The sequence below is a fragment of the Lethenteron reissneri genome, chromosome 42, assembly GCF_015708825.2.
Source record: "Lethenteron reissneri isolate LAM-NWPU_2019-01 chromosome 42, ASM1570882v1, whole genome shotgun sequence".
In the NCBI taxonomy this organism is placed as follows: domain Eukaryota; kingdom Metazoa; phylum Chordata; class Hyperoartia; order Petromyzontiformes; family Petromyzontidae; genus Lethenteron; species Lethenteron reissneri.
In genome coordinates this window covers 10,125,342-10,269,520 of record NC_083820.1, presented here as the reverse complement: position 1 = coordinate 10,269,520, position 144,179 = coordinate 10,125,342, and the positions used below count along the sequence as shown (strand labels likewise).

The following is a 144,179-nucleotide window of genomic DNA, read 5'->3' as shown; positions in this document are numbered from 1 at the left end:
TGCAAGTTTCTTGCCAATACCAACACACAACCGCCACCCATCACGAAGTGACTGTGACGTCACCGCGGCTCCTGTGCCAGGCCAGGTGCACTTTGAGGGCACGTGACGTGTCGAAGGCTCGCTGCTGGCAAGAGGTCACAGTACAGATTCCCAAGTGCATTGGGGTTGACCGACTGAGATGACTGGCAGATGCAACACCTGTGCCCCCCTACTCTGCACACTCGCTGCGTTTTAGCCGCTCGGCGCTCCACTCGTTGTTGTGAGCGTTGCTCATCAGCCCTCCGTTGTTGTTGGAGGGCGACTGCCCCCAACTGCCCATTCTCGTTTCTTACCCTGACCGTCTCTGTCCACCCAGCGGTGTCAGTCGGTTTGTCACCACAGTTCGTTGACCGGAAGGTCGCACATGGTGGCATAAAGTTTGGGTACCCCCACCTCTTCGAAGATGTCTGGCCCGCGTGTGAAGAGTGGGCCCAAATTCTCTTACACATTTTAGATTTTCATACATTTCCGATGGCTTGGGGAGGTCTTTATCCAACAGTCGATAGATCGAGATTAATCGCGACGACGAGCAGCCAATTGGGACCAGAAGTCTGTAAGTTTAATACGAAAATAAAGTTGTTGTTTTTTTTTAACACAAGCAGAACACGCGCGCCTCGGTGGACATCCGGGCAGCAGACCCACCGTAGCGAGCACTGGCGACGATGTAACGTACATCGATGTAACGTCCATCAATGTAACGTTAATCGATGTAACGTTCATCGATGTAACGTTAATATATATATAAGGTTAATCAATGTAACGTTAATCGATGTAACGTTCATCAATGTAACGTTAATATATATAAGGTTAATCGATGTAACGTTAATCGATGTAACGTCCATCAATGCAACGTCCATCAATGTAACGTCCATCAATGTAACGCCCATAAATGTAACGTTCATCAATGTTACGTTCATCAATGCAAAGTTCATCAATGTAACTTTCATCAATTTATCGTTCATAGATGTAACGTTCATCGATGTAACGCTCATCGATGTAACGTTTATCAATGTAACGTTCATCGATGTAACGTCATATCAATGTAACGCTCATCGGCGCCCCGCTCAGGTTACGTAAATGAGAGTCTCATTGGAAGGGGGGAATTGCGCATTCCAGTCGAGGCTGCTGGTGGCTTTTGCGCATCAGCCGCGGGCGGCGTGGGTGGGGGGGGGGCACAGGGGTGCACAGGGGGCACAGGGGGGAGCAGGGGGGAGCAGGGGGGAGCAGGGGGGAGCAGGGGGGAGCAGGGGGAGCAAGCTGGAGGTGGGCGAGGCCCCCCGAGAGTGTGTGGGAAGACGCGCATTCTCCAGCAGAGGAAATGAAATTGGCGTTCTCTCTCTCTCTCTCCGCACATTAGTATTCCCACTTTCTCTCTCTCTCGTGCTCAGCTTTCTGCAATAACAGCGATGTTGGTTAAGATCTGTTTTTTTGTCAGGAATACATTTCTTGAGTAACACAGAAACTATTTAATACTGAGATTATTACAATAAATAATAAAAATTTGAAATGTATTTCGTCGGAAGTGCCAAACAATAACTTTTATGAGATCCATACAAATTCTTGTTTACAATTTGCAAACAAATAACTCATCTTAGCTCTCGTTTGACCCTGACCCAGGGCTTAAATTATTCATTAAATCCCATAAATAACTTGTGTAGCGAATCGTTAGCAGGGCCCGGGACAACCCCGGCGACCTTCAAATGCAACTACAACACTCGCGATTGTTGGTAGCGGGTGAACACTCAGCGTAAACTCTTAAGGCATGTTTATACGTTTAATCTCATTAATAATACTTTTATTAATGTTTTCGTCCACCAGCGATAAATGCGGGATTTAGCACCTTAATCTTCTAACTTACATACTTACATTACGGGATTAATAAACACAACTTCGAGTTCGCTAATAACCATTACAGTTACCCTTGTAATGCGGCATTTTCTCAGAGGTTCTGGCTACGCACGTGGTCTGCAACCGGGAAGACTGTGGAGGCAGCAGCGAGGGTCGTTGGATCACCGCATGAATGTTGTGAGACTCCCTTTCTTGTGGGCGTCGAGGCGGCACTATAACCGTGGGCTTTGACAGGAGAAGGCGCTGCAAGCGAAATGTGGACTCCACCTGTTCCATCTGTACGGGATACAGCATTGCCCCCTCGCACGTGTGAGTTTTCTCCCACGTGTAAGCACCTTCATACGGAGAGAAACGCAGAGCTCGGGCAATTGTTGGCGCTGCCTTCACGCACGTCTGTAGTTCCTCTTCGCGCGCCTCGGGGTCGGCCGGCCTCTCTATACACGAGCGAGTGAAGACCGTTCAAGTTGACATGATTATTATTATTAAATGATCAGTTTGGTTGAGCACATGTCGCCTGTGCCACACGTGGCCAGGGGGTGACGATTGTGAAACCAGCGGTTCTGTGGCAAATCAGAGGCAGTATCGGAGAGTGGTGTGGGTTGACCGTGCCTTCATCATCGCCAGCAAGAGCCAGTGTTTCCCAACTCAGCGATCTTGTCGCGAGATGTATTCACCTGTCGGGTTTCCTTTCGTAACACGCGTGTTGTCAAATCCGGTGACTTTCTGCGACGAGAGATTCTAACGATCCGTTGTCGGCATCGCTGTGTGGCGGCTTGCATCCAGCAGTGATTGCCAAAAGGACTGTGCGTTTTTGTTTTCTATCGTGCAAATTAAATTCCCTAATGAAAAATATGAATTTTTGTTGAAATTTATTTTTTTAATGCTGTTTACAGCAACCATAGCTGGTAACTGTGGTGACGGCGTGGAGTGGTGGTCGAGTGGTTAGCATGCTGCACTGCAAAGGCCAGGGACCTGAGTTCGATTCCCGACCACTGTCAACATCAGAGGCGAATTAAATCAGAACCGGTCCTGCCCTCCGCGAGCCACTGCATCAACCCGCACCGCATTGTATGGGTGTTGAACTTCTTTCGCACCGTACGTAGCCAACCGTGTTAATCGGAGGTGCGGCCAGACCAGCGTGCGTTGTGAAGCTTGGAAAATAATAAAGCAAACTCATGGCCGACATGGCGTGGACAGGGAGACTTTCTTTATCCATTGGTGGATTGAGAATATTTGGCATCTTTATTTATTTCATTGCGGTCACGTATAAACAGCGCACACGTGTGCGCGTGTGTGTGTGTGTGGAGTCGTACGGGTGCTGGCTTTTCGCTGACCTGCCAATGGCCTGAAGCGGTCCGAATACGAGGGACTCTCCCTGTCAGCTACACTCCGGTGCCATCGCCGTGCGAGCGGCAGACTTTAATTAAAAATCCCATAGAGCCAATTGAATTCATAAGATTTTTACATAAATCGAGGCTTTGTGCAGAATGTTGTTGCAGCTGTGGTGTCTTAACATTGCTTTTATTGTATTTGATCAAATGTGACATTACTCCGTTGTTCAGAAATATATGTTACACGCTTCGGCGCGCGTAGCTTTGGCATTCCAGACTAAAAGTGACACACGATGGACAATCCTGCTTCGCAAACTCCCCGCGCCGCGCCCTCCCCCCCCCTCAACTTACCCCGGTGGAATATTAATGCAACGCAATTCATGAATAAGCCCGTCGTCTCGTTGGACAGGTCGCGGTTAAGTTTGGACATCGGAACTCACCACGGCCGTCACAGTGCCGAGAGATCAGCGGTGAACGTCATCACAAGAACGACCTCTGGAGGGACAGGGCGGGGGTGGGGGGGGTGGGGGGGTGCCGTTGTCAACCCACGTAGCGAACACCGCCCAAATGAATCTGGCGTAGGCCAATCAGTTTCAAGACAATGCTTCTTCGCGTTGTTATAGCGGCGTGATTGTTTGCATATTCACCACAAGCACCTGCGTGGTTCATGCGAACTTGATTCCTTTGCAAGGGGTTTCATCTGTTCGGCGTTTGAGCATCTTAACACGACTCCCGCCGTTGTATTGCCAGGAAGGGTAAGGAGCCTCTTCTTGTATGTGCGAAAGAGGTTGGCGAGCGGAACCATCTTCGAGTTGAACTCCGCGGGACGGTGGCACGCGGCAGCGCTCAGCAGCAGCGAGTCGAGTGGCTGTCTGAGCAGCTTAGCAGCAACCTCTGGAACTTGACGTTGGTTATTATTGTTGTTGTTGTGGCGTGCCCAAACGCATCGGCACAAGGCATGTATTTAAAACATATTTATATTAAATTGAACACGTCGGCTTTCGCGACCAATTTTATCAATAATAGAGGTTTTTGGGTTCGAACTCTAGTTTGGAAAAAATAGAAATATAAAATGGATGCAGAATAGACGCCCAGAGCCCCAAAGTGTAGAACGGCCAGCAACAAACAGCACCATGAAGTTGTAACAGGTGTGATTGGCGAATCCGTGTATTGAATTAAGTAAGGCTACAAGAACTTGGGAAAAGAGACCATAGATGGGGACTCTGAAGTTGAGCAGTGAGAGGGAAGAAGCAGAAAGAGAGGAGTGATGACCCGCAGTGTGGCGAGTGGATGGGTGAGTAGGTGAGTGAGAGGGTGAGTGAGTGGGTAAGTGGGTGAGTGAGTGGGTGAGTGGATTAGTGGGTGAGTGAGTGGATGGGTGAGTAGGTGAGTGAGTGGGTGAGTGAGTGGGCTAGTGAGTGGGTGGGTGAGTGGGTGAGTGAGTGGGTGAGCGAGTGGAAGGGTGAGTAGGTGAATGAGTGGGTGAGTGGGTGAGTGAGTGGATGGGTGTGTAGGTGAGTGGGTGAGTGAGTGGATGGGTGAGTAGGTGAGTGGGTGAGTAAGTTGATGGGTAAGTAGGTGAGTGAGTGGATGGGTGAGTGGGCTAATGAGTAGGTGAGTGAGTGGGTGAGTGGATGAGTGAGTGGGTGAGTGAGTGTTGTTGTGACCTGCAGTGCGGTGGTTGGACTCGGTCGAGTCTGCTCGACCGATGAGTGACGTTTACGCGAAAATGTTACCATGGGGATAGCGATAGAGGAGTGATCAGGGGGTGTCTGGAGTGAGTCAGCGAGTGCTGGATCATCAATCAACATCACTTGCTACACGTTGAATTCTATCAACGTTCACCAACAAAGCGTGGGGGGTGGGGGGGCTTTGTGCAGCCAAGGATTGACAAAGGGCTGCAATGCATTACGCAAAAAAAGTATCATCCTGCGCCTGTGAATAGTTAAGAAATTCCTAGCATCCCGTTGCATGTACTGCTCACACGACACACGCACCACGTTTTCACGGAATAAAATAACGGTATAATTTATTGCGTGCGAAGAGACAAATCCATAATCCGTCAGCAGATTAAATGTCCTCTACTTGAGCGGAAACGGAGGGTTGCCTTTCCCCCCAGATGTGCTGGTGAACAGCGTGTTGGTGGTGACGACCCTGCTGGTAACGTGATGGAGTTGGTCGTTTTAGAAAGTCGCGAGATGTCTCCAAGCATGGAGACCCCCCCCCCCCCTTTACCGAGACGACCACTCACTCTGGTGGTGTAATAATTGGTTTTTTACCCTTCTATCTGGCGTCATGTTTGCATAGACCGCAATACCTGCAGTCATAAATACAAACAAAAGACATAACTCAAAAGGCATAACAGTTTTGTTGCCAGATAGAAGGGTAAAAAAACAATTATCATATTTTTACTGGCAAATGAGGTTCCCATAGTGTAGATGCTTGCCCCGAGCTCTCATACTCTGATGGTGCATTGTCTTTGAGTTGTGCGCCTTTTGGCGTCATCTGGTCCAACCCATGTGAGACTAGGCTCTAAGGAAATCTGTCTCGGGTGTGGACCAATCAACTTCAAGGACAGTGCACATTATCAGAGTTATGTCGTTTGTTTGTAATATGACTGCAGGTATTGCGGTCTATGCAAACATGACTCCTTGTAAAAAGGTGTCAGTTTTGTTGCCAGATAGAAGGGTAAAAAACCAATTATCATATTTTTACTGGCAAATGAGGTTCCCATAGCCTGGTGGTGTAGTTACGACATTATCAGCTCAGGGGGTGCGGCAATCGGTCTCGGGCAACACCGACAATCACGGCCATTCGCATTCAGTGAGACCGCTGCGTTGCTCCCAGGGCCACCCACGAGCTCACGTCGCTTAAATTTGGCGTCTGCCATTGACGATTATTCTTTTAAAATCGTGTCCTCCGCTGCTTCGAGGACCTTTAGGGCTCAAAGGAGGTTGCGGGGTTTTTATTGTTTTGTTTGCTTTTCCTTCGTAGGAAATAGCGGCAAGGTCTGGGATGCCCCTCTCGTGTTTTAGATGCAGTCTGATGCCGCTCTAACGCATGGCCAGAGAGGCAATTACAGGGGCTGACGTAACAAGGTAACCTCTGTTTGAAGGGGAAGGCCCCTGTCGTTTAGTAAACGTTTAGGAAGGCATCAAGAGAAGGCACTCGACGAACGTCATTCGCCCGAGGATTAGTTTTATAAATGTGGTCACAATTGCAGTACACCTTCAAATGAGCCCAAATATGAAGAAAGGGCCCTTTGTACTCCCTCCAGAGACACAGCTTGGAGTAGCTTTCGATGTTGCCGTTGCACTCGAGGCTTTCAACAGTGACGTTCTCTCCCAACATCGCAGCGGTTGAGAGTTGTGAACGTGAAAGAAGATTGTGGTGGAGGGGGTTGGGGGTTGGTGGTGGGTGGTGTTGAGTGCTCACCCGTGTTTCGCCGTTCCAGTCGGCGCCGCCAAATGCCACGGATCGCCCCGTGGTCTTCGCTCTACGCGGTTCGGCACGGGCGCGTGAAAGCTCGCGCACGTTGCTTTATTGTTGTGTTATTTTCTTTCAGGAATCGTTTTTTTGTTTGTTTTTCTTTGAGAGGCCGCTCCACGGCAGGTGCACGGGGAGAAAGGCGCGCGAGAGAATCCCACGGAAGATCGGAGTCACCGCAACGGCGCGGGGACTCTGCCCTGCGGCTTCGTGATTGCTACCACAGATTAAGCCGCAAGGCCATCCGCACTTATTTTTTATATCCCCTTAAATTTTTCGCTCTTTAAAAAGGGAAAGAAAGAAAAACATTTCCACTGTTGTTTTGTTGTTGTTGTTGTTGTCGTGTGGTTGCCTTCAACATGTTCTTCTTCGCCGCTCTGACGAGGAGGAGGAGGAGATTTCCCTACGGTGACAACGAGATTCGCATCCCCCGCGATAATGAAGATGAGATGTCGTTGTTGTTGTTGCACTCAGCAAACGTGGCTCTCTCTCATCCCATTCAACCGGTAGATTAATATTGCCCACATGTAGGCAATTTTGAATTACAATTTCTAAACAGTCCATCAAATATAGGCTGTATTATTATTCATAGTTACGTTGTAAATATAAACTGTGTCAAGCATGATATGAATTTTTTTTACTTTAATGCTGCTTTTTGTCAAACGCGATTAAACATTGAATTTGTGAATGTTGCACACACAATTAGAGCAGGATTTAACCACCTCGATGGGCCACGCCTGGTGTAAAACACCTCCTCGACTTACGGACGGGTTGCGTTCCTGAGACCCATTCATAAACCGTTCGTATCTCGGGCATCACCGAGATGTGAACTAACTCGCCAGGTATACAGGAGGTCGTGGCTCATAGGTTCAATCCCGACCCTTGCGCCTGTATATTGGAGTTGGCATGTCTCTCTCACCGTGGTCGCGTGCATTTTTTTCTGGGTCCTTCGGTTTTTTCCTCTACATTTAGAAACACGCGTTTAGAGTATGTGGCCCCTCTGAATTTCCACGCGATGATGAGCCACTTCATTGAGAAATCAATTGCGGACAAGTCGCTTCTGAAAAAGAGCTATATAGCTCAGTGGGCCTTACCTCCTAAAATAAAATAGTAGTTAAAATATACTGGTAGGAACCTCCTGGTTCCATCAGCCCACAGGGGATTATTGTGTCCGTCCGTCCGTCGTGCATCCAAAAATGGGAGGGGTGGGGCTGGGTGGAGAGGGGAGGGTGGGGAGGGGCTGGGTGGGTAGGGAGGGGCTGGGTGGGGAGGGGAGGGTGGGGAGGGGCTGGGTGGGGAGTGTGGGGCTGGGTGGGGAGGGTGGGGAGGGGCTGGATGGGGAGGGTGGGGCTGTGTGGGGGGTGGGAGGGGTGGGCCTGGTTGGGGAGATGCTGGTCACCCCGTGGTGCCCTTATAAAACTCAACGTTTCACCTACTCACGCCGGTTTGTGCCCGCCTTCACAGTCGGGCATATTTGCGGAATACACCACGCCGCCGTTGACCCTGGCCATTGACCGAGCAACCCAACGTTCCTACCAGCTCCCTCCGCAGGACAATGTGTTATGTAGAATCCCCTTTGTGGACCACAGTTTCCAGTCTTTCTGGAGAACGCAAGTGGCTCCAGCCATCGCATGGGAGCCTCCATAAAGAACAGAATAACAAGGCTGCAACACCCATATGTGCTTTGGGGTTGTTTCTACATTTTATTCGGGATTAATGTCCGACGTTTCGCTCACACGTGCTGGGAGCTTCTTTCAGAGACCAAAGAAGATTCTAACCGTCGGACATAAACGAAAACGAAACCATTTTTTAAACTAGGGGAAGGTTCACTGAGCGAAATAACCCTTTTTCAGAAGCGACCTGGCCACAGTGATAGTGAACGGCACGTGGTACGACCCAGATACACGGCGGAGAGCCGTACATCACAGCCACTCCGACCTGCACAGTCATAACAAGGCCCTCTGTTAAGGCACTGCGACAGAATTCTAAAAATGCCATCACAATTGAGGTCTGTGTTCGCGTGCTTTATTTGCACAAGTTGTTATTTTACATTTTTTTAATTTAAAATCTCTCGTGGAAATCTAGCAGTTATTCAAGTTCCTTGGCACTGGACTTCAAACATTGACAGCAGGAAAACGTTGATGTGCGTGCATGTGTGTGTGTGTGTTTGTTGGGTTTTTTTGTTTTGTTTTCCTCCATTCTTAGGAAACTTTGCACACGTTGCAAAAGTCCATTACGCATATGCCGAGTGCCTGTTTATCGGCACACGGGCTTTGCAAATGTTGTGTGAAGGGTTTACCGGGGCCGTAGCAATTAGGAATACATGATTAATGCCGTTCTGAAAAACTCCCTTTGTCGTTATTAAAGAGGATCAGCAGCAGGGGTGGTAGTGGTGGGGGTGGGGGGGTATTAGGGGCCCCTGGGGGTGGTGGTGGTGGGGGAGATGAGTGGTGGTTGTGGTGGTGGTATTAGGGGCTCCGCTCATTTCAAAGCGGTGCACGTGACTCGCACCGCTTTGTGAATTAGATTACGACTGACCGGCGGCGGACGAACGCTTCGCTTGAATATTCCTGCAAATTTTTTTATTTTACAAAGCAGCGATGAAAACCTCTCGCTAATTAACGGTGAACTCGTTGACTGCCTCCGCCACGCACCGCCCCTCCGTGTATCAGAAGCCTCCCATGAAAAGGATAAATGCGCAGCCCTGCAAATCGCTCTCCCACGCCGCTGCTGGAGGAAAGGCCTCCCCACTCGAGGCAGCTCTAAGGCAGAGCGCTCCTCTGGAGGCGTCCCGGTGGCGAGATGTTAACTACCTCGCTTGGTATACAGGAGGTCGTGGGTTCCATCCCGACCCTGACGCCTGCTGTATATTTGGTTTGCGTGTCTGTCTCTCTCATCATCATCACGGTGGTTAGGAGATGTTAACTACCTCGCCTGGTATACAGGAGGTCGTGGATTCCATCCCGACCCTGACGCCTGCTGTATATTTGGAGTTTGCGTGTTTATCTCCCCGTGGTCGCGTGGATTTTCTCCGGGTCCTCCGGGTTTTCCCTCTACATTTAGAATCGACATCACGCGTTCACAGTATTTGTCTGCTATACATTTTCCACGTGATAAGCCACTTCGTTGGGCTGTAATTTGTGGCCAGGTCGTTTCTGGAAAAAAAAAACCTTATACAGCTCAGTGGGCCTTACCTGGTAAAATAACAGAAATAGTTTCGTTTAAATATCCTCGGAAGATGTGGGGGGTCCCCACAATCATCCCTCCAGCGTGCGACTGGCCGATCGACTAACCGTGCTGTGCCCATCCACACTGCTGGGTTGACAGAGGCAGGCGGGGAAGATTTAGAAATGTGCCCCCCATCGTTTCAACTGCCACGCCTGGTGATCGAATCTCACCGGTGACACTCTGGATTGCAAGTCCAGCGCGCTGCCAACCGTTGTACCGTGTCGGTATTGCTCTGTCTCCGTGTAAATACAGGGTGTTTGAAAAGATCGACCCGATTTGAAATCGCTCTAACTCTGCAACCACGAACCGCCCATGAATGAAACTCTTACCACTTGAAAGTGCGGGGTATAGTGTTTACAATGAGTACCACGAGATGCCTCTCCCAGCGCACAAACAGCCCCTAGCCTCAGTTATTCGCAAGATGATGACCCCGCAACACACAAGGCGTTTCGCTTTCTGCAGTTCAGCAAGACTGAATACGTAATTGCGGTGCAGCGTGCGTTTCAACGGCGTTTTGGCATCGATCCGCCAATGTCCAAGAGCGTTCGTCGTTGGTACCGACAATTCGAGGAAACAGGCTGTTTATGTAAGGGGAAGAGCACGGGGCGACCATGCAGCTCAGGGGAAATCGTGAGAAGAGAGGCGTTTGGGACGAATTCAACTATCGTCTCGATGTTGTCCGTACAGCAGGTGGAGGGCACATAGAGCATTTATTAAATGGTTAGTAGAACTTGATAACTCATTTAACCGTTTGTAACTTTTTGTGTAATTGTAACATGTTGCCATCGTCAAATATACTGCTTTGAAATTGGGTCCATCTTTTTTTAAAACACTCTGCATAATGTCATAATGTATTTACGCTCTGCAGGATGTTTATCACGCCGCAGACAAACATGCATAATCGCCGTAGACGCAGCACACTTTTGAAACAGTTAAAAAGCAGCATCGTTATTGGTTCGCATTGGAGTTGCTCGCCTGGGATATGACACATTTTGATATGCCAAAGGAGACGCACGACGTTTTGGACGCGCACCAACATGCTCTTGTTCCTGTCGATCGCAATATGCTCTCCGCTGTTTTGAAGGAACATTGTCCTTTGGGCGCGCTGTAACGTTACACCGTATCCATGCACCTGCAGTTTTAAATTACTGTGTAAGAGAGAAACACATGATTGCGTCTCATTAGTGGGCTTTCCTTACATTCTAATGTCAGCCTTCGTCCTCTTTTACACCGTTTGACAAAATGACACAGAGAGAGAGAGAGAAAGAGCGAGCAAGTGATGAATGGCTTCAGCATCACTGCCAATACAATGGAATTTTCCGAAAATGAAAGGTTTCCAATTTGTGGAGTATTGTTGCAAAATAAATGTGTGTGGAGTTTGGAAAAATGTACGAGAAATGTGTTTTTTATATTTTTACTTCTTGTGGTTTTCCCTCCCCACCCCCGAACAGCTATTTGCTCTTTTCACGCTCGCTCTGTCCAAACCGCACACGCCTCGTCAGATGTCCCTCGCTGGCAAGTTGTTATTTTATTATAATCCACAAAAAGAAAAAGAAAAAAAAAGAGGCAATTCAACGCATTCGGTTGCAACTTGACTTGAAATAAACAGGTAACCCCCAGGATGTGTTCTTGTAATTGTGCACGCGTGTGGCAGGTGCTCGGTAGATTATGACTCAATTGATCGCGGGATAGTGGAGAGACGGTGATGGCTTGGGTGGGCATTCTCTCAGCAGTGGATTGATCATTGCTGATGCTGATGATTCGACGGAGCAACGAAACTTATTCAAACGATTTAGCAGAATAGTAGAAGCCACGAGACAGAAACAAACTGGCAATGGTCATGCTCAGTGAATTGTGGAACAAGAACGATGCCATGAGTCATGTCAGGAACCGTCTCTGCACAAGCTCTCTGTGTCATTTCTTCAGTGGATCTATGATCATCCACCGCATCTGGTTGCCACGGTTGCGAGATGTTAACTGCCTCGTCTGGTCTACAGGAGGTAGTGGGTTCGATCGCCGACCCTGACGCCTGCATATTTGGAGTTTGTGTGTTCTGCCCGTGGTCGCGTAGATTTTTTGCTCCGGGTCCTACGATTTTTCGCTCCACATTTAGAAACGTGATTGAGAGTACATGGCTGCTGTAAATGTACGCATGATTGGGCAATCATTTGTGGCCAGGTCGCTTCTGAAAAAGGCATGTATAACTCAGTGGGCGTTACCTGGTCAACTAAATAGTTGATCGTTGAGTCACTGCAATCGTTGATTGACCGTGACCGATCATGCTGCGTCCTAACTTTGGCGGCGCGTCATTGCCGTGTGTCGATTGAAAGGGTTGGGTATGCAGATACGGCAGAATGTGCGGGAACTTCATGTTCTCATTTGCTTGAAGTTGCCTTCGTCTGCTTTCCACTATCTCATGGAAGGACTGGGTCTGTGCAAAGCTCCGTTGCAGGTTCGACAACGACAAAATGCTTTCTCGGTCGTTCAAGAGTGGCCGCAGTTTGAAAGCGCGAATTGTCCACGTGCCAGACAGCGTTGGGATGGCATTCTGCGAGCATTACGTCTGTGCTGTGGGTTGGAGACGGTGGCAGATCCAAAGCGGATGGGGGGGGGGGGGCAAATGGGGGCTATAGGCCCTCCCTCGAGAGCTTTAAAATTGGTATTTTATTGATGTTTATCAGAGAAATATATTGAATGCTTATTTTTATTAATGTAGGGCTGTGTTTGCAAAAAAAAGCGATACATTTCCGGACCGCCCTTAGCCCTTGGGAAGTTTGTAGATTGTTTTATTTACTTATTATGCTTGTTTACTGAGGAAAGCCTCACCGAATCTCGTGACTTTTTTTCACGAGGGTCCTGCCAAGCTTTCACAGGAGGGGTCGAAGGTCGATTTGTATATTCCGATTCAGTCATTTGTTGGTAAAAAAAATTAAACTTTGGCAAATTTGGACCACGATACTGTCACACAATGGCCGATTGTTTTGCAAACGACGTCAAATGGAACTTTCAGCGTCCACTGCGAAACAGGCGGCAGTATTAATCAGGGCGGCCGCCAAGGGTTTTAATCTCATCTTATCTTAACGCAATGTACATATAGCGCCCTAACCCAAGGCGCTTTGAAAAGGATTAACAACGGTAATAGAAGTTTTTTTTCTGGGTTGGATCGCGTAAATGTAAATGTGTCGTTAAACCCGCCACCACCCGACGCAGCCAATTAGTAGTGAGGTTTGTCACGTAAACAGAACGTGACAACTAGTTACTAGTACAGCACTAACCGGTGTGTTGGAGAGTAAACTTACAACATTTACAATTCGATTCCCGTGACGTTCCACAAGTAATTACAACCGGCATCACCAGGCGACAGCCACAGTTGTGGAGCAATCCTCATGTTGCATTCTTAAAACAAAAACCTCTATTACGGATAATATTGCACACGTGTTAAACTAATTAACAACGGTACACATGAATGCGGTGGTGTGGATGAGGTGAATGAAATAGTTGAGAGGATATTCTTGGTTCTTTCGGTAAAGTCATGTAGAAGGGAAATAATAAAATAATATTAATATTTTAAAAAAAATTCTCACGACGTTTCGACTGCAACACAAGCAATCATCATCGGGTGTGAAATCAACAGCAAAAAAATTAATTTTGTGAAATCCACAGCAAGAAAATTAATTTTCTTGCTGTGGATTGCATACCTGATGATGATTGCTTGTGTTGCAGTCGAAACGTCGAGATAATTTTTATTGTTTTATATTTATATTATTTTATTATTTCCCTTCTACGTGACTTTATCGAAAGAACCAAGAATATTAATCCCTGCAGTCACGAAAGCTTTAAATCAAAATTTAGTTGAGAGGAAGCAACGGGGGGGGGGGGGGGGGGAATCTGTGACGATGAGTGAATTCGGTGAGAGCGAGATCGATGACTCGTACGGCCAATAATCCGGCAAACCGACCGCGACGGAGCGGCGAACGCGCTCCCGCTGGGCCCCGTATTCACCGCGCCGAGATCCACGTGGGTTTGAAGCGACTGGCGAGGTGGAGCGAGGGATGAGGCGGCAGCACGCTGCACGGTGACAGCGTTCGTGCCCCACGGCAGGAGGTGACCGAATTGCAGCCTCTGTCTCAGGCGCCCTTTCTGCGTGGAGGTTTGTACACTCTCTCCCTGCTCTGCACGGGGCTTCCTCCTCCACATTCTACAGTTTTCCTCCCCTAGCTATAAAACAAACAATAACAACAACAAACCGTCCATACAATGTAACTGGCATTGAGCAAACAGCTCGATGCTAACACGTTTTTTTTTTACCTGTAAATCACTCAATTGAGATTGCACACAGCAGCGAATGCTTGGCAAGATCCTCCTGAAAAAGGGTAGTGTGGCCCAAGTGAGGCTTTTTTTTACTCCTGGGTAAACAGGCGAACTTAACTTTTTTTAACATATATATTAACGACGATGACGATGTAGAAGAAAAGGTTGCCCTGCCTAACGAGAGCCAAGTGTGTTCTGACGGCGCACGGCAACGCTGGATGACGGTCGAACGTTCTGCAGGGACGCTCCGAATCGTCGGCCCAGGGGGATCGCAGCTCTCGTTCAGGGCGAAGGGGTTTGCCACCACTTGATGTTGTTTCAGCGCCTAATGACTTCCAGGGATACCGTTGCATATTTTAGCTGTGAGTTTGCGTGCCCGCGTCGCTTCGTATTACACCTCCCGCCGCACTCGCGTTGCGCGAGGCGTCGTTTGGGTTTCGAACGCTTCGTGTTCGAGTTTTTTGCTCGTCAAAGGCTGTTGAGGGTGCAATTCGAAGGCGAAAGTGGGCAGCGTTTGTGCAGCATTTCCCACTCACGGCCAACACCAGTGACGATTATCTGAACCGGTCCTGGGCCTCTGCTCGGTCGACCGAGCCTCAAATAAGTACCTGGGGCGATGTGTAAAACATCGCCACTGGGGATACAAAACGGGCCGGTCGTGGTGCTGGCCACCCACCGCCTTGTGTGCCGTGCCGACCTTCATAGGTGCGACTCGCTAACAGCACCTGCCCCCAACTGTTTGTTTAGGCTGTATGGGTGGTCACAATGGCCAGCCATGTGAAATTGCAACACTGGGCTCTGTAATGCAGGACGTGTACGACCTGCGACGTCGTGCAGTGTGTTTATCGTCAGAGTGTGCCATGCGTCAGAAACTTGAATGAAGAAAATGAGTCGTGCAAAGTGCGCAAAGAGGCATGAAGAAGCTAAATGCTTGGAATTTACACCGAGGAACAGACAGAAAAAACACGTGGAATAGAGAAAAACACTCAAGTCTAAGCCATCTTTTTAAAAACTAGATTGAATAGAATGTTTTTTAACTGCGTTTCGCGTTTAGTTTGTTGTCCTTCCCCCGCACCTCCGATGAACACGGTTGTCTTCGTACGGTGCAAAAGAAGCTTAACATACAATGCACGCACATATTCATAACAGAAATGTGTCGACACATTTATACTTACGCGATTTAACCCAACAACCTTTATTAACAATAACATTGGTCGCGAAAGCCTGCGTGTTAAACAGCACACACACATCCATGCATGATGGTGCGTGTTAAGTAAAGTAAGTAGGCCTTGGGCAAGGGATGACGGTGGATGGTCGACACTCACCAACGCAGCCAAGAGATGGAGCACCCCCCCCCCGGGGAGTGCGTCTATCGCAGGAGACGGATCGATAAGTTGAGCTCGCGCGTGGCAGCCGGATGCATCTCCGCATGGAGAGCCCACACAAGGAAGGCATTCGCCCCGCGATGCCACCATCCGATGGGGGAACGACCGCGGCTCGAGGTGATATTGAGGGCGCGACTTTGACACGTTGGCTTCCTGCAACCAATGTTATTCATTATAACGTTTTTTTTGGGTTAGATCGCTTAAGTATAAATGTGTAGCAACCCTCCACCACCCGACACAGGCAGCTAGGTTCGTCACGTGAACGACGCGCCGATGAGCTACTACTTCAGCCCACCGGCGTGTCGGAGAGTACATCCACAACGTTTACAATATGAGCAGTACGACGTTTCGCTGCCAATCGCATTCCAGCATCACCGGGCGATCTGCCCGGAATAGTCAAGCCATCCACCCTGCCTCCTCCGGTCTTTCATAGCGCAATCAGGGCGACGTCATCGCCGATGAGCGGCTTCGATCCGCGGCACGCGCACGCCGCTCGAGAGGCGTCAATAATGCGTCAAAGGTGCCAACACTGGTATCACCATGGGCATTTTCTTCACTTTCCTATTATGTACATCCACAGTGACTTGCGCACAAACACGTCGTTGACCTCGACCACGAGTACCCCGTCCCTCTGTTAGCACCCCCCCCCCCTCCCGATACGTTCCATTCATTGGCTACCACATTCTGATAAGCCCCTCCCCCCCTCCCCCCTTAACTGGTACTTAAGAGCTTACATCTTGAATCCCTCCCTCACTTGATGCAGCTAATCTGGCTGTGACGGTCCCACCTGATGACGGAGACTTGTGTTGCCTCCGAAACGTCGTGATTTTCATCGTTTTATTTTATTATTTTTTATTTCATTTTTTACCTGCGTGACTTTACCGAAAGAACTAAGAGTATGTGCCCCCCCCCTGGGGTCGCGTTGGTAGCCCGAGTCGCTGGCGTTGCGCTCGATTTGGCGCCGTGCCACGTGCGCTCCAGAGCGTCACCGACGGCGGCTTTGCCGAAGCCATCGCAGCTCCTTTCTTGAAGCGCTCCACGCCTCCCACCCACCGTTAATATTGCACGTCGTTGACCTTTGGGTTTGGCCACGTAATGATCTGGTCAAATTTGTGGTAATAGACCCTCCGCCACGGTTTCGAGATGTTAGCTACTTCGCCTGGTATGCGGAGGAGGTCGTGGGTTCGATTCTGACCCTGACGCCTGTTGTATATTTGGAGTTTGTACATTCTCCCCGTGGTCGTGTGGATTTTTCTTTTCGGGTCCTCCGGGTTTTCTCGACACATTTAGAATCAACGTGCGTTTAGGGGATTTGGCTGCTGTACATTTCCACGTGATAAGCCACTTCGTCGAGTTATCATTTGTGGCCAGGTAGCTTGTGAAAAATAACTAAAATAGCTCAATGGGCCATACTTGGTAAAACAAAATAGTTTAGTTTATAGTTGAGATGATAGCTTTTATTGTGAAGAAGCACACTCAGTTCCTTGAGACATTATACTATCCTTGATGGGCTGCGAGCAGGCATGACGGTTAAAGCATAACTACAGGGGTACATATTAAAAACACATACACGTGTTTTGAACATCGGTTTACAATGAAAATACTTCTAAATGGATTAAGAACACTGTTGCCACGTTTTGGCAAACATCTGTTGGCCACATATTGTACGCTGGGAAACAAGTGCCTGCCTAAAAGCTTGCTTTGGCACAACAGCGAAGACACAAGAAACCCCCAGCAATCCAATCAAAACTCCAAAATGAATAAACTTCCCGAAACGTTTTAAATCCACGGAAAGCCCCCCCGCCCCCCCTTTAAAACCACGTCCGTGCGTGAAAATATGCGGCCCTCGCAAACACTTGGCAGAGCAAAAAGAAAGCAGTGCGCGTTCGTGCTAATGGGACACGCTCGCTACATTGCGACAGCGGCATAAAGGTCGCGTTCCTTCCTCGGCGACACGGCCTGCCCCCCGGCCTTCCTAAGCCTCGTGGCGACACCACACACTGGCAATGTAGTGCGTCGAACTTCTATCGCACCGCACGTAGCCAACCGTGCTAATTGGAGGTGCGGGGGGAAGGTCATGCTAAACACAAGAAGCAGTTCTCAAGAAATGAGCTTTCAATCGAGATTTAAAAGTGCATAGCTCCAGTGGCTTCCTAATATCGGAAAGGAAAGAGCGTTCCAGACGGCCTCAGGAGCGCATCTGAAATCGCGCGATGTGGTGGCCGTCCAAGTCGTTCTCTCTTTCTCTTCGAGAGCAAGCGAATATTGAGCGGTGCGTTACACCTAGACGTTGTTATTCGTGATTCAATACCGTCTTGCGATGCAGCAATCACATCCTGATCATTTCTGCTGCTGCTGCTGTTGATGATTTTTTCAAAAATGTCACCTGTGTGTACACACGTTCAACAACAAACAACAACAACAACAAATAGGAACGTACATTTATAAAGCGCCCATCGTATAACGAGCGTCTCAGAGCGCAGCATTATGCAGGATGACACTGGAAGGAACGGGAGGCACCGAGCAAGGGAAGAAGGGAAAATAAGCAATTATAGTATTTTATTTTATTATTTTATTTCATTTTTATTTTACTTTCATTAATTTAAAAAATTTTTACCTACGTGACTTTACCGAAAAAACCCAAGAATAATTAGGGGGAGCTGGAGGTTGACGGAAACTTTTCAAGGAGATGCTTTAAAGCAGCGTTCTTCACTCATTTTCAGAGTGGGGGGGGGGGGGGGGACTTTCGCCGATGAGGCATCAGCAGTGTGAGGCCCGCCACACATTTGAAACCTTTGGGGTTTGACAGCAGCACGATGATGATGATGATGATGGGGTGGTGTGTTCACGCGTGGGGTAGTGTCCGGGGCATCGCACGTCAGGGGCTGCACTCAAGGCCACCAGGGACCGCCAGTGGCCCGTTGGAGGAATGGGGAGGGGGGGCAGAGCGGTGCGGTGTCCCAAAGCACGCGGAGAGAGAGAGAGAGGAGAATAGCGAGCCCAGGGTGAGGTCGTCTCTACTTCGCCGCCCTTTCAAGGTGACGAGAGGTACCTAATCGTCTCATCGCCTCGAACGCGGCCCCCGTGTCGCGAACGCCGAACATCTGTTTTCATATTTCGCGCATCGCCCCGCGCTCAGTAGACACAACACAGTAGCGGACACGTACGCATGGCCTCTCGTTGGACGTTATTAACTCGTTGGCGAATGTTATTGTTGATCGCCGGGGCAGATAATTTTAAAACTATACGGACACCATGTGTGTGAAATAACAGACTCTGGGGAGAATTTTTTTTATTGAAAAGTCCCTTATCGGTTTACACTATAATGTAAAGACTTCTTATCTGGAACAGTTTAATGCTTTTTGCAGGGTGTAATAATGCTGTTAGAATAAAACAATAACACATACTTCGACTTTGAGCTGGAGATGGAACAGGTGATAGCTGTGAAATCCCGCAAGTAGTCTGCGATGCGCAGGAGAATAAACGTCTTAAGATATTTGTGTTGGCCAGGCGAGAGACTTCAAGTAATTTCCACGGCAGAGCATAAAAATCCACTGGTGGACTTGACAGGTTCTGGCTAATGAATATTTTTCCTTCCGTGTCTGGAATAGTTATCATGAACAAATCAATTTCTGGTGGAGTGGTATTTGAGCAAAAAAAAAATGTTGGACAAGACTCACGTTTTATTTATTTGATGTACGATCAGTCCGCAGTGCCCCGCTCACATTTATAATTTCAACAACTGCAGCCCTCTGGGAAGCAGGAATTGGAGGGAGCTTGGATTTTGACGGAGCCACCTTTTGACCTCAACACGACTCCTCTCTCGCGGTGCATGGGATGTAAGCGGACAACGTAGTGCAAGTCACGTGGCCACCACCACGGCCTTGAGTGTGGGATAAGTCCTCCCATTGTTCAATTAAAACGATAGCTTTTTGTGATATATTAGTTGTCAGTGGATATACAGCCGCAGACACCACAAGCTGATTTGTGTAGTTAATGGTCAATCCAGGTTCATGACAAATCGCCCATTCATATCAAGTGAACGATGTCCTTAAACACATTTGAGGAATGTCGTGAAAACGTTGATCGCCCACACACATATCCTGTTATATATATTTTTAGAATGCCCATGCTGTGTTCATGAAGGCACTTTAGTGTCCACCGTAAGTATATATCTTCATGATGTTATATCCCCACAGATGGCCACACCAGTTTCTCCATTGTATCTGACACTTCTCATTTCGATATATCCCAGACCACCAAAGGCATGGGTCTCACACCTCATTATTCTGAATATAAGTGTTTATAAATAAAGGACATTATCTTGTTTAAAAAAAATGTTAGACAAAACCGCACTTAGATTTGAAGCGGCTGCTGCAAAAACTCACCTTTTACGAAGGACATCATGATTATCGTTGTAGTTTTTATTTGGAGTGGATCGGTGGCGCGGCGGTTAGCCCACTGGGCTTTGAAGCACACGACATGAGTGTGATCCCTGCCCACGGCTACAATCAGTGGCCGAGCGATCACCTCCACACCTTCATCAACCCGTACTGACCAGCACGGTGAAGAATGTTCAAACAACCCCCCGTGCACCAACGCGCAGTGGAGAGGCCTTCATCCAGCAGTGGCTTGACAACGATCAGCGCGGTTCACTACGTACGGTGCAGAAGAAGCTCAATATGCGTCCATTCATGTGTCGTATGATCGCACGTCTGACTTTCTCCCTCGATACAAAGGGACATTTTAAATGTGCCTCCACCCGCGATGGTATTTGACACCTGGACACAAAATGGACCACCGCTAGCCATGCTCAATGCAATTGCTCTCTCCTACGCGGTGAACGCCTGCTCAGCTCTCAATTGATCAAGTACAATGCGAGATGCCAAAGCACATTTTATGGCCACCGCGCCGTGTCCCAGCTGCTGAATGGATAGCGCATCAACACCCTTTATGTACAGTTTAACCACGGCCAGAGATAAGGGATCGGGCTACGCATGGCTGAGCAGACCAAATGAAAACCGGAATGTGGATGTGCGGCATTGGATGTTAGACCTGCAGTGTAATGTATGGCCTTCGCCTGTCACGTGGCCATTCACCGGCGAGGCGTTTCGCACCCAGTAGCTGTCGCGGAAATCCTTGCGTGGTTCCTTCCCCTTTTGCGCGATGTCATTGATTTAAATACCTACCGAGAAAACAGATACGGGTAGAGGTGCAGCCCCTGCAATTGCTTGCTCATCCCGCTGATGGCAGAAGCGCCTCCTCCCAGAGGGAGGCTCTTGGCCAGACATCTTAGAAGAGGCAGAAAGTACCCACACTTTTCTCCACCATATGCAAACCTGCCGACCAACCCATTGCGATGTAAGTAATGTATGTAGTTCTGGATGGACAGGCGAGGGAGGATTCAGGAAATGTTGCTGCAAATCATTTCACCGCGGCAGTATCTGCTTACCCACACACCTCCCCTCATTGCTAATGAGGTTAACAGACAATAGTGTCAAGCATAATTCACAATTTCGTGGAGCGGTGATGTAGCGATTAGCACACTGCTCTATGAACCCGGGTGACCTGAGTTCGATGCCCGATCCAAGCTAACTTCTGTGGTGGTTTTGCCCCCCCCACCCCATAACCCCCCATCAACTTCTGATCCAATTCGCACTGACCAGCACGGTGAAGGATGGTCTAGCAATCCCCATGAATGACACGGCAGAGGGAAGCCTTCATCAACTATTGGAAGCTCCAGAGATGCATTCCAAAGCGAGCGCTGGCCTTCTGAAGAATGGGGGAGGGACCGCAAATGTGTCACATTGTAGAATGAAATCTCACCTCATATGCAATCAGGTATGTCGCCCGATATGATTCGCTCAACCCCCCACCACTCACAAATGTGCCACCTCTCAAATAGTTTCGCTGGCTGCGCCACTGCTTGGAGGCCACTCCCGTCGTCTTTCTAAACGATCCCAGGATGCGGGGCCCCGTGTGCGCGTGCGTGCGCGTGCGTGACGGAGTGTGCGCGTGCGTGAGAGAGTGTGCGCGTGCGTGAGAGAGTGTGCGGGTGCGTGAGCGAGTGTGCGGGTGCGTGAGCGAGTGTGCGCGTGCGTGAGAGAGTGTGCGCGTGCGTGAGCGAGTGTGCCGGTGCGTGAGCGAGTGTGCGCGTGCGTGAGAGAGTGTGCGCGTGCGTGAGAGAGTGTGCGCGTGCGTGAGCGAGTGTGCGCGTGCGTGAGAGAGTGTGCGCGTGCGTGAGAGAGTGTGCGCGTGCGTGAGAGAGTGTGCGCGTGCGTGAGCGAGTGTGCGCGTGCGTGAGCGAGTGTGCGTGCGCGAGTGTGCGCGTGCGTGAGCGAGTGTGTGCGTGCGTGAGCGAGTGTGCGAGTGCGTGAGCGAGTGTGCGCGTGCGTGAGAGAGTGTGCGCGTGCATGAGAGAGTGTGTGCGCGTGCGTGAAAGAGCGTGCGCGTGCGTGAGAGAGTGTGCGCGTGCGTGCACGTGCGTGCGAGAGTGCGCGCGCGTGGAGCGGTAGTGGCGTGGTTAGCGCTACGCTGCGCCGCGAACTCGGCGACCCGAGTTCGATTCCCGCTCACGGCCAATACCAGTGACGATTATCTGAAAAGGTCCTGGGCCTGCCCTAGCTCGACTCAGCCTATAATGAGTACCTGGTGCGGTGAGTTAAAACATCGCCATTGGGGATAAAAAATGCGGCCGGGCGTGGTGTTGGCCACCCGGCTTTCATAGGTGCTCGCTAACAGCACTTGCCTCCAAAAGTATGTTAAGGCTATACGGAAGATCTTTGTCTTTGTGTGTGTGAGAGTGTGCGCCCGTGTGTGGACTATCTGTCTATCGCGCTGGGTGTCGTGAGAAATGTCGTGCTCAAGTCCAAGTTACCTCGCCCGGCAAAATACCGGTTTTGCTTTTTGTTTTACCGTGTGGAGGGGGAAAATCCTGCTCAGACATTGTGTTCATTATTCCTATTTGTGTGTTTGCGAGCAGAAGGAGCACGCTTTTGAAAGGGTACAGACGAACCTGTCGGTACAGGTCAAATTTTGCGGAAAAATAGAAAGATCATTTTTTTTGCGGGGAGGGATGATGGATGGTTGTTTGAGTGACCTTTCGACCCCTTAATCCTGAATGAACTGCCCGGCTATGGTTGACCTACCCTTTACATAATTCATTCCAAAGAATAATAATAATACACATACAAAACGTAGATGTCCAATGATAAAGATGTTTCTTGCTGGTGCGGTGCGCAAAACCCGGACTCTCTTAGTGAATAGAAGGGGCTCGCTTTGATTGAAGGAGCAGTACCATGAATAAATAGCAATCATCCCAAACCGGAGATACACAATTTACACTGCGGAGTATTTTCACAAGTGGAGGTCCTTGGGATTACAAGCTTTTGTCTGTCTGTCCGTCTTGGCCCTCGATTGTGTATCTCTGCCCAGCTCGTTCCCCCTTGACTTTCTCCTTCTAAATGTTAGTCTCGAACGAAAATAAACGAAAACATCTTTGCGCAATGAGTCGACATTATTAATAATACTGTAAAAAAAACTCAAGTTGTATCATTGAAAGCATCTGTTAAGCAATCGATCCAGACTTTGCAAACATTGTAATTAAAAATAAAATCTACTTAACGCATTGAAACTGATAAACGCTAAAAGCTATTTTTAAATCCTTTATATTAAGTTCGCTTGCTTGCGTGCTTGCTTGCTTACGACCGTGCAAACCTTTCGGTCGTTTTTTAACCCACTTCCCGTGATCCAATCGAGCTGACATTTTGCACATAGACTCGTTGTGCGAGACAATTAATGTTCGTGAAAAAAAATTTCCAAAATTTTTCACTGTTTAGGGAAAACAAATTAAATATTTAATTACCAATTGTTTAATACTGCAGACAATCATCTGACCCATAGGTGGCAGCCATCTCAAGCCAGAGGACGAGAGGACTCTAGCCGCCACGCATATAAAGGATTTATAGTGCAAAACTTTGTTTTTACGGGTTAATTTTTTTCCCCCTACAATCCGCTTGGTGTTGATTAATCCGCTCCGAAGTTGATGCACTTCTCCGTTTACAATTCTCCGCGGACACATCCAGTTTCAAGTTGTCATTCGTGTCTGTAATCAAGTTTAACTGTATGCAGAGGCGCACATCTCGCGGTAGGGGGGGGGTGGTGGTGGGGGGGTGCGCCAGTGAAACTTCTCCCACTGCCAAATGCCACACACAGCCCCATCGTGCGATCCAATCCCCGAGAGAGCTGAAACCGCACAGCAGGTGGTAGTGGTGAAGGAAAGTAAACTGCGGTGATTATGGACACGCGAGCATGCACAACGGGGACGATCCAAACCACGATGTTGGCGCGACGTGTTTGGTTGTGCTGCGTTTTGCAGTGGCGCACGAGGACAGATCACCAAGAGATGCAGCACATTCGCCAATGACGCTGCCCGAAACAATAAAACAAAATACAATATATGTAAACAAAGCAACGATGTCCAACGTTTTTCCCCACATCCATCTGCTGTGCGGAAGGACCATTTCCCGAAATGCTGCCGATTATCTTTTTGTTCCCATCCAGGGCCACGGTGTTACTGACGAACAATGCATGTCGAGTCCTTGTTATTCATCTTACAGGGCACGAGAGAAGAACAGTAGAGGTGACGATGGCTCAAGATCAATGAGCATGACAAATGCGATAACACAGACTTACCGAGAGCCATCGAACAAAGGCGGTCACCGCCTCGCGCGCTTTCAGACGCGCTTCTGCGGCCGTCTGGAACGCTCTTCCTTCCGGTATTAGGAAGCCACTGGAGCGATGCACTTTGAAATCATCATCTAGATTGAAAACTCATTTTTCAGAACGACTTTTTTGCGTTTCATTCGTTGGCCTTCCCCCGCACATGCGATGGGCACGGTTGGCTACGTACGGCGCGAACGAAGTTCAACACACGTACACAATTCTGGTACAACACACGGGCTAAAGTGTCAAGAATTAAACAGCAAGTCGCCGATGTCACCAGTTGCTGCGCTGCCCCATGGGAGTGCTAATCAGAAACAATATCTGGACCCCCCCTCCCTTCCATTTACAAACTTATTGTGAGATGACCGAATAGATACCGGACAAGGGATAGGGATGTCGTGAAATGAGATAGATGTACACTATGAGACCTCCTTTACCAGTGGCAAAATATAATAGTAGTTTTTTACCCTTTCAACTGGTACAAAAACTGACACCTTTATACAAGGGATCATGTTTTCATTATCAGAGTTGTTTCTTTTTGTTTGCATTTTGACTGCTTGTGTTGTGGTTATTGCAAACATGATCCCTTGTATAAAGGTGTCAGTTTTTGTACCAGTTGAAAGGATAAAACCTACTACAGAGATAGATGTAGTCAAGAGACAGATGCACACAAGATCGAGATTAGAGCTGCACTAGTTTTAAAAATATACAAATATACAGTTAATGAGCCGGTATTGTTTATGAGGATCTGACTTCAAAGTTATATTTGGTTCATCGCTATTTGTTTTGTCACCGATCCGTGGTCCCTCGAACTGATTGTTGGCCATGCACTTTGGCTTGTTTCGCTTGTACCTAGCTCCACCGCCAAGTGGCAAGCCCACAAAACCACGATCGCCGGATCGCTGACGATGAGCGAATGCGTTCCCGAGCCCAGCCTACGTTATTGCGAGCGTGTTACATTACAAATGCGATGCGGTCGCACGCATGTCCCTTGTAAAAAAAAAAAAACTATATTTAAAATTCACGAAGCACCGTTAAAACTCGAAGAGACGTTTGTGGTCGTTGTGGTTTTCCCGCAGCAAGCTCCTCCGCTCGGGCGATGTACGGGAACGGGAGTTAGCATGGCTGGCACAACGGCACTGGACCGTACAGACATCACTGTATTTCCCAAGTCAAAAGTTGACTGCAGCCTGCCTGGTCACTTGGGACATCTGCTTTCAGTTTGTGGGCTCCAAGGCTCGGACGTTTATTTATTTATTTACATTCCGCCTTGGCCATTTCCACTCGGTGACCCGCATTCTCTAGCCTCATTCACAACTTGAAATAATCTAAAATTAATTGCCAGCGCTCCTATGTGTGTGTGTGCGCTCAGGTTGTGAGTGGGGAGCGTTAGTGTAACGGTTAGCACGCTGCGCTACGAACTCAGCGACCCGAGTTGGATTCCCGTTCACGGTCAATACCAGTGATAATTATTATCTGAACCGGTCACGGGCCTCCCCTAGGTTGACTCGGCCATAAACAAGTACCTGGTGCGGTGTGTAAACATTGCCACTAGGGAAACAAAGGCGGCCGGGCGTGGTGCTGGCCACCCAACCCCTCGTGTGCCGTGCCAGCCTTCATAGGTGCTCGCTAACAGCACTTGCTCCTACAGTCTGTTAGAGGCTATACGGGAGATTTTTGTCAGATGGTAACCACGTGTGAAGTCCGACGTTTCGCTCCATGTTCTGGGGGCTTTCTCAGGAAGTGAATCGTGCGTGGTGCAACATTAAAACACGACCCAACCACTGAAAGATACGCAGCAGCAGTAATAAAAAAAAATACTCGTAATAATGACGCCATTTATTTATCCCTAAAAGCCCCACTCAAAACTCTTTTTCGGCTGAGTCATTGAGATGAGATATTTGAATGATGCCATTAATGTGCCTTTGGCTTGTACGTTGAGTTTACTATTTTACTCAGAAATGTTTACTCTTTCGTGATATTAATCTCGTTCTGATCTGACCACTTTGTTTGGCCACTTTTGTTTAATAAGGTCCATGTTTTTATTCATGTATTTACAAACTCCATATTTAAAGTGAATAAATTTGGTTGTATACATTGTCCTGGGATGCATTCAATTTCCTCCAAAAAAGGTAAGAGAAGTTTGTAATGATGACAGAGAAATTTGTAATATTTATCATTCATGCAAAGACATTACAGCCGTTTGTCAATCCACTGCTGGAGGAAGGCCTTCTCAAGCTGCGTCGGTCTTGGGAGATGTTTGACCATACTTCACCATGCTGGTCAGTGCAGATTAGTAAAGGGCAGGCCCAGGACCAGTAACAGTCGCCAGCGATGTTAGTTGTGGCTGGGAATCGAACTCAGCTCACCAAAGTACAGAGCACAGCACACTCGCAACTGCAGTGCTGCTTCAAGTAATGTTTCATAACTAATAATGAGTTCATCTTCTTGGTTATTTCGGTCAAGTCACGTAGAATGGAAATAATAAAATAATAAAAATAAAACATAATAAAATAATTCTCACGACGTTTCGGCCACAACGCAAGCAGCCGTCCTCAGGTGAAGAACAGGTCTGTCGATAAGACAGACTCTGACCACTTGCAGACTCTGTCTTATCGACAGACCTGTTCTTCACCTGAGGACGGCTGCTTGCGTTGTGGCCGAAACGTCGTGAGAATTATTTTATTATGTTTTATTATTATTATTTCATTATTTCCATTCTACGTGACTTTACCGAAAGAGCCAAGAAGATGAATCCCTGCAGTCACTAAAGCTTTAAATCGAAATATAATAATGAGTTTTCTCTGTTTTACTGTTGATCAAATACCCGCAGCCTATTTGAACCGTGTTGCGTGCACTGCGATTTCCTTAGCAATTGAATAAGTGGGAAGTGAACCAGATATAGAAGCTCTTAAATTAATTAATGTTTGCATTTGTAGCTGTTTTGTACCCTGATCTTATCCGATTTGTTAGTTTTGTGGCAGTTCCAAGAATTGCATTTAAAATGTAATTAGAATATCACGTAAACAACTCCTTGCTTTGATCCAAAATCAAAATCCATTAAAAGGAGACTGATTGGAAGAATGTAACGAGAATATCATTAGTGGGATGTTTGTATTTACTTGGAAACAATGTGCAAACAAAGCAACAAAACAGAATTTCGATTTAAAGCTTTCGTGACTGCAGGGATTCATCTTCTTGGTTCTTTCGGTAAAGTCACGTAGAAGGGAAGTAATAAAATAATAATATAAAATATATTTTATATTATTATTTTATTATGTTTTATTTGTATTGTTGTATTACTTCCCTTCTACGTGACTTTACCGAAAGAACCAAGAAATCAAAACAGAACACAATTTTTTATGAGCAGGTTGGTTTATGTATTAGTCTCGATTGGTTTACCCTAAAGTTCATTGAAGTTTTTTTTTTAACCAAGTGACCCACTATGGCCTTGCAGTCTTATTGCTGTCAACGATCCATCGTCACTGTTTGCCCATCGTCCAAGTTTAACCTTCAATGAGCCCTTAAGGCGGTCTCATCCATTGGTTGCAGAATTGAACAGCAGAGTGACATTCGGACTGGAACGCAAGTACCCAGGCAAACCTCGGTGGGACGGGTCAGTCCAGTGGCTACCACCCCCCTCCCCCCGTAGGGAGGCCTTAATAATCTCGTTTAAAGAGCGTGACCCTCTTGAGGTTACCAGATGATGTCCTTTCGAAACAGATGTCAGTCTTGAGTTTTGCTTTACCGCACAATATAACTGCTTTCCCTCCGCACGCGTGAATGGGATCGTGCTCCGATTTTTTTATTGCGTCTTTTAAAAAAAAATGTTTGACCGTGGAGCTGGGTGCATTGTTGCATAACAGGAATGTGAGAGGAGGTGGTGGCGGCAGTGGCTTGGGGAGGCTTCATTCAGCAGTGGATTAACCATGGCTAACGATGATGGTTAAAGAGTGAAAACACATCCTTAGTTTTTTTAATGGCCCTGAAATGAGTTGTGATGTTTGCTGATTCGTTTCTGAGTCTATGCATTTTGTTATATAATGTGGATACCACAACGCCATTACTCGGGTAATAACACGGCACACTTTTCAAAGATGTTTCCTGGTTTTTTTTTTAATGAGTGACATTTTTATATAGTTGTGCACAACTATACAGGAAAAGTCAACGTGGGTTTTCCAAAATTTCAAAGGCCCAAGGCTTTCCCTCCTTCACCAAAACTGGCACTGTCCAGCGTAGTGAAGTATGGTCAAACAATCACCCCCTCATGACGGAAACGGCATGGAGATGCCTTCATCTAGCAGCGGATTGTGCAAGGCCATGGAAAACAAAACAAAACATCATACACAGATAAATCAGTAAGAATTTTTTTTTAAACACAGTAAGTGATATCCCCTGTAATGAGAAAACGTTGTGGTTCGGTGCATTCCTTGTGGTCATTCTTAACGAGTTCCACATTTAAACGGAACATCTGTGGAACAATTATCTGAGCCGACACAATCATTGGCATGTGGGAAGATAAACTAAATGCTGCGTACTTTGTGTAATCGGGGCGCTTGGTAGCCTTCCAAAATGCGAAATTGCTTTATTATTTAAATGGCTAAATTACAGGGCCCCACGCTCGTGCCTCGTGCGAGAGGTCACGGAGCCGAGGGCTGGAGCACACACGACCAGGTGTGGTGCGCGAGAGCCACTCTGCGCCCTCAACGCGAAATCGCTTGAGAAGAGAAAAGGGTAATCGAACCACAATTATCCTCGGCCGCAATTTGCTTCTGGGTAAAAGGGTGAATTCCAGCTACTTTTAAAGTGCGCGACGCTCTGAACTAACGGTCTCCGGGCGATTACGGCGCCAATTATTGAGGTTTATAAAGTGTATCTTTTGAAATGTGCGTTTGTGTGTGTTTTTTTCCCATTCAACATAAACATTGGCTTGCTGGTTGTGCATACTTTTTTTTTACGTCGAAAATTATTTTGGAACTGAATTCAAATGCATTTTAATAATAACGACAAATGATGATTATAAGAAAAACTAAAAACGCCATAATTTTGTTGCGTTACGGTAATAACCAGATGTTTTCCGTTCGTTTTGGTGCAATTTAAGTGATTGTGAAGGTTAGCGGAATACATTTCTCAAGATGAAAGAATAATTCTTTCGGCACAAAATGCCCCGTGACTTCCTATAAGGACCCGGCTCTGGAGCAGGAATACGACATCTTTCTGGCCCCTCACTCAACTATGTAGGTTTAAAATTACGTAGCAAAAAAAATTAAGAAAGCGTGACAGTGGTGCGCAGTGGTGCACAAGCACAAACAACACAAAAACAACACATTCATAAATAACACTGTGGCCCTAAAATAAAAAATATATATAATATGAGGTGACCTTTCAGGCAAAAGCCCTTTTTAAAGATCTGCCTGAAACGTCACCTATTATATGTATTGTTTTCCTTTCAGGGCCACAGTTTTATTGACACATGTGTAGATTTTACGTATCCTTGTTCTGGATCTACTTACGCTACCGTGTACAGCTTGCAAGATCTGACCAACCGATTTACATAACGCCCCGTCACTCTAGAGTCGATGCTTCCCTACGCCAGCAACTAGACCAGCAAATGGTTTGATGACCCAGTGGTGGATCCAAGGGGAGATGATGATGGGAGTGACCCCCCTACACCCCCTCCTTGAGCCCTGAAAATTGTTATTTTATTGATATATACCAGAGAATATACACCGCTTCTTTAACATTAAAGTGGGGCCATATTAAAAAAATATTGACATTCTCTCCAACCCCCTCAATCCCCTCGCAACCTCTGGGAAGTGTCTAGATCTGCCTCTGGACAAGACCACATGTTCTACGTGTGTAGGGTGTTTAGTTCATCGACAAAGATTACGGGCATATGTACTGCACTGCTAAGCTCTATTGAAAAACGCTTGATCATTGCTAACAGAATTTCAGATATTCACTAAGCCACTCCTCCTGTCCACTGGCTCACCAACCTCGACATGCACATTGAAAGGTTGCCTCTTTTGCAATCTTGAGGATCTATATGTGAGTCTGTGGGGGATCTATTTGAGTCTATGAGTATCTACGCGAGTCTATGGTTCTCTGTGGTTCTATTTGAGTCGCTGGGTTTCTATGTGACTATATGGGCCTCTATGAAGGTCTATGAACCTGCAAGTGAGTTTATTTCTCAAACCACTGAACCACATCCGGTAGTGACACCACTGCGGGCTTCAATCATTCCGGATACTCACCGCGACGATCGTCATGTAGCGGTCCGCGGGTTCACCCGCGAACTTCCACGTGAACACAGAAACGTTGCTGACCGCCTCCCAACCAGACAAAAAAAAAACAAGCAGTAGTGCGCAGGGTGTCTCTGGAGGCGCGCATGACTGTTGACCCAGGCACGTGCAAGCAATTAGACCACTCTGATGGCAAGCAAGGGGTCACGTTGGCCATCGTTGTGTAAATGATGCACACTCGACTTCAGGGAGGATTTGCGCTTAGGATTTTCAAAGTCACGGACCCTCGGAATGTGTTTCGCGTGCTCGTTAAAATTCTTGCAGCTCAGCCGACGAACCGACGAACCGACGCGACGCGCCGTTGATTTTTGCGGGACGTGCGGTCCAACTTCTCGACGTTGCGAAGTGGCGGAGCTGTGTATTTATCCGGCAGATCCGCCGCCAATTAAAAACGCGAGCCGGGTTCAAAAAAAGAAAAGAAAAGGTAAATGCGGAGAAAGATTGAGGGGGGGGGGCGACGACTTTTTTTTGTCCTTTCTTGACGCCAACATCGCAGTCACGGTTTCAAAATGCAGAAAATATTCAGCGGTGACCCGGCAAGCGATGCGCGGCAGTGAAGCTCTGGTCATCCATTGTCATCGGGAAACGCAAACATTATCTTTTTGCATTTCCACCCGTGTTGATATTGGACGCGGGAGACAAACTGTGTACCTTAACGCCAGGGAGAATCTCTGAGCAGAGTGCAAAGCATATGGAATTGCTTAAATGTAACTGACCGTATTATGATACCAATTTTAATCACATGCTAATGCTTTCCAAAAGAAGCTCGCTTGCATGGTCGTTGCACAATAAGACTTCACTAAATGCAAAGCATGTGCCCCGAATGCCATAGCCATCAATCAGCTTCGTTTAAAAAAAAAACCCCACGCTTTGCTTGCAAATTATATCACTGAGTTCATCCTCGGGTTTTTTTTCGCGACATCGCAGTGTAAATATTTTCGTAGGGGATGACAGCGACTGCTGAGTCAAGATGTGTTCGGCCTTTAAATTTGGCAAGGAAACCAACGTCTTCTGAAACTACTACACAGCGGGATATCGGGCAAAGCTGTCCAGAAAAAAACGGTCACTTATAATAATTACGCACGCCGCTTGTATACACGAATGCATTGCTGTTTGTTATTCTCGGTAGCGTGGTTTATACACGATAAATAATAAAAGGCGATAAAGTAAAGTGTATCCATAAATAGGCCTCGTTTCTCTCTCTCTCCGTTCCGCTTGCTTCGCTGCATCTGGGCAGTGCCTCTGCGTATAAAGTGTTCCCATGACCCCTGACCCCAGGGTTCCCATGACAGTGATTTGAGCCATCGCTGGCCACTTGACGTACCATAAAGGTGCAGCCCCGCAATTTACTGCCCAACGCCACTGTTGGTGGAACGGCTTCCGCGAGAGGGGGCTCTTTAGAGGGGCTCTATAGGCTCTAGAGAGCCCCTGTAAAGGTGTTTTTACTTGGCCTACTCCTCCCCGCTAGCCAGACGTCTTGGAAGAGGTGAAAGTACCCACGCTTTACCCTACCGCATGAAAACATGACGTTCAAATGTGGTGTACACTTTTATACTGCTCAGTGGAGTGAGGCAGGGAAGGGGAGGGGAGATTTAAGACATGTGCAAGGTTGTTTTAGCTACTGCGCCGGGTGGCGACATGTTAACTACCTTGCCTGCTACACAGGAAGGTCGTGGGTTCGATGCCCACCATTACACCAGTATATTAGGAGTTCGCATGTTTTGCCCGTGGTCGCGTTGATTTTTCTCTGGGTCCTCCGATTTTGCCCCTCTACATTGAGAATGAACATGCGTTAAGATAATTTGTCCGCTATAGATTTCCACTCGACGAGCCACTTCGTTGAGCTATGATTTGTGGCCAGGTCGCTTCTGAAAAAGAGTTATGTAGCTCGGTGGGCTTTACCTGGTAAAATAAAATAAAAATGTAAGTTAAGATCAAATCAACATCCACACAGGGCATTGACCATTGCTTCTGCCTCATTGAAATTCATTGATCACCATGCCAGTGCACAAGCCCTACTCTTACTGATGGACCCAGTCTCATTCGTAACAATTGCGAATGTCTTCTTGGTTCTTTCGGTAAAGTCACGTAGAAGGGAAGTAATAAAATAATAAAAATAAAACATAATAAAACAATTCTCACGACGTTTCGGCCACAACGCAAGCAGCCGTTGTGGCCGAAACGTCGTGAGAATTGTTTTATTATGTTTTATTTTTATTATTTTATTACTTCCCTTCTACGTGACTTCACCGAAAGAACCAAGAAGATGAATCCCTGCAGTCACGAAAGCTTTAAATCGAAATTGCGAATGTGTATTAGCTGCTTGTTAATCGGAAAACGAAATGATTGCCTTGAGTGTGACGCAGCAATCTAAACAAGGAGGGAAAACAAAGATATAGGAAGCAATTCATTTTCATCTGCTTTAGATTTCAGCTGTTTTCGAATCGCTTGCGTGTATTTTGTGTGTTGTGTTGTTGCATGATCATATGCATCTCAGTCGCGTCATTTTTCCAGCGTGATGTCCGTTGCTTCAGCACGCAATGTCATGAGATGCATTTTCCACAACTTGATTGAAAGATCCACCAGAATTACACTGCCCCCCCATGGGTGGGTAAACTGCCAACCCAATCTACTGACCGATACCACGTTCTTTTCTAAAAGCTAAGTGAACAGCATAGTCTCGGGTTCTCCAAACTGTTTCGTCTTGTCCACACTGCGTTCAACCACCACATTCCAGGTCACTTCAACACACTCACTCACGTACTAACTCACTCAACTCACTCACCCACTCACGAACACACCACACTGCAGGGCACAACACCTCTCTGTCAATTTTCCCCCCTCCACACTGCTCCACTTTCCCCTCCAACCGTCTCTTTTCCCAAGCCCTTACAACCTTGCTCAATTCAAGAAACGTATTTACTGACATATTCAACAGTGCCGTTTTTTGCTGCCTGCTCGGCATTTTGGGCAGTTCAACAATGACCATTTTTTGCACTTCCTTACGCTGACCACCACACAGAACGCCGTCTTGCAGCCGCCCTATAACAACCTGGCGTGCATTGCAGCCTCCCATCCGAGAGCAAACCAGGCTGGAACCAGCTTAGCTTGCGAATTCTGACAAGACCGGGTGCATGCCGGGTAATCTTGTCATTGCCTGTCTGTCACGAATATCAGATTCTATAGGAAGTTGGAGTTTGCTCGGAATATACTTCACTTGAAAGGAACAGAGCGCAATGTCCAATAAGAGCTGGATGAAACCTTTTTCACAAATGGTGAAACCTGGGCTAGTGGTAGTCCAGGAGCGCAGTGGACCAGAAGGGCAGCGTTCCAGGCCAATTTATAAACCCGTAAAGCGTGGGCTTAGGGTTAGATGTAGCCTTTACCGATAACATTCTGCGGGTTTACTTGCACAGTTGACAAGTTCAAGCTTCAGATACGTGGAATTAATTCATTTAATTGCCTCCCGCTTACCACCACGTAGCAGATGTACGTGGACCGAAATAGGTCGGCAGCGTGACAAAGCTAACAAACTTCTCAGATGGCACATTTACAACACAAACCCATCGGGCTGTAAACAGTTTATTTTAGAGATAGGCCGGCACCGAACGTTACCCAGTGATGCTGATAAAATAATTACACCCAAGAATGTTAAGCCCGAGAGAGAGTTGTGTCCTTTTTGCATCGTCGAAAAGTTATGGTCAATTAAGTGGTGACACATCGGGAGCCTGGGTAAAATAACAGCATGGCAGTCTGTACCGCCGCTACTTGAAACATTAAAATGTACGACTGCAATTTTTTTGCGTAGGATGTTTGCGGTTGTGCTGTGGTTCTCGGTGTTGTGCCGCTCGCTGCTCGGCCACGGTGTCCCAACGTTTTCTCTCGGCGTTTTGGAAATTGAGGAAGCTCCCGGGCCATCGAAGCGAAACGTCGGACGTCATTGCGGAACAAAGCGCGCGGTACAAACCCCGAAAACACATCAAATAGAAATCGCTTCACTGCATCTAAGTCTCGCGTGCCCGCAGAGGGCCTCCGTCAAATCAACTTCGCCCGAAGGCTTTCGCGCGACCCATTCGGCGCGGTTAGCACTCGGCTGAGTATTTTGGCCGTGTTTGCTCCCCCTTTGTGCGTCGTGCCGCCGGTCGAGAGGCGCCACGCAGCAGCACTTTCAAGGCACATTCCACTGAGGATTTTGAATTGCGTGGTCTCGCCATCCGGACCGCCCACCCCCCCTCCTCTTGCTCCATGAGTGGAATGTTTGCGGATAAAAGGGGCATTTTTGTGGCATTATATTTTGCACGACGGCAGTCGGTGCAGGCATGAGTCTCGTTCGCGTGTTTTTGCCCATGTTGTCTTAGTAAACAGAGATGTCCCGATTCACCTAACTGCCCAGGACATTCCTGTCGTGAATTTTACTTGTGCAGCCTTCGCCAAGAGAGACTGATTAATTGCGCCAATAGATAACTTTATTATTGAGGCCAAAAGACAAATGGCTCTTTTTCAAATATTGACCTCGATTAGCTTATTTGAATGGAGCCTTGGCAATATATTCTTCGGACTGATGGATGTGGAAGGTGTCAGCTGTTTTGTTTTAAAACGAGTCACCGACTCGTGAGCGTCTTCTAGCATTAACCCGACATGCACGACAACTTGTTTTACATATATATGTCACGTAGAAATGTGATTCGAGCAAAATGACAGTTGCAGATAATTCAAAAAATAACAACTAAATGGATCCGTGGTGTTAAACTAATACAGCATATACGTTGTGGTCCACTGATTGATACCCCACTTAATTCTAATGACCCCTCTTCTCAACATGCGATTGTTTGAATATCGTGAAATTAATAGCTCCATATCTTGCAAACAGAGAGAGTTAAAATATTTCATAAGCATATTTGAGATCAGATTAGTGGGAGCCAAGTCGATGCTTTGAAATAAAATATTGTTTCACCCTATAATTTCTCCCCATAATTTTCGCGAGGTACCTACAAATGGACCACCCTGTATGACGTTAAAATAATATACATTAGATAACATTGAGGCTTGATCGTATGGACACGTGTTAAACAGTCCACTTATGTACATCTAATGTGACATAGATATCTAATCAGATAAATCGTTTGTGAAATCCATGTTCGTCTGGTCACATGCAGTGTTTGTTGTTGTAACGTTCTTACCCGCCCTTCACTGGACATCTGTAAAAAAATAGCTTTATAGCTTATCGGATTCCTCCAGTATAAATACATATTCTGATGTGAACTCTGGTGAAATTGCCAAGGTATTGCATTGTGAGTACATTTAAACTTCAGCAATGCTGCCGCTTCGCTCTCGATGGCAGAATGATTCACTGGCTCGTGAATTATTCCGAGTGTATCTTCTTTACAACTATTGGTCGACAATGCCCTCTGCTGGATTGACGACGGTGTTCGCTTATCACTGGAATCGACACCGCTGATGCGATGCCTGAATGGCAAAGCTCTTGAATGAGTTCCAGAGCAGTAATGTCTCCGAGGCCCTTTTTTTAGATAACAATGCTAATTCATAAATGCGGCGAGGTATTTAATCAGATTTCGTGGGGTGAAAAGTGCAAACCGCAGTTTCAATTTTCACACGTTTTACTCGTTTCCAAACATATGGTTACTGTCTTGTCTAAGTGTGTTAATGGCAACTCATACGTGTGCATCGTATGCTGAGTAAGCTGGAGTGATGATGCGATGGGTGGTTTTTTTGTTGTTGCTATTTTTCTTCCAGGAATTGTGTTCGTCGTATCCCAAGTGAAATGTTTTCCAGAAAACATTGTCTGCTTCCAATGAAGCGCTTGCCTCGGAGCAAGAAGACAAATGACATGGCTCGTGAATAGTACTCGTATGCTCACTACAAAACGGTAAGACACTTGTTCTTGGTTCTTTCGGTGAAGTCACGTAGAATGGAAATAATAAAATAATAAAAATAAAACATAATAAAATAATTCTCACGACGTTTCGGCCACAACGCAAGCAGCCGTCCTCAGGTGAAGAACAGGTCTGTTGATAAGACAGAGTCTGTCTTATCGACCTCAGGTGAAGAACAGGTCTGTCGATATGTTCTTCACCTGAGGACGGCTGCTTGCGTTGTGGCCGAAACGTCGTGAGAATTATTTTATTATGTTTTATTTTTATTATTTTATTATTTTCATTCTACGTGACTTTACCGAAAGAACCAAGAAGATGAATCCCTGCAGTCACGAAAGCTTTAAATCGAAAGGTAAGACACTTGTTCGCTGGCCATCATTTGGAACTCCATTTCGTAACTTCCCGTGACTTTATTTAATTTGGCCCGTGGCTTCCATTTCGTACTTACCTGCAACTTTATTTCAGACGGCCCACAAATTCATTTCCTCCATCACGACGGCCATGCGAGGCATTCCACTTTGAAACGGCCGTACACGATATGCATCCGGCACTGCGAGCATCTTCAAAGTGCTAATCAGGTAACAACAGGGCACATGTTCCACTTGGCAATGATGTTCATAATGTTAGCTCGCAATCGATGCACAACCTCCACGTGGAATCAAAGTTGCGTTTCAGCTCGTGTGGTTGTCGGCCAAAGGTATTTAAAATTCCTAGTTGTCTTGTTTACCTTTCGTTGGGAAAGGTGTCGTCTTCAACACAAATCCTGTGCTTGGACCCTGCTTGTCAGCTGGTCCTACAGAGTTCACAGCTACATGAGCAGACAGCATGGCATGCAGGCGAAGGCCATTATCTTTGTGTTGATTTGAGAACCGTTTTTTTTTTTCAAATCTCCCCTGCAGTCTCTCATTGGGGATTTATGGTCAACACCAAAGTAATTGGGCTGGAATTCTGCTGAGCATATGACTGCTGTGATGACTGTTATATTCTAATCTTGGTAGTGGATCGAGTATTTATGCTCTGCTGGGATAAAAACAAAACAAACGTTTATACCAGACGGACATTTTTATTAGCAGGGGGAGAACTTGGATAAGTAAATTTCCAAAGGACACATGGGATTAAAACGGTAAAAACGAAAATTTTACAATTACGGAACAACAAACATGTATTTTATTTCATCAGTTACAGTTTCTGAGAACAGGCCCAGAATCCCAGCACTCCAAGCAGTCAGCAACAAGCCGCTCTATTGAAGGTACAAGAGACAAGAGTTAACATTTGTAATGTTTATAATTTTGCTTGTTTACCCAGGAAAGCCTCGCCATGTCTCCAGATACATTTTCAGAAGTGTCCTACTAAGTGTTGCAGTTAGAGGCGATGTCAAACCGCCGTGTGTGTCATCCAAATCGACGAACACGTGCAGGATATTTTCCAGAAGTAATTGACCAATACCAGTTACGTTTTGATTTGAAGCTTTCGTGACTGCAGGAATCCATGCTTTTTGGTTCTTTCGGTAAAGTCACGTAGGTAGAAAAAATAAGAGTTCACGACGTTTCGATCGCAATGCAAGCAAATCGTCTACCTGATGACAATTGCTTGCGTTGCGATCGAAACGTCGTGAATTATTATTTTTTCTACCTACGTGACTTTACCGAAAGAACCAAAGAGTACTCGTTACGTTGTGTGGCTTTTTGGAAAATCTTGAATTGAGCAATGTTTTAAGAACTTGGGCAAGAGGGACGATGGGAGGGTAATCCAAAACCCAGGCATGTGAAGAACGAACCAACATTAGTTTTGGCCATGAACCTTACAATTGCCACATCAAATTACGCGATATGAAATAGTAATACATTTATAACAGCAATATTGGCACGATCTTAACCTCTGCATCATCTCGCCACCCCCAAATAATATACACATGCATGTTATTTTGAACATGGGGTGATAATTGATTTATTTTTTTGCGACATTTTTCATTTTTGAGTCAGTGGTGTAGACTCCACATTCCTATGATGGGGGAAAGTACACCCAAAGGACATCCACTCTTCATGTCCCACCGTGTGTTCTGCCACACACACACACACCACTCAATGTGTACACACAAACGTGAGGGGCCGTCCATAAATGACGTCACGCGATTTTGGACGATTTTTGACCCCCCCTCCTCGTCACACGGCGTCGCAAAAAGTCAGACCCCCCCTCAAATATGACGTCACAAAGCTCTGCCCCCCCCCCCCCAAAAATAAAACATGCTTCAAATCGCTTTAAACTATTGTCATTGTAGTGCGTATTTAATGTGGCGCTGCACTCTGATGTTGTAGGAGAACACATTTATTCAAAAGTCTATTTAATTAAACAGAACGTGTTGTCTATATTTATTTAAAGTTGCGCATTTTAATGTGACGTCAGATTTCTCACCCCCCCCCCCCCCATCGTCACAAATGTCTGACCCCCCCCCTAGGTGCGTGACGTCATTTATGGACGGCCCCTGAGATCGATTTCTCGGTGTTCGATCTTCTCAATGTCTGTGTTTGCGTAAAGTCGGCTTGATCAGTCTAAATTTCGATGTAAAGCTTTCGTGACTGCAGGGATTCATCTTCTTGGTTATTTCGATAAAGTCACGTAGAAGGGAAATAATAAAATTATAAAAATAAAACTCAATCAAATACAATTCTTAGTGAGAATTATTCTCACTGAGAATTTTATTTTATGTTAAATTTTTTATAATTTTATTATTTCCCTTCTACGTGACTTTACCGAAAGAACCAAGAAGATTGATCAGTTTAAATATAACCCGCCCGAGTTGACTTACGCTCAAGGGAATGTATTTTTTATATCGATTTATCCTTATACAATATTTCTCCACTTCTCACGTGATGACGCAGTTGTTTTTATAAATATTTAAATTCGCTTCATCGCTGTACCGTGATTTTTTTTAGCGTTTTTATTTTGTAATTTTGGAATGTTGGTGACCCACAGGGCTCATCTTACAGACGAGACTCATCGTGGTCTCTCAAGTTTCTCACCTGGCTAAAATAATATATAAAAAATAAACTTGCAAGCTTGGCTCCTGTGTACCTTGAGGCGTGCATCAACAATGCTAAGAATTCCAACCCCAAAAGAGGAGGGGGGCGGAGGGGTGGGGGGCTGTGAGGACGGTGGGGGTGGGGGTGCCCCCTCAGACCACGCTGATTGGTCAACTGTCCCTGTGGGCGTGGCCTATTGTGTGTGTTTGGGGGCTTTCGTTGAACCCCGCCCCTCGCGCCCTTCCACTGGCTCAATGCGCATGCGCAACGTGCCGCGTGAACACGGCCCGCGAGGCGGCCCCGGCACATGAACGCGCTGCAGGGCAGCGAGTCGATGCGCGGCCAAGCCGCTCACTTGCCACTCCACTGGGGCAGTCCTCAAGATACTGGCTGTGTGGTGGGGACTTCAAAGGGAAAGATTATGTACTACAAGGCGACGTTTCGGGCAATGAGCCGCCTTCAGAGCGCAAATTTGCAGGCTGTTTAACAGTTGGAGACTGCATTTATTAACAGCGTTGGGGCTTGATGAGAATCACATTTGAATGCTTTGTTTCCTGAAGAACAGGTCTTGTTGCAATTGTCATGCAAATCGATAACTCGTGAATAGTTAAACACAGTGGTGGGTGACCTGAGAGAGAGAGAGAACACGACCACCGACTTAATTTCATGCACGCCCGCGAACTCTATCCGTCTGCCGCGTTAATCGGGAACAATGTTGACCTGGCATCAGCGGTGTTTTTAGTGTTGTGCCACTGCTAACATATTAGCCGCACTAACCATGGTGCTAGAGGGGGATTTTTGACACTCCTACGGTCGGAGCGAGTCATTCCATGAAGGTTTAGTCAGTTTGACACGTTGGCTTTCGTGACCAATGTCATCCACAAATCTGGCTGTCGCCTGATGAAGCTGGTTGTAATTACTGGCGAAACGTCGTACTCTGATTGTAAATGTGGTGGCTTGGCTCTCCAACACACAACCGGTGTGCTGTACTAGTACACTACACTATACACTACATTGCTATACACTACACTATACACTACTATACACTACACTATACACTACTATACACTACACTATACACTACTATACACTACACTATAAACGAATATACACTACTATACCACTACACTACTATACACTACACTACCATACACTACTATACACTACACTATACACTACCATACACTACACTACTAAACACTACTATACACTACATTACTCTACACTACACACTAGTGCGTACTAGTACACTACACTATACACTACATTACTCTACACTACACACTAGTGCTGTACTAGTACTCTATACTATACACTACATTACTATACACTACACACTAGTGCTGTACTAGTGACGAATTGGCCACGTTGTTTACGTGACAACCCTTACTAGTTGGCCGTGTTGGGTGGTGGCGGGTTTAACGACACATTTATATATTTTACGCGATCTAACCCAAAAAGACATTACCATTGTCAATGCTTTGTACAGCGCCTTGGTTAGGACGCCATATAAATTGCGTTAAGATAAGATGAGATTATAACCCGGGCGGCCGCCCTGATTAATACTGCGGGCGTAATAACGTAGTGGACGCTGAAAGTTCCACTTATCTTCCTATAATCCGCGTCTCTTCCTATTCTACATTTTAGTTTCCACACAAGCGGAGTGAATAAAACCCGCGGTGGACAATATCCACGATCTTAGTCCGCTAAGTTCATCGCGGATCGGTGGTGGTGGTGGTGGTGGTGAGGTGGGTAGGTGTGGGGTGGGGTTCTAATGCATATACTGCATTGTATAACGTACTGGTCCCCAGCACAAGAACGTGGAATTGTTGATCACGACTTTGCCACGTTGCAACATCTAGCCGCTGCCGCCGCTACATCCAATGCTCATTTCGGGGCCCGGTGTTGGGGGAGGTTGCGTTGACGCGGCGAGGAGGGAGGAGGAGGCAGCAGCAGCAGCAGCTCCACCTCATCATCATCATCAGCAGCAGTTCAGCAGCAGCTCCACCTCATCATCAGCTCCACATCATCAGCAGCTCAGCAGCAGCTCCATCTCATCAGCAGCAGCTCCATCTCATCAGCAGCAGCTACACCACCACATCATCAGCTACACCTCTTCATCAAGCTCATCAGCAGCTCCACCTCATTATCACAATCCGCTCAGCAGCAGCAGCACCTCGTCGTCATCACCACCTCATCATCAGCAGCTCATTAGCAGCTGCAGCATTTCCAACCTCCTCGAGTTGTACTAACTGCTCAACTCGTGCATCAACTTTATAATCATCGCCAGGAGTAGTTCCACTTGATTAACATCATCATCAACCTCATCGTCAGCAGCTCAATGTCATCATCAGCTTAACTTCATCGTCAGCTTCATCAGCAGTAGCAGCGACAACTCGTCATCTGAAGTAGCTGATGATCATCATCTGAAGTAGCTCATTATCACTATCAGAAGTACCTATCTCATCATCAGCAGCAGCTTCACCCTCCTCTACATCATCATCATCACCAGCATCATCATCAGCAGTAGCAGCAACAACTCGACATCTGGAGTAGCTGATGTTCATCATCTGAAGTAGCTCATTATCACTATCAGAAGTACCTATCTCATCATCAGCAGCAGCTTCACCCTCCTCTACATCATCATCATCACCAGCATCATCATCATCAGCAGTAGCAGCAACAACTCGTCATCTGAAGTAGCTGATGATCATTATCTGAAGTAGCCCATTGTCACCACCAGAAGTACCTATCTCATCATCAGCAGCAACTTCACCCTCCTCTACATCATCATCACCATCATCAGCAGCTTCACCCTCCTCTACATCATCATCATCACCATCATCAGCAGCTCCGTCTCCTCTGTAAAGTTATCGTCGCTCTCACCAGGCAGCCAGACGACTCGACAGCCATGGGCCTCAGGAAGAAGAGCAAGAGCCCACCGCTCTTCAGCCAGGACTTCGTGATACAGAACCACGCGGACATCATGATCTTCGTGGTCATCGCCTTCCTCTTCGGGGTCATGTTCGAGGTACGAGGGGTTCGAAGGGGGCTGTGGGGCCAGCAGAGGAGGGCCCCTGAGGGCCCTGAGGGCCTGGGGCCCCCGGGGACTTAACAACGACCCCCAACTTCGCTTTAACCCGGAGTCGAACTTTGGCTGAAATTCACTCCACTAAATGTGAGTTGGGATCCTGGTCAAATGAACTGGGTCGTTGGACTTCATCTACAGAGTTTGTTGTACGCGACTTTCACTTTGTTTCGGGAACGACCGTAACTTTTCTTTTTTATAAGTTTCAAATCACGTCTAAGCACAACTGTCTGGGGGTTGGGTGCACAGACATTCACGGAGGATGTGTCATCACGTCTGGCTCGGGAGTCGTGTTAGGTCGAAGTCGACTTTGAGTTGATTGTGTAATGATGTAAGTTGTGTTGGATTCGGATTGCGTCCCGGTTTGGATTGAATGTGGGGACCGGGTCTGGATGTTGCTGCGGCGAGGTCGTGGTCTGCCTTGGGTTGATTGGGTCTGGCCTGGGATCCCAGTTCAGGGCAGGGCACTTGGGTAGAATCGGGTCCAATCTGCAGAGACAAGACCCCGGGAAGAGATGTTATAATAGGGTAACGAGGCTAAAGTAACGACGATGCTTGTGTAACGAAGCTAGAGTAACGGCGGCATGGTAACGAGGGCATGGTAAGGAAGAGCATGGTAACGGGTTCAAGGTAACGATGTTAATGTAACGATGGCAGGGTAAGGAGAGGAGGGGGGTGTGCAGGGTTTGGAGACCACGGCCCGCACGGTGTCTCCGTTAACCCGCCCTGGCCCACGCTGCCACGTCACTGGAAAAGCGAAGCGGAGGGAGAGGACAAATTAACCCGTAAAAAACAAAGTTTTTCACTATAAATCCTTTATATGCGTGGCGGCTAGAGTCCTCTCGTCATCTGGCTTGAGATGGCTGCCACCTATGGGTCAGATGATTGTCTGCCAGCATTAAGCAATTTTAAATTAAATATTTAAAAAAAATTCCCTAAACAGTGTAAAATTTTGGAATGTTTTTTCTCACGAAAATGAATTGTCACGCACAACGAGTCTGTGTGGAAAAGGTCAGCTCGATTGGATCACGGGAAGTGGGGTAAAAAAACGAGCGAAAGATTTGCACGGTCGTAAGCAAGCAAGGAAGCACGCAAGCACGCAAGCAAGCAAGCGAACTTAATATAAAGGATTTAAAAAACCTCCGAATTGGAAATTAATACCAGGCTAGTGGCTTTCCACGGTGTTTAACGAGAACGCAATCGATTCACCATCACAGCATTGCTCCCTTGGTATTCGTTGTATCTCGGTTGTCTGTTATTTGGTGTGTTAAATGATTTAGGGCAGGGGTCGGCAACCAAAATAACAAGAAGAGCCATTTCTTTCCAATTCGGTACAAAATTCAGTATTTCAAGAGCCGCAATGCATCTGAGTACATACGTACTCATCGTCAAGAAGCAGCCCGTAAAGAGCCGCATGCGGCTCCGGAGCCGTAGGTTGCCGACCCCTGATTTAGGGCATCGCCTATGGGCCGGGTTTCATTTGGGTAGAAGTGAGTTGATTCCTGGCAATTATTCTTCACCCAGACCGGTGACTACTTGTTTACTATTTTGGTTTTTACGATCCTTTTCGATTGGTCGTGTGCAAGGTGCACTATTGTAATCGGTCATCACCAGCATTGTCCTGAAATAAGTGAAATCTGAAATCTATACCTTGTTCAGAGAGTGCAGTCGAAGGAGGCGCTATCATTTCAACAGCACCGACGCATACGCAGGGTTTGCTAAACAATTGTGATATTCTTTGTGCTTTAATTTTTTTAAAATCATAAACATTGTAGTGTCAGGTTACAATTGTTGTCAAATATGTGCATTTCAAGCTCATTGGTAATGTTCAACATATTTGTTTAATACAAAGTGAAGCCAAATCCAATGAATTGGGTGGCGTAAATGGTGAAAGTGCGGCCCTGCAATCGCTTGGTAACGTCACTGTTTGACGAAAGGGCCTCCACTAGAGGGAGCTCTGGAGAGAACCCTTCTTAAATGCTGTTTTTGGCCTGCTCTTCCATGCTCTCCAAACGTCTTGAAAGAGTTTAGTGGAGAGTAAGGGGAGTGCCAGTTGAACTGAACTACCAGTGTATGTCTAGATCTTCCATCTCCCTCCCCATTTGGCATAAATAATTACGTCGTTATAAGTCTTCCCACATTCTATGCTTCATCATTCAACAGCAGTCACGACCAATCTACTGCTGGATGAAAGCTTCCCCAAGCCGCCACCATCTACCACGATGCAGCACTCTAACTAGCACCTCAACGTGTTTGTTGCCATATCATTATTGGCATCACCACCGTTCCTTTCCAAAACGACAACTCTTGTCAGACGGAGTTGGAGCAATGGGGAATTATCTGGCCTATCTGCTTACCCAATGCCACCACTCTCCCTCTAGGGTTGTTGGCTGGAAACGCAGAGTACTGCCTGCTTTATTGATATTAACTTCCTTGCAATTTAGCCGCGCACAGAGGACTTGGGTAACTTTTGTTTAGAATTTTTTTTTTAAACAGTCACATTAAAGTTAACTAATGTCATAATAATTGACCAAGTGTTTGCCATTGACTCGTTCAGTGGTTGTGTAGCTGTCGAGTCGGGACATAGATTACAGAACCGAAAGTTTACAATTGCGTTGTACGTGACCCTTACACTTAGATAAGTGTACCACTCTTTCAGGACTTTTTGTAACTTGAAATGCGTCAGAGCCTGACGTAGCTTGTTTATCTTCAATGAGCATTTTGCACACCCCGTGACACTTTTCACCTTGGGTAACCATACATATGCACTGTAGTGTGATTCCAAATAGCATGTTTCTTGGTTTTTTTGTACAGCCTCATGAGATGCAGAAGCTAGTTAAATACAAACTTCGCAGGTTCATAAGAGGTGGCGGGCTTGGGGAAGCCTTCATTCAGCAGTGGATTGACCACGGCTGCTGAGGATGATAACTACATAGTACACATACTTTTTTTTGTTTAGGATACTCAAATCAGAATCAAAAAGGGTTTTATTCGCCATGAAATTTCGCACAGACAAGGAATTTACTTTGGCAGGAAGGTGCATAGATTCAACATATAGGAATCTGAAATCTTAAATAAGTGGTGTACAAGTCTAACTATACTAAAGGTACAAAGTCTAACTAATACTAAGGGGCTAAAGTATGCAACATTTTTTGAATAACATAACATATAAAATGTACTGCCAATACAACGTGTTCTCGTTTTCGAGTTGCACTCCAATATATTGTCCTCGCAACTATGTATCCGCGGCACACCACGGAAAGGGGAGTATAGTCAATGATAGAATGCATGGAGAAAGAACATTGAATGGGAAAGGGAAGAGATAAGAGAAACAACGGGAAATGTAGAGGGAAAAGATGGAAATTGAGTGGGGGAAATCAGCGGGTAGCACAAAGGTCAGCACAGTCAAGGATGGGGGAGGAAGAGGCTTGCATAAGAGCCTTTACACTGCTGCACGGAGCAGCATCTGTATTCAAATAGGACGGGGAGTTAGTCATATTCTTTGGTTCGCTAAAGTCACGTAGGTAAAAACTTACCACAGTGAATTTGGCTGTAACGTTTCCAACTGAAGACGGAAGCTTGTGTTGCCTCCGAAACGTCGTGATTTAATTTAGTTGTTTTTTTCATTTATTTATTTTTTACCTACGTGACTTTACCGAAAAAACCAAAGAGTATGAATCCTTGCAGTCACGAAAACTTCAAATCTAGGATGGGGAGAGGTCAGGAATTCAAAGTGGGCCTGGACACACAGAGGTCACGTGATGTACCGGAGGCTTGAGCTGATTTAGATAAGGTGGAAAGATATGTGTCCACCAGTCCACACAGTAAATGAATGACAGAACACACGTAAGTGACAAGGTAACTCTTCATGGAATCTGCTTTGGCCTTGGAAACATTGATTATGCTGCGTTGTAGAAAGACTGCCGAAATGTTTGTGTCCAATTCAAATATGTTTTAAGGTAATTTAACAAGAAATTCAGACTACTTATTGTCAGTGCAGGTCACTGATTTATGTATATTCCCTCAATCTGGATATGGCTAAACGTTTAAAAATTTGATTGGAATATGGAAATTATTTACGTACATGGAAACTTTACAACTTTGTTTTATAGACATCATTAAATGTGGCGATTCTTATCATTATATCGAAATAAATCCGCATGAGGATTGTTGAATTTAAAGAATGTAATTATATCAATCCTTGCCTAAATAGCAATAATTTGAGTAGTGACATCTCACCGTTCCTGATTAATGGCAAAGTAAGGTCATCTTAATGCAAGACCTAACAGCATGTGTCTCCATTTTGCAGAACTTAAAAGAGTATTTAGGCCAGTAGATCTGATGTTGGTCGCTTGGAGTGAGTGAATCTGTAATGTTTGTTTGTTTGTCAATTTCAGGCAACTGCTAACACTGCTTTCATGTTCATGTCCATCCAACACAACATCACAACCCAAGATGAAGGTTGGTCACATGTTCTTCTTAATTGTACCCGAGTTAGCGCCATGGTAGTTCCTGGTGTTTTTCGGAGTTAATCAATACCTCGTGCAATAATCTTGTGAATGTGTATCGATTTACAAGCATTTCGTACATGTCTAGTAGTGTGGTACTACATCATGGGACCTCCTTTGCCAGTAACACAATATGATAATAGGTTTTCCCCTTTTTTTCTGGCAACAAAACAGGTGTTAAGATGTTAAAACACCAAACTGAAACCTTTTACAATGAATCATGTCTGCATTAACCACAATACTTGTGGTCAGAATGCAAAAAAAAACATACTCTGATAATATATGCATTGTCTTTGAAAATGATTGGTCCACACCAGAGACAGTTTTCTTTTGAGCCTCGTTTTAAACAGTGCTAGACCAGCGGACGCCTTTTGGAATTTTGACCCACAAGTATTGTTGTTAATGCAGACATGATTCCTTGTAAAAGGTTTCAGTTTGGTGTTTTAACAACTTAACACATATTTTGTTGGCAGAAAAAAGGGGGAAAACCTATTATCAGTGTGGTACTAATTAACTACGTAACTGGTTTTTTTTAATCACTAAAGTCAACAACTTAAAGGCGAAATAAAGGTAAGATTCCAAGCTGACTTTATGTAATGTCTAAATCGTATACGTGCCTCATTCAGTGAATTTGAAAATAATGGCATGTGCTTAGAATTCAGTTTTCTGACAATTGCGATTGTTTAATCTACCAATACAGGCTCCAAAATGTCTCAATTTTCTTGTTTTTTTTTGCAGATGGAAGTGGAGAGCCAAGCAGTGTTTACCAGTATGGAAAGAAAGACTTTGCCACAATTTTCTTTTACATTATTGTGGGTATTGTTATCCACGGTACAGTTCAAGAGTATATTCTGGATGTAAGTTACCACAAACATGTCGCAAACCTACATTCTTGTTCGTGATTATAATTTGCTTATTAAAAGGAAAAAAAAAACATCACCAGCCATGATGAACCCACTGCTGGATGATGCCTCTCCAAACCGTTGCCATCCCTTACGCTGATTGATGATCCCATCACTCCGTCTTCATGTTGGACCGCCCTTCTTTGGCTGCCACTTAGTTGTTATTCATGCTCATCGGTCATAATGCTTTCTAGAATGAAAATGACAAAGTTGTAATTCATAAGTATGAACAAACAATAAATGAGCAAAATAAAATCCAATATACAGTTATGACGGATAATTCAGAACAAAAGTGACATGCAACAAGTTTAATTGGTTTCCCCCCCCGCACCTCCGATTAGTGTGGTTGGCTACATATATTGTGAAAGAAGTTTAAGATACATACGTACATAAACAATTGAAAATGTGTCAGAAAGACACAACAGAAAAGCACATCGAAGTTCGTACATTGTGGGAAGACGGAGGCTTGTGTTGCCTCCGAAACGTCGTGATTTTTATTTTATTTAACTTTTATTAATTGTAATTTTTTACCTACGTTACTTTACCGAAAAAACCCAAGAATATGTTGGAAGGTGGTCCGAGATATGAATGAGGACATTAAGAGGTGACCGAGAGTAGGTTGGGAAGGCTTTTGGGAAAGTGAACTTAATGAAGAAAAACAGTATGCCAATGTGCTTAAATAAAGTTTGCAACTATTTTATGTCACCTGCTATGACATGGATCAGAAACATGGACACTGACAAAGAAACTGGAACAAAAATTTAAAAAGTGCACAAAGAAGGCTGGAGAGAGGTACATGCTGAGAGGCACGAAGAGGAACACATGGCGTAGAGAAAATGAGAAATTAAAAAACATCTTGTCTGCTGAGAATATTAAGCGGGCTTGGTCAGGACACGTCACTCGAAAGGATGATGGTCGGTGGTCAGAAACCAACAAGGAGGGAATATCCTTTAGAGGGCGTCTTACCGTGAAGATGGAGTGATGGAACGAGTTTGTGTGTTGAAGCTCTATGGAGCGTTGCATCAGAAAACCATGAAAGATGGTGATGACGTGGGGAGACCTCGAGTGGATACGTCATAGCTGATGATCATGATAACAAATGAAAATTTTAATTGTAAAAGAACACGTTACTTTTGAATGATGAGTGCCGTTGTTATAACGACTGATGTGTGTATGTATGTGTTGGTAGAAGCTGCACCGTCGCCTGCACTTGTCCAAGATGAAGCACAGCAAGTACAACGAGTCGGGGCAGCTCTCCTTCTTCTCCTTGATATTTTCCTTCTGGGGGCTTTACATCATCATTGTGGTAAAATGCAATATTCAGTATTTTGAGTCTCTATTTCCAACTGAGCTAGCAATACGGTATAATGAATGGCACACCTTCGGTCAGTAAAATCTTACAAGTTGGTGAGACGGGCGAGAAGGAAACCATCTTGCCACGTAGGTTTCCGCAGTTGCTTGTAATGCACGCGAAGTCTTCCAGGTTAGGCGACACTTTGAGCATTTCTTCTCTCAAGCTCTGCAGGGGTTTGCAGGCATTCAAGTTATGCGTCTCACCTGTTCTCCACTCTTATATGTTGCCTGGATTGTCCAGATGACAGTAAAACCTCGTTATTTCAGTATTTGATAATTCGTACATTGGCACGGCTGTGCTTTCGGCATATATACAGTATTATTAATTTGCCGTGAGGCGAATTGCCGTACGGAATGGTCCAATTTCGGCATACACGTGGAGCGACGCCGTACGCCGCGACGAAAACAACGATTCAGTCTGGTGGCGGCGTGCGTGGCGAGCTTTGGTGCAGACCCGTTGCTTTGGACCTTACCTTGCTTATGCACTCTGTGCAAGCCAACCCTCTCAGAAATGTCGTCTACACCTACCTCAAGAAGTAATAGAAAGGGACTGGACTGTAAATCCCTTCGTCTGCGAGACAAATCTAAAGTTTTGGTTAGAATTGATGCAGGTGTGTCAATGCGTATAGTTTGGAAAACAAATGTGGAAAAATAAAATATTTCGGCACGAGGCACTGGGGAGTGCCATTGTACATTTTTCGGAATACTGGACAATTTGGCAAGGCCAGAGCTCCATATGTGTCCAATTTATAAGGGTTTACTGTATCATGTTAGACCTCAGAACTGCTGTGATTGGATACTGACTGACTGGATGCTCTCATCTGATCAGAATCGAGGGGAGGGGGGCAGAGTGACCAGCCAATGCCAGAAGTTGCCCCGCAGTAATGCATGGTGAAAGCTTCAGAAAATAAATGCTCAACACTTAGCCCATACTGGAAGTGTGTAATAAAAATACTGCACACACTGTAAACATTCAAAGTAACTTGGTTGACTTGCATGCATGTTTGTGGTTACATGGGCACAAGCCAGGTTCATCTGCAACCCAGATAATCCACCCACAGATAAATGAGACTCAACTGTAACTGTTTTGAATGCATTATATTTCTGCATATTTGCTTTTCAGGAAGAATATGCTACACAGCTGTCAAGACTTTGGGAAGGATTTCCACACACTACGATGTCGTGAGTTTGTCTGCAAACTATGGGAATGGAAGACATTTGATATTTTATCGTATAAACGTTTGTGTGATTGTGCATTGTTCATTTGTCTTACATCAAAATTACATGTAAAGTACAGCATTGATTCTTTGAGTGTATTTTTTTCATTTGTTTTTGTCTTTGTAGTTGCTATGTGAAGTTTTACTACATTTTTCAGCTGGCTTACTGGGTTCATGCATTGCCTGAGCTCTACTTTCAAAAAATAAAAAAAGTAAGTTTTTTGTAAGGAAGCCATTTTTTTTTTCATTTTGTTGATTTCTCCATGATGTAGGAGGCATCCTCCATTACATTCTAATGTCATTACGTAATTGTATATTCATTCCATATGCTGCGTATTATAACAGTTTATGTTTTGCAGGAAGAAATTTCAAAACAACTTCAACACATCAGCCTTTACATAATGCATATTGCTGCAGCATATCTACTTAAGTAAGTTGGAACAACACATAGCTTTAAATAAGTTGTGCCATTTTGAAATAAAATGTAATACAATTCATAATGTTAACAATTTCTGGTGACAAAATGGCCTTGAAGTCTTCATTCCTTTTAACGGAGGAATGGACGACATCAACTCTGCTTCTGGACAAACAATTGATCGGATAACAAATCCATGCTCTAATTAATCCGGGTTCCCAGTATTGAGTTGATTGTCTCAACCTAGTCACCAGAGATAAGACAAAATTAATCGCATTAAATTTCTGCACCTATTTTGTTGTAAATATCAGTTCTAAGAATTAAAAAATATTGGTTTGATTGTCACGTGATGAACATTGCTCTCAGTTGCATAGCGGATGGGAAAGTACTTTTCCTTAGACAGATCTGAACACATCTTGGGCATGTAAGATGTGAATTGATTGTTGATCTCATGACATTATGCTGATAGCTGAATTGCATACAAATTGGGGGGAAATAATGAGAAAAAACACCACGTTAAAATTATTGAGTCGATTGGTTTAAAATTATTCTGAGGAAAAGTATAATTCATGCAAGATATGTTCATGTGTGCTGTCTTGCACTCTGGATTCTCTTCTCAGTCTCACACGGCTTGGGATGTTGCTCATGGTCTTGCATTATATGGTGGAATTTGTTTTTCACATCTCCCGGATTTTTTACTTCATCGATGAAAACTACCAGAAAGGGTGAGTCGTGGTGGTGTTTTTGTATGTATGTATGTTGAACATCTTTCGCTCCATACATAGCCAATCGTGCTATTCAGAGGTGCAAATGTGCTTGATTGCACCTTTGCATTTGTCACAGTGCCAGAGATCATTTGTTATCTTGAGTAAAAACAATGTTTAATTGTGTTGAGCACAACTCTTTGCGGGTTGCTGCAGGCTTAGAAATCGTTGGCATAGTTGGCGTTGCATTTTTCTGGTAAACATCGTTGCTTGAGCGACACCTTTGGTTTTGCAGGTTCCGGGTGTGGGCAGTGCTATTTGGGCTGTCGCGTCTCATCACACTGACACTGTCCGTCCTCACTATTGGCTTTGGCCTGGCACGCTCCGAAAACCAGACGTTGGATGTGGCTGCTGGAAACTTCAACACTCTCCTGATAAGGCAAGAGATGCTTTAATGTGACTTGATTTACATTCATTATTTTTGCATTATCTAACGAACAAAAAACTTCCTGCAACTCGAATCGAATGTATCATTTCTGCCACTAAAGGGGGACCCTTACATTACTGGAAATGTGAATATAGATTCCTGGTAATTTGGATGAGCGAAATCATTAAACGTGTAACCTGTTGTTTTCCAGGATTTGTTTGTTGGCACTGATCTGCCTCACACAAGCCTGGATGATGTGGACATTTATTAAATTTCAGCTGAGGCAGTGGAGAGAATACAAGATGTCAATTTCAAACAAGAAGAAACAAGCTACACTTAAACTCAAGAAAGACTCAGGTTAGTTTCCTAGAAATGTGGCTATTAGTGATAGTAATTCACACCCAATTGCTATGTAGCCAAATTCGACTGTTGACCTCTATCAAAAGACAAAATAGATGAGCAGAAAATTTGTGTCTTTCATATATATCTACTTCTCCACGTAAAAAATAAATTATCATTTATGCAATCAATGCTGCTGGGGTGATTCAGTACAAGTGTAATGACGATTTGACACACTTTATTGAAGACACGTTCATTTGACATCAGGTAGAGATCCCCACTGCAACAGCCCCAAGTCTCCCGCGCATCTCCCCCTTATACACCAACACGAGGCCACGCCCCCCTTCTAGATCATTCTCGCTGACTCTGGATGCTCCCTCTACCAGCAGACTCCACCGTCCTCTTCCATCACCTGACCACGCTCCCTTCTCGAACATTCCCGTAGCCACCAGTCCCTTCGCACTTTTATTTTTATTACCAAAAGAACCGAGAATAAGTCTACATTATAGACTGCCAGTACACTGGCTAAGGTTAAGAACCAGGCTACAGTCCACATTATAGACTGCCAGTACACTCACCTAGCTTAATAGCCATTGCCACAGTATACATTATAGACTGCTAGTACACTCACCAAACTTAATAACCAGGCTACAGTTTATATTATAGACTGCCAGTACACTCACTCCGATTAAGAACCAGGCTACTGTTACATTCGTTTTTTTTGTTTTTAATTATTTTATTTTATTTTTATTATTTTTCTTCACTTCATTTTTTATTATTATTTTCCTATCTACATGACTTTACCGACAGAACCAAATAATATGATACCCCTGTCATTACCTCCCGTGGCCACTAGTGCACTCGTATTGTCGGCTGTCCTCCCTGTCATTACCTCCCGTGGCCACTAGTCCCCTCAGCGCATGCAGGCTCTGAACCATGTCTCGCCAGCAGAGCCAGGTCTGTTCGATTCATCACTGGTGAACTGTCAGATGTCATCAGCCAGAACCCTCTTTAAGTTACACACAAATATTATACAATACACCACGAAAAATAATTGTAAGCGTCGTGGTGGAGAATGTAAGTATCATAAAGATTTCTGGAACATGTTTATGTAAATAAATGTACAGTACAATCCATAAACTTGATTTGAAGCTTTCGTGGCTGCAGGAATTACTCTTTGGTTCTTTCGGTAACGTAACGTAGAAAGAAATTAAATTAAATAATAAAGTACGACGTTTCGATTGCAACACAAGCAACGGTCATCAGGTAGAACTAAATTTGAGAGAGAGACAAAACACAGACATGGAGACACACAGAGAGACACACAGAGAGACACACAAGCAGAGAGAGACAACACAGACACACAGAGACCCAATGCCTCTGTGTTGAGACCTTAAATAGAGAGAGAGGGAGAGGTGGGTCTGCAGGGGCAGCTGTTGGAGCAGAGAAATTAGCATGTCAATGAATCCACCCCGAAGCGACCGAGGGAAAGAAGATGGAATGGCCCGATGAGAGCCTGGTAAATTTTAGAGAGAGAAATAGTTTGAGAAAACAAAATTTAGCAAATCTTTTGGAAATGTAATGAAATGCAACACAGAGAGTCAGGTAACACACAGTTAACGCATAGCCTGGTAAATTACGATCTCCAAAGATTGCTAAAATTAGAAGTTAAGTGTGAAATTTGACAAACGGAGACACACAGAGAGATGTGTGGAAATCCATCTATGAGAGCCTGGTAAATTTTATAGAGAGAGAAATAGGCCGTTTTAGAAAACAAACTTTTGAACCACCTCTATGGGGAGGATATAAGTTGTTTTCTCTCTCTCTGTGTCTCTGTTTGTCAAATTTCACATTTAACTTCAAATTTAGCAATTTTTGGAGATCGTACTCAACCAGGCTATGCGTTTAACTGTGTTAGCCGACTCTCTGTGTTGCATTGCCTTACATTTCCAAGAAATATTCCAAGTTTGTTTTCTCAAACGGCTTATTTCTCTCTCTAAAATTTACCAGGCTCTCTGATGCCATCTGTAAAGGATCTCCCATTAACATGCTCATCTCTCACATTAACATAGGCACTTCCATGAACATGCTAATCTCTTACATTAACATAGCCACCTTCGCGCCCTCGTCATGGAGGCCGCTCTCCAATCTCACATTAACATGCTAATTTCTCACATTAACATGCTAATTTCTCACATTAACATGCTAATTTCTCACATTAACATCACTAGCCCCACCCACTTCGTTTATGACCCTAGGACTAAACCCTCTATAACAGTCTGCATTCAGCAGTTTTCCTCCTGATGACGATCGCGTGTGTTGTGATCGAAACGTCGTAGTTTTTTGTTATTTTCCTTGAACCATCTACGTGACTTTACCGAAAGACCCAAATAATATTAATTCCTGCAGTCACGAAAGTTTTAAGTCAAGATTTGACCATACTTCACCACGCTGGTCAATAGGGGTTTGCGAAGGTGGTGTGTGGGAGTGCAGAACAAGAGATGATTTTGTTGCACTGCCCTCTACTGCCCTCTACTGCACACAACATCGATTGTATTTTGAAAACTAAAAAACATCCGTAACTAATGCTGCCTTAAAAGAAAATTATTTTATAGTCATACTCGTGCTATGAAACGAAACGTCACCTATTTTGCCCCTTTAAGGCAAATTTGCACCTCCGATTAGTACGGTGTGAACGAAGTTCAACATACGTACACATTGACGATTGCGAGTCGTTATGTTAATCTTGCTTCTGCACCACTGCCAAAGCAACAGCATCACAACTGCTTTCTGTGTTTAGTTCGTTGTCCTTTCCCTGCACTTACAATTATCACGGTTGCTACGTACGGTGTGAATGAAGTTCAACATACACACATGTAAGTTTGTTGTATTTTGAGGAGTGATGGTCACCCATTCAAGCACTATCCAGGCTCAGCTCCACGTCGCCTCTGACATCGAGCACATTCTGGTTGACTTGAAGATTGACATTCGTGTAAATACTTAGACATATTGAACACCATTTTTTTTGTAACATTTGAAATGCTCTCTTACAGCGTACGAAAACGGCATTGTGAAAATCACCACAGGACCATCAGCCAACGGCAAGAAAAGAAAGAGTTCGTAAACTGTGACCAAGACCCCCTTATGTACAGAGGATGCCTTTATTTTTTTCAACACGGATGTGCCCTTAACTTGCTTTCAATTTAGTGCCAGTAGTTGATTCGGTTTCGCAGTGTTACTTGTAAAGCGTTGAACATGCGTATTATCTTTCCCACAAAACAATACTCTTTCCTCAATCCCATTCAAAACTAAGGTTTGTCAATGATCAAACACAAATACAGTATTTACATTGCACCTTTTTTTTACAAAATGTTTATGCGTACCAAAGGAAGCGAACTGTTAAAACCAAAAAGTTGGTTTGACCGCACATTTTTTTTTTATATTTTGTGGCATAAAATGGCATCACTTCTTTCTTTCGTACGTACGTACAGCTGACGTAGATGCCGGGCAATAACTTCAATTTCACATTTAGGTGGTCAAGCCAGATAACTGCGTCAGGACGAGCGGAGTGTATCGCTGCAATGTCTATGGTATCACTGAATTCATAGCAGTTACTGGCACTAAATATGCGACTTTGAAAGCAGTGAACTCATGAGTGTTTCTGTGCAGTACCTAATCGAACCTCTAAAAGCATCAAGATGGCATCCAGAGTTCTCCGTGTTCATTTTCGATCCTGCACTACCCCACTAATTGTTTGATTGGACAATCTCCACTTTGCTGTGAAACACTTCTAAGTGAGCGGAATAAAGTTAACGAGTTGCGTGCATATGCAAGTATTAGAAGACAATAAGTAGACCCCCCCCCCCCTCACATTAACTGCACAACGTCAGTCAGATCATTGTTTTGTTTGTGCATGGGCACTTCCAAATATTGGGTAATGCAATGCCTTTTTTTCCTTTTGGAACATTAGTAGCATTGGTAATGGGAGCACAGTGGAAAATGCAGTATTAATGTTAAAGCATAAAAACGTAATAGTTATATACACATGGAATGCATTAACTTGCATATTTTTGTAATGCTTGTCATTTGAATTCACTCTTTTCCCAGTTTGTACATGGCGTAATACCAAAAACTATTTAAAAATGTGTTGCACGAACCTTCATATACAACTGATATTGTGTAATAGCTTCTTAAACACCTACATACCATGTTGGGCTTTTTGATGGATGCAAAATGTGTTAAAGTGAAAAGAAAGTTCAGCTTGATGACCTTATTCAGCCATATTGGTTGGTCATGGCATATCTCAAGGCCGTAGAGCCATTTTTGAACAAAGGGAATTCTTAAGACTGCTGCCTTAAGTGTAGTTTTTGTTAATATTTGGGACCGTACTCTGAATCGAGGTCTGTGTTTCTTTGCCTGATGCTGAATAGCATACATTAATATGTAGACAATGGTTTGCATATTGCATTAAATTCCCAGTGGTTAATTTACTACCATGAGCCCATTATTTGAATTCTTCTTTAAATGTAAATTCTAATGACAATTTAAAAAGCAACCAATCGAAAAGCATTAAGCCACGTACAATTACAGAAACTTCGGCAATACCCCCATTTTCAAATGTGGCAGACCGTTTTCGTGTTCGTAAAATTGTTGTGATCTGTTATCTTTGTGGTATGCGTTAGAAGCATGTAAAAGCATTTTGTGGCTTTGTATTTAGTTTTCCTGTGGTTGTATGTCTTTGTATCGGTGGTTGCCGTTACCTGGACCCTGACTTGTCAGTGGTTTTTTTTGCACCAGAAAATGCTTCGTTAACCTGCGCATAAGTGGTCGCACAGTTTCTGACTGTGATTAGTGATGCTTACACAACATGTACTTTGTATTTGCGAATTTGTACATACAATTGGTTTCATGTGAATATGTGGCAACAATCAAATCGTTTTAGAGTCGATTTAACACTCATTCAGCTAGCAGGCAGATATGTTATAACATTTCGAGTCATATTTCAGACAAGGTGGTTATGTTCTTTCAAATTTGACGTCAGTCTTGCCACTCAGCTACAGTATTTCAGGGGAATACTGTGACGCATCAATCCCACCGGCAAAACTTAAGAAGCGTCAAACCGTAAGTACATGTTTATATGGAATATAGGGTGACAATATATGCTTTATGTTTCGATATTTTTCTAGTTAAAGTTTGTAGCATATTGCAAAGGTAAGCAATATGGTAACAAGAACACCAAAACGTCTATTAGAAATAGGAGTGCCTTGTAAGTCACTTTTTGCAATCCATAATTTTTTGGGAGTTTTTGTATTCGGGAGGTCATTAACGTCATGGATAATTATAACCTACTAGCGGTAAGTACCCGGCGTTGCCCGGACGAAAGAGACAGACACACACATCGACCTACACACAGACATTGACCTACACACAGACATTGACCTACACACACAGACATTGACCCACACACAAAGACATCGACTTATACATGGCCTTGCACACACAGACATCGACTTTAGATACACAAATCGACGTGCACACATACAGCGACTCACACATACGTAAACTCTCACATCGACCAAAGCACACTATGGACTTGCACACACACATCGACTAAGACACACACACATCGACTAAGACACACACACATGGACTTACACACATGGAGCCATGCACACACATCGACTCGCACACACATCGACTCGCACACACATCGACTCGCACAGAAATGGACTTTAGATTCACACATGGAGTTACACACACATGGAGTTACGCATATCGACACACACACATCGACTTGCACACACACATATGGACTTACACATCGACTTGCACACACACATAGACTATCACACACATGAAGACTCGCATTCTGCTGTGATGCGTCATTCTTACTGTCGGACAAGCTATTCTTATGAAAGGCTTATCGTTCTTTTCCAAACTCTACATGATTTGTGCACATTCACATTTCTGTGTGCATTTGACTTGTTGAATCGGGGCCTTGTTTTAATGGCATTTTATTCAGCCTTAAAACACATTTTGAAGTAAACTAATCCATTATTGCGCTTAACTTTCCAGAACTGTTTACCGCTTGCTTACATTTTTAGAATAAAATATTCTTTCAGATGTTTACTTTAAAAAGTATATATTTTTATGGTAAACAGTTATACTACACCTAACATTTCTATATTTTGCTTTTTTATACCGTTTATAAAACAATTTCCAAAGGTTATGTACAGAACCATTGACAATATAAGGCAACTCAAATGTAATGGAGATTATTGTTTGACAGAATGATGAAAATGTTTTCAATGTTATTTTTACATAGTTGCAATAAATGTGATGAAATCAGAGCTTAGTTAAACATGCTACCAAAACGCATTACTGTATTCCTGATCTACATTTTAGCAGTACTTTGCCAGCAACCACCAGAAGTGTGCTAAACAGGTTTTCCCAGTTGTAAGAATTTACCGCTAAAAAAAAATCAACCAACGATAGAAAAAGATCACCCAGTGGAAAAACCAGTTTACCATCGGCGACTGTGACTGCCGGTAAATGCTGCCAGGAGCAGTGACCACCATTCTCTACCCAGATCCGGATGCATGTGTTCTCTGTAGGGTCACCTGGTTATCCCACTCCCAGGGGTTGGCAATCTGCAGCTCTGGAACCACCCGCGGCTCTAATGACTGATTCGTGTCGTTATTCGCATGCATTTACTGCTCGTGGAAAATATAGAAGTTGTATTTGTTTTTTACAGAATGCCAAAGAAAATGGCTTTTGTTGTTTTGGTTGCCTACCCCTGGGCTATCCTGTGCACAGACAAAAATGGCGTCAAGTTGACCAAGGCGCCTGGCCCAGGTGGCTTTTAGAGGCTTATGATTAGTAAAATGTCGCTAATGCTATCTGCACACAAACTATTTGTTTGGCCTAGAGAATATGCAAATGAATACACGAGATGTTTGGGGAAACTTTTGGGATTGAATGTAAAGTTTTTTTTATAACGTTTAAGAATGAATGATTCCTTTAGAATGACAAATTTTGAGTATCATAAATCTAAGGTGCCTTAAAGAGTTGCTTTCAAAATGTAAAGATTCCAACATTGATTCTACCTCATTAAACCAGGGGCTGTTTTGTCAAAATGTAAGTACAGTACTGTGATTTTGTAGCCATCCCTGTTTATGCTATCGTTCCTCGTGGCCTTCGCTTGAATGCCATTTTAGAAAGTCTTTATTTTCCACACCGAGAGATGCCAGCTTGCTTACATTTTTTCTGAAGAAAATTAGTTCCTATTAAACAGTCATTTTGACAAATCTACAGGAAAGTTAACTTCCATCCATGCATCCAAATCCAACTCGAGTACAGTATTTTTGGGAGGTGTGAACTTTGTGTTGTCATGTCAAATTATTATTTGCTTATACTTGCTTATATTTGCTTGCTGTAAACTTTTCCACATTGTATCTCTCGTCGAAGCTTTTTAAGAATTTCCAGATACAGTAATTTAATACCATTTTCACTATTGACAAGATTGGAAATAAACGTTTTCAATTGTATATTGCAATGTTTTTTTTCTCCATTGGCAAGTGGTACATTGAAACGGTGTTCCAGGGCAAGCAATAAACTTACTTTCCAAATGAAAGTAACATTTTAGGCATATACTCACATGGAATACTGCAATACATGGCCAACATCTCACTTTTTGCATTTCCATTGACTGCCAACTTTTGCATTTCATTAGATCATAGGCCCAGACCAGTCATCAATATCATACATCTCTGCCATGTTCTTAGTTTCATATAAAAATCCGTATAAAGTGACGCTTTCTCTGGAATTGTACTGGCCACGTGAATTTAAGTTGTGCAAAATAAACATTTTAAGTCAGACGTAATGCCGCCACTCGTTTAAAAAAAGTCATCGACTACGGTAATTCACTTAATGGTTATGAAAAAAAATACAAGTGTATTGAGTATTGCCATCTCGACTGGTAATTTCTTTAAAGGCTCTACTGACGTGATGACTATCACGGTCACGGGGACGACTGACACAGCGACTGCATAGGCCAGGCATGTCCAAATGTTATCTGACTTAATGAAAGGCAGAATTGCGTTTGTAGAGTTGTTCGTCTGCCTGAGTGGCTTATATTTGGTTACATTGTCATTTGAAGAATAAAGGTAATTGTGACAATGAAAATTGTTTTATAACAGTGTGTATTTCCACGTAACTTTTATGGTTAAAACAATGTCAGAAGGAACTATTGGCCCCCGGGCATCTTCACTTTAGTCAAATGTGGCCCTCTTTGCAAAAAGTTTGGACACCCCTGGCGTAGGCGTTCATTGTTGTGCTGTACCGGAGGTCTCCGCAGTTTTAGGGTTGCACTGTGATTCATATATATGTGTTTTTGTTTGCATTTGACTGCAAGTATTGTGGTTAATGCAGACATGAATCCTTGTAAAAAGGTTTCAGTTTTTTGCCAGAAAAAAAGGGGGAAAACCCTATTATTATATTTTGTTACTGGCAAAGGAGGTCTAATGATGAAGGGAGATTATTCAGGAAACTAGCACGTGGCAACCCCCCCCCCCCCCAAAGGGTCGGCCATCACGCGGAAAAGTATTTGAAGATCTCTTAATATTGTATCGATGATTCTCGGAATGGCCATTGTGAATTGCTCGGAGCCTGCCGCCTGCTGGGCAGTGTCCGCACTGATCTCAGGATGTCTCCCTTACAACTTCCGCTTGATGTTTACAAACGCAGAGGACGAGTTTGGGGAGTGGGTGGACGCGTAAAAGACTGAACTTGTTCCTTTCAAAACAACCCACGCGGCAGCAAAAAAAAAACAAAGTCGTTCTTCTTGCAACACCACAACCAACCTCCGAGCTGTGGTTGATGTGAGAAAACTAGGAGACATTTACCACCGCAGGAGACGGCCACGTGTCATCATTAATTCAGGTCGGGTGCTCGTCCATGAACCAGAACATGTCCACGGTTGCATGGCGGAGACCCGGCAGCTCTAGTGGAGGGGGTTGGTAGTAGTAGTTGGTGGTGGTGGTTGTTGTTGTTGTTGGCCCCCGTCCCATAGGGGGAGGAGGGCTCGCACAGTGCCCATTATTGGCTACTGCAGCTTGCTGCCTTTGGGCGGAGCGAAGTGGAGGAGGAGGAGCGAAGTGGAGGGGGAGGAGCGAAGTGGAGGAGGAGGAGCGAGGTGGAGGAGCGAGGTGGGGGAGCGAGGTGGAGGGGGAGGAGCGAGGTGGAGGAGAAGGAGCCAAGTGGAAGAGGAGGAGGAGCCAAGTGGAAGAGGAGGAGGAGCCAAGTGGAAGGGGAGGAGGGGCCAAGTGGAAGAGAAGGAGGAGCCAAGTGGAAGAGAAGGAGGAGCCAAGTGGAAGGGGAGGAGGGGCCAAGTGGAAGAGGAGGAGGAGCGAAGTGGAAGGGGAGGAGGAGCCAAGTGGAAGGGGAGGAGGAGGAGCCAAGTGGAAGGGGAGGAGGAGCCAAGTGGAAGAGGAGGAGGAGCCAAGTGGAGGGGGAGGAGGAGCCAAGTGGAAGGGGAGGAGGAGCCAAGTGGAGGAGGAGCCAAGTGGAAGAGGAGGAGGAGGAGCCAAGTGGAAGAGGAGGAGGAGCCAAGTGGAAGGGGAGGAGAAGCCAAGTGGAAGGGGAGGAGGAGGAGCCAAGTGGAAGAGGAGGAGGAGGCAAGTGGAAGAGGAGGAGGAGCCAAGTGGAAGGGGAGGAGGAGCCAAGTGGAAGAGGAGGAGGAGGCAAGTGGAAGAGGAGGAGGAGCCAGGTGGAAGAGGAGGAGGAGCCAAGTGGAAGGGGAGGAGGAGGCAAGTGGAAGAGGAGGAGGAGGAGGAGCCAAGTGGAAGAGGAGGATGAGCCAAGTGGAAGAGGAGGAGGAGCCAAGTGGAAGAGGAGGAGGCAAGTGGAAGAGGAGGAGGAGCCAAGTGGAAGAGGAGGAGCCAAGTGGAAGAGGAGGAGGAGCCAAGTGGAAGAGGAGGAGAAGCCAAGTGGAAGAGGAGGAGGAGCCAAGTGGAAGAAGAGGAGGAGCCAAGTGGAAGAGGAGGAGGAGCCAAGTGGAGGAGGAGGAGCCAAGTGGAAGAGGAGGAGGAGCCAAGTGGAAGAAGAGGAGGAGGAGCCAAGTGGAAGAGGAGGAGGAGCCAAGTGGAAGAAGAGGAGGAGGAGCCAAGTGGAAGAGGAGGAGGAGCCAAGTGGAAGAAGAGGAGGAGGAGCCAAGTGGAAGAGGAGGAGGAGCCAAGTGGAAGAAGAGGAGGAGGAGCCAAGTGGAAGAGGAGGAGGAGCCAAGTGGAGGGGGAGGAGGCGGAGTCTGCTCTAAGCTCCGCCTTAACCCCCCACTCGTGACCGCGTTGCCAGCTCCACCCCCCCACCACCACCCCCCCACCACCCCCACCACCCCCCCACCACCACCCTGCTCCCTCCATCGTGCGTGCACGAGCACACACGCACGCGTGCCTGCGACCAACCACCATCACCACCACCACCACCATCATCATCAACCACGACCACCACAGAGTTCGTGGTGGAAATCGCGGACTGCTTTAGTGCGGCCAGCCTCAGCCAAGCCAGGTTAGTAACAGGAAGGTGTTTTTAGGGGGGGGTGGTGGTATTGGTGGCCCCCCTATTAAAGGGGGTCCCCTAGCCATCCTGGGACACACACACACACGTGGGGGATGGGACACTACTGATTGACGCCTTCCCCTGCTGTTCCTCCCACTACGATTGCTCCTCCTGCTGGCTTCTTGCTGCGTTCTTGTCGTCGTCGTCGTCTTCTTCATGATGGTCTCCTGTCCCGTGCGAGGCGGTGATGGAGGAGGAGGCTGCTGCTGCTGCTGTTGTTGTTGTTGTTTCGTCTCATCTCGGTCGACGATGAAAAGCTTTTAAAGAGACGGGCACTGCACGGTGTGTATGGTTGTGTTGATTTGCTTGGTGTTTATTGTGAAGTTGGTGTCTGCGATCACCATGATCATCTCGATGATAGTGGCAAACATGGGTCACTTTGGGGAAGATGCACGTGTGGGCCACGGTGGTGGTTGAAGTTGTATGATACACATGTAGTGTTCAATACATATTTAAACGAACGTGTAAACAAACAATACGATAACTTTACAACCATAAAAAGGCGGTAAGCAACTAACAAACAGTAAAAGCGCAGGCTCGCATGAACACAGGACACACAAGTACACAACACGTAACAACAAACAACATTACACAAATATAAGCACAAAAACGACAATCGTACGCGCAGAGATACACAAACAACACATTAGAGATCGTCAATATTTCCACACTGTACCCTACACTTGCCACACTTGGTGAACACAACAAGTAACACACTTTCGTCAAGCATACGAGCATATAGCACCTTTACAAAACATTTAATGTACACGATGTTATTTAACACGAACACACGAAACTGAGCCCTGGCAACGCTCAATAAGCGCAAATCGGCTTCGTTGTTGTAACGATGTGGCCGGACAACTTTAAACAATCGTAAAAAAATAGCAGCAATAACAAAACAATCCCCTACAACAAGCATCACGTAAATATATACTGGATACAATATATGTGTCAACACATGTTGGAACAAACATTCAAATAACAACAACAACAACCACCGCCATTACGTGGCGCTGACGCGTCGTCCCACGGGAGCCCCCGTGCCAGGCTAGGTGCACTTCTATATGATTTGAGTCGCTCTCTCTCACACACACACTACGAAATGCACAGGGACACATTAAACCCACACGTAACAACGTTGATAATAAGTAAACAAATAAAAAGACGAGGACTGTACGCTTCGTCAAAACTACACGGGAGGGGTGGAGGAGGGGACATGGTGCTAGCTGCCCCGTTTGATTGACAATGGTGGTGGTTCATGTTGATGATGATGATGTTATTTAAAAAGGTGCTTTGCCTCCCCTTCTCCCACCATGGCCATTTCTCCATTCGCCGCCTTCCCAGCCCTTGGGCCAAGGCTCACAGAGAGAGAGAGAGGAGTGAGAGAGTGCTTCTTCACTCCCCTCCTCTGGCAGTTTTCCTGACATTTTAAATAAGTTCGCCATTGTGTAACCAAGAAGAAGAATAAGAAGAAGAAGCCCCTCCTCTCTCTCTCTCAGGGTACAACGCCGTCAAAGGCCAGCAACTACATCAGGGGCGTGAAACGATTGTTGAAGTAATCGAGCATGCGCCGTGTAGAGTAACTAACAATTCGTTTGTGCGCTTTAAATCCACGAAATCCGAGAGAAACGACACAAGTCGCGTCTCTCATTGAAGCCCTCTCGTGGCCATATCCGACCTCGATATTGGCCCTCGAGTTCGAGGGGGTCGCGGGCGGCTCTTTTGAGAGGGGACTGATGCTTCGTGACCCGCTGATTTTGTCGAAGGGATCCACAATAAGTATAACCCGTAAAAACAAAGTTTTTCACTATAAATCCTTTATATGCGTGGCGGCTAGAGTCCTCTCGTCCTCTGGCTTGAGATGGCTGCCACCTATGGGTCAGATGATTGTCTGCCAGTATTAAGCAATTGGTAATTAAATATTTAATTGTTTTCCCTAAACAGTGTAAAGTTTTGGAAAAAAAATTTCACGAACATTAATTGTCTCGCACAACGAGTCTGTGTGAAAAATGTCAGCTCGATTGGATCACGGGAAGTGGGTTAAAAAACGACCTAAAGATTTGCACGGTCGTAAGCAAGCAAGCACGCAAGCGAACTTAATATAAAGGATTTAAAAACCACCGTGGTCGTAAGTGGACCCACACACGGTGCATTGTGGCTTTTGAAATATTTGAGAGGGGTGTGGGGGTTGATTTCAATATATGTATACAGAATTGGGAAGAAAATGTCTCTGCTTGTTGTTTTGGTTGTCACCGATCCCCACCTGATCTAGCGCCTGCACATGTTTGCCATCTTTCTGGATAATTGAACATTCATCGATTGCGGTACAGATGATTGATTTCAGGATTCGATTAATAGGATTTTACGGACATAGGCGGTGCGGGGGGGGGACAGGTCTCGTACTTTACTCCATCCAGTTCAAGGCTGTAAAACGAGTTGGAATATATCCACATACGTAATCGATTACGCGACCGATTATTGCCTCGAATTTCCTCGACTTAATCGGATAACACCGAATGGGTTGACAAGGGAAAAGTCCGTTCCTGTGCGTGCCGCTGGACGGGAGGTAAAGGGGTGGGGTTTGGTGACGTCATCAGCAACTTCCGGGTCAAGCTGGACGTGGCTTGTGTGGTGGGGGAGGGTTCCCACCTTCGGGAGGTGCGGGGGGGCCAGAGCTAATTGTCAAAAACAGTTGTCGATTTTACAATATTTATTTTTACTTAAGCTTTCAGTGACTGTAGGAATACATATTCTTTGGGTCTTTCGGTAAAGTCACGTAGATAGGTTCAAAGAAAATAACAAAAAACTACGACGTTAAGATCACAACACAAGCGATCGTCATCAGGAGGCAGACTGTTTGAAAGGTTTAAAATGGGTGTAGGCCAAGGCGTCCTAAACGAAGTGGGCGGAGCTAGTAATGTTAATGTGAGAAATTGGCATGTTAATGTAAGATCGGGTAGCTGCCTCCATGACGAGGGCGCGGAGGTGGCTATGTTAATGTGAGATATTAGCATGTTAATGGCAGATCGCAGAGCAGCAACATCGAGCTTGGCAAGCGAGGTGGCTGTGTTAGTGTGGGAAATGTAACTTGTTAATGTAAAATCAGAGAGCCGAAAATAACAACTAACATAGGAAGGTGGTAGGATGGGAACATCACAGCCAGTTATGACTTAAACTGGTTGAGAACGTCTTTCCAATGATTGCTCAGTTTATACCCATCTTCTCGTTTGAAGTTGTCTGTATATGTGGATAGCTTCATGAATGAATGTTTGTTGATAGCCAGTTGGTTTCAAAAGTACCATCGTCTTAGAGAAATACATTGTGTGTGAGCCCACTGCATTGAAACAATGATCAGCCACGGCCCAGGTATTGGTCCTATCATGTTTTAGATCTGCCTTATGTTCACGAACACGGTCCGAGACATGTCACTTAATTTCTGGCCCTGGTGAGACACTGCCTCACCGACACTTACTTCACCTGGAATGGGACTTTCTACAAACAAGTTGAAGGTACCCCATTGGGCTCTCCCTCATCTCCAGTTGTAGCTAATGTTTTTATGGAGAAAAAAAGAACCATCTGAGGCCCCAATCAAAACCATCACCTTGCCATACATAGCAGGGGTCACCAAAACGATCAAAAAAATCATGAGCAAACACAAGATCCAGGTTCGATTTAGCACAGTACATCAAATTTGTGATCTGATCCCATCTGTGACGGATCTCCCATTAACTTATCTAATCGCTCACATTAACATAGTCACTTCCGTGCCTTCGTCGTGGAGGCCGCTCACCGATCTTATGCTAATTTATCACATTAACATAACTAGCCCCGCCCACTTCGTTTATGACCCTTGGGCGACAACCATTTTAAACCTTTAAAACAGTCTGCCTCAGCAGCTTTCCTCTTTTTTCCTCCTGATGATGATCGCTTGTGTTGTGATCGAAACGTCGTAGTCTTTAGTTATTTTCTTTGAACCTATGTTACTTTACCGAAAGACCCAAAGAATATTTACAATATTTTGTTGATTTCATTGACCAATCGTCACAGATCTGTAAAAAAAAAATCTGCCACCACCTCCTTGTGCTTAAATGCTATCAACATCAACAAAAAATTATCGCTGAGAGGAAAGAAAAAACTTTCAGTTGACTGGCCCTCTGCAGGCAAATTCGAGGTTGAGAGGTTTAAAGACTCAGAAAATTCTATATTTTGATGTGCCTTTCATTCTAAAAGACTGAAGCAACAGCTTTATATCACATGTGGTTTTTAGCAACTACTGTACATTGCTGCACTAGTTCATCACCACCATCATTTTATCAATGTAGGTGAACATTTTTTCACAGTCCTATATTTACTTGCAATCATTTTCATCTTATGCCTAATCTGCATGTCATCTTTTTTTTATTAGGGCACCATCTTGTCTAAATACAGGACGCTAAAACAACGTTCAGCCATTTGCTGATCCACTGCTGGACGAAGGCCTCACCGTGCCGTGACGCGCGTGGAAGTTGTCTGACCATACTTCGCCACGCTTTGTCACCGCAGGTTCGTGAGCGGTTCCGATTATCGCTCGCAGACACTGATAGTAGCCGTGGCTGGGATTCAAACTCAAAACAGCCGTATTACAAAGTGCTGTGCGAAACACTGCACCTCCCACTTCACCCCATTAAGTACAGTACAGAACTCCTCGTATGCATGGTGACATTGCCAATCCTATTATCCGCGATTTTACTATTATCCGCGAGGTGTATCTCGGATGCGTTTTTTTCGAGCGGCAACGGAGGTCATTTAAGCACCACGTGGTTTCACACGAATACTAACATGTGGTGCTTCAGAGACAGGTGTTTGTCTGCATGTATCTGTCTCCATGTACGCAACTGAGACGGAGGATAACACACAGACATGGAGACACAACAACAACAGCCGCCGTTCGTCACCAAGTGGCGGTGACGTCATTGCAGCAACACAGAGACACAACATGGGAGGCAGACACGTGTCTACGTGTGAGAAACAGTTCAGGAGATAGAGACGCACACAGAGATAGATGTACACTGACAGAAAGACGCACACAGACACGGAGAGGCACAAAATGCATGCCCAGGTGTAGGTGCTACAGTGCACAAGTCTTTAAAGTCGTGTACTGTATAGGTGTTGGTGGCTAGCGACGTGTCCTGCCCAAGACCACTTACAGAAAAGGGTAAGTGCTTCCCTGTCCGTCTCCGTGTCTATCTGTATTCATATATTTCCTTGTCTCTGCCTCTGTTTCTCTGTCGCTGCGTTTGTGTCCAATGTTTCTCTCATGTCCTCTAGCTCCATGTCTGTCTCTGTGTCTCTGAGTGTATATTGATGTCTGTGAGCGTCTGTGTTGTCTCGCGATCATAACAAGTGCTGGCATTGCACCTAGTTTGATGTTGGTTATAAAAAAAAGTGGATAACGGTGGGCATTATGAGTAATTTGTAGCTCATCTTCTCCAATCCACAGAAAATATTGCTATAATTAGAAAGACCCCTTCGCTATTCATAATGGGAAAGAACGCAGATAATAGGACGAAATGGGGCCCTACAGTTGCCGTGAATAATACGAGTTGTGGTTAATAGGGCCGTGGATAAGAGGAGTTCCCTTTTAATGTTGTATAATGAGTTCCAGGAACCTTGTGCTTATTGGTTTGGTCTCTTCAAGAGTTTGTTGATGGTGGAACGCATCTGATGATCTAATTCAGTTGTTCTTAACTTTTACTGCAGCCTGCAACCCCTTGGTTCTGGAACAAAGTAGTTGTACTTGCGTGCCCGTGCTTAATTTGTGTTTTCAATGATTTACCTTCTAAAAGAATCCTGCATGGTCTCGCAACCCCAGAAAGGGCATCTCGCGCACCCCAGGTTAAGAACCACTGATCTAATTAGATGCCCAAAAACCAAGGGTGGCACAGTTGGGTATTTTACAATCGGGTTTAATTGTCTTTTATATTAAACCCGATCATCTTGAGATTGGGAGAAATCCGGTTTAGTTGGTTCTAAAAAAAAAAACGATGCCTGCCGCTGAAAAAATCGGGTTTTTTCCACCAATGCCAATAACACAAAACCAAATCGCCACTGCATGAGGTTCCATCTGTATTGCAGACTTGCATCATAACCGCTTATGAATGTTATGATTCTGGTCCTGCGTTTGAGTTGCAAATGCAGCGTCACACTTGTAAAGGAACTACCGTTTTCCCGCATGAACGGAAGAAACGTTCCAAAAATACATTTGAAAAACCAAAATAGCTGTCGTGTTGTAGGTCCATGGCTGTGTGCGTGCACCGGACTTTCCAAATGAGTTTAAAGTTTCATTAATGAGAAAAGTAGAATTTTAAGGGACTTATATGTGGCAATCTTGCATTCTTGCGAAAAAATGTCTCTTATGCGTCCGCGGTGGTGTGGGTGACGAATATCGTAGGCACCATTATCCGAAGAGTTCTTAACGAATGTATTCTCCCTTCATCCGAGGTTAAAAAAAAATTGGGATCATCGCTGATGATAGGAAGTAAATATGGACCACGAATATAACATGCATTTTAGAGGATAATAGTAGCAGGTTATTCGGGTTAACAGATAAGAGGGGTTCTGAGAACTATTTTTGGAGACTTGCATCTACAACGGCGACACATTTGTTGCTTCAACGAGTGGTGAAGCACGGAGAGAGACGTTCACGGGAGGGTGGGGAGTCCCCACAAAGCGTTTGTAATGCTACAAATGAACGTTGGTGGACAATTAATAGGCGCAAGCAAGCGTGGCAGAGCCTCCTCCCCCCCCCCCCGTTTGTTTTAAGTGGTGTGGCGAGTGAGCAGCGGGCACTGGGGAGAGATGCGGAGGGGTGGGAGGGGAGACAAAATGCCAAGTATGTTGTGGGGTGGCAGAGGGAACAGCCTGTGCTGTGGATTTGGTGGCTGGCCAGCAAAGGGATGGGGGTGGTGGTTGGGTAAGGCAGTCGAGGAGGAGGAGGAGCAGAGGGTGGGTGCTGTTTGCCGGCCTGAGCCAGGCCAACTCATAATGATGGCTCATCAACAGCTAATTACTTTGTTGGAGTGTTGGGGGAGGGGGGGGGTTGTGTGGTGCGTGGCAGGGAACACATGTCACATGTAACAACACATGCAGTAATTGTAGTGTGCTCCCGTTTTTGTCCTTCCTACACCTTTTATAAAAAGCCACAGTTTCGCGTTATTTGAATGCATATTTACTGCAAACCTTAATGAGGATTAGCATGACGGGGAAGGGAAACAAAACAGCACCATGACTTTTTGAAAGTAATTGGCATTTTTAATGAAGTTGGCAGGCAAGTGAGCTTAAAAAAAAAACACGCTCACACTTTTATTCCAGCGCGATTTTTTTTGCTTTTATTGTCATTGGTGTTAATTTATGAGCAGGCTACATGTAACTTTTGACGGCTGCCGCCACGGTGTAATGGTTAAGCACACTGGACTTGCAATCCAGAGGTTGCTGATTTGATTTCGACCTCCCCATATGCGGTAGTTGAAGCGAGGGTGCGAGGTTTTTTTTGCTTTCAAAAAATCGCCCACCACCTCTGTCCATCCAAAAAGCAGTCCAGTGTAATTGAGAGCACACACACACACCAACCACCACCACAGTTTATTCGATCAGACAGCAGGTCACGTGTGACGTGAATAATCTCGCCTTTTCCAAGACATCTGATCAGTACGGAAGAGTAGGCTATCATACTCTTTTGAGGGGGGGTGGCGGGTGAGTCTAGTTGTGTGCATCTTTTACCGTCACCTTACACTGAACAGTTTTCACCAACACAGTGTTTGCTTCGTGTATATCCATTGTGTGATATAAGCACGAACTGTAGCATGGAAGCGCCCACGTCCTTAAGGGGGACGAAGACTCGACAAACAGAATACTTGCAACCATGATGACACAAGTACTGTACTCTACAAGCAGATGCCCTGGAACGGACCATACGAGGCATCTCACCAAAAACATTTTTTTTTCCAATGACCGTGGTGGAATGTTTGAATGACGATGGCACAATTGTGCTGGCAGAAAGCATTATTTATAAATTGAGGATCTCGATTTTCTGACTTAGAATGACACTAATTAGTTTGTTTCTGACCGCCCCCACTCCTGCCCCCCCCCCCCCAACCAACATACTCTGTCATAACTTGCACAGGCTCCGTTTATACAGCTTCCAATCTGAGGAAGAACATGTGGAAAAGGAGAGTCATCCGTTACTCTCCGTTACTCCACCAATCGGTGGGCCGCCATCTCCAGGCCGTGTACACCAATGGCTGCGTTAAAATCGCAGTATATCGATGTAAGCATATGACAAGTGCTGTGTATTACCGTACCCTCCAATTTCAGTGGCTGCATCATATCCAGTAGGTGTGTGTGTGTTCCAGATTTGCATAACTTTATTGACACCTTGCACAAGGTGGGGGTGAATTTTTTTTCTGGAGAATCTTATAATCCGGAGGATACGGTAGTTTTCTTTCAAAGTATGTCCACCTTAGATCTGATTCTACAAATATTTTCAAAACAAAAATGTGTAATACAGTGTTTAAAAATACACACATATTTGGGTTTACTGTACTGTTCAAGTTCATTTATTAGGTATAGCCCTGTGAGCCATTCGGCTCTTGAATCGGGTGCAACCGCAACAAACAAAAAACAAAAACATGAACAAGAAAACATCTTAAAGTGACTATGTGCAAACAGAAAATTCAAGAAAAGATAGCAAAATATTGCAGAAAAAGCACCGTACACCAACACTGTGTGCAAAAATCCCAGTGACATGCAAGTCAAACAGCAACAACCACAATACAACTTAGATTAAGGCCATCAGTCTAACTCTGTACTACAACAAACAAACATGGCCAAACCGAAAAACTTTTCGAAAATCACCAAAATAAAGCCATGAAAGCAATGAAACAGTGATCATAGAAACTGTGTCCTCTCTCATTCGTCTGCCTTGGTCAGTCCACTGCTGGATAAAGGCCTCCCTGAACCGCTGCCAACTCTCGCAATACCTGCAGTGTAATAGTACCAATAAATACACCTAGCACTGCACTATACTCTTGCTGTTTAATTTACTTTCGGAGAGATGAAAAGGGGATGCCAACAATTTGCATGAGCGTTAGAATGTACTTAGTTAAGATTAATCTTGAGCTGACCTCATTACTGTCTCGGCTGCTCGATGATCGACACCAGAGCGAGGGGGGCATACGCGCAAATCGTCCTGCTCTGGCTGCTGCTATCTCCACGGCGGCGTTTAATTGCATTCACACGGGACACGAGGCCCTTGACTGCGGCTCGTCTGACCTAGTTACCTGAGGGGCGTAACTTGCTAATTGGAACCTAAATAGCGTCTGAATGTGTGTGCGGTAGCATCACCACTTGAATGGCAGCCAAACATATGGTCCTCTGTGTGACGTGACAAGGTGGCCTTTGCTTTGATAGGATATGGCCGGAGCTTGTAACAGAGACGAACGCTGTCAGATGTTCGCAGCAGTAACTGGAGCTGATGGCAATGGACATATTTCACATCTAAAATGTATGAAGAAATTGTTAAATGGATTACACCTTGGTTCAATGTTTTCAGCAGTGAGCGCTAAGCAGTTGTTGTCACACATGGTTACATATATGGCTGTGTGTGTCTAGTTTCTGAAGTTATTTAATAAGGTTTGGAAGGCAAATGATTAAACTTTTGAAAATAAAACGACAACTTTTTGGGTGGATCTTCTCTCCATTTTGGCAGTCTCTGTGAATATTAAATAAGTTATGGGGCTGCACTCCATTGCAGCTTGTGAGTTTGGCTATCTGTAGTGTCCTTTTTCAGGTGTCCTTATTGCAGCATAATAATTGTATATTCCCTGCCAGATCTCAAAGTGGGCAGTTAAAGGATTGCAACGTCGGGAGTGCCACCTCGATCCTAGGTTGTCAAGGTCACCTTTCGTATTCAATAGTTGCAGTTTTGTCTAAAAGCTTTTAACATTTCATTTATAATTTCTCGACTTTTAAAATAAGACTTTTAAAATAAGACATTATTGCTGTCATGTGAGTTTCAGTTGGTAAAAAAACACGTTTCAAGGTTATCCAAAGGCAGCGTCATACTGATGACATTTTTGTTCATTTCTAAACCCAATTCCTGGTGCATTGGCTAGTGCTGCAGTGTGCTATGAACACAGAGACCTGAGTTTGGTTCCCACCCATAGCTAACTTCAGTGGTGAGTTATAAATGCTCAATTTTTGGGTCACCCCATTCCCAAATCCACACTGGCCAGCATAGTGAAGTATGGTCAAACAACCCCCATGTCCTGGGGCATCTCCCTCCTCACTGTGCCGGGAAAGGTCCTGGCAAGGATTATTCAATATTGCCTTGCCAGGCACGCTGAGGAGGGGCTTGCAGGGCCCCAATATGGTTTTAGAGCAGAGTGGTCCGTCACATTTGGCATATTCTGTCCATATGCTAGACGCATAGGTGTAGGGAATTCCGAAATAACCTACATCTGCTTTATTGACCCGGTCAAGGCCTACGATACCATCAAAGACGGTCACTGCATCGCGCACTTTCAGATGTGCTTCTGCGGCTGTCTGGAATGCTCTTCCTTCCGATATTAGGAAGCCACTGGAGCTATGCACTTTTAAATCTAGATTGAAAACTCATTTCTTTAGAACCACTTTTTGTGTTTAGTGTCTTGTCCTTCCCCCGCACCTCCGATTAGCACAGTTGGCTACGTACGGTGCGAAAGAAGTTCAACATAAATACGTGTCCAATATGGCATGGGGGCGGGAGACTTTCATCCAATGGTAGGTTGACAATGTGCTGTAAATTATGATAATGGGTGAAATGACTGTGGCATTCGGTAATATTACAGAATGTGCTCAACCGCTCAACGGAGCGGTGGAGTACTTTGCCCGGCATACATATGATTGGTGTACAAACCTTCTGAAGGGGAATCTTGGCAGTGTTAGAAAGATCCTGTAAATAAGCAAAGCAGGGCAGTCTTGAGTTCAGGGGGGCGGGGGGTGTATGTGACAATTGAATAGAGTAAATTGTAAAACTTTGAAACGTCCCGGTTTGGCTGCGTTCTTCCTGGTTTCAGAACGGCTGTCCCAGTGTCCTCCAAGCGTTTGTGAAAGTAGGAACGTTGTCCCCGTTTGAAATGTATTTAAAACATTTTTATGCATCTGCTGTGCCAGTGTGGAGTAGATGCTGAACGTGGTGCTGCTGCAGCGTTGCAGAGTGTAAATTCTGCGCGAGGTAGAGTGGGTGTGTGTGGAGAAGCAAGCGCTTGTAACAAAGTCAGCGTTTTTTGTGTTGAACACTGCTTTGTGTGTGCGGTGATAAACATTTATAGTGGTTTCCAAAAATAAGCACAAGTTTTTTTCATAAGGTAAAGGTTCAGCCCTGCAATTGCTTGCTTATGCAACTATTGGCAAAGGGTCAACCCCGAGAGGGAGCTCTGGATAGCCCTTTTAGAGGGTATTTGGCTTCTTTTCTACTGGCCAGACGTGGTGTTGGAAGGGGGTGAGAATACCCACACTTTACCCCACCGCATGCGACTTTGCAGAGAGAGAGAGGCCAGAGTAATTTAAGAAAGTCCGCATTTTTACAAAAATCAACTGCCGCAACGGGAGATCGAGTGGAACAGGCAAACTGTTTACCATTCCACCGCTGGCATCATCCGCTAAGTTATTTATTCCAGAACGTATGGCAAGGGGTTGGGGGTGGGGGGTCTTCAACTTTATCCCCCATTAGTGTTCTTTACATGTGTGAGGTGTCGTCTTCCTGCTTCCGATGTTGTTTGTGCAGTGTAGTTTTGACGGTCAGGATCCTGAAGGGTTGACATGCCCGTCCGCTTGGATGTCCCTCTCGACATCGCTACCAAAACACCACTGTATTATTCACCACGCTGCGTTGAAATCCAATCCATGTCTCCGTTACGTGGACTTTACGGAGCCGCAGAACAGTGTTGTTGATTGTTGGTTTATTTAAACAAGGGTACTCTTTCATTAACTTTGCATTGTTCAACCTTTTGCACTTGATATGTGTAAACAGACTCCCATGTTTTTGAAGACTGTTTTCCGTAATTAATTGTGGTGGCTAAGCTGTAGTCACAGCAGTTTCTCTCGCACGTTATCCATTGCTTACATACTGTACGTATTATTTGGTAAAACAATGCGATTTCTTGAAGCACTCTGAAATGGTAATTGCATATTTAGATTGCGCATAGCCTTATTAAGTACTGTAATTTGTAACAAACATTGCAGGATGGTGCCATGGGGCTTTGCTCTAAGTACCCTGCATACGTATATGTACAGCACTTTTTGTCAACCCACTGCTGGATGAGGACCTCATGCTTTGGGGGGGTCGTAGGGGTTATTTGACCATACTTCAGCGCATGCTCGTCAGTGGCGAAGGCAGGGCGCATCGAAAGTATGGTGTGTGACAATTGATTTTGCTGTTCTGCCCTCTGTTGTCCGCTACGTTACATAGCCCTGCAAGCTCCAGCAACCCATTGTGCATGGTGGTCCACCCGTTCCAAGTACAATCCAAACTCCTTGGGCTTTCGAGATTTGATGAGATTGGGTGCGTTCCGGGTGATAGTCTCAGCAACTACGCATACCAAAATATAAATGTAGATACTGTACTGTCGTGCAAGACTGTAGTCTGTTTACAAAGAAAAAATGTTGATGTGTGTAGTTTTGCGCAATAGTGAAAACGACTGTTTGCTACGCGAAGTCGGTGATTATCCCATCGGCGTACGTGAAAGCAACTGCAGAACTGATACATTCTGTGCTTTAGTGCAATTATTTTTGATGAATCGCTGCAGGGATTGTGATAAGTGCGCGTTAATAGATAGAATCGGGAAGGTACTTGTGCTTTCACGTTGCAATAATAGTGCTTTATGTTTTTGGCACGAACGCCATTGTGTTATGAAACTTGTAAGCGGCGAATTGTTTATTTTCATAGTGACGTGTCATATTTTTCAGAACAGGATATTAAAATTACGCGCAAACACAAACTTAATGCCGTTCTTAATTTTTTAGTATCCTGCTGTAACGTTTTTCCCTTGGTGTGCTGTATCATATTTTCTAGAACAGGATATTAGACTTGTGCTGAAAATACAGATGTAACATTGTACATTATTTTTCATCATTCTGCTGTTCTACAACTGAATGATCTCCAGATCGAGATGGAGCATTCACATAATCTCATATTGGAATGGTCAAACCGTTTTGATTTCCAGTCTAAAATAATGTTCTACCATATCTTATGGACAGTGAAATCTCCGTTTAACACGTAGGCTTTCGCGACCAATATCCATAATAAGGGTTTTTGAGTTAGAGCGCGTAAATAATATAACACATTGTCACTTTATACATTTTGTGTAACATCCCACGTAAATCTAAAAAATCACCATTGACACAAAGTGTTAACTGATCATTTGTTTACATCAATTATTCATTTGGATTATTTTCTGATAAAAATCGCAGTGATATTTTGCTAATTATCTGGGAGTCTCAACCAGAACCCCGAAGAGAAGCTGGCCAGCCCTTTCCTCTGCTAGCCCCGCCTACTTTTACATGACCACGCCCATCTGGTCACAAAGGCTCCGCCCACATCGAGTGCCCTTGAATATTTTTTCGTTCATTGTGGTGTAAATGCTTACCCCGAGCTCTCATACTCTGATGGTGCATTGTCTTTGAGTTGTGCGCCTTTTGGCGTCATCTGGTCCAACACCATGTGAGACTAGGCTCTAAGGTAAGCTGTCTCGGGTGTGGACCAATCAACTTCAAGGACAGTGCACTTTATCAGAGTTATGTTCTTTTGTTTGTATTATGACTGCTGGTATTGCAGTCTATGCAAACATGACTCCTTGTAAAAAGGTGTCAGTTTTGTTGCCAGATAGAAGGGTAAAAAACCAATTATCATATTTTTACTGGCAAATGAGGTTTCCATAGTGTAGATGCTGGCCCCGAGCTCTCATACTCTGATGGTGCATTGTCTTTGAGTTGTGTGCCTTTTGGCGTTATCTGGTCCAACCCATGTGAGACTAGGCTCTAAGGAAAGCTGTCTCGGGTGTGGACCAATCAACTTCAAGGACAGTGCATATCATTATCATAGTTATGTTTTTTGTTTGCATTATGACTGCAGGTATTGTGTTCTATGCAAACATGACTCCTTGTAAAAAAGGTGTCAGTTTTGTTGCCAGATAGAAGGGTAAAAAACCAATTATCATATTTTTACTGGCAAATGAGGTTTCCATAGTGTAGATGCTGGCCCCGAGCTCTCATACTCTGATGGTGCATTGTCTTTGAGTTGTGTGCCTTTTGGCGTTATCTGGTCCAACCCATGTGAGACTAGGCTCTAAGGAAAGCTGTCTCGGGTGTGGACCAATCAACTTCAAGGACAGTGCATATCATTATCATAGTTATGTTTTTTGTTTGCATTCTGACTGCAGGTATTGTGTTCTATGCAAACATGACTCCTTGTAAAAAAAGGTGTCAGTTTAGTTGCCAGATAGAAGGGTAAAAAAACTATTGTCAGATTTTTTTCTTGTTCAGACTTCGGCCCCGCTCACTAATCTAGCAACCTTGCCCACCCTTATTGTCAGCCGAGCATGAGGCCGGAAGAGTTTTCAAACCAGGACAAACTCCTGATTTTCACAAAAGGCATTGGGACACTGAGAGGGCGGGGGGGGAACAGCTTTCCTGAAAGCACCTTGACGACTTTGGCGAAAATCGGACATTTCCTGGCTTTGCAAATCGGCTGACGTTCCGTTACACTTCTGCAACATTGATGCCTCCGAATAGTTCATCTATGAGCAGCGAGCCACACTTCTGGAGGCTTGGGGGGGTTTTGTTGATACCCAGAATGAAGCAACCTGTTTTGGTGTGGCAGGCTCTGGAGGCGTGCCAGATTGCCAGCGCAGCGCTGAGTGTTTTTAATCGGGTAGAGTGTCGTGCGTGACCATGTAAACAGACTTTTAAGTGTATTGCTGCCGTACACTCATGTGAGACTTCTCAAAATTGTAGATAATATCTTCAGACAAGTGATAGTTTAGTGTTATGTGGTGTAGGTGTGCACAGGTGTGTATTACCTGTTTTATTGAATGTACCGGTTATATGTATTATTGTATTTCATTATATATTTTTTTGTTCCGTAACATTGACAATGACAACTGAACCTTATGTCCGATCCCATAAGCCCCCGGCTCTCGCATAAACTGCGTTGCGATGTCATTGTATGTTTGTTGAAGGCGAACGATACGGCAATCTATTCCTCTCGACAAGCTCTACATGATGCACTAATCAAAGTTTCAAAGTTTTGTTTCTTCTGCGCATTTGTCCTCGCCGCTGCGCTTGGACACGACACGACAACAGAACGATCCGCGCCAGGTGGGTCGCGGCGGTTGTGTGCGCGGTGGGACGGAGTCGCCGAAAATAAATATTTTTTTTAACTTACGTTTATTCGGGACCCCCGGGGTCCCCCACCATAAGGTTCAACTACCGTTTAATAAAAATATATCAAAAATTACTCAAAATGGCAAATTCAACAGTCGGTGAAAGGCGCAGCCCTGCAATTCCTTTCTCATGCCGCTGCTGGTGGAAGGCCCACCACGAGAAGGAGCGCCAGAGAGCCCCTTTGGAGGGTATTTGGCCTACCCTTCCTCTTTCATGCTGGCCTCATTTCTTTTAAGAGATTGGATTCTACCCACACTTTACCTCGCAATACACGACCTACTAATGGACTAACAGCGGTGAACGCTTTTTTACTGTTAGGTGGACAGGAAGAGGAGGCGGCGGCAGGGGATTTAATAAACTTCCTCATTGTCTCAACTGTCGCGCCAGGAGAATGCATCGGCGACCTCTGGATTGTGATGTTCACGACGGCAGTCACGGTCCACTTCTAAAGTGTCCTGTGTTAAATCTCCTCGTAATACATAATACCTGCATTCGAACTGTGCCCGTAACGTGTAACGAAGCGTCACGGGGCGCGTTGCTTTTATGTTTTTAGATGTTTGCTTGAGTAAAACATTATCTGTTGTACTTATGCAGCTCAGTGTTGCACTTACTGTAGTGCGATCAAAAAAAAGTTGTCCACAAATATCTCTTTCACAAAGTTACCGCTAAAACAAGCTGTGCCTTTCCGCTCTCCACCGCACCAAGAGGAAAACAGCGGCATTCCATATTTGTGCAAGCATTGTCATAAAGCTTGCACAAAATGAAAGAGGGGGGTTTCTTCGTCCATTTTCTTTCGATGAAATGGCGACTTGGTGCCATTTAAAAAATATTGTTGCGCCACTGCCTTATCTAAGTTGTTTTGTTATATCTGTAACCGTTTAATGGAATATGGCAGTTCACGTGATATGGGGGGCCCAATATCTTGCATCCTATTATTTTGCGGAGTTATCCACCGCAGATAATAGGAGTTTCTGTAGACCCTACAGCTGCATTGGATAATAGGAGCCCAATGGGTCAAGGGGGCTGCACATTAGATGAGTTCTGTTTGTATGTTATGTAATTGTTCTGAACTATTCTGTACCACAGTAATGCTGTATGCAGTTGGCTTGCAACGATACAATGATTTGTCAAAGTCGCGGAGACGAAATGTTAACTACCTTGCCTGGTATACAGAAGGACATGGGTTTGATCATAACTCTTGACGCCTGTATATTTGGCATTTGCACGTTCTTCCCGTGTTTGCATGGATGTTTTTTCGGTTCCTCCGGTTTTTCCTTCCACATTTATAATCAACATGCATTTCGAGTATTTGCCTTCAGTAAATGTCCACATGTTAAGCCCACTTAATTGGGCGATCATTTGTAGTCAGGTCACTTCTGACAAAAAACTGTATAGCTCAAGTGGGCCTTACCTGGTAATAATAAAATTAGTTTCTAGTTTTAATTCGAAGTCGATTCCTTTGTTCACGATACATGCATTGAATTGCTAGCCCACTGCTGAAAGAAGGCTTCTTGTCCCGGTATCAGTCTTGAGGGTTGTTTCACTTGACTACCATGCCGGTCAGTGTTATGTTGGTAAAGAAGTGAGGGGGGGATCTCCGATCCAGTTCAGGTATCACTCGCCACTGATGTTAGCCATGCCCACGAAGCAAACTCGGGTCGCTTTGCTCATCTCATACCGCAGTGTGCTAACCACTGCACCTCCACTCCATCTGATTTGGATATACAAGACCGTGTACAGTACAGCGTCGGAAATCCACTTTATCCTATTACCCGCCCGCACGCAGCCGCAGTATTTTTGCGCGCGGTGTAATTGCCATTTTCTGTGGACGGTTCACACATCTGACCTTTGCACATACTGGCCTGTACCTCGGCAGCTCGCGGTGATTCGGACATGCCATGTTGTGCTGTATGCAAATGTACATGCGTGATGAATTGTTCTACACAACGCACTGTTGTTTTGTTTAAAAGGGTGCTATAAACGAACCGGCGTATTTCCCGAAACGGAACAGGTTTTCTTTAACACGCCTCCCCGCAGCGTCCCTTCGCAGGCCGTGGATGTGGGAATGCACGGGCACCTCACTGTACACATGCCGTGACTTGCTCTTCCATGCCACTTGACGTGGCACCCCCGCCGTCTTGAGGGTTTGCCACTGTGGAACGGTTACTCTAGAGTTTGCTGGGTCTACACCATTGACTTGAACCTGTAGAACCGTCGTCGCTATCATCATAATCGCAATCATCATCCCCCATGATCAATCCGCTGCTGGATGAAGGCCTTCCAAAGCCATCGCCAGCCCTCTCACGACCTTGCGATGTGATCATTATAATCTACCGAGCGCTTGCACACTCGCCGATTTCATCACTGCCATCACCTCGGTGGCTGTAGGCTGACGATTTTGGAACCCCTTGTACCGCATGCAAATTGTCAAAGAAACGATTGAGTCGAAACATTGATTTTTTTCTTCTTTAGAATTACTTGAGAAAGTGGTACGATTAGCTTTGAAAATCAGTCTCCATTCAAACGATTTAGAAATGTAGCAGCCTACCGCTTTAGATTGGTGTGGTTGGCGAGTATGCGAGTTTGGCATGAGAAGACACTTCTCTGTACGCTTCCTTCCTCGCACTGCTGCATTTTGGAATTTTCCCTCTGTTCAAAAAAACTTATGAGAGTAACTCGAAACCAACTGCACTCTCAACAGTGCTGCTTGCCGCTGGCCGCTTGGCACTTTGGGCCTTTGGACCTGTGCGATGCAAGCGTGGTGAACAAAATTCTATCAGGATATCGCAGCGGGTCAAAAACAGCAAAGTGTGCCTCTAATTTCTTGTACACGCGACGACCGGAATGAGGTCCTTATCTGACGAGAAAACAATTGCCGTGCCCTGAATGTGAACGGGACGGTTCGCATGGTGCCGCGTGCGCTGCGTTGTGCAATCGCGTGCACAGCTTCGCCAGTCGGCGGCGGAACACGCGAGAGGTTGACTTGGAGCTCTCCAAATGGTCGTGCGCGCACATCCTTTCCTCGACGATGCAAACAACACCAGCAAATATCACGACCTGTTAATTTGTAACCCCGCGGTGCAGACCCTGGTGTCCGATGTTTGCCAAGAAGAGCCACGCAGCCGAGATTTAGTTCATAGGGATACAACGGTGTGTGGAAGGTGTCTATTATAAGCAATGAAGAATGGCTTGTGGTGGTGGTGGTTGTTAACCTCTCGTCACTGCGCAGATTTAAAAGAATGCGTCATTCCTTGACCCTTCACTACTGTAAAATACATATATGTATCATTCGTTGTGTTGCAAGGGGGCTGGCGTTTTCATAGATTACGGTTTTGTTAATACCGAGGGGAAATGCTTCATCCGAGGCTCGGTTACATGTTTGTGGCTGGGGGAATAAAAAAAAATTGTACGAGCGTGGCAGCATTTGCTTGGAATATCGGTGACTCCCATTGGCTCTATCTAATGACACTGTATAAACGGATGGAGCATTGCTTTGCCATCCATCAGCCTGTCGCACAGTGGCCCCTTGCGGGGTGTTTGTATGATTGAATTAGAATTTTAAAATCCGAATTAACATTTTGGTACTGTACAGGCGCATACGATCAAAATGGCTCAATAGTGCACGCAGCGCGCACTCTGGCACACGATGTGCGCGCGACTGTGCACTGCACTTGCACATAAATTCACGTTTACGAGGTGTGGTGCAGCGTGTATACGGTGCTGCACGGTGTGTCCACTGTAGTATACGCGTGTGCTGCATCTGTGCAGTGTGTACTTAGTGCATAGACTGAAACGATTAAACTCCATTACCATGCTGTGCACAGTAGCGCATAATGCTTGTACGTATTCAGTGCATGTGTCTTTTGCATTTATATAAAATACACTTGCCACACCGTTTAACACAAGACCGGCACGACGTCAAAATATTTAACACACGTGTGCATATTAAATGTGTAATGTGTTGTTAGTCTGCTGAGTGTTTTTTTTTCTTTCTGGGGTCGGAGTTAATGAAGAGATCATCGTATCTATCTTGGGGGTGCTGCAAGGGGGTTGGAGGGCTAGCGATGGTGTGATGGGTACTACTCGCGAATTAGTTCTCCAACAATTTGCCTAATTGTCAGCCATTTCAGATTGGCAGGCTAAGCTGCGACAAATGGCGAGTGTGTTCTTCTGCTCCCTGCTTTCCAGGCTTTGCAAGTGCCCTGGGTGTCGCTGCTGTCACAGAAGCTTAGAGAATACTCTCTGAGAGCGCTACCTCATCCGGCCAAGAATATATTTATATATTTTTTTCCCTTCGACGCGATTCACCAAATGCACGTGAAGACTGCATCTGGCCCACGGCTCAAATGAACTGCTCACCGCTTTGCAGCCAGAGAAGGTATGGTTATTTTCATCGTTTTATTCTGGCGTTTTTGAAAAGTGTACGAACGATGGTATTGTTCATGGAGGCACGCGCGTTTTTTTTTTTGCCGATTGCGTGACTTGTGTTTGTTGCAACATTTCTAAAAAACTTGGCTGTGTGGTGATATGACCTTCAGACAAGCCGCTGTGAAGAATGGCTGTCCTTGTGTGTTTTTCTCTGCCAATGCAGAATGTGAAATTAATTTGTGTTTTACTGTTACTTTTTAAAGATGAGCTCTACTTTGCTCACTGTACGGTGAGAGTTTCGTGTAACTGTACACATGTCCGGGGGTGTATGTGTGCACTCAGTAGTTGTATTCTGTGATAGTTTCTGTTCAAACTTCCTAATTACCCCCCCCCCCCCCCGTTTGCAGTGGGAAGGGGAATTGAATGAGCCAAGAAGAATGTTTTTATTCACCAGCGTTTAAGGATTATTAATAACAATAATGTGCAATGGAAAAACTAATTACAACTTAAGCCCAATTATGTTTGCTCCCATATGTATATAACCATGCGTAATGCATATAAAAACAGTTCTGGCCTGCTAAGATGGTGGAGCTATCGGGTGTGCAGGCAGTGCAGCTGCACCATGGTTCATGGGTTAGTCCAGGCACCAGGTTATGCAGAGGGAGGGAGGGGGCGGCGGAGGTGTACAGGGGGGGGATCCCTTTTTCATGCCTTGCACCAGGACCCATACCAGCCACGCTATGCCACTGACTTACTATTTACGTGGAGCCCTTTGTAAACGTACACGGGTGTCCATACATAGAAGAACCATCGGTGGATGGAAGGATATAATGCGTAAACTCCATCACCCTTAGTTGGAAGACGTTAAAAGTAAAAAAATACTTTCGGTAAAGTCACGTAGTATGGACTCCTGCAGTCACGAAAGCTTCAAATCAAGAGTGAAAATACTATATATATTATCAATGGCCTTATTGGTGTCCCCAGATAACCGAAGCTTGATGTTTTGTCCTGGGGTTATTTCGTGCAGGTCGAGGTTTCCCAAACTCCAGTCCACGCTACCCACCGCCACGGTGCATCGTTCCGCGTTTACCAATTGACTTCCATTGAGCTACTCTTTAAATCGTTGCATGCACCCGATGATAGTTAAACTCGTCCCACGTGACACGCTGAGCAATTAACGCTGTCTGCATCACTTGGAACATGCGTACACACATACAGATCTGAATCGGCACCCTTTTCTAATGTGAATCGGCTCTACAGGATTGAGATTTGTGTGTGTATACATGTTCCACACTGATAAAGAACCGGTGATCTACTCGATTGGGATTACACTCCGCTGTCCAGATATGGAACTGCCTCCTCCCTGAACACATTGTCGGCGGAATCACTGATTCTGGTCTTCGGGCCTTCAAATGCTGAGTACGTGGATATCTCCTAACTCCACCACACGTGCATTTTAGGGACCGAGTCTTTGAGCTGCAGTGAACCAATGATTATGTCTATTAGATTTACTAATGTCTGATGTGGCTGTTGTTCACAATTGCACCCAATAAAAATGATATCTTGAGACTACAAGTAACTGCACTATATGCGATGCTGTCAACATGAACAGTAACAAAGTAGATTGAACAAAAACTAAAAAGTGCACAATTAATTGTGTAAAGATGCACACTTTGAATTACATCTGTGCTAAAGTATAATAACAAATTCAACACATTCATCAATAACACTGCGGCCTTATAAAGAAAAAGTAGATAATTGATGACTTTTGTGCAATGTTCCTTCTACACATCATATGGCGAGGCCTGATAGGTCGAGTGTAGGGAATCACTGGACCTCTCAGGCCTCTCTATGTAAATTAAACTACATTTTAAGGCTCACTTTAGCTATGTAGCTCTGTTTTTCAGAAGTGACCTGTGCCATAAATGATAGCTCAACGAAGTGGCGGCTTATCAAGTGGAAATTTATAGCAGCCAAATAATCTAAACGCAAGTTTCTAAATGTGTAGGGAAAACCCGAAGGACCTCGAGAAAAATCCACGCAATCACGGGGAGAACATGCAAACTCCAAATATACAGGCGTCCGGGTTGGGGTCGAACCCACAGCCTGTATACCAGGCGAAGGTATTGACATCATGCCACTGTGGGTACCCCATTTGCTGTGTGAAGAAGGGCCATTGCCCAGAACCAGGCCTGTTACTTTTTATTTTAAATGCCACATGTACAGGACTGTAAACTAATGTTTTTAGAAGTACTCCAACCTGCTCTCATCTGCCTCTTTAAGCTTAATATTAGTGCATTTAATAATGTAAAGCAACATGCCAATGTGCCTATAAAAGAATGCAATTAATGGGTACATGCTACCTGCAGTGTTAATGATGAATGTGTCGAGTGTATTTGTTGTTTGTGCATGTGCACCACTGCAAATCCAGAAGCAGCATCGCCAAATAATTTTGGTTAATAAAATAAGTTGGCCTGGGCAGGACCATGGTAGCCGATGGTCGAGTCTCATGGCAAAGTGTCAGCCAACAGATCCCATCCAGTGGGGAGATGGAGCAGTGAAATCGGCCCTGTGTGCAGGTACTTGTTGGCTTGCCAAATTGTAAGACCGTGAGAGATGGTGATTGCTTGAGTTTAACCCGAAATGTATGGATGATGATGCTGAAACTACCGCAGCGAATGCAGTTGCCCGGTCACTTACAAACGTAGACGACAGTATATGAAAAAATAGCTACAGTGCATATAAACACGTCTCGTAAAAACAGTTGTTGCGCCAATGTTTTGATTATGTAAATTAAAACGTCCCGCGTAAAGAGAAATAATACTCTGCACTGTATAAGCAGTCGCATGCTTAATGAATGTTTTATTAATGCTAATTTAAGGTCGGCTGCCGCACTTCACATGTTTGGAGTCCCGAGGGTGATAAACTGTTATAGTTCTCGGTTAAAATGGAGACATGCTCCTGCCATTCCGTAAATGTCAGCAATTCAACGGAGATACACCGATCGACGTCCGTATTAATAAAACACCATAATAGATGCTCGCACTGCAATGCAGCCTTGTTTTGCATCTCAACCCCCCTCCCCCTTCTGTCACAGCAGCATGAAATGACACAGATTGCGCATGCCTCTTTGGGGATTTGGAACTGATTACTGTTCTTTCATTTTTAAGGCTGCAACAAAATGCTCGCCCTCTTTAGCACGTATCCACGAAGCCGGTCTGACAGCCCCTGTCTGCCTACATCTCGCACCGTGGTTAACGGACGATCTGCGATTCCGCCAGGCTCGTTTAAATTCTTACCTCCCTTCTTAAGGGGGGGGGGGGGGGATGGTTAAGGGATGGATTTATTTTAAAGAGGATCCAATGGACTCATGTCTTCAATTGCGTGGGTGTGTACGGGAGACCGTTCCAAACGCAATTTGTTACCGATAAAACAGACCACCTCTTGCCTCCCTGCCACTTTACCGGAGTAGCGCGATGTGCATTTTTTTTTACCCATCTCTGTTCAATTACAGTCTGACGCACATCTTTGTTGTTGTTGTTGGTAGAGCCCAACGAGGTGACGTTGGCCGAAGCTCCTGTTGTGTCGCTACGCTTGCTGGCTTGGGGGGGGGGGCATTGGGAAGATTGCAGCCCAGGCACTGGGGGGGGGGGGGGGGGGGTACAGTATCAGACGGTGTCCCACGGGACCCAGCAAACTGTGGAATAGAGAACCTCTTAATTTAGCCGCATGCTCGCCAAACGCTGCACCAGGCCATTCTCATCAAGACGACCGTGGCTTGTGCAGGGCTGACATGTGGGCAACTTATTTTGTTGTGCCGCTGTTTGGGGCGAAGGTTTATTTTTTCCTTCCCTTGTTTTGAGTCAAGCAAGGCATCGACGTTGCGTTTTTAAAGCCTGGCCCGTGCTGCCTGGTTATTATGATTGTTTTAAAAGTCCCCAGGTCTTGCTGTACAGTGTGTGTGGCTTAATCCCACCACGTGTGATGCAAGCGCTGCACACCAATTAACTGTCGTTTAAATCTTTTTTTTCTCTCCTGCCGTTGTGTAATGGTTAGCACGCTCGACTTGCAATCCAGAGGTCACTGGCGTGATTTGGTCTCCCGGTGCGGCAGTTGAAATCATGGGCAGGTTTCCACCAAATCCACCTCCGTCTCTGCCCACCTATCGATAGGTCTCATGCGATGGGCTTGCTTGGAGGCACTTTGGCCAGCATTGGAGTGAGCAATAAATTGCAGGGCCCTGACCTCTTTTAAGTCTATTTATCTTTAAAAAAACAAAAACAAGATTGTGTACTTGTATGTTGTCAACAACCGCTGCAATGAGCATTGATAAGGGGACTATTTAGTGTTCCTAATTTTTCTTGAGGAGTGATTTCTGTGACTTGCACGGTCCATTCTCGGCTATGTTTACTTGTAACATTTCTGATGAATGGTATTGAAGGTTCACTCGTGAGCCGTTGCCATGTTTGTTACTGGAACGAAAGATCGGTGGTCCCGTGGGTTTTGTGTACAGTTCTAATTCGAATTGACGGTGATGTTTTCAAATAGTTTTGTCTTGCCCGATGAGATAATTGAATATATTACGGCAGATTAGCGTGATACACACACAGTGAGTCGTGGCAACGGTTGCTCAATACAAATACGATTCTCAAAGCATTGCTCTGGGGAGTTGCAGGAAGGAAGAAAACCGGGGGTTGAAAGTTCAGTGGAGAGGTCAACGAGAGGCCAGATCAGACACTGATTGATTGCGCTTGGCTCCTATTGGCTCGCCCGACTGGAGGTGGTGAGCCCATTGGTTCGCTCCCATATTTGTGGGAGTGGCGTCGAGCGGAGAGGGCTTTGTGGGGAGCGGTGTGTTCGTCGGCAGCAGTGGCGTACAAACATACGACGAGAGGCGGAGGAGGTTAATGTTTGAGCCTTTGCCATGACGCGTGGGCCTTCCTGACGTCACGCTGTTACTTCGTTTTTTTTATTCGGCTTGTGGGCTGGCGAAGCGTACATCAAACTTCGGCCGGAGTTGTTTTCAAGCGACCCTTCTCGCCCCCTCCCTTCTTTCTCGTTGGCTCTCTGGAGAGCGAGCGAGCGAACGAGCCCGTTGTGCGTCCTGCCGAATGGCGCTATCCCGCGGTCTCACCTGTCATATCCTGGGAGCTGCGCAGAAGACCGTCTTGATTAATGAGACCGTATGATTAGGCAACAGCAGGAGGACGCGTCCTTGAAATTTGCAAACCAACCACAGGGTTCTTTTTTTTTTGTTTGGGGGGGAAAAAAGGAAAATTGAATTTTGTGGAATAAGCAATTATGTTAATGAAGCTGCAGGGTCTAGGAGAGTTCAGTGCACAGTGACAGCATGAGGGATTTCATGGAACTTTCTTTTTAGCGCTGGCCCTCCACGGGCAGATGTTTAACCCAGATTGGCATGAAGTGGTCTGATGCGATTCCTGAGTCAAGATCCCTGCTGCTGTCTATGGTAAGGAGATCGGACGCGTCTCTCTGCTCTTTCTACCTTTGTATTCTCGCGACATGTCAACCCTGTCCGAGGTTCTTTTGTAAATGCGCCGCGGTGATTCGTTATAATTTCACGTCGCCATCCCCATTTCCACATCTGCTAGCCCGATTTTTGTTGTCCGTTTGTTGCAACAAATGTGACGCAATGCAATTGACGTGTCCTTGTGTTGACAATTTACATAAACATGAGCACCAAATGTACAGATGACGATACATTATGATTTGTCCTGGTGTGCGACATCTAATGTCATATGGCTAGTTAGCAAGGGAATAAAAAAAACATTTCGTACTTTGTAAACTGAGCTTTATCCGGTGCTTGAAGGAATTTTCTTACACTGTATTACTTATTTCAGGATTAGGATAATTGCAAACTGTAAGTTGTCCAACACAGTTTTAAAGACAATAGCCTATTTGTCATTCGTCTTCTTCCTACTTTGCTGTTAAATATTACCGAGCTTGCTGTGTAGTTAAACAAATATTTCACGTGTATTTAAAGGCAGTACTCTTTGCCAGTGTTGCTGCCTTGGTTTAATGGTTAGCACAGGGGATTTAAATTCCAGAGGTCACCAGTTCTCTATCTCCTTGCTGCCTGACAGTTGAAACAGTGCTCGAGTTTATTACATTTCTTCAATCCTCCTCCCCCTACCCCTGTCCATAAATAAGCATGCTGCAGCTAGGCGATTGTCAGGTTGCGTGTGGTGAGGCAAAGTGTGGGTGCTCCCAGCTCTACCAACATGTTGAGCGTCGTCCAAAGAATACCTCCCAGAGAAGGATTGTTGAGCGCTCCTTCTCGTGGAGGCCCCTTCCGAATGAGCAAGCAATTGCAAAGCTGAACCTTTAGCCGTTACTCCATTATCGGTCATTTGCTGGCCAGGCAAGGGGCCGTGTTCATTTGCGCTGCAGTAGTAGGGGGACTCTTTTTGGCTCTGCTTAACTGATCCTGAAGTTCCAGTCGAGTAAATTAAAGCAGATAGTGATCATAATTCACTCGTACAATTGAATATCCTGTTTGTGTTGCACTTAATGCATTTGAGGCACCGAATTACCGATCTAGCTTTCAGGCGGTGAAAGCCGCAGCTACTAATAGTTCATGTCTGGGCCGCGGCCAGAACAACACTGTAGAGCCCGCCAGTGCACTGTGCCGGGGAGATATCGCTGGGCCCTGGCTGGCTTTGTTTTTGCTTCCTAAAAATTGCTCTGCGCATGGCGGCGCACTGCTAACTCCCCGCCGCGTTCTTCAACGTGTGCATGCGAGCCCGTTTTGCACTGTATGGGAGGGAGCAGGGGGACATTGTGTGCCGTCCCAAACACTCGCTTGCCCGGCGTATATAGAGCTTGGCTTCGGAAGCGTTGTTACGGTGTGACAGAATGCCCCCACGCACTTTTACGGTAGAATGTGGCCTTTGGGTGAGCCATTGCAAGGTCGCTAGAACCGCGTTCTTGTTGTGAAAGTGCACACAAATTCACGGTGCGGTGTATCCTGATGATGCCACGTTCCAGAGTTGGCCAAAAAGCTGAACGCAAAGGTGCAGCCCAGACAACGTCTTACTCCCACCACTTGCTGTGGAAAGAGCATCTACGACAGAGAGATCCAGAGAATCCCTCCCGCAGGGTATCACGGCCTCCTTGTTCATCTTGCAAGAGTTGGGAGTACCTACACCATAAGCGATCTGCCCATAGACTGATTGTGGTGGATCCATTTATACTTATTGGTGGACAGAGGCATGTGCATTTATGCAAATTAAACGTAACATTTACTTTGTGAGGTGTTGTATATCTTGATGTCACTGTTGCCCGAGTTGGATGTAGGATTAATTGGCATTGCCAGTACTGGACAAGTTTAGCTTGTCATATCTGTTCAATGTTTCGCAGTATATATTGTATCAAAAGTTAGTTTACACATACAAGCCAACTTCATGAACTCGATTCACACGTTGTTGTTGAATCTTCCTCTTCGTCCGATTTTTGGCAGAAGTGTGCCACTGTCTTCACCACCAACAACGGGGCAAATAGCCAAGGGCGGTCCATTTTGGTCTTTTCGTAAAAACTAAAATTGTAAATCTGGCCCTATATGTAACATGCTGCTCTATTGCGTTACACGTTTATGCTTTCGGGAGGATTAATTGTCTTCATGCAAGTGTGAAAATTCACCGGGATTTATGGCATGCCTTTTGCCAATCTCGTCACCTAATGCGAACGGTCATGTGTATGGAGCTACCAGTTGTAACTAATACATGACGGAATGTTTTGTTAAAGAGTGCGTGTTGTACAGTGTAGTGTAAACAAATGGCTCCAACACCCTCGTTAACAACACTGGCCCTTCGAAGGTCGCGAGAACAGGCACTGCCTGTATTTTCTTCTTTTAAAAGGCGGTGGTGTTCTTTCTGTTGAATTGTGTTTGTGCACCACTGCCAATACATCAGTCAATCAATGCAACATCTCCCAATTAATTTGTTCAGTGTAGTGGTTAGCATATTCCACTACGAACCCAGCCAATAGCCTGGCCATAGATGACATCAGTGGCAATTATCTGAATCGGTTCTGGGCCTGCGCTGTGTTGACTCGGGCCATGTAAAAGTGTCCTTGGTGCGTTGTGTAAACAACATCACGGGGGGAGAAAAATTGTGCAGCCTCAATTATCATGAACATTAAACAACGTATTTAATATGTTCATAATTGAGGGCGTATATTTAATACGTTTGTGAAATATATTGCCGAAAACCAAACATTTCCAACTAGTTAAATGCAGCAGCGAATGCTATGCGAGATTCAGCTGCACATGTTTATCCTGTAGCCACCAGACCCGAGCAATCAGTCGCACACACTATCAAACCCGAATTGAACAGGCATATACAATGTCTGTGTGTTTTATATTTCTTCAATTCAATCGGGCAGAGTCAGTAGGATATTGACAACATTGAACTGCAACATGCTTATGGTTTTATAAGTGAACATGTTTAATTAATACCTGTTGATGTGATAATTTCATATGTTGTCGATAATTGACGATTAATAAATATGTTAATTAACATTGCCGATAATTGAGGCTGTCCTAACTAAGCTTATTAAATATATCGTCAAAAATCAAACGTTACAAATCAAACATGGCAACAAATATCACTCCAAAAGTGATGGCTTATTTTTTGCAAAGCTAAGCATATGACATCTTTTCTGTTCGCTTGTCAGCAGCCGGTACAGCTGGATTAGTGGATCTCTCTCTCTCTCTCTGGGTGACGTGATGCCCCGTCAGGAGCGCACGAATGAGCCGACCCGAAATGGGCTCGACAGCCAAAGAGGCGAAGGATTTGATGAATAAAGCACCCACCACTGTCGTCGACCTTTTACAAGGGTACCGCCATCGCACTGATGCTCAATTGCGGCGCTTAGCATCGCCGCGTCATAGGTCGTTACATCGGATAAAAAACAAGATACGTCGGAGGGATTTTTCTCAAGCTGGGCTCTTTGAATATTTGAGTGATCAATTACTCGACCGATAATTATTTTGATAACGCACGACAGTGGTCGGGGGGAAGAAAAAAGCCTCGCCTGTGTTCCGACGTTTCTAAGTAAGCGCATTCACGTGAGATTAAGAATACATTGCCGAGTGAAAAGGTCTGATTTGTGAACATACATCAAAAATGGCAGTTACACCACGCACATGCTGCACTGGGTTGTCGACGGTTAATTGGCCAGGGCTTGATATGTGATGGTCGGATGTGAAGTACGATTACCGACGACCTTAATTAATGCACGCGCATTCATCTGTTTGCATTGTGCTGGTTATGCGTACGATTGTCATAGTGTGCAATACGAGTTATGTGTACTTTAAATGAGCGCTAATCTGTGAAAGCACACACTTTGTTCTTGGTAATGTAGCTTACGATGTTAACCCCCGTCACCAGCTGTGCAGTAATCATCGCTAATGCGAATGTCTGCCAACACTACCAGCCTATACCAGTGGTAATTTGTGTCAGTTCGGATAGTCGCAACAGCTTCCGCGGAGGATAATGCGTATCAAGAGACTGTTGCCAGCCTATGAACTCATAGATGCTCTGTGCTTGTGTAACAGAGGATTGACCAAAGGGCTGCACGGTTTGCCCATTTGAATTGGCAGCTTGTTTTGTACATTCTCTTATGGATGAGGGCCTCGCCATGCCATGGGGGGGGGGGGTTATTTTATGATGCTTAACCACGTTAGTCGGGAGAGCACAGATGTGGCAACGTAGAGGTATAGTACAACAATGGATTTTGTTGCACTGCCCTCTACACTGCCCACCACTTGGGCCCTTAAGGACTGTGATGACAAGCTGTTTGTGTTCGCAGAGATAAAGGGATGGCTTCGCCAGCCAGCCTGGGTTGCAGGCAGGGTTTATAACACTGCATTGTGCAGATACCTCATTTATAACTTGTGTCAGTAGTTAGTGCATGGGCTCCTGCCAAGGTGTAACTGGTTAGTGCGCTGGATTTGCGATACGAGCTCCTGTGTACCAGGCGAGGTAGTTAACATCTCCTAGCCACCGTGGCGCCCCTCCAGCAGCTGAACTAGGTAAACCACGGTTAGTTTATCGGCAGGTCACGCGCACTGGGGTAGCGTGTGTGTACCCTCAACCATTCCAAGATGTCTGGCGAGCGTGGAAGAGGAGGCCGCTTGTTATGTAAAGGGGGGGGGGGGTGTAGATTTCCCTCTAGTGGGGAGGGGAGGGGGAGGGCCTTTCGCTAGCAATGGTGTGTGAGCATGCGATCACAGGTCTGCACCTTTTAAATTCTTGTCACTTGTGCTGCAATGGACATCGCACAGTAACGTTTCATAAACAGCATTTAAAGCTGAAGAAACGTGGAACTTGAAAAAAAACAAGCAGCTCTTGTACGTGTGCTTACCCGGGCTTGTACACGTACAATACACTTAAGCGTAGAGCCAAGTTAATGATACAAACGAGCTTTGTGGTCCGCAGCACTTCACTGACACTACTGTAGTGACGTTTAATGAACTACAGGAGTGGCTGCACACTGTGATCTTGCCGGTTCTTCTCACCGTGATTTTTAAACGCTTTGTCATTTGTCCTGAAGGAAGCTTCCGTCTTGAGTTGCACAGCCCAGATTACGAATCTGCAAGGTGTGAGGGTGCATCCCCAGATTTTTTTTCTTCATTCTTAAACGAGCATCTTCCTGCAGGGCCACGCAACATGCGCAGGGAAGGCTTTTGGGGTGGGTACTCGGTGCCGGACCCTGTCCTCTACCCACACATCCCCACTCTATTGCCTGCACCGGGAGACGGGTGAATTTTCTTGCCCGTGCCACTGCAGGCAGAAGGGCCTCCACTAAGATGGAGCTCTAAAGACCCCCTTCCACGCTGGCCAGAGACACCTTGGAAGATGTTGGAGTACCCATGCTTTTTCCTTCCAAATACTACCTGCCGATCGACTAACTGTAGTGAACCCCCCTGTATGGTGCTATGACTTTTAGATGATGCTTTTATGTATGAAACGTCCACTCAGTTTGCACGTGTGGAATTCGTAAACGTATACGAGCATTTGAACCTTATGGCGGGACCCCGGGGTCCCGAATAAACAGAAGTCAAAATCTTTATTTACTTTTGGCGACTTCGTCCCACCGCGCAAACAAACGCCGCGACCCACCTGGCGCGGATCATTCTGTTGTCGTGTTGTCCAAGCGCAGCGAGGACGAATGCGCAGAAGAAACAAAACGTTGAAACTTTGATTAGCGCATCGTGTAGAGCTCGTCGAGAGGAATAGATTGCTGTATCGTTCGCCTTCAACAGACATACAATGACGTCGCAACGCAGTTTATGCGAGAGCTGGGGGCTTATGGGACCCCGGGGTCCCGCCATAAGGTTAATTTATGAAGACTATTTTAAGGCTTCACATATCCATCAAATGCAGTACAACGACCCATATCCGCGTGTCGCATTTCCGCCTTGAGAAATTAACTGCCCACGCCCTGTGCAGTATTTGTGCTTAGTGTAACTCTATTTTTTGTATCTGTTCACAAACACAACCTATTCGCATATCCGCATATTTCTCTGTGTCCATGCCCCACCACACACTGGTCGCTTGGTTAACAATTCTCTTCGAGTTACAGAATGCCCGCCTATACCTCAGTCCCCAGTTCGTAAGACATGCAGCATACGGTACTTGATATCTAGTATCCGTAGCTTTCTGTTCAGCGTAAGAATGGGCAAACATTTTTTTAGCCGATTTACATACAAATGCACATGTGAAAACATTCACCTTTTCAACCGTGGCCAAATCCACCTTTGGATGAAGGCCTCCTCAAGCTGCCGTCACCCCTTCGATCCCGTGATGTAACGATCCACGCAGCGCCTGCACGTCAACTTATTTGATCGCTCCGTCTCCCCGATTAAGGCCCTCTCGGAGGCGATCCATCCCCTTGGCTGCCACTCCGTTATTATTCTTGACCATCGTCCATCGTCCCTGCGAGAAAGGTGTCCTCCCCACTCACATTTCTTCACCGTTTCAACGTAATTCACGAACCCTGCGTCCGTTCACAATTCCGTGCGTTCCTCTGTCGCTCAATGTAAGTCTCGAGCATGCATCGCTCTCCGTGCTTCTCTGCGCACTTTTCACATCGCATGTTTGTGTTTTTATATTGAACTTCTGTGGCACCGTATGGAGCCAACTATGCTAATCGGAGGTGTTAAATGTGACTTTCGGATACGTACCCACTTATTTGTTTTTGCAACATAAGTATCCTGTGTTGTGCCCGACGAGGAATAACAAGTTATTTACGAAGTGATCTATTTCACAAGTTGAATGTTTTGAGGTTTGTTTTTTACATTTGGAAAAGGACATTTGTCGGTGATGGCTGAAAAAAACTAAAACAACATGGCACGTTGAGGTTTTTGTTACGTTACAGCATATAACCATCTGCACGTGTGTATCACCGAAAAAGATAAAGTCAAACGTCCTTGTGCTTTCATCGCGGGTTTTGATAGTGGTGGGGGTAAAGTGTGGTTACCCTCCCCTTTCCAAGACGTCCGGCCAATATGAAAGGGTGCCACGGTGGCGAGATGTTAACTACCTCGCCTGGTATACGGGAGGTCGTAGGTCTGATCCCGACTGACGCCCGTATATTTGGAGGCTGCATGTCTCTCTCCCCGTGGTGGCGTGGATTTTTCTCCGGGTCCTCCGGTTTTTCCCTTTGCATTAAGAATCAACACTATATTTGGCTGCTAAAAATTTCCACGTAATAAGCCACTTCATTGAGCTATCTTTTGTAGCCAGGTCGCTTATGAAAAATAAATATTTTCTAGCTCAGTAGGCCTTAGCTGGTAAAAAAAAACATAGTTTAGTTTTTAGTTCATAGTAGGCCAAAAAAGCTCTAGAGGCCCTCTCTTAGAGCTCCCTCTCGGCCCTTCTGCCAGCAACGGCGTGATCTACATATAATTGCAGGGCTGCACCTTTACCTTGTTTTACTGATAGGACTGGCAAGGGTTGCTTAGACACTGTCATAGGGAAGCGAGGGATGATCCCCCCCCCTTCCCCCACCAGTACAGTACAAAAACCGAACCATCTAGTTCCGCGAGTAGTCGGAGTGACGACGTCGTCCAACACGTTAAATAGTAGCTCCTCCTCACTTGGCTCCATCGGAAGGGATTAGTAATGGCTAATCTGCTCAAGCTATCTGAATGTCTTTTTTCCTTCTCTTGGATGCTATGTTAATCCAGCCACCCACCCACCCCCCTCTCTCCACTTGCAAGGCGCCAGGGTTTGCTGTATTCAACATGGTTTTTGTGTGTGGGGGGGGGGGCGTGTGGTGGGGGGAGCGGTTGACCCCTTTTATTTGTGCCGTACAGAGATCCCCGTCCACTTGACTCGCTCCTTTGCGTCGACAACAGGCTGCTTAGGAAACGAACGACGACTGCAGGCCCGGCCATCCGACGGGCGGCCAGGCTGGGCCTTCCTCCCGCCACGCAAATGGACGGGGGGGCGGGGGGGCCTACAGTGCGAGCATTCATCATGCGGCGGCGTGGCGCTACCCTAAATAGTTATTGGTGTGGAGGGGGTCTCCCTCCCCAGTCCCCCTGCTCGGGTCACCGCGCATTATACTCCCGGCGCGGCAACCCCCTCCCCATGTGTGCAACTCTACACAGAAATTGGTTGTGGTTTTCGACAACGTATATCAACACGCGTCTTTTATTTTTTTCTCGTGACATTGAAGTACGACCAGCGAAGAATATGAACGCTAATAATTAGTCAAACCACGGCTCGCTCAGACTCAGAATCTTTAACCTGGAGAAATCCAATGAGCTACGAAGCTTTTTTTCCCCCCACAGATGCCCAGTAGGGGCAGGTCAGAAAGTTACAACAAATAATACAGCCAAAGACGCTCTGAGTGCAAAGTATAGGATAGGTGAAGGCCTACCCACACCGTGTAGGTCGTGGGGGTTGTTTGACCATACTTCACGCTGGTTGCTAGAGTTGCCACTCGTGCTGATTTTTCCATGATCGTCCTTTATTCGTAGACTGCTGTCCTAAAGAAAAGTGTTCTTTGGGACATTAACATTTCTGGGGGTTTGGCAGTTGCGTCGTATAATACACCACACATAGCAAAAATGCATTGACACGTAGTTCTCTCTCCTCTTCTGGTATCGTGAGATTATTTTTTGTCCCATGTGTCCACATTTCTTTTGAACTTCACAGATGGCAATCCTTGTGGCCGGTGAGAGAGTTGACGATCCAGTACCCGAGAGTTGTGGTTGCGAATATGAACTCGGCTCTTCCTGATTGAAAATACGGTGCGATAACCCCTGCGCCACTGTCGCTCCCCAATTTCATGTCGGCAAAGATACCTTGTGTGCATAGAACAATATATAGTTGGGCACTGTTTATTCACCCAACAAATGACAAAGATGTAGTTTGAAATCTTATTTGGTTCAGCAATACAGGTAAAGGTTCAGCCCTGCAATTGCTGGATCATACCACTGCTGGAAGAAGGACCTCCACTTCAGGAGGCACCAGAGGGCCCCTCTGGAAGGTGTTTTGGCCTACTTCCTCACGCTGGACAGAAGTCTTGTAGGAGGTGGCAGTACCCACAACTTTATCCTACCGCACGTGACCCTGCGGTTACCCTGGTTATACTCCTGGGCGGACAGACGCGGTGGGGTGGGGAATATTTAACACACTTGGACATTGTTGAAACTGCCGTGCCAGGAGATCGAATGGAACTGGCAACTGCTGAATTGCAAATCCAGTGCGCTCACCATCACACCAGAGCAGCATTACCTGCACTAACTATTAAAACCAGTTATAAATTGTGTATCTGCACAATGTTGCAGCGTTCTGTCACCACAACAGCTCCAGGCTGGCTTGGCGTAGCACCCCTTCATCTCTCTGCCACATTTGCACCATGCGCGCAAACAGGTTGGTTATAATCTTTTGCGGGGTTACGTGGTGGGGCCAGTGTGGCAAAATCCATTGTCGTCCTGGACTTCTCTCTCTGATCCTCGAAATCTTCTGCCACAAGCATGAACAGCCCCCCGTCCCCCTCCAGGCTGTGAAAAACACGTTTCTCGTTGACGTGGTGTACTACAGTGAGTACCTGTTCAGCTGACACATCGTGGTTGCCAGGAAGCCACAATTTTTTCCCCCTCTCCTCCACCGCCACCACCTCCCCACCTTTTTGTTTGTTTGTTGCCAACGCCATTGCATAATACGTGAAGTAGCCCAGGACACAGTGAAAAGGTGTTTGATGCGATTATTGTGTTGTGTGTGTGTGTGGTGGGGGCGTTGGGGGGGGGGTGAGAGGCATTGAAAGCGCGACTTGTGTGAGACTAAATCCTGCGCCAGCCATGCGAGTCGTAATCAAGTCCTAATGTTGAAGTGAGAGCAGTGAGTCGGAACGGTATGACAATGCAACGTTGACTATTGGTGTCGGTCTCCCCTTTGTTTTGAATCGACCTGGCGTTTTTGTACATTGCCCTATCCTCTTTCTCTAGCGTAACTCCGGTAGGACGGCGGCACATCATGAATTTGGCCAGTGTTTATGGTGCGCAGTGACAAATTAACGTATGGCGGATTCTTTTTCTTCCCCCAAATGGATTTTAAAGTGGCGAATTCAAAGTATTTTAAACGTAAATAAATACCTGTAGATTTGATGGGGCTATAAATATGTATTACTCTTGCCACGGTAATACCTTGATGCCGTCCAAAGCAGATGGCTCCATTTTTTGGCCATCTGTTGTTACCATTCCGGATTAAGAAAAGAAAGCACGAAGGGTTGGTTGGCTGCCGTTTAAATTGCGGCCGATATAAAGGGGGAAAATAGCGAACTGGTAGGATTTTTTGGGGAACGTGGCGGGTGGGGTACGGGAAAGCTGGCGAATTATTCTAAAATCCCTTTGTCATTTGCTCCCCATTTGCCATTGGGCTGCCTGGCACACACATTGTGGCAGCTACTACTGTACAATGCTGGCCTCCGCGCTCGCCTGTCCGCTCGGCGGACGTGACGGCGATCTGTTTATCCCACTCTCTCTCGTGTGTCTCTCTCCTGGTCATGTGTTGAATTTATTCTCCCCGTCCACATGCTGCGGAATGTGCCTTTGGATTCGGGCGGCAGCGGTGGCGGAGGGGCGTGCACTTATTTATTTGTGCGCAAGTCACCCCCCCCCCTCTCTGCCTTCGTGGTGTTTATCCAATTTTTTTGGGAGTTTTCAAGGAGTTTTTTTAGTATGAATTCCGCGAGCCCTTAAACCCGTATGGGCCACAGTTTTTTTTTGCTTCATGGCGGCGGTTAGCGGGACAGTACGTGTCGCGTGTCACCCACCAACTGCACGTCGGCGGAGGGAGATCGTGACTGCCGTGTTTTTAAAACGTGCAATTTATTAAGCTAAAAGCTCATTGGTTAGTTTTGCCTGTCCGAATGAGTATAGTTTTGCTTTATCCTGGACGAATCGGTGTGAGTGTTTCATGATATCGTAATCGCACTCGGGCTTTGTCAAGGCAAAATAAGAAAAGTTACTTGAGTATTAAAACTCAAACTGGATCCAGAGAGATGTTTGGCTTGCCTGAAACTGACAACACTCCAGAGCTAACAGTTTGTGATCAACTCTCTTGTTAAATATTGGATTGCGGTTTAAGGATAATAGAAAATTATTTACAAACTTGTGTGTACTCCTTTGTCAAAGTCCCACCAACATTTACCCCATTTGGCCTTTTAAATTACACATTCATTTCAAGCATAAATTCAATTTACAAACTGTGACCACATTGCAAAATGCCATTGCAAATAGCTTCTAGGTAAACAGCATAATTGTAAAGTTTATCGGCTACATTTTAATAACAATGGCAGTCAATTATTAATCTGCATTATTTCCATCTCACTGCCATTTTATTGTGTGTGTTGTGTGCTTTTGGTGGTGGAATTGTGGCATAGTGGTTGGCTCACAATGCTCTTCCAAATTCCAGTTACTCGAGTTCATTTTCCTGGCCACGACCAACATCAGTGTCGATTGATATCTGGAACTGTTGCTGGGCCTTCCCCAAAGTCGACTCAGCCTTAAAATTATAACCTGATGTGGAGTTAAAAATAAGCACTGGGGAAACAAAGGTGGTCGTGTGTGGTGCTGGCGATATCACCCCCATGCTAACTTTAATAGGTGCTCACCAACAGTACTTTAGCCAGTCTATTCAAAACTGAACAGGAGATCGGTGTGTTTTTGGATATTCCAGGCATTTAATCAAGTTTTGCCCTCTGATGTGATTTCGGATTGTAACCGCGGGTGTTCGGCTCGATGTCCGACGTTTCGCTCCACGTGCTGGGAGCTTCAGGAAGTGAAGAGCGAAAGGAAATGGGGACGCTCCCAACAAGTGGCGCAAAACGTCGGAGGACATCGTGCCAAAAATCACGTAGCGGTTCCAACCAGAAAACACGTCCGCGATCCACACGGCACAACCACGAAAAACCTCCACAGAATCCTCCGCAGTCGTATTTAATGAAGTTAGAATGTGCGCGCCGTGCGAGAGCCACCGTATTTGATGTTCGACCTTGTGGCCGGCCGTGTGTTTGCTCCTCTGTTGGTCGAGTGCCTCTGTTTGCTTTTCTTCTTCTCTGGATGTGCTGCTGCTTGATGGACTCTTCCCCTGACAAGATCACATGGAGCGTGATGATGAATCAATTGGCTTTAAAAGTATACTCTAGTGGGCCCCAAAGCTTCTTTATTTTCATCTATATATTTTTTTTAAAGTGCCATTTGTTTCCCCGTCGGCTATTTCTCTTGTGTGGTGGATGTAGGAGGCTGGTATTTGCATGGAAAATAGGCAGCGCACACCGCAGTGTAAACGTTTAGTTGTGCTTGTCAAATATTGACTGGGCCGTGAAAACAAACAAGGGTTAAAAGATTTTTCAAATTGTTGCATGCTACTGTGGGGTGTGTAGACAGTGACATGGAGGTAATTTAGCCTTCAGCCATCAATTCCAATGGTCCAAACTCGTTCTGTAGATATAGCAAGTTGTTCCACTTCATCATCTGCTTTTTTAATGTCTTTTTTTTTTCTTAAAAAATGCGTTGCCCAATCTTGGGAACGATACGTACATATTTCATCGTCGTCTTCATCTACCATCAACCCCATCGTTGGAAGAAGGCCCTCCCCAAGCCGTCGCCATCTCTCACGATTCCACAATGTCATAATTCACCAAGCACGTAAACACACACACGATCGGATTCCGTCGCTCCATCTCTTCAGTTCGACGTGCTCTCTATATATAGCGCGCGTTATGTATAACCTTTGCGAGCAGACGAGCGATTGCCGAGACGGTCACGTTTTCCAGGGAGACACAGGAGAATACAGCATGCATGCCGGCTTGTATGATGATGCTGTATTAAGCTGCGCCGATACGTTCATACAGACGCACGCACGCATAATACTGTGCTTCTTTGTGCATGTCCCTATGGACCCCACTGCTAAAAATAATGTTTTACTCCCCTGTGATGAAGCTATACTCGTGCCCTGAGTGGCCCAGCCCGAGTGGGAAATAAATAAAAAGGGAAAAAAGCATGAGGATACATGTTTTTTATTTTAACTATCGCAACGCCGTGGCTGTCGGGAGTTGTGAGCGTATGGCGCTGTGAATTCCTACGGGCTTTCTCTCTCGTCAGCCGGGAATCTGTGCCGATGTCACAACCCCTTGAGCTCTTAGCATCATCAGCAAACAAGGGAGACAAGCTTGTAATCTGCCCTCTCTGTTTATCTGCAAAAGGTTATTTTAATATCTCTCCAGTGATTAGCTCTGTTCGATCAAAACAAGTTAGTTTCAAGGTCCGAACCATTTATTCTTCCTCGGCTGCAGCAATACTTGCAAATGCATTGAACTTTTGTTTTAGCGACGAGACAGCGGCTAATATATTTTCTATATTTGAAAGACTATAAAAATAATGTTAAAGCAGTACTACTATTTGAAGAAAATTGACAGCGGTACGCTTCTGTGCGTAGGCAATGCTTGGCCTGTGATGTGTGTTTCGGGTTTCCATGCGTGCTGTTCTGCGGGTAGTATGTAAGCGCTTGCGTCGTTATTTTAGACTAAGGCACTTCATGGACGGAAGTAGCCAGACTCCCGACGCCAGGTGGGGCCACATGCTGCAAATGACCCCCTTTTCTGCCAATAAATTACAACCTCCGCAGCACTCGTGCAGTGTGCGAGCACACCGAGCCAAATACCCTGCCTCTGTGTTTTCCCCTGGCCGACAGCTCTTCCCTCCCTCCCTCCCTCGGTTTTCAATTTGCTCGGCCCTCTGTTTGTTGCAAATGCAGCCACTCGCCTCTAAATAACCGAGGGACGTCAGCGCTGGCGGCGGATATATCCGCAGTCTGCGTTGTGGTATTCTTTCGCAGAGTGGCTCACCTTTATTTGTTTGCAAAATTGCACGAGCTTGTCAAACGTTAAAGGTGCAGTCCTGCAATTGCTTGCTCATGCCGCTGCTGGAGGAAGGGCTCCCGTGGAAGGGCCTCCACTTGAGGGAGTTCTTAGAGTGACCTCTCTAGATGGGCTGTTGGGCGACTTGTTCACGTTGGCCAGACATCTTGGAAGAGGTGGAAATAACTGACCCATCGTTTACCCTACTACACGCAACCTACCAATAACCATTGTTGTATTAATTTATACTGCTGGAGGGTTTTTTTTATTTAAAGCTTTCGTGACTGCAGGGATTCATATTCTTGGTTCTTTCGGTAAAGTCACGTAGAAGGGAAATAATAAAATAATATAAATATAAAACTATAAAAATTCTAGGACATTAGGAAAAACCGCCACTTTTTTCAAAATTTATTGCTGTGGATTTCACACCTGATGATGATTGCTTGTGTTGTAGTCGAAACGTCGTGAGAATTTTTATTGTTTTATATTTTTATTATTTTATTATTTCCCTTCTACGTGACTTTACCGAAAGAACCAAGAATATGCTGGAGGGATTTAAGAAATGTCCCATTGTTCCAGCTGCCGTTCCTGAGGATCGAATGGAGCCGGCGACTTCTGGATTGCAAGTGCAGTGCGCTAACCATTGCATCACGGCGGCTATTGTTTGGCAATTAAGATTCGTGGTCACTCGTCAAAGCTCAGAATGTCGTTCCAGCGATGTCAACGAAGAAAAAGGTTGACCGCTGGATTGGCAAGATATTAACGAAGGCTGACGTTGCGTGATTAATTGCTTCATGGCAACACCTAAAACGAGACGAGCATTGTTATAATTGTATTCATTGCAGACGCTATGATTAAATTGGCATTTAAAAGCCCCTTGATGAATGAGGCTCAATCGGGGAAAGCTTATTAAGCAAGAACATTACTGTGATGGACTCCTCTGAGTTTGGTGCTGCATTAACTTGTTTTCCCGAGATTGGTTATTTACCATTAATATTAACGGCGATGGATAGTGGTACGCAGCTTGCCGATTGCCTAATGCATCACAATAGGAGGCCTCTTAATTGTGCGCGTAGGGAACAGCTGCACAACGCGCCGTTGCCATTTGGTGTTGAGCAAACATTAAGCCAATCTTGGGACGCAGATATTAGCACCAGTGTTGATGTTGCAGCAGCAGCAGCAAGGCGCAGCTGCCTCCCGCACCAGCGTGTTCATTGTCTCATTCGTGCAGAGGAAACATTCGGCTCAAGCCGTATCGTTGATGCGAAATTGGGAGTTGACATGTTTTGTGGTACCTTGAGTACGAATAATATGGGTATAACGATGCATTGATTCGACGCGAACAATTCGATACATTCGTCAATAACTGCCTTTTTTATAGTGTAAACCAAATACATAATAGGTGACATTTCGGGCAACGGTCCTTCATAGCAACATAATTAGAGAGATAAATTTCGATTTAAAGCTTTCGTGACTGCAGGGATTCATCTTCTTGGTTCTTTCGGTAAAGTCACGTAGAATGGAAATTATAAAAAATAAAAATAATAAAATAATTCTCACGACGTTTAGGCCACAACGCAAGCAGCCGGCGTTGTGGCCGAAACGTCGTGAGAATTATTTTATTATGTTTTATTTGTATTATTGTATTATTTCCCTTCTACGTGACTTTACCGAAAGAAGATAGAGAGATAAAGTTAAGGGGTGGAGACTAGACTTCATGCCGTGGGGCCTGATGAGAATTAAATGTAAGAAATGTCCGACCAGGTTTTAAATTGGCATATGATTAGTTACTTAATCGGAGCTGCCAAGTAACAGACAAACCCCTTCAATAATTAATCAAGGTATTACTTAATCTAATTTATATCAAAAAGTCGAATTATAAAATGTTGCTGGCACTTTGGATTGTGGGAAGATTTGATCTTGTGATAACGAGGCAAGATCCACCCAGCAATTTAAATAAAAGGAATTCAGCTGCCCTGCATTCCTGAGACAGATAAGTTTTAGGAATGAACTGTGAGGTGGTTGGTACGCATATGAAATACAAATGAAGGAATTTAAACTTAAAAGGTGTGTAAGCTTTGTCTGGTTTTGATTAGCCAATCAATTTTGATTCTTAAGCGCACTTATATTCATTCATCAGATCGCGTGTGTAGGATTAATTCTTGAGTTCATGATGCATGCACAGAATTATGCGTAAAATAATCATCTGTCTTTTTCCCCCCGAATCGGATGTTCCTATATGCAATCGCTTCACCAGACCCCACCAGCTGCTAGAGGTGCAACTTTTACCACTAAATGAGATAAGAATCAATTCTAAAATCGAGACAATTGAATTACGACCAGAATCATCTTACCGCTAGTTTTTGTTGCGCTTCGTGAATTGGCACTCGTTTATTGAGTTCTGGCTTACCAAAAAAATCTCTTTTGCCAAACCAAACCCAACTTTCCTGTGCATGCAATCTCTTTGCCAAAGTAACCAACCTAATTCCCCTGTAACTGAAGTGGGTCACCAACTACGGTTCCACTTCCACCGTGTCCCAAGACAGCCTGCTGGGATGGCTTTGCTTGGTGTTTTAGGAGAAAAGGGAAATAAGTGGGTAATAATTAATTAAATATTTTTTGTACTCCATGAGAGAAGCGGCGGGTGTTATCGCTCGATAAAGGAGCTGCCCTCGATGTGTGGTTTCCGCCATCCCAAAAGCATGCGATGGGACCCGGCGATTTGCTACCTTGCATCGTAAGATACTTCCTGAACACGCCTGCATGCGAGTGGCCCCTCGCATCACCATTTGCTAATTTGCGAAGGCCGCTGCATCGATTGTGAGTGGCTGCCGAGTGTGGATACGTTATGCTGTGCAACTTGCATCTGATAAGGTACGTTTGAGGTCCTGAAATGATTATAGCCTAATTATTGTTTCCGTTTGTGTCTTGCAAACTGCGCCAACGATGTCAAAATGTATGCACCGATTGCGTTCTCATTGGACGTGCTGACTGGCGGAGCCGTAATTGATTTTACTGAGCAGGGGTTGACGATGGGTGGCTATTTGGTAGAGCGAGCGGCTCACAACTCGGAAGGTTGCCAGTTCAAATCCTGGTTTTGGAGGGTTGACTCAGCCCATCATCCCTCCGGGGTCGAAAAAACAAGTGCCACTTTTTGGGGAAACCCTAACTACCCCCCCACACCCGTGATAATGTGGATTTTTTACCGTTCGCTCAGGGCTGGTGGTAAACTATAGACGAGCACTGCCTCGATGCTCATTTGAGCAGGAAATAACTTTTACTTGACTATATATGTCTGCCTAATGGTTTCAACCTTTCACTATTACCGCCATTGCTGCTACTGCGCCCTGACATTCAACATTGAGATGCCTTAGAGTGGTTCTGAGGAGGAAGGACATTGTGTCCACGGGTGCTTTATGGGATTCTGTGCGGCTTCAACACGCTGTTGTTCGTTCGGTTCTCCTCTCCACTGGTTCTGAGAAGGCCAGGCAGTTTCCAAGGGTCTCTGCAGGTCGGATCCACAGGGCAACTTGCCTGGGGGGCCGTGTAGACGGCTCGCGCTCTTAATTTTCCGCGTATGGCCAGTGTGTGTAGGAAAGGAAATGATGCGTGGAAAGTTTCTTGTGCTCGTTGGTAAAAGACAAAAAAAATTGTGGGAGAGAAAAAAAATCATACATCCTGTTGTCAACGTGTTCTGCGTTTTGTTTTTACATTTTGCATGAATTTTATTAGTTTAGAGAATTTACCTATTTTGGAGGTGTCTTTTGTTGTTGGTGGTTAAGGTGAGTGTGTTCTGGCGCTTAATCGCAGTAGTTGTAATCCATGGTGACTGAGGGCTTTGTGTGTTGATGAAATGCCATTGGTTTAAATGTCGAATGTCAGAAGAATGTTGACACACTTGGCGTTTGTAGTACAGTGTTACAAAAAAATGCCTGCCAAATAATTAACAGGGCCACACTGCTCATCAGACTCGTAAAATTCAACACTGGTTTAATAGTTTTGTCTGTTTAAACAGGTTGCTGCTGAAAAATAAAATATTAGTTCAGAAGGCTGATGGAGCAAAATTGTAAAAATGTCTTGCATGTTGTGAAACGGATCCTGATATGTTTGGATGTTGAGAAAACTTCCCTGGGGGGGGGGGGGGGGGTGGAGGTTGTTTTGAGAGAAAAAAATTAATTTAAGAAGTTAGATATTTGTGAACTCATATCAAGTTCACAGATCATTTGGGTTGTATTGAAAATGTAAATATCAAGTGTGATTATCTCTAACGCAAATCAGCCTGAGCCTCGTATACATCACGTGACTTGTGTGGCCACACCCGCTCTGAATCCCTCCCCCTCACGCCGCAGCCCTCCGTGAAAACAGACGCCTGCTCCGTGCAGCAGCGTCGAGGCCTTTATATTTCGCCTCTGCCTCATCCTAATCTCTCCCTGAACCCTTTGCTCCCATTTCCCGATTCCTCTTCCCACTCTTTCTCTTCTCTCCCCCCTCTCCAATTCCTTTACCATGTTCCCATGTATTACATCCTCGACTCTGTCTCCCTCTCCCGTGGAGTGCCACGAGTTAAACGGTTTATGCTCATCCGCTTGCAAGATGTTTTGACTACCCGCTCATTTAATATACTAAGCTTTGCATTTGCACATGACTAATTACGAGCTGCGCGATGATGCATCAGTCGACGAGTGAATATTTATAAATCGCTCCTGTCAGGAAGAATTCAGTGTTTTTCAATTTTTAAATCGGTACATTCGTTTGGCTCCTACATTCGCCACAATGTAAAAACAGATAATTTGTGTTTGAGAAGAATGCTGACAATTCATCAAATCTCAAGCTCATGTGGGTGTATCGGTACAACCATGGTAATTCCACTGCTGTATGTAAACACCTGGGATGCTGCCATGGAGCATTGGGTTGGCACACTGGACTTGCCAATCTGGTGTTTGCCAGTTTCTTTCAATCTCCCTGAATGGAAGTTCAAGCAATGTGTGAGTTTCTTAAAATAGCCCTGTAATACACCCCCTTACCTTTTTCTACTGAAACACTTTATCAAACAAATTGTTTGGTGATCCTCTGTTGACAGTGGTGCACAAGGACAACTTAAAAAAAACTCAAAACAGGCATCAATAGCATTGCCTTAAAAGTAAAAAAAAATAGGGCGATGTTTCAGGCAATGACTCTTCAGAGCACATTTCCTGTTCAGACACTTATTGACGAATGTGAGTTTGTTGTTAAATGCGTACTTCTGCTTTCTACACGTGTCATAACAAACACCACACTGAACCTACAGCAACGTTGAGACCTTTAAAACAAAGCATACTCATTTAAAAAATTACAATTGCCACTGCCATTGCTCAAGGGAGCTATCCTCTTTTGCTGCTTAATTAAAGCCTCTGAGTACACAGGCGATTGTGCAATCTGTTTGCCCTACTTGTCACGCGCCAGAGCATTGTCTGCCGAGCAACACCTTAGACGGCCTTGTTCGATGGCACTCGACCTGGGCTTCGGAGATCTCCTTTACGCCTTTTCCACTGGCATATCTGAGCCGTGCCATCGAGAGGAGGAGGCCCTCTTCGTAACCAGTGGTTTTTCCATTTGGCTATTCGCTGAGCTGTGCCAGAAGCAATCTCAAACTGTAGTTTCACGAGACATCTGAATCTGCTCGTGGAGCCAAACAGGAGTCAGGAGCGGGCCCAATCGTTTTCATCAAGAGACCCGTCCGTCATGTGTGACGTCGGCGGCGGCAGGGCTCAGGTCACTGCAGTGGACAAACGGCGCTGTCCCTCTTGAGCCGCTCCGGGGGCTGGCTCGGCACGGCCCTGGCGTGGCTTGGTTGTGTGGTGGAAAAAGAGGTGTTCGCGGATGACTCGATCTGAAGGTGGTGTGACCTGTTGTGGCGTGTGTTCAGGTGGTGAGCACCGCGGAGACATGAGTGGCCACGGGGACGGCTCGTCGGAGCCTCCCACTGGGGATTCGCGCAAACGCAAAGGCTCCTCGTCCTCGCCGCAAGAGCACATGTAAGGGCCACTCATGATCATCATCATGCCGTTGTCGACGCACTGTTGTGTACGAAGGCCTTTGCCGTCGCCATGCCCCCACTGCCGAGTGCTACTTCCGTCCGTCTCGTTGCAGCACAGGAGGTGATCTCATCGCTCCCATCTCCATTGTGGTCGTCCTCTCGGGCAGAGTAGGCCAGACGTCTGAATGCAGGATTCTTCTTTAAAATGATATTGCAACTTGTTGAAGCTTTCTTGTGTGTAAATAAAATCAATTGTTGTGTTTTAACGTGTATATTACTTAGCACCTTGGGTTGGCCAGTGTCGTTTGACATTGACATTTTTGATTCCTTACACTATAAGAGGAGAGGTCTCTTTTTCTTGACACATTGAACACTGTGGCTGTTACGAAATGGCCTGCATATCTCATCATGAGCCAGCAAAATTATTCCCATTGTATAGGATGTATGTTTAATGTTCAACTCACCACAAAAAGACAAAGATCACCCATGTAGACTGTTAACAGACTGTTGGGGCGAGTGCTGTTAGCTTGCACTTATGAAGGCCGGCACGGCACTCGAGAGGGTGGGTGGCCAATACCACTCGGCCACCTTTGTCTTCGCCAGTGCTAATCTTTACACGTCACACCAGGTACTCATTTGAGGCTGGGTCGACCTAGGAGAAGCACATGATTGATTCTGATTATCGTCACTGATCTTGGCCGTGAGCAGGAATCAAACTTAGGTCGCGGGGTTCTTAGCGCAGCGCGCTGATCGCTGCATTAACCGCTCCCAACTTCACGAGCAAGCTGTGGCATGGGATATTTTTTGCATAAAAACTTGTGATTGTATAAAATAATTTCTGATGGAAAGAGATCGTGGCACAGCTGTCCTTTCCCTTTTGTATATGCAGCTGTGACAGTCGTTCGATATTGTACGCAGAAAGAGTAAATGTCAAAGGTGATGTTCATTTTTGAAAGCAGAACTATCTCACATGATACGTGTGTGTTTTAAGTTTTCCAAGGAAAATCGTTGGGGTCATGTTGAGTATCTCTAGATGGGAGTGAGTTGTTGTTTATTTTGGTGAGTTGCTGTTTGTTTTAACATTCACTCACAATAGGTGTTTACCCAGTGCTTGATAAGGGCACTTCATGGAAATCCAAAGAAGTATATACAAGACACTTATGCGTGTGCAGTGGCTGATGGCATTTATTTTTGATTCGTAAAAAAAAAACTGTCTTTGGTTAATATAAGTGATCTTGGCTTCGGCTTAGAATAATGCATATCCTTAGCAATTGACTCGTTGTAATGCTCTCAAACTAAGGGTTGCCTAAAACAGCGCACCCTTGGTGTCCCAGCCCTGCCAAAATTGACTATGGAGCGCATAGCTAGAGAAGGCCAAAGTAATAGAAGCAAACAAAATCAGAGCGTTCCGAGGCCACTATTGGATGTGGGTAACTGGGGAAAGGAAGAAATGCAAGAAAATCGGGGCAGGCCATGTCCCAGTATTGGGAGGTTCCTGGACGGTGGCTGATCAGCAGTACGGGCGGTACGTTGCGCGCGTGTGTGTGTGTGTGTGGCTCCGCTGTGTGGGTGGCAACAGGCTGGGATGGCCCGCGGAAAAGCGTCGACGCGAGCAGACGAGCCGCTACATCGAGGAGCTCGCCGAGCTCATCTCGGCCAACATGGGTGACATCGACGGGCTGGGAGTGAAGCCGGACTCGTGCGCCGTCCTGCGCGAGACCGTCAGCCAGATCCGGCAAATCAAGCAACGCGAGCAAGGTATGTCGTGGCGACCGCTCGGCAAAGCGGAGGAGGAGTTGGTACGTAGTGGGGTGGCCCGTGATCAAATACAATCCTCGATGAGCAGTACACATGCTATTTTGCGTCGCTGTTACAGCATAATGCGATGGCGAAAGCACTACATTTCACAGTCTCATCTGCGGTAACTTCTCAGTGGGTGATGTTTGTACGCGGTTTTAAAAAATTTGCCCATTTCTGAGTCGTTTACCAAATTTTGGCTGGTGTTTTAAGCGTGATGCGGCAAACATGTCCTACTCTTTTTCGAATAACGGCACGTGGATTTTTAAAGTCCACTGTAATGAAGCAGAAGGTGCAAACTTTTTGGTTAAGTATTAATCAGGGTGGCGGCCGGACCCAACAAGTGACGCAGCAAGTGACAAAGATGCTACTGCACGGCCATGTAACCGCTAGGCCATCGCAATATGGTGATACTACGATACATACATTCAAGGTCGTATGTATTTCGAACTTCTTTTGCACAGTACGTAGCCATCCGCGCTAAATCGAAGGTGTGGGGAGGTCCATAAAGAGTGGGGGTCATTCCACAAATCTTGGACCGGGGCACGAAGCAGAGTTGATGCTGTACGGAATAGAGCACATCGACAGCCGCCATGTAGTGTGAAATATTTGCGTGAAAATTGATGTCTCATATAGTAAATGTATTTCACAGTAATCTTATTGGTACACTTCATGTGGACATCCCAGCGACAGCATGGGGCTGATGGCAAGCTCCTCCGAATTTGTCTCGAGTAAAATGGGTTGCTTAAGGCTTAACGATTTCTCGCATGATACAAATAACGGTTGTGGCTTCGCTACATCCTGCCATGAAGTGCGTGAACCCCCTAGAACCCCATGATGGAGCTGGCTGGTCATGTCACGTGCACCATAAACAATCTCATCCCGGCAGCTGAACTCTGCTTTCTTCATGAGACCGTTTTTGTGACTTGCATGGTGCGAGCGCTGTGTCTCTCTCTCGGGCATGCCACTGCACGCGTGGTGCCGCCACCTTAACTCACCTTCAAGGAAAGTACGAGCACTTGTGACCAGAGTAAATGAGATGTCAGATGAGAGTTTCATGGTAAACACTTAAAAAACAAAAGTAGGTGATGCTTCCTTGGTGTAACGGTTAGCACGCTGCCTTTGGTTCACCCGGCGGTATAAATGGGTACGCCGCAGTTAGTGGATCGGCATGTCCGTGTGTGGTGAGTAATGTGTGGGTCGGTACTCTCTTCCAAGTCATCTGGCCAGCATGGAAGAGGAGGAAAAGTCCCTTCGCGATGGCCTTTCTAGAGCTCCCTCTAGTGGAGACCCTTCCTCCAGCAGTGGTGTGAGAAAGCAATTGTGATTAGCTATATGACCTATATATAAAAAATATGGGAGGTGTTTTCGTAAAAGATGTGATCTTGCCAGTGGAAAAAAACCGAAAAAATTGTTTATGAAAATATGACGTCTTTTGGCTCCATCTTTGTGTAGGGGAAACACTGTTGACCTCTTCACAGGACCATATATAACTTAACATCGCAGTGGGAAGCAAATAAACAATTTAACTTAAAGCCAAAAACAATAAAAAAAAAAGAATCGTAAAAAAAAATATCCCCCATCAAGAACAAAGCAGTGTGCTAAAGGTTGTATTTTAGGCTGAAGAAGCCATCGTGAATTATTAAAAGCTGATTATGTAACGGTGTTGCCGTGACATTTTCTGACGTCAAAGGGACGGCGGCGCTATGCAGTACTTGCGGGCGGGCACTGGTCGATGTTTTGGCATCGAGCGTTCCTTCTCGTTATTTTGTTTGATTCGTGCCGCCACGTTGGTTTGCTTCTGCAATGAACCGTCCTCGAATGTGTTTTGCCACCGAAGGTGCAAGAGGGACAACAGACTCTCGCTTTCAGAGATTGGCACTTGCGAGCGCCTCTGCAAATATTCCGTTCAGCAGATGAAAAAAAAAATGGGCCTATTGCGTTAAACGAATCGTAAATAATATTAATAATAATTGAACCGCTTGAAAACCAGATGCTGGTGGACATAGCGATTGAAGCTCGGAATCGTCATGTTGTTTATGAAAGGCAACGGTCTAATTTGATGCCACCACCAGTTCCTTGGCCAAATTGCCGTTTTCCGGTGGCTGGTTACGGTGGCTGCCTTTCCCAGTTGGTAATTAATCTGTGGCTTTCTGTGCCGTGCACTGTGCTCATCCATGTTGAATCTGCCATTGCTGGAGGCACAATCTTACATAATCTGGCGTTTGTTCCCGAAATTATTTTTAATGGGTCGAGCAATGGCACAGCGATTAGTGCTGCGCTATGAACTGGGCGACCTGAGTTCGATTGCGCAAGCCATGTGATTTGTGAGCTGGCTTGCTGGGGGTTGGGCCTCTCCAACCCCCTACCCCCCCACCCCCACCCCGACTCCCCCACCTTCGCCATCTCACACTGCCCAGGGTGGTGAAATATTGTCAAACTCCCACGTGACTGACACGGAATGTGGAGGCCTTTATCTAGTGGTTGATTGACAAAGGGCTGTAAACGGTTGTCATTATTTTTGTAGTTATTTCATAGCTTGTTTTAGCCTCCAGAGGTGCTCTCCATAGCTCCCTCTAGTTGAGGCTATTGTGCCAGCAGTGACATGAGCAAGTAATTGCAGGGCTGCACCTTTATTTGCTGTACGTTATTGACTTCCAGTCGGGTTATGTGAGAAGTATGAGTTTTGTTTTACTGTCACATCCGAGAGCATTGTCGCATTGCCTGGGTGTACGTTGATTATACAAATTTTGTGGTAAATTTGCACGTTTTTGCGAAGTTGCACATTTTAAATAACGCACAATGCACAAGTATGCCGTGTCTCAGGATCTGAAATAGCGAACTTCACAAGTAATGCAGAACTATGTTACTGTTGTGTACGTGAAGGTATTTGGTTTACTAATTGTGTTAGAAATTTAACAAACATTTAGTTATTTAAACAAATTCCATGTTTTTTTTTAGCATAGTGCCAGGATGAAACTAAATTCTGTTTATACAGTGGTGAAATTACAGGATAGCTTCTGCATTGCTTGAAATATTTTCTAAATTACATAAATCCACTGCATTTATTGTGTGTATTAGGATCTTAAATAGCAAATGTCACAAATAACCGAATACCGCGGGAAAGTTGCGTAAAACGTAGCCACTCACATTTTGATGTGTTCGCATTTATGTTTTCAGAGAAAAATGCTGCCTTCCACGGTGACGTCCAGCAGTCTGACGTGTCCTCCAGTGGCCAGAGCGTCATTGAAAAGGAGGCCCTGGGCCCTCTGCTCCTTAAGGTGAGCGGCCACCACTTCAGCTTCAATTTATAGGGAAGGGGAGGAGGGGTGTAATAGATGTATTAATATGGGGGTTGGGCAAACTTCCCAGTACAGTCTGTTCTGCTATTGCTTGTGTGCTGTTCATAACGCATATTGGATATAACGCGGTTAATGTATTTGGGAACACATTTTTATCATGACGCGGATGGGAATCGCATATAACGCGATTGAGTTCATGGCTGCTTGTGTTGTGGCCGAAACGTCGTGAGAATTTTATTGTTTAATTTATTTTATTTTATTATTTCCCTTTTACGTGACTTTACCGAAAGATCCAAGAATATGAATAGGAATATGCAGTTGTACGGCTGCTACCCACCTGCATCAGTTTTTGTTCAACCTGCATACGCATCTCACGTGCTATCACGGATTGTGCTTTACCCTACATGATATAGTATGTATTGTAAATCGATTTTTACATAGTGCGCAACGACTGCATTATAGGAGAACAAACTTCATAGGATCACAGAGTTTGGGGCAATTGTTAGCGGACCGGTTTTGGCTGCCTTCAACCTTGTATGTGGTTTCCCCGCGCTTCCAATGCGAAATCTGTGCGTGTGACATATTCTGCAGCGTTCTGAGATGCGTTTGCATGAAATATGTTACGTGTAAAATTAAAAAAGTTTTCATCATTATTATTGTGACCAAGCAGTTGCTCTTGCACGTGCAGCAACGCAGCACGAGAGTGGATATATGCACAGTACCTTGAGATCTCGTGACAACGTACGTGTAGACACCCTTGTATTTTCCAACTTCATAATGAAAAATTACAATAAACAATGATGTTGCCTTCTTTCAATAAGCCAAAGCCTAACATTCCAGAGGGTATCTTAATCTGAATGACGTTAAAGCTAGGTTTCACAGTGCGTGTTTAATCCGTGGCGAACTGCCGTTGTGTAATGTTTAGCCGCACACTGGACCCGCAATCCATAGGTCGCTGGTTCGCTCTCCTGTCACGGAAGTTGAAACAAGAATGCAGTTTTCTTGAATCCCCGTCCCTCTGTCCACCCAGCAGTAAAGATAGGGTACACCACAGTTAGCCAATTAGCAGATTTTGGGGTACAACGTGGATCCTCCCACATCTTCCAAGACATATGGCTGACATGGAAGAGTAGGCCAAATGCCTTCTAGAGCTCTCTCTAGAGGGACAATAATGAGGAGCCCTCTCTAAGAGCGTTCTCTGTAGCTGCTTCTGGGGAGGAGGAGGCCCTTTGGCCGGCAGCGGTATTAGCAAGAAATGACAGGGCTGCACCTTGACCTCGGACGTGTGACCGCTGTCCCGCTACCGGCAGGCACTGGACGCCTTCTTTTTCGTGGTGGACCCGGAGGGGCTGATCGCCTTCGTGTCGGAGAACGTTCAGAACTACCTGGGTTTCACCCAGGAGGAGCTGATGAACAAGGTGGTCTTCAACGTCCTCCACGTGGGCGACCATGCGGAGTTCGTGCGCTCCCTGCCTAAGTCTCAAGGTGAGCGTTCGGAGGAAAAACTGACATAGTAGCGAGTGATATCTGAACTGGTTCCTGGGGGGGGGCGGGGGGGGGTTCCTTCTCCTCCTCCCCCCAGCCGTCACCAATCCACATTGGCCAGCATGGTGAAGTATGGTCAAACAACCCGAAGAGATGTTTGCATTGTACAGATTGTACAAAGTGTCATGGTAAAGCGTAAAAACTCAAGAAAGTTTGGTAAGCACTCTTCTAGCGAGTCTCCCAAGAGCTCGCTGTAGGGTGGAGGCCCTACTGCCAGCAGTGGCATGAGTGGGCAATCGCAGGCTTGCAACTTTCTCCTTCCGAGCTCGGTAACACGATTCCTCCGCTTGTGTCTTTGAACCGTTGTTGTTCAGCGAACGGAGTGCCCTGGCCGTGCGACTCGGTCTCGCGCCGCAGCAGCCGCACGTTCAACTGCCGCATGATGGTGCGGCCATGCGCCAGCGTCGCTGGTCTCGCCGGCTCCGAGAGCCACTACGAGATGATGCAGTGCTTCGCCGTGTCCCAACCGCACGCCATGCAGGAGGAGGGAGAGGGTGAGTGGCAGCGGTCAACATCGCCCGACTCCCAGCAGCGTTGCAAGGACACGCATTATAATCCAGACGCGCTTCAAGTCATGTGGAATAATTGCTGCTTTAATGGAGTGCCATCGTCTTAACCCCTTTGTAGGATCCATGCGCTTGCATTTGTGCGCGTCGGCTCGCTCGACGTTTGCGGGCGCGGGTGTTTTGTTAGCCGTCCGTTATTCTTTTGTAGTTGTAGTGCCACCCCGGTTGCTTATTCGTGTAAATATTGCATTGGGATTTACCATTACGGAATGCTGCACGGTCAGCCGAGAAAGTTGCATCTGTCCTCGTTGTATTCGTACTGTCCAAATTAATCAAGCAAAACATTGTGATACTTGCGATGGCAGTGGTGCGCAAGCACACTCGGGCACGTACCTCGATAATACGACCCTAAAAAAAAAGTATTCAATAATAGGTGATGTTTCAGGCAATGGCCCTCCTTTGTAGCAGACAGATGTTTTTTGTCTCAAATAAAGATCCGTGTTGTTTTCACTGTCTTCTATATAGAGTGTATCCAACTGAAGATACTTCAGTTCGCACGTTTAGTTATTTAGACAATAGCCTCTGCCGATGTACATTCTTGTCGTCCTTACGTCCTTGCGCTTGAGGCATTCCGCCTACCTGGAGAGCGATGGCGGTAAACACGAGTTAACGCTGAAGGGAAGCCCGCTTACGGTTCGCCATACCTTGTTGTCACATGTTAGATACACGTGGATTTCCATCGTTTCCTGCCCATCGCCCTGCATTTCATCAGCTCTCGCTTAACACAGCCTTCCCTCCGCGTTGACACGCCACCTTTGACCTCGACGCTCAACTTAATGTGTACCTTATTTTCCGGATTATAAGGCGCGCTCCCCCCGCTGCCCTGCCCCCTGTGTTTTTTTAAATAAATAGTTGGGTGAGGGTGGGATGCGTCTTACAATGCATTAGGTCTGCGCGTGCGTTCGATCTGTATATACAACTTTATTGACACCGGGCACACGGTTGTGGTTGGTGTCTCACTCTTCCAGAGCATCCTAATATTCCGGAGAATATGGTAACACGTTTTTTTGCAAATGATGAGAAACTCACCAGACAGAAAAATGCGTTGAGACTGCAAAAAAGGGTATTAATATGTGCAAAAGGAGGTATTGTAGAATATTTAATCTTGACTGTTGGTGGTATTAAACGAGGCTGTGTGCACATTATACATGCGGTATGGTGATGACACGCAAGGCATGGTGGGAGTACCAAACAAATGCTCTCGATTGCACTTTTTTTTTACTCTGTAATTCACTTTTTGCCTGTCCTGTACAACGTCGCATCTCCAACTCGCTGAGGACCAAGGCATCGGATCTGCAAAATGATCGGATATGTGCACATCGACAGCGCACAAATACCACTATATATGGACGATCAATTGGTAACGGTGCATATGCGATGGTCGGATACGGATTTTTCGGTATCATGGGATGCTGCTTTCCGAGCTAGGCGGTTGGGGAAGTCGGGGGCGAACAGCGCGCCCGAGGTTGATATGACGCGCGATGTCCTCCTCCTCCTGACGCACGCGACCCCCATCCCACCCCTCGGCCACCTTGTGCCTGCAGAGCTGCAGTCGTGCCTGATCTGCGTGGCGCGTCGAGCACCGGCTCCAGAGCGTCCCTTCGAGCAGTTCTACACCAGGCAGGACATGAGCGGTGAGGAGTGGTGCTGCCCCCCCCCCCACCTCACACCCCCCACCTCGCACCCCCCTTGCCTTGCAACAAAATATTCGGGTTGTGGTGATACGTTGATGTTGTTCTTCCACGCACCTCCGATTAGTACGGTCAGCTACGTACCATGCGAAACAAGTTCAGCATGCATAGGTAGATACTTTGCTACGACGTATCGTATGATATAAGATCCACTGTAGTCTTATTGGCCGTTTTGTAAACTATCGTGATGTGTCTATTGTTGCACATTTAATAATAATAAATATATATTTGATGGTGGAATATGTACGTATTAACAAACACAATAGGTAAAGTTATAAACAATCAGCTATTACCTATTAAATTGCTGCTTTACATTCTGCAGAATCATTGAATGCTCAACAGTTGTTGACTGTAATTTTTTGAACGCTTTAATTTAATTGAGTATTGTGTCATTGACAGCATATGGGTTAAAATGATGATCGATTGTAATGCTGCAATGATTAGAATTATCTTGTTGGGTGAACTTCAGTAGAATAACTTTTAGGTAATTTACCTGCACTGGGAGTACAGCAAAAAAGAAAAGCAGTAGAATAAAAATGCAAAGCTAAACGGCAGAGTTATGGGAAAACTGATATCGCAATAATCTTCACATCATGAAAAATGAATTCACTAAGCACTTTTGACTGCTGGGGAGGGTGGTGGGAGGGAAATGCGAGTTGATGCACGTTGACGGATTAAACAGCTCTCGGCACTCGGTGTGCCAATTGTTAATTCATGATGTTTCCAAATGGCCGCTTGCGCGCGACATCTGTATTGAGGTGCACTGGCTGGGGCCCAATCCGCAACAAGAATTTAAATTAACATAACGACGAATTGCGCCCACAATCGCAAGACGATGAGGGACTACAATTAGGGTAGATGTCAGGGGCTGGCTGGCTGGCTGGAGAGGCCGGGGGGGTGGCAGTGTTGAGCAGGGAAACACGGGCGAGCGGAGAGCGAGCAGCACTGTGGGGCCCCAGAACCAGGACCAAGGAGTGCCGGACGGGGCAGCACTGACAAGTCCCAGGGCAGCCTCGGGAGGCGAGGTCCCATTCACCCAAGTTACCAGGGCAGTCTTAGGGGGGGGGCTCTGCGTCCGAGGCCCGATCACCGGCAAGTCCCAGGGGATTCTCCTGAGATGAGTGCTGTTTGTGAGGAAGGCATGTCTACAGACATGTCTTTAATGTTTTTTTTCTCCTGCTCATGAGGATTAATTGCTTATAAACAACATTTAGATTATTTATGAATCCCCGAGATGAGATGTCACAATCCAGATTTTAATTAATTTTTGAACATTTTTATTACCCCAGAGGCTAGTTAAATTGGTGCCTTGATGTAAACTCTTCTTCACAAGTCTACCCAAAGCATCTGCGGTCTCTTTCCGCAAGTCGTCGCATCCTGAAGTGGGATTTTTTTTTTACCAAAATGCTTTCATCCATCAATTTGATATGTTTTATATTTAATTTCCACTTTTCAACGACAACAATGGACAGGAATGTGCAGGTAGATGAACAGATTCCACATTATTCCCAGGCCATGATCAAAGAAAATAGAGGAAAGGCTAATGGGACGGGGGGGGGGGGGGAAGATTTGCCATCGATGTGTTTTAATATTTCTAATTATATACATTACTTACTTTACATCTGTAGTTGTAACGCTAACTGATGAAATAGTTACATTTCTCCAAGGTAGAATAACTCGGTTTATAAATGTGTATATGTATAATTAAATGGATAAACATCAATATATCTTAATAAATAACAGAAGTAACCACATTCAAAGCAAATACATGCATTAATAAATCCTAAATGAATAAGTAGATAAACAAGCGACCAACGGAAGCCAGGATCAATCAGCAGGGAGAGGGATGGGGAGGGAGGTAATGTAGGAGGGTAGGCAAAGGGAGGCAGGGAGGAACATATAGTGTGTTCGGTTCGAACGGAAAATAGGATAGAGGGAGAAATTTAATTTATGAGGGAGAAAGGGGATGTTGAATATGGGAATAGATTAGAGGGAGGAAGGGAGGGGAATGTGGGAGGGAGGGAGGTGAATCAAGGGTTAGAATTCTAATTTCAATATATTAAACAACAAACAATACAAAAACACGATTGGGAGTGCAAAGTATAGGGAAAGGTAAGATTTGCAGTGGGGGAGGGTGGTATAAAGATAGCTATGGGGAGAGAACGGTAGAAAGCAGGGAGGGGGAGGAATCAGACATAGTTTGGGAGGGAATGTCGGAAGCAGGGAAGGCCGGAGGGAAATGCGGGCAGGGGGAGCGAGGCAGCTCGCGGTGTGTTTTTGCACGCTGAGTGGCCGTGCCTCTGTGTCCCGCAGGCAAGATAGTGGCCATCGACATGACGAGCCTGCGCGCCTCGATGCGTCCGCGCAGCGAGGACCTGGTGAGGAGGTGCATCCAGGCGTTCCACCAGCCGCAGGAGAACGGAATGTCGCACGCGGCCAGCCACCACCGGGAAGGTGAGCTCCTCGCTCTGCACTCTTCCCGCTTTGTTTTTAATTCGCGCTCATGAGATTTTTTATTTTTCCCCCAACGTATTTTATTTGTTCTCACGCATGATCATTACATTGCTACGCTTGTTGTGATGGCTCGGGAGTCCTCCTGGTAGTGCCCCGGCAGAGTACGCCAAGCGATGATTAGAACCTACCCAGTCATTCTTAGTCTTGGCACCGCCCTCCCCCCGCTCCTTCAGCGAACCAGCTGACGCCGACTTTCTCGTGGCTCTATAGCTACTTGGCCAGAGACTTGGGGCTGTCGGTTATAGATGGGAGACTTTGGGGTATTGCTGGAGCATACCTCGCCGCGCTGGTCAGTGTGTGTTTGGTGAAGGGGGAGCATGTTTTGTCTGGCTCGAGTACCCGACTGTGGGTTGTGGCTATGTTGTAGCGCTGCTGTGCGTACGCGCGCGTGTGGTTCACCGTGTGCTTGTTGATGTCGATTGTCGCCGCAGTCACACTCAAGGGCTGCGCCCAGAGTCCCACGTACAGGTTCCGCATGCAGGACAGCTCGGTGGTCGCCGTGCAAACCAAGAGCCGGGTCTACCAGGTGCAGGGCTCCAGCGCCGCGCAGATCAGTTCCATGTACACCGTCTTCAGGTGACCGCCGCAATTGACGCGTCACCCTTGTCTGTCTCGCGTGATGTCGAACCGGTTTGATAGCACGCACGTACTGTCCGGCTTGGTTGTATGTATGTATGTTGAACTAATTATTTGGCACCATACGTAGCCAATCGCGCCAAAAGAGGTTTAAAGCTATATGATTTAAAAGTGCATAGCTTAAGAGCGGAAGTGCAGCGCTGTGAACCCGGTGACCCGAGTTCGATTCCTTCGCTGCGACTAACATCAGTGGCAATTGATATCTGAACAGGTCCGGCCCCTCATCCCCCTACGTTCACTCACCCGCAACGAGCAGCATGTTTGAGGCATGGTCAAATAACCCCCATGATTGGTACAGACTGTGATTCATGTGGGGGTTGGAGTCACCACCGCACCTGCAAAACTGTCTCGCTCTATTCCAACTCTCCGCAATGCGGGTGATTGAATACGCTCTCGACGTGACTGCGCGGACCATTTCTGCTCCGTGAAATGTTTAAGGCCTTCGGCAGTGGATTATCGATCATGGAAGATGACGATGATACTGATGACGACAATTCGGTCCCTTATTAACTCAACTCTTGCGATTTATTTCCAGGGGCCCGTACCTGTCAAAGCCCCCAGGTATGGGTATGCCGAGACCCATGGGGGTTGGAGCGCCTCCACAGAACCTTGGCCCCACGGCATCGGCGACCGGCATGGCTGCCTTCAGTGGCCTTGGCGGCCCGCACCAGCACGCGGGCGAAATGCAGGGCCACCCGGGCTGTTTGGACAACAACAGCAACAACAAGGGCGGAGTCCCCGATCACCAGCATCATCAGCAGCAACAGCAGCCGATGCCCGGCTGGCGAATGTGTGCCGGCAATCCCTCTGGGCCACCCGGGCCGTTCTCCACCCCGTTGGGCCAGTGCCCGGGCAACAGCTTTGGTGCGAACCTGAGCAGCCCGGCGAGAACGAGCCCCGGGGCCGTGGCGGCCTCGTGCCAGCCAGACTTTTCGCGGTCGCCGCGCTCGCAGCTGCACCAGGGCAGCCCCAAGGTGGTGCCTTTCTCTCCCACGCGCGGGGGCAACTCGACGCCGTCGCCCTGCGGGACCAGCGGCAGCTACAACAACACCAGCAGCGGATACAGCTCGCAGAGCTCCCCCATGGACCCCACGCCTTCGTTCGGCGTGCAAGTGCCGGGCGCGCCGCTCTCGGCGGCCGGCCAGAACAATAACCCGACGCCCGGCCCGAACGCGTCGCCCGGCCAGAGGACGATGTCGCCCGGCCTGGGCGCGGCGGCGTCGCAGCAAGCCGGCAGCCAGAGGTTCACGTTGCCTCCGAACGCCCAGAGGGCTCTCGTGGGCCTGCAGGGTTACCAGATCAAGCAGGAGAGGATTGACGAGGCAGACGCCAAGGAGGCGCAGGTGTCGCAGGGCGGCAGGGAGTGCATCCCCGACGCGCGGCTGATGGGCGGCCGCGATGGCGAGCAGCAAGGGGAGGACGACGCAGACAAAAACCAAACGCAGACCAAGCTCATGCAGCTGCTGACCATCGGTGCGGAGCAAAACGGTCACTGCATCGGCCAGGGCCACTTGTCGTTGGAGTCTGTTCGGAGCGGCGACGGCCGCGTTTTGTCCGGGGCGGGCTCTGGTTCCGCGACGTCGCCTTCGTCGGCGTCCGCGATGAACTCGGCCCACGCGGCCTCGCTCACGGAGCGACACAAAATCCTGCACAAGCTGCTGCAGGATGGCGGCTCCCCGCCGGACCTCAGCAAGCTGACGGGTCGCCCCTGCTCCGCCTCGTCCCTGCTCACCGGCGCCAGGGAGGCAGCGGGCGGCCTGAAGCAGGACGGCTCGCTGAGTCCCCAGAGGAAGCAGGAGAGAGACCACGCCCTGCTGCGCTCGCTCCTCGACAAGGAGGAGAAGGAGATGCCCGGCAAGTTTTCGAGCCCGTTGCAGCAGCAGCAGCAGGATGAATTAGGAGACGTTAAAACCAAGCAGGAGAAAGGGGAAGATTCCGGAGACTCGTGCTGCGACCTGAAAGGGGAAAATCCCAAGCAATCTGTGAAGCTGGAGCCACAGAACACCGTGAGTACATTTAACTCAATTCAAAACCGCGGTGCATTTTGACGACTGAAATGTATTTATTTTGTTGGGAACATTTGAGCCGCGCACGGTGGTTCATGCTTATCATCATCCATTGCTGTGGAGGCAAAGTCTGGTGGATCCCGCAGATTGTGAAATTCCCAAATAAGGGGACCCTGATTTGTCAGTACGACAAATGGATTTTTATCCATCCATCTCTGCAACGCTTTTGAGTGTTACAGCTCATATGGGTGGATTTTCTCTGATTAATCGAGTTTTCTCCCACTTGCCAAACACTCACTAATTTAATTGGCCAAAAATCCCAATGTAAAGGTATTGTAAGAATAATTACAACTATCATCAGTTACATTGCAGGATCACAAATATGGTGGCACCTTAGGCAAGCCTAGCCTTTGTCCAACAGTCGATTAACCATGGCTGATGACGATGTTGTGACGATGGATGTTAAATCTTTCCTTTTACCAACAGATGAAGCTGGACCACTTTGAGGGCCTGGACAGTGCGCTGCAGGGCATGGCCTATGCTCTGGAAGGTGGTAAAGGTGGCAAAGGAGATTCCCGGGGTCCTGCCAAGGCGCTGCTGCAAGACCTGCTGCAGCAGAATGGCAACGAGACGAGGGACTCAAGCAGTGCCCCTCTCTCTGGTGACTTATTTCTCTCCTCCCTCACCTCCCTCGCCTCCCTCGCCTTCCTCGCCTTCCTCGCCTTCCTCACCCTCCTCATCATCTTCATACTCCTCATCCTAATGGCATTTTTCGTACATTTGAGCTCTGCCTTCCCGGTCCAGTTGTGGGCCCAATTCACGTCCATTTCACAGTCCCTGGTTCTCAACTTCATAACGAACTTTGGTGATACATCCTCTACTCTTGCATTATGCCACCGGATTCAGGAGTTAGGTCATCATTTTGTTCCCGGTATCATGGTCCAAATTTGAAATAAATACCCGCAAATTCCTCGACTGGAATTGCTAGAGCAGTCATTGCCCCCACCTCCAGCAAAAGCTGAGCAGGACCCTCCTGAAAACGTGTCATGAGACTCAGTGGGGCTTCGTGGTAAGAGCAAGCATTGCAATACAATAATAAGATGGTGATGGAAATGGCAACTGGCTACAGAGATTATTGTTTTTCATTATGCACACCATTTACTAAGCCACTTTGTTCAAGTTACATTTAAACAATTGTATATTTTTACCTCCTTACGCCAAAATGTACCTTTTGGTGGAAAATGGCGAACGCACAATTCAATTCGTCTTCAGTGATCGTAGTGTGGAGAGACTGGTTTCCGCCACAGTAATGTGGACTGTCCTCCCCCAATTCCACACAACAAACACAAATTATCATGGGGACCCCGTTGCTTGTTTTGAACGCTTTGACCTGACCTGACCTTTTTGTTCTTTGTCTCATCATTGAAACATACACGTGATTTTTAGCACGCCGCAATCTTTACCCGTTGGATAACACCGTACAATGCGATGCGCAGAAGTGACTCTCTCCTCGTGCCCGCCGTCGTTTGCCCCACCCCCTCCGGCGGCCGCAGGTCCCCCCTCCGTCCCGTCGTCTGTGGGCCCACAGGGGCAGGCCACGCCGCTGCGGCCCCAGTTCGCCCGCAGCGTGTCGACGGGCGGCCTCGGCTGCGGCCCGATGCAGCCCGTGGCTCCGCCACCCTCGCACCCGGCCGCGCGGAACGGGGGCCTCTACCCGTCCGGCACGCCCATGAGACACCCCAGCATGGGAGGTGAGACTTAGGCTGCGGCCGAGGTCACGATGCGTACGGGTCAGCGGTTGTTCATCGCTGGCTTGTGACTCTCTGACCCGCCCCATGCTGGACACCTGTGTTAAAGAGCTTCCTAGCTCATGGGGTTCCTCTAGTCTAAATAAAGATGCCGATTCTGAAACCTGTTAAGATGCTGATTCTGAAACCTGCAGGCATGAGGGAGGTTGACATGGGATAATCAGGAATGGATTCTCCTTTCCTTTAAGCATGTGTCCCCGGTGGTCTTGAACAGCTATAACAGATGGAGGGAGTTGTTCGATGGCACTATAAGGATCTGGGTTCATGGGATTTCCACTTGTTTAGTGTAGATTACGTTCTGCTGCGTTAAAGTTTGGAGTGTTTTGACTTTTATAGATGCCCTTGGAATGCGATGCCTAGCAGTGACACTTCTGTTGATAGTGCTGTTTACGGGGTTAATTTTGTGGTGTGGAACTCAACGATGTCTGGCGTAGGACCAGAACGCACACTCACATGCCTGGGTTGTGCCTCCACAATTTTTTCCATTTTTTTTAAATAGGTGAATTATACGAACCTGTTTACGGGGTTGCAGGCATGATGGCCGGGCCCGGGGGCGTCATGAGGAGGATGAGCGTGCCGGGCGGCGACGCCTGGGGTCCCCAAACACCGCTGGGGCCCTACCCGTCCCACAGCGGCGCCAGCAGTGTGCCCACCATGGCCTCTCGCCCGGCGCCCGGCTACAGCCCCATGCAGGGGGGTGTCGTGGGGAGCGGCGCCCCAACACTTCCCATGAGGCCCAGCAGTCAGTCGGGTCACATGATTGACGTTGGTGAGTCTTGTGATGCCTCCCTTGTGCTTGCTGTTCTTTAGAGATCATCATCATCATCATTGCTTAATATTATTCCGTACCTGCCATGCAGTACATGTCGATGCACCCTCTGGCAGTGGGGACCCCCCCCATCGGCAGCTGTGCTCTGTGTGGCGCAAGGTGAACACGGCACAGGCCAGCCCAAGTGGGCATGAATCTGCCAGTATGGAGCGATATTGCTGTGTTTCTTCCCAATTAAGTGATTTGGGATCAATTTGTGCAATTTTGAAAATGGGACCATGACGTCAACACACGTGGCCACCTTCTACTCCTACTCTCTCTTGAATATAATGTGATGGAATCCTGAACGTCCACTGTGAATCAGACAGCACGTATTTCACATTTAATGCGCCCGCAGTATTAACCAGGGCATCCGATGGGCTCTAAACTCTGCAACAAGTGGAAAATCTACCACCGCTCTGCCAAGAAGTCGCTGCTGAAACTGCGGTACAAGATTTTCAACCGCGGGTAGACGTTGAACTCTGCTGCTTTTCTTTGGCATGCGATCAGGTGCTACAGACCTCGGTCTGGAGATGGACGACCTACCGTACCGACCGCAGCAGCAGCAGCAACCGGAGCAGTGGGTGGAGGGCATGATGGGAATGGAACAGAGCATTATGGGAGATCACGGAAGGTACCGAAACAAGTAACATCTTCTCTTGCAATAAAGCATTCTTCATTTTGTTTTATGTGCAGCATACATGGCCTCCTTTTTTTTATTTCTTAACGGGATCTTTAATATCCACTGTGGAGCCGACGGGTGCATGGATTTAAATTAACAACACCCACAGTATATTAACCAGGGCGGTCGCCGGCGTGTAACCGCCAAACTCTGCGACGAGCGGCGGCGAATGCGCCACTGCTCGGCCACGTCAGCGCTTCTCAAACTAACGACTCCACGGCCGGCCGTGTGCGCGTGTGCTCGCGTGCGACCAGCAGGCCCGGAATGGGTCCTGGCCCGGACAGCATGGTCTTCGCGGGGTCCAGAGCCCGTGAGTCCCAAGGTGACGACCTCGTCCTCATGGCCCAGCTGCACTCGCTGCTCAGCAGCACCGACGAGCAAGAGCTCGCGGAGATCGACCGGGCGCTCGGCATCGACAAGATCATGCAGGCGAGTTTCCTCCAGCCGTTGCGGCGAAGCGCGCACTGCACAAGTGACGGGTCGCCCCCGTGTATTTTACGGGAGCTGCCCCGGTGTAATGGTTTGTTGGTTAGTACACTGGACTACACAGAGGTTTGTCAGCTCAATTCCATCTTCTGGCGTGGAAATTACAAAAATGACCAACTTTTTTCAATCACCCACCGCCTGCCTCTGACCACTTAGCAGCAGTTTAAATGGATTGTAGGTACCCCCACCTCTTCCAATGTTTGTTCAACGTGAAAGAGGAGACCATATACCCTCTAGAGGCCCTGTCGAGTGGATGCCCTTCTGTCAATAATGACGTGATATGAGCAATGCAATTATAGCACTGCACCTTTGACGTCTCTATTTTCTCCTGTGGATCCAGTCACCAGCGTTAGGCCAGATCATACTGGAACTTTTACTGAAATGCTTGGGGCCCCATACCTTGCAATTGGCAAAGAATAACAATTTGTTTAAAACCAATGCTTGCTTTAATTTGTGTGTAGGAATCATTTATTGATTATGCAAATGTTTATAAACTATTTACAAAACCTGCTGTTAGGATATTTGAGTGAAAGAGACATTACAAACAAGGCAAAACGAATCAATTTCTTAATTAATTTGTGACCCTGAATCATGACCTCACAGGTATGGGAAGGGCAAATCGTTTCAATCCTCCCCGCGCATACTTATGATCGGTTCATTCATCTTAAGAGATTTGCCAAATGTCTGCAAAAGCCTTTTCTGCGCAACGTAAATGATTGCAGCGTGTTTGCCGGCAGCGTACTGCAGCATCCTGACACTCGCCCGTTCATTTGCCTTCCTGCAGTGCGGGCCGATGGAGCTGCAACCGCCCATGTATTCGGCAAACCCAGACATGTCCTGGAATGTCCATGGAGCACAAGCAGCAACAGCAACAGCAGCAGACGCAACAACAGCAACAGCAGCAGACAGCGGCCGCTCTCGCTGGCTACGCCCGGCAGTCGCCCTACACGGCGGACCCGAGCCACGGCGGGGTCTACTCCGGCATGCACCCCTACATGGAGCACCAGTTTTCGCAGGGCGGCTATCCCGGCGGCGGTGGCGGCAGTGCGGCGCTGTGCGGGGGCGGCATGCGCACACTGAGCCCCGCGAGACCCATGCACCCTCTGCAGGCGCGGCAGGCGGCCGCGATGAGGGCCGTGCGGCCAATGGCGTCCGCCCAGTTCAACTCGGCCCAGCTGCGCTTTCAGCTCCAGCAGCGACTGCAGAGCCAGCAGCAGGTGCTCGTGCGTGGGATTTGCGCGGGCCTTTCACGCGAGACTTGTGAAGTAATGCTATTTGTAGTCGTAAATGAAACTGTTTTTATATTACCAGGTGAGGCCCACTGAGCTGTATAGTACTTTTTCAGAAGCGGCTCTTGTCATTAATGATAGCTCAACGGTCACGTGGAAATGTATAGCAGTGTAGCAAGAACATCCAAACTCCAAATATACAGGCGTCGGTCGGGATCAAACCCACGACCTCCTGTATATCAGGCAAGCCATCGTAGCGCCCAGCGTAAAAAAAGAAGCCCCTCCAAAGGTTATTTTGCCCTACTTTTATCCACCTGTTAGATGCCTTGGAGGGGGTGGGATGACCCACACTTAACCCCCACTACATGCGACCTGCCAAGTGACGAACAGCGGTGTACCCGCCGTTTATACTGCTGGGTGGACAGAAGTGGGGTGGGATTTAATGCATCTTTCTCCATTGCCTTACAAGTTGTGTGCTAATATCTGGAACCATTCTGACACAAGGTGGTGGTACACCTATAGCTCTGATTTTTTTGTCTCGTCACATGATGCCGAGAGTACAATTGGAATATGATTCAATATGTTATTACATTTTTTTTTTTTTAACGGCACCAATTAATCCAGTAAGAAATTAATACCTCCGCACCGTGGACTCTGCATCGGAAATTATTTTGTTAACGCGTTGTCTCTCTCTTGTCATCAGATGGCTCAGAACAGAGGAGCGATGATGGGAGGGCAGTTCTACCCGGGCCCCTCGGGCAGCCCTGCCCTGCGTGCCAGCCTGCCCCAGCACGCATCCGCGGCAAGTCGGGTGTGTGTGTGTCGTCGCAGTGTTAATTTCGTTTGTGAAATTAGTGACGAGAATTTCTGGCAATCGCAGTATTCTCCAGGCTATAGGTCGCACCACCGTCCATTCAGTATCGTCAGCCAACTTCCAGATGATACATCTCCCCAATTTAAAGCCGCGTGTTTTCCAGAATCAGCTTCTGGAAGGCAGCTTTTTGTAGCAGTACACGACCACCCAGAGGACAGAAGGAACACAATTGGCCGTTCAGAATCATCTTCCAGAAAGAGAGATCTCCCAAATTTAGAGCGGCACGTTCTTCATCATCTTCGGGAAGACTGCTTTTCATAGTACTGTATTCACTTCATCAGAAAACTTTTGCCCAAAATAACTACAAATTGTGGAGTGTGGGTATGTTTTTCTCTCCAGAGCATCTTATAATCCAGAGAATATGGTAAATATTTTTTATTAACGTTTCAGTCAATAAGGGCAATGATTGGAAGAAAATCATCAGGCGTGACGATGAACACGACTCCCCCCAGCAGAGACCAAGGAATGACTGTGACAAGACAAAATTATTAACGAGCCTGTGTGAAGACACAGCCTGAGAATTAGAGCATCGTTCGCTTCGGTTGTCATCGCCTTTAAGGAGTTCACAACCGAGATACAGCACCTTATTTACACTGAGGTGACAATCACGAGGTCGTGTACCATGATTAGCGGTACGGAGAGCTACCAGTGAAAACACTCGCCGAGTAAAATTTACGAACGCGCAGTTTCAAATGGTGAAAGTACGTGTTATATTGTTATTGGATATTTAGACTGAATGATAATGCTCTGTGCAGCTATAGCAGCAGTCGTCATGCTGCGGTGAGATGTTATTTAATATATATTTCTCCTGTCTACTACAGGTCACCCTGAATTCACAAATGCTGGCGCAGCGCCACAGGGAGATGCTGAACCAGCAACTGCGGCAGCGTCAAATGATGCAGCAGCAGCAGCAGCGAGTGGCCGCGACAGGAATGATGAGACCACAGCATCAGGCCGCTTTCGCTCCCTCCCCGGGAACGCTGGGCCGTGGCGTGCCGGCGCCGCCACGCCACCCAGGCCTGGCGCCGTCTGCGGGGCAGGTGGCCATGGGCCAGGCGGCCTACCAGCACCAGGGCCACACGTACTCCCATCCTTACGGCAGCCCGCCCTCGCCGGGTGCGAGCAACCCGCTCTCCGCGCAGGGTGAGGCGACGTCACAGTTACGCTTGTGGTGTGTTGTGTTCGTGAGATGGCTGGATGGGCAGCACCGCAGTGGCGAAGCGTTAACTACCTTGCTTGGTTCTAAAACCTACTACTATATATTGCCACTGGTAAAGGAGGTCTCATAGTGTAAATGCTTGCCCCGAGTTCTCTGTACTGTGATAGTGCACTGTTTTTGAGTTGTACGCCTTTTGGCGTCATCTGGTCAAACACCAATGGAGACTAGGCTCTAAGAAAAGCTGTCTCGGGTGTGGACCAATCAACTTCAAGGACAGTGCATATCATTATCAGAGTTATTTCTTTTTGTTTGCATTTTGACTGCTTGTGTTGTGGTTATTGCAAACATGATCCCTTGTATAAAGGTGTCAGTTTTGTACCAGTTGAAAGGGTAAAAACCTACTACTATACCTTGCTTGGTATCTTAGAGGTTGTGGCTTCGATCCCGACCCTGACGCCTGTATATTTGTTTACATGTCTCTCTCCATGGTCGCGTTAATTTCTCTCCGGGTCCTCCGGTATTTCCCTCCATATTTAGAAACATGCGTTTAAAGTATTTTCGCTGCTATAAATTTCCACATGATAAGCCACTTTGTTGAGCTATCATTTGTGGCCAGGTCACTTCTGAAAAGGAGCTATATAGTTCAGTGGGCCTTTCAAGTTAAAATGTTAAGTTTAGAGTATATATGTATGTATGTTGAACTTCTTTCGCATAGTACATAGCCAACCGTGCTAATTGGAGGTGCGGGGGAAAGACAACAAACTGAACACAAAAAGCAGTTTGCAATCTTAGCTCCAGTGGCTTCCTAATATCAGGATGAAGCGCATTCCACACAGCCGCAACAGCGCATCTGAAAGCGCGCAATGCAGTGAGCGCTGCGGTGCGACCGTGTAGGTTTTTGTGATTGTGCTGTACAGCTATGGGATGTACTCTTGTGCAATGTTCCGTGTTGTACGGCATGGTCATAAATTACCATGCACCACACTTGCTTGTCTCCAAACACTGTGGCCAGTGCCATGCATGGCTCTGTATTTGACATTGTAGCTTCGCTTCAAAATAACAACAATGGTTAAATTAACAAATGTGTTTACGGAGCCAATGTTATGATTCCATAATTGACTTTTGGATTAGGTCACGTGGCCAAATTTGTGCCGTTAATAACCGCAAGTCATTCTAACTGGATTTTTATTTTCACTTTCTGTATCTTGTCCTTTTGATACTTATAATTGCTACCTTTTATATATAATTGTGACATTTTGCAGTGAGCATTGTTCTTCAGCTTATCGGCAATCCAAAACAATAATAATTGGCCCCGTTAAACGCTTGTACACGTAGAAAATGTAATTTGTTTGACTGCGTCGGGTGGTTATGGGTCTTCACATTACAAATTTAATGGCATCGTTAATCTAAAAGCTCAATCTGTAACAGCAATGCCGCGTGTTTGACATGATGTCCCGACATTTCACTCCCAAGTACTGAGAACTTCTTTAGCTACTGAATTGTGGAGCTCACCGTTATTGTCTGATCCTTATCAGAGTGCTGAGCAAATCGTCATCAAGAGCCAACAATACTATATTCGTATAATCACAGGAGAAAATTAGTTTCTTATTCTACTTCCTGAAGTTGCCCGCATGCTGAAAAATGCGCGACACAACCCGAAAACACGTCGGAGGGCCAGACCGGTGCTGTTGTTATTCTGGAGGGCAGCTACATTGCCTAATGTTTAGCTTGCTTTCATTGTGATTGAACAAGTGCAATGAGAATGGTAATTAATGTTCATGTCAAAGAATCCCCATGACGTTCAGTGGCGTAGAACATTGCGTGCGTGTGGCGTGGTCAAACTTGGGAGAATCGTGCATCATTACTGAACATTTATGCTTGGATTAAGTGCCTTCCCCGGCTCTGGGTGTCCCTCTGAGGCAGAACTCTGTCAAGTCTGCACTTGTTTTATATGCCAAGGAGCCGTTGTTTTTTTCTGATGGTTTTAAAAACAAGTGAGTTTTCTTTTTTCTCTTGAAGTAATTTTCATGCTAATTTCTGCCGCTGTGGTTAACTACCTCAAGCAACTTACATGAACAATGATTTAATGTATCATTCCACGATTGAGGTATTTAATTTCCATGGAAATTAATGTTTACAAAATCCCCCTGCCAATTTATTTCGACAGCTGGGTTCCACTTCTTGTGGTCATGTCCACGGTTTATGATCCAGGAGCCTAGGCCTAGTGGCGGCGCCATTCACCTCTCGCTGAGGAGGTGCACCGCTTGAATCCAGCGGCCACCTTGATTATTCATGCACGTGCAATAACCATGACACGATGTGCCCATCTGATTAACAGGGGAAGTTAAATATTACCCCCCATCGCTGACATAATTTGCAATAGTAGGCCATTTTGTGCCAGCGTCAAATTTGTTCAATACAATAAATGTACCTGCAAATTAACAAATTGGGAATTGTTACACACAGCAGTGATTTGTGCCCCATGCTGGCAAACTAATTTCCCAGATCACTCTTGCAAATTGGACGTGTGTGAAAAAGAGCTTTATAGGTCATCGGACTCTGGTGTAAATAAATATTCTGATTCTGCAATAAGACCTATCCTGGTCTCTTGAGTTCTCACCTGGTTAAACGAAATCCACATGAAAGTAAAAAAAATCATATTGTGAAGAGCAGTGTTAATCTCCTTCAAATGTAACATCTGGAACCGTCTTATCTTTCACGTGAAAATGTATTATACATCTTTAAGGTCTACGAAAGGGCATTATATTCGATTTCTGAAAGAGTTTTTTTTAACTGAAATGGGACATTATTTTTTTTATATACAATTGGTACCATTCTCATTGATATAAACCTCACATTGTCAGGGATGTTTCTATCCTCGTCAAGTTCAAAAAGATATCGCAGGCCAGTGCGATGCAAGTTGCACTTCGACATTGCCAAAGGCGAGGAATGCCAAGCTAATTACAGGCAATAACAAGAACGTTAACATCAAAAGTCTGTTTCAGGAGAGAGGAGAATTTAAACAATTATTCTATTCTATTTCGGATTTACATAGTGCTGCTTTGGCAGCGGTGCCCAAGTGCCGTTAACAAATAAGACATCCAACACGTTCGTCAATATCACTGCCTTAAAATAAAAATATATATATTTAATAGGTTACGTTTCAGGCATTGACCATCCTTCACTGCACTTGGATGGCCGTTGCCAGATGTAATAAGTGTGATTGAAAAATATGTTGAGTTTTTTTTTAGGAGGATTTAGGTGAATTTTAAGCAAAAGATGAAAATATTCTTTGGGTCTTTCGGTAAAGTCACGTAGATAGGTTCAAAAACATTACAAAAAACTACGACGTTTCGATCGCAACACAAGTGGGTCGTCATCAGGTGGAGATCAAAAGAGGGGTTAGCCTCTGAAGGCAAACTGTTTTCAAGGTTTAAAATGGAGGTCGCCCAAGTGTCAGAACGCGGTGGGCGGGGCATGAGCCATGGGGGATCGTGATTGGATGAGCTTATGTTAATGTGAGGGATTCAAAACGGTGGGCCTCGGCATATTGGGCAAAGAAGGTTATGTTAATGTGAGGGATTCAAAAACTAGTGAGCAACGGACAGTGCTAAAATGGAAACATTACAGCCAGTTATGACTTAAACTGGTTGATAATGTTCTTCCAGTGATTGCTGAGTTTGTACCCATCCTCTCGGTTGAATTTGTGGCTATGTCTGTATATATATAGATGGCTTCATGAATTAATCTTTGTTGATGGCCAGTGGGCTTGCAAAGTACCTTCGTCTTAGAGAAATACATTTCGTGTGAAATTTACCTTTTTTACCTATCTACGTAACTTTACCGAAAGACCCAAAGAATATGAATTCCTGCAGTCACGAAAGCTTAAAGTCAAGATTTAAAAGTTTCAAATGCCTACAGGCACTAAAAGGTGACGTGGATGTCACCACTGTGAATAATGAAAGTCGGCCAAATGTATAAAAGAAATTAATACACTTTTAAATGAGAACAAAGCATGCTACACTGGCTTAATGACAAAATAAATGAGCAGACAATGTCTGCTTCACATATCCATCGCTCCACACAAAACACAAAAGTATTTCTTGCACAACCCATCGGCAGCAGTAAAGAACAGTGAATCCGTGCAGTGCCGATGTTATTAATGTTAGTTTTGTATACGGATCGCACATTCAAGAAGTCACATTGGTAATGTGGAACCATCTCCCTCCAGGAATGCATCAAGGTGTGCAAAGTGGGATGGCTGCAAGAGGAGGTATGATGACAGCAGATGGCATGGGCCAATATGGGCCGGGCATGGGACAGCAGAATGTGTTCCAGTTTCATTCAGGTAAGGACACTTATATTCGATGAGCCAGATCACGCTATCCCGACTTTTACTGCACATTTGCCACCGGTTCCATTTGATCTCTCGGCGTTGCAGTCGAAACAATGGTGCACATTTCTTAAAAACCTCTTCTCTATTGTCCAGCTGTGGATTGAAAAATGACTGTGTCACAACATGCTACTATTAGCAGGTGACATAAGCCAATTAAAAATGTTGTTCTTCAGGCGCATTGGTATGTTGCGTAAGTTATGTTTGATAAAATCCTCACCGTAGTAGTGTGGTTTATTTTTTGCCCATGTAGAATGTTTGATTTGTCCAGGGATGTCCCAGCCGTCGGACACAGGCTTTGGGATGGCCCCCGGACCCGGCAGCCCCCTGCTGTCCCCGCGTCTGGCCCCACAGGGCCTGCTCATGGAGGCTCCGAGTGACATGAAGCCGTGGGACACTAGCGCGATGACCAACAGGTTTGACATGTGCCACTTCCTACTCTTGTTTGTTGCACACTGGCGGTCGGTCGCCTCCTTTTCTTTCAATCTTCTGTCACTGCTACTGCCACTGTTACCATTGCCATGAACTTAACTCGTTGATTCCATCGCCCATGATGAGGACTCAGTCTTGCAAGACTGCCTGTTTGGTCTCGCCCACTGTTCAGCCACTACACTACAGGTCACGACACTTTTTCTGTTCCATGCCTCGCACTCCTCGACTTTGGAATTCCCTCCCATTGTCGCCTTTCACCAAGTTCTTTATAATCTTGCATTGTTCATTACTACTTTTATAGTGCTGTTTATTACTGGCCCTTTGGCGTTTTTGGGCCCTTTGAGCCTGTGCTGAGCAACTGCGCTACAAGAAAAAAAACTTAATTTCCTGGCTGCACAGTCGAGGTTGTGTGTCCCACCCATGTTGTCTCAATGTGAGCTTGAACTTTTGTGGAGGATAGAAAGCTACTTAAAATGTACTTTTAGGCACACTCAAGTAATCCCGCTGTGCCGTTAAAGGCATCCTTTTTTCATCAAAATGTTTTATACCAAAACTAATGTTGACGGTTAAATTACTCAACCTCGAAATCGACCATTGGTTGGTGAAGGCAGGAATAGTAGATATGGAAACATAGAAGAACAGTACAACAAAAGAGTGTGTTTGTTGTGCTGCCCACCACATGCAAGGTGGTTGCCTATCCCAGCGCTTGCTATACAGGCCTCAACCCTGCTTCTTAGCTTCCGAGATATTGACCAAGTCCGGCACATTCCGGGTGATTTGGTCACAGCGTTGTTTGGCACGATGTCCGGTGTTTCGCTGCATGTGCCTGGAGCTTCTTCAGCCTGGAACAACCTCAAGAAGCTCCCAGCACGTGCGGCGAAACGTCAGGCGTCGTGCCGAGCATAGCGCGGTACAACCATAAAACGTATCGAAGAAGCTACGCGGCACAAGTGCAAAAATCTACGCAAGTAGGAATTGGGTCACGAGCTCGGTGCGTGTGTAATGTATTGCTACGCGCGCGCGTTTTCCGCTCGCACCAACGCATGTTCCTAATTGCTGCTGTTCTCTGTTGTCGCGTGTGCACAGTGAGATGTACCATCAGCAGTTTGGGCGGCCGGGCAACCCTAGCCCCTTCGGAGGCATGGGTCTGCCAGAGTCCATGGGAGCAGGCGGCGGTGACGGTGGCGGCGGCGGCGGTGGTGGCAATGGTGCTGCGCGGGTGGCCGGTCCCTGCCCAATGGGCATGTCTGCAGAGCTGCCCTCTGATGTGGTTGCTAGCCAGGTGGGTGTGCGGCGTTACTGGGCCTCCCCTCGGTCCACTAAGCCTCGTGCGCCGAATCGGCCTTCATAGGTGCTACTCGCTAACAGCACTTGCCCCAACAGTCTGTTGAGGCTATACGGGGGATCTTTGTCTTTGTACCCGCACATGCAGCACCAACCACGACCATCACCACCATCAATGCAATGACGGTGCGTTAAAACTGAAACCTATAGCCACTGCTCGGCTGACGTTTAGGGCGATGGCCCTTCAGAGCAGAGATGGCCAGCCCTAACCATAGCCCCCGCACCTCTGATTAGCACTGTTGGCTACATACGGTGCGAAATAAGTAATACTTACATTCATATTGACCACTGGCCCCCATCGTCCCTTCTAGCGACATATTCCGTCCAAGCCCGCTTAGTTTCATTCACGGTCCGTATGATGTCTCTAACTTGCATACCTTCTTGATTCACCTTGTTCCTCATCCTGTCTCTCTCCCCTTCAGTGTAATTCTCTCGGTGTAATTCCAAGCCTCGATCTCTCCACTCTTGTGTGTAAAATTCTGCTTTTGTGCAGTGTTCTTCGTCATTGTCCATATTTTTCATCCGCATGTCAACGTAGGTTAGAAACACCGCTGATATATATACATTTTTCTGCTTTAATATATATGGTAATTTAGTAGGAAGTCAACCCTGTTCATTCATCCTTGTGTAATTTTTATTCCGTTTGTTCAATGCAAAGTAAGCTGTCATCAGTTCATATGTCACTCGTTTTAAGATAGCTATGATATGCAGCGGGTAGGTTTGACCTGTGATTGTGCTGTCACACTTTGGGAAAGCGTTTGAAATTTCAGTAAATATTTCTGCTGCCATTGCATTGGAGATTTTCAAACAAGATAAGCAAAATCTGTGGCTGTCTTCATCGGTGTGGCTTTCACGATGACAAAGCGGTTAGCAAGCCACCTTTCAGTATTTACCGGTTCGGGAATTTTAACATGAACTCGATTTAAACGTGGTGAAATTGGTGAGCGTGGCAATCAAAACAATGGAGCACGTTTCTATTTATGTACTTGGCGACGATTAGGGCAGTGGCCCTTCGTCTTAGCGTTAGCCACACTTGTTCAATCACTTGCCAAATAAGTGTGCTCAATTGTACAAGCAATAAAACAATTATTGGCCAGTTTCACTCGCCTGGGATACTGCCGTGGTGTAATGGTTTAGCATTAGCGCATGGGACTTCCAATCCAGAGGTAACAGGTTCGACTCCATCTCCCGCCGCGGCAGGCGAAATGACGGTGCAAGCTTCTTTAATTCCCCACCACCACCACCACCGCCTCTGTCCATCCGAGAGCATCAATGGGTGCACCACAATGAGTCGATTGGCAGGTCGCGTGCGGTGGGGTCAAGTGTGGGTTCTCCCACCTCTTCCAAGATGTCTGGCCAACATGGAAGAGTAGGCCAGACAATCCTCTAAGGTTCCCTCTCATCGAGGCCCTTCCACCAGCAGGTGGCGTGAGCAAAAAGATGCAGGCTGCACCTTTACCAGTTTTGAACACTAAAAACCATTCAAATTTGAACTCCACAGCTATTGAATCAACGTGTTATTAAACGATGACATTTCACTACCGTCTCCAGGTTGTTGCAAGTGGCTCCGATTTTATTTCATTGTTTGAAATGTGTACTTCAATTACCCACAGATGAATCTGGTAAGACAGGCGATGAAAGTGGAGTCCCCCTGTGGCTACGATCAGTACGGCAACATGGCCAGCGAAGACAAGGTTGGTCACTATCTTGTTGTTGCTTGTTGTAATTGCCTGTTCTCATAACCCTCTCCCTTATCTTGTACGCTTTCAGTAGTGCTGCTTGTTCGTGGCCACTTGGTGTTTTGGGCATTTGGGCTTGTACTCTGTGAACGTGAAGGGGAAACATTTTTTGAGTGTTTGGGACAAAAATAATCAATATAACTTATCGAGCTGGGTTATCCAATTATTCAAGTAATCTGTTATGAAAGTTATTGTGGGGAACAAGTTCTCCCACCTCTGTCGCCACTTGTGTCGCTGGACGGGAGGTGATGAGGGTGTGATTTGGTGACATCCCCCCCGCATCATCAGCCGTGTCACACTTGGCGTGGCTTGGGGGAGGTTTCCTGCCTTCAGTAGGCAGGATGTTGAAGCGGGCCCCCATTTTAAAAAGGTGCCCGAGTAATCGTAGATGAATATAATAAAAGTTGATCGCAGTTCCCTGTCGATTGTGCGACCCGATCGGCTCTCTGTCCCAGCCCTAGTAGGTTCACATTCGTATGACTCTTTGCTTTTCTCGCAGTTGTCCTTTGTGTGTTGGACAAAGTGCCAGGAAGGTCCCCCCCCTCTGATCAGTTTACCGAGTGGATTGCCCACGAAAAGAATGCACCTTGACGAACGTTTCTCAAATCTCCGTTGCTTAGGTGACGGACTCTCCCATGAGGCCTCCCAGCCTCCTGCCGGGCCAGCTGCCGAGCTCTGACGTGATGCACCCAGAGACCAACACATTACAGGTCGGTAGCCTCGACGGCTAAATCTTCGGCGGCGGCGTCTTGTGTTGAAAGCCTCTGACCAAATTGTTCGTAATTTGCAAAATCTGTCTGGCCCTCTGCACGACCTTGGGAACTTAAGCTGGGTTGTGATCCTGGTGAGTACTTGGGAGGGCGATCACCATGGCCACAAACTGATGCAGTATCTGTCGTGAAATTACAATCGGGTTGTTACTTGTACACAGAGCCTGTGATAAGAGTAGAAACACTGTTGTCTCCACTTTGATCACTGTGTGCGCTGCCATCTAGTGGAGAGATCTGAAGACTCCCATCTCGAACCGGTCTTGAGGTGTGAGAGTGCAAAGGAAGTGATTGCAGAACAAATACATTGTTCAAAAACAATAGTCTGGACAATGTACATGAGCAAATGAGGATAAACAAAGTAGAAACGTTAGATTGTGCTTGAGACTATGTTTCGCCCATTTCGTATTTGAGTTGTATTAATATGCTATCTGGATGGATGAATGAATGTTTTGGGGAAAGCCGTTCGACAACTTTGGTGCCAAACGTCCAAGCGCTCGATCATTATTAATGTCGTCCGCCGTTCTTCCCGTAAAAAAAAAATCTCCCATCACTGGAGTATCATCTCCCGTTTGTAATATTCATTTAGCAATAATAACGCCAAATATATCGACTCCCGGCGTTGTGCAGCAGCTACAAGGGTTGCATTGACATTTTTTTTATTTACATCTTCTAATAGCAGAAAGAGGGGAGTGCTTCACATAGTCGAAGAGTAAATGATACGATCCGTCTGTTAACATTTAAAAGTTGTGGTTTGCTCCAGAAAATATTCACACCAATGTAGCCACTTCTCAGTCGCTTTCTTCGTAATTCCAAACTTAGACGACGCTTTCAAGTGATCGCCACATGTACTTCTCCGCTTGATATTTTACTCACTCTGTCATCCCGTGTCTTTTGTTTTGCAGAATTTCTGCTGATCTTCCCAAGAAGTCACACAATGTATTCCTTGATTTTGACACCGACAGGTTAAACCAATAACACCAGCAACGTATAACTTTCAAGACTCTTCAGCCTCAGACAGCGGACAGAGGTCCAACGTTTAATGATTAAAGCCTGTTGTACATAATTAAAGCTTTCTTTCAAAGCACTGTAATTTATCTCAGCCCAGGCTACACCAGTATTACACGATGTCACAACGACGCTTCGTCTGTTACATTGTATTTGGGCTGGAAAAATCTATTAAGTTAGGCGTACAAAATAGATGGAATTCGTATTAATTCTGAAAAGACAGATGGGTAAAAAAATTGCCCTGGGGTGCTTTGAAATATATAATTTTAAAAAAGTTCTAAAAGCTAACAATATTTAAATGTAAAATTGCACTTTAAAAGAATACACGAATACAATTACTGTAATGCTAATTATTTCAAATTTTAATTGGTACATTAACTCTTGAGATGCTGCCAGAGTGTAAGAGTTAGGAGCTCACTGGAATTGCAATCCAGAGATCACCGGTTCTATTCAATCTCCTGGCACGGCAGTTGAAACAATCATGCGAGCCTCTCATAGTCTCCCCCATACAGCAGTATAAATGGGCCACCAAAGTCGATTGGCAGGCTGCCTTTGGTGGGGTTAAGTGTGGGTATTCTCACCGTTTTCAAATTGTCTGTGGTATGGAAGAGTAGGCCAAATACCGCCTAGCGGGGCTCTATAGCTTCCTCTAGTGGAGGCACTTGTGCTAGTTTTTATGAGTAAGCAATTTGCAGGGCAGCACCTTTACCCATATTAAAACTAAACTAAACTTTTGATTTTAGCAGGTAAGGTCCACATTGACTCTGTAAAAGTCGTATCTTTTTTTCCAGCCCTATACGAACAAAATAATCGGATCTTCCACACGGAGGCACCTCGGATGTATAATTTAAAGATTGTTGAATGTAGGAAGGTCACTTGACTTTTGAGGTCTTCATCGTGGAAGCTTGCAGAGAATGCACACGCAACATTGTGTCAGGAGTTAGAATAATGTTAAGGAATGCTTAGTTATTATTTTTAGAAAACACAATTTTGAGTTTTTTTATATGTATATGAAAAAAAAAATATGTGACCCCTTCCCACACCCCCACCAACTGTGTTGCCCATGTTTTATTTTGTATACTTTTTTAATTATTACAGGGTACTTGAGCTGATGCTGGTCGATTCTTTCTGTGCAAGATGTAGTTAAAAGTTCACAATAAAAAAAAATTGCTTCGTTGTTCGACTAAACAATTTAATGTTGCAGTATTTGCTTTAGACATATTTTTTTTTAGACGGGTAGAGGCCGTGGCCTAATAATTTTATAGTCCTATGTCTGATTTCTTTTTGCAAAATAACTAGAGTTTCACGCTAACTCAAAACACAATGTCTGCATTCCCATGTGTGCTCCAAAGTGTTTGGGCGCGCCGCTCGCCATCGTCGTAAAGATCGGCGCCTTTTATTCTTCCAGCTGCCAGGGAGGGGGGAGACACATGTGACCTCATGTGGTCCAGGGGTGTGACTTGCCTGTTGAACAACCACATGCTCTGGCAGACACGAAAGCTCCCGAGGATGGCATGCGCGCACGCGCACAAGCTCCAGATGGTGTGTTTTTCATCTTGTCAGGAAGGTTTTTAGAAAACGGTTTAAAAAATAATAATGTTTTGCTTAAAAAAACAAATGAGACGTGAGTTCGATTTCTTCAAATGTTTGGAATGGTGATGATGATTAAAGAAAGCTATAAGTGATTGGCTTAGTCAGCTTTGTCAAGGCATAGTTTAAGCAGCAGCAGGTACTTTGGTTTGATAAAGTGCATTTGAAATGATAAATAGATCGGTTTGTGTTTTTTTAACAACACGGAGGAGGAGGGAGTTACTGACTTCTGTTTTAGAAAAAAAAAAACTGCAAACGTTCTTAAAGAAGTATCCTTTAAAGCAATATACCTTGTTCGCTCATTGCCAACAGTACAGACTTTACACTGGTACCAGGTGACGTTTGCGTTGGGTCTCGGGACTGAAGCGTTCCGACGATGTACAAATGTACATGGGCTCCGGGTGTGAAGGGGCCGCCGTGTGTGTGATGGCACATTGGGGGGTGGGAAGGGGGGGGGCGGCAGTTGTTTGTTACTTTTGTAAAGCCACTTTTATCCCACACAAAAATAAAAACGCCACCCAAATTGTATAAAGAAAAAAAAACATTTTAAAATAACCCATTTAGGGAATGGAATCAAAAGCCAATGCAGAGTGTTATTTCCTATTTTTGTCCAACATTTTTGTAAATATGTAAAGAGAAAAAAAGACATTTGTTGATTATTTATGATGTACAATATAACCCATATGTTCATTACTTTTGTTTGGTTTGCCACCGGGGTTCCTAGTCAGTACATTTTTCTGTTTTTTTTCTTTTATGCACTTTGCTCTGAAACAGCCATGTGTGTGCTTTTAGTTACCCATGTTTTATGAACTCGTGCTGTGTACAAATGGACAGGGCGTACCGTTTGCAAAGTGTAATTCCCCTCCCCCCGCCCCCGCAGGGCTGCTGATTAATGAATTAGTAGTCAAGTGATTTTTTTGTAGCCGCATTTTAGCCGTTTGCTTCGTTTCACAAAATTTAAATAAGTCTATTCTGAATATGTTCAAATAACCTGTAATAATTCCATGTTCAATTTCGTGTATTCCAGTTGTCCTCTTTCAGCATATTACAGTATTCACTTTGCTTTAAAATGCGTTTGTCTTGCAAGTGTATGTACGCGTGCATACTTATATATAAAACTATATAACTTATGAGCGTTTAAATGATATGGCCAGTATTTACAGTCTTAATCTGTGAGCCCTCCACCCCATCTAGCGGGTCTGAGCTGTGTGTCCAGCAGTGGTTTTGAGTCGACGGCAGAAGAAAAACACCTCGTGTCTTCTTGTAACCAGACGCATTGAACTCGCACGAGTGTTGCATTCGTGTTCTGGGCCTTTTTGCTCCCGTAGTCGTTTCGTTTCGCTAAAATCGTGAAGCACAAGGTGTGGTGGTGGTGGAGGAGGTGGAACCGCGGCGGTAGCTGGCAGTGAAGGGTCTGAATCGGTGCGCAAAATCCCCTGCAGTGCAACCAAGCCGTGTTGAATGTGGCCTTAAGGATAAATGAGCGTTGGGTAGGGGGGGGGATGAGCGGGGCGGGGAAATGTTCCAAAACGGCTCCCGTGTGGCACAGCCGCAGATATGCAGGCAACAGACCCGGCGCTTCCTGAATTTCATTTTAGCCTATTAATCGTGACGTTTCGTCGTGTGTGATGATATCCTCAACGTTAGGACGCGGGCGTGTTTTGATCGGTAGTGTATTTAAACTGCGTAATTGAAATGGCGGCGTAGTTCAACTCTGGCGTTTTTCAACATCGGTCGATTGGTCACCTGTTCAGGCCAGGAATAATACCGGCTTACTTTGTTGGTCTTCATCGTGCACAGGTAAATTTAACATTTTTCCCAAGATCATGTTTCCACCATCAGGCCTTGAAACACACATGCCCATCTGAGCATCAGAACATGCGTTTCTGAGAGTCCAATTGTAAAAAAAAATACATATTGCCCCTGACGACCTTTCGTTAAAATTACCTTATTTTGCGTAGTGGAGGCGCATACATTGTTCTATGTTTGTGCTCGTGTTGTGCAGACCCTAATATAAGAGGAAAAATGAAAAGCCCCCGACTTTGGCTCCGTTGTCTAAAAACGTGTGTGCGTTCACCGTTGCTTTGATTCTTATTGGCGCATTTTGTTTTAAAGAGACGGCGATTGGGTGTCAAGGGAAGCGTGCACACCAAAGCAATGCTTCGCTTGCCAAATTGGGTAAAATTCGTGGCAAATGCAGTCGGGTGATTGCCAGGTTACGTCTTCATTGTCATTTTGACGAGTGACACTTTGGTTTGACTTGCCGCTTCTGTGATTTGTGTTTTTCCCTTTTTTTCTAGCCTGTACTAAAAGCTTTACAAGGCTCTAATGCTCTCTCAATGCAAAATCTTTCATTTAATTAATGTGTTTCACTGAATATGGGTTTATTGTTGTTAATAAAGCTAACCAACTGGTACAATTGCCTCGAGTCTGTTCATATCAAAACATATTTTTGCAGAGCGAAGAATAACACTGGTCAACAACAACAACAAAAATTTCTGGCCTGGACTTTTGCAGTTGTTTTAGACTAATTTTAGGGTGCTGATTCCAAATCTGATCTCAGATTTGCTCTATCACATTCACATCTCATTTTTATGCTATCGGCATACCCCATTTTCATTGATTTTACCCGAAATTAACTGTCACTTATGATTGCAAGTTGTTGCGAGTCAGTGACTGCTTTAGTGTTAAAATATGGTGCTGTATTTTTAGGATAGTGTGTTTATAATATAATTTTATGTAGATATCCACATTTATTTAATATTTTTCTTCTGCAGTTTTTATTGAAAATGCAAAATGTATTATCTCAAAAACCTGATGTGATATACGAAAACTGATGCCAGATTTGGAATCAGCACCCCAAAATTACCTTAAAACCGTTCGAATACCTTATGCCAGTGTAATCGAATGAGCTTCCAAAAAGTGAAATGGCGACCAAAAAGTTAAGATGCCATCCTGGAAATGGCCTCCACCGTGACCTATCTGTCCTGTGAAGAAGCTCCATTACCCAAAACGTTATCTGTTATTCTTTTTCGGGAAATGTTATTGACGAATGTTTTTTTTGATACTTGGAAATGGGAGGGAGGGGACAAGCGGGTTTTGATGCAAAGCAGCACACACAGCCAACCAAACTGAATCCCCTACCCCTAATACTAGCAAGCTCGCAAACTCTCCCCCAACACGAACTCGACATCCGACTTCCAACTTTGGCTCCACGTCTGGTACTGCTCGGCCTCCCTTTTCACTTTGTCCGTTACGTTACTCGACAACAGACACCGTCATATTACACGCGAGCAACTAGGTATAGCAAGGATTCAAGAGCCACGTGTATGTATGTTGAACTTGTTTCATTAGTTACGTCGTTTTGTAACTAACAAAGAAACAACGATTGCCAAAAGCCATTTGGACAAACACCCTTTGGAAAGTT

General features: G+C 45.9%; 2 protein-coding genes across 2 annotated transcripts; both read left to right on the top strand.

Moving 5' to 3' along the window:
- The first annotated feature begins 41,474 nt into the window (after nt 1-41,474).
- Nucleotides 41,475-60,068, top strand: LOC133353092 (translocating chain-associated membrane protein 1-like). Its single transcript, XM_061569218.1, has 11 exons — nt 41,475-42,599; nt 47,054-47,117; nt 47,903-48,021; nt 49,256-49,372; nt 50,543-50,601; nt 50,764-50,848; nt 50,996-51,066; nt 51,672-51,776; nt 52,051-52,194; nt 52,394-52,539; nt 55,575-60,068. The coding sequence occupies exons 1-11, from the start codon at nt 42,480-42,482 to the stop codon at nt 55,643-55,645; spliced, it is 1,101 nt and encodes a 366-aa protein (XP_061425202.1). The 5' UTR covers nt 41,475-42,479; the 3' UTR covers nt 55,646-60,068.
- Nucleotides 60,069-63,282: 3,214 nt separating this feature from the next.
- LOC133353040 (nuclear receptor coactivator 3-like) lies at nt 63,283-143,165 on the top strand. Its single transcript, XM_061569127.1, is given in 26 exon segments — nt 63,283-63,417; nt 82,783-82,972; nt 108,266-108,374; nt 109,956-110,134; nt 113,354-113,454; nt 114,786-114,960; nt 115,335-115,514; nt 117,131-117,220; nt 119,591-119,731; nt 120,223-120,367; nt 120,963-122,433; nt 122,920-123,094; nt 123,987-124,184; nt 124,741-125,010; nt 125,560-125,683; nt 125,986-126,160; nt 127,002-127,055; nt 127,057-127,434; nt 128,150-128,248; nt 129,142-129,463; nt 133,711-133,827; nt 134,144-134,288; nt 135,391-135,586; nt 137,262-137,342; nt 138,008-138,097; nt 139,060-143,165. Coding segments are annotated over 24 exon segments (5,007 nt in total). The 5' UTR covers nt 63,283-63,417; nt 82,783-82,972; nt 108,266-108,285; the 3' UTR covers nt 139,072-143,165.
- The last annotated feature ends 1,014 nt before the right edge of the window (nt 143,166-144,179 follow it).

What these genes read in the sequence shown, in the direction of transcription:
- LOC133353092 (XM_061569218.1), top strand. Translation starts at nt 42,480, where the DNA reads ATGGGCCTCAGGAAGAAGAGCAAGAGCCCACCGCTCTTCAGCCAGGAC. An exon ending in TCTTCGGGGTCATGTTCGAG is followed by an intron (nt 42,600 to 47,053) that starts GTACGAGGGGTT and finishes TGTCAATTTCAG; the next exon opens with GCAACTGCTAACACTGCTTT. An exon ending in TTCAAGAGTATATTCTGGAT is followed by an intron (nt 48,022 to 49,255) that starts GTAAGTTACCAC and finishes ATGTGTTGGTAG; the next exon opens with AAGCTGCACCGTCGCCTGCA.